Source organism: Saccoglossus kowalevskii, chromosome 12, assembly GCF_978046115.1.
Source record: "Saccoglossus kowalevskii chromosome 12, keSacKowa6.1, whole genome shotgun sequence".
In the NCBI taxonomy this organism is placed as follows: Eukaryota; Metazoa; Hemichordata; class Enteropneusta; family Harrimaniidae; genus Saccoglossus; species Saccoglossus kowalevskii.
Window position 1 is genome coordinate 7,427,510 of NC_140652.1, and position 144,179 is coordinate 7,571,688.

Below are 144,179 nucleotides of genomic sequence, written 5' to 3' on the forward strand. Positions count from 1 at the left end.
TTTGTTGGTCAGTGTATACAGGGTTTGCTCAGGCTCACAACGTAGTGTTTCGTCCGGGTGATATAAATGTGTGCAAACTGTCGTCATTTACGATTTTCTGTGAATGACAGTTCTCATCATGACATTGACGTTGAAATATTTGAAGTTATAAGTATGTATTCTAAAATGAATTACACATTTACACACTGATATGCTTTCTGTTCAATGCTGTAGCACAATGACTGAACTCGTGACGCGTCAACCACAACCACAGGTAAGGTACACTCGTTTCAACTTCTCTTCCGAAGTCCATGCACATCGGAGTCTCTGAAGACTTTCGTAAGCATTATCCCCATAAAACGCGCCATCTAGCGACGGAGCGCTACTATGACGTCAAAATGACATATATTAATGAAGGCAACGTCGTTTTAGTTGACAACTATGTGTGATCGTGTTTGTCATCGGGAATATGGTAATATCTCTCAAAAACATAATTTTCATTAACGAACAACCACAAATCAAAGCGAAATCGACGCTTTGAACGTCCTTCGAGTCACGTCTAGTCGCTAGACGGCGCGATTATAGAAAGAGTGCACGGTACAAACTGAAACAATTGTGTCTGTGGGCTAAGTCAAATGTTATTTCTTTCTTTTTTATTTTTAAAAATTTTAATGCAAGAGATGCATTTTAAACTGTTTTATTTATTGTAATGCCAAAATAAGTCTTACATAGGTTAAGTAGATCAGCTGACAGACTGATGACTAATGTGTCACATCTAGACGGAGTACTGTACTGGGTCAATTTTCAAGCTATTACCAATTACTAGTATTCTAGTACTAGTGTGGTTGAATCAGGCTAATGTTTAAGACTACCAAGTTTTAAGCATGACACAGAACATGTAAGTTTTTTTCAGATATTCTGCTCGCCAACTGCACATCATTATTGTGTAATGTGTTTACCACGAAATACATAAATCGTGCAAAAATACATAAACCGATTCAATTCAATGTGTACTCTTATGTGCATAGTTTTTATTATTCGTTTGAATATATTTTTTGGCGTGAACCAACTCTGTCACACATGACCTAATGAGGCATCATAGTTTCTAGCTAACTGTTGTTAAATTTTATTTTGCAAAAGAAGCTCTCGTTGTCTTGCATGACGTTGATTTGGAGTTATAAAAAACAACATATTGAGCTGGGTTAACACAACTCCATGCGCAAATTCAATTATATATAACTTAATACATTTCATGCAATTAAACTGTTGTGTTTATTTATTTAAACTATACTCATTCTAGTACTGATCAGTATTATGGTTGAACTTACGGCAATTAACTCCCGGCTTGCCGATATCGCATTCTTCTATATTGATTTCATCATGTAAACAGTAGACATTCATCCTCCACCCGAATGGATTCCTGCAGTAAGGTTGGTCTGTAACACCCTGACTTTGTATCCGATCGACATAAGTAACAGGAAATTCGGGAAATATATCAGTCCAGTAATTATTCCATGAAACACATTCTTTATTCATAAATGTAACAGAATGCGTTCCTCTATAATCAAAGCCATTGTCTTTCCAAAAACACTCGTCAACCCCACCTGTAATGACATATTAATCATCTTTAAGGGAGTGACCCGGTATGTCCTGAGTATCTCGTATTAATAAGAGAGAAAAAGAATGTGTCCACTGTTTGTGTATCAACATGATGTGTTCATATCACTGACATGTCCACCGCTGTTTTCCGAAATCATCTAATAATGTATGCCCAGCAAATAATTAAATATGTATATATGTGTACTGATTGCTGACAATAAAATGGTAGAACATAATATATTATACAATTTGGAAACTGACCACAAGATGATGTCAGGTATTTGCGTGAACACATCTTACCCCACTGCGGAACTCATGACATATCGTCCCTGCAATATATATTTTAGACAGTCACTTGAATATTTGGGAATTGAACTAACCAACCATATAAACACAAAATCTTCTTTGGAAATAATTAGACGAGCCAAGATATTTAATAACATGTCATTCTTAATGACTCATTCCCTATTGCAATTAGGGGTACAAGCATGGTGGGTGCAAGTTCGTGGTCTTCTATCTAATCACACTGAACTGTAAATGACATGCATTGTTAAATGTATTATATATTAAATCAAATCGCATGTACTCGTGACCAAGTAACTTTGTAGTGTATGGTCTGTAAGTGAGATTGAATAATAGACTCATCTAGTACCAAAAGAAAATTATACTTAATAAAAGACATTAACATTTGTAATATAACGTGAATGTTTATATAACAAAAATGTGTTTTCCGAGATCTAAAGTTCTACTCTGAAATAACAGATCGAGATCTATTATTTGGGAAAGCTCAAATCATTTTATGAAATTTTGACTACATGGCTCACATAAACAAAACATGGTTTTATACTAAATGCATTAATACAGGAACTAAATAGAGAGTCACTGCAAAACAGCAAAGTCTATTTCTCCATGTAATTTTTGCTTGTTCATAGAATGTTCTTTTATATGACACTACAGTGTAACATACATCTTACCATATGTGGTATAAACCTCAACTTCATAAATATGAATACCATATATCTGGTTAGAGCGACTGTAAACAGATAAACCATGTGTATATGAATCATCTATGCCGGCATCTGAACAATAAAAATGGATCCATGCAAATTCATCCCCAACTAAATAAATATAAGCATCATCATTGCTGCGGAATTCGCCATTAATATTTTCTGGATATGGTTGGTCACCACAACGTATTTTCACTTCCAAACTATTCATATCTTCTAGTGATAGTAAAAGACTTACTAAGAATAATACTGGAATAAAGAATACATATAACTTTATTTGAATGAGATTTATGAAAACAAATTGACGTACACGACACAAAACAATTATGATACTGGCAAATTGATTAACAAAATACCGTACAAATATAAAACATACTTAAATGACACAAAGTTTCATTGTATTTCGAAACACGGTAGCTTACAATCAGATTTTCTTGTCAGGATCCGGACACTATCAATGAGCACTTTCTTTTCAAACCACAAACTTAATATAGTGTGATCCTTCAATTTTGAAGCCGTCGTCATTTTACAAAATAAATTTTTACATTCAGATGCAGATTTTCTAGTTGTGAACTCAGCTGTTACTGGAGGGAAGGGTAGTGAAACAACCGCAGCAGTTACCAGTCCATACGAATACATGTAATGTAAACGACCATCGTTCAAAGCCCAGCAGTTATTCATAGAACACTCTCGTATGAACGAGTTGAGTGCGATGTTATATATTCCTAATAATAAGTATGTTATGTTATGTGAGTTATGTGAGTTAGATTCGTCAATACTCATTGTTATTATTTTGTTATGAAAATTGTATTGAACATAATGTGGACTAGCATTAACTATTTGTAGGAAATTTATTATTTTGGTAAACATAACATTTTTAGAATGGCACGAAATTATAGACCTTTTAAGGATAAAACTTGTTTTAAATTTGCTCTTGTACCCAATCATCGGAAACCATCATGCTAAACATGTGTCTATATTACTATCTGTTTAGTAATGAATTGTAAAATTTGATTTATTTCAGATACCGTAAAAAGTGTTTTTGCCGATCTCTCATGAAATGTGTGGATAACAATTTTCATATTTTCTGAGCTTTGGGCGAATTGTCTCACGTTTTTATTAAATCAGATGTCATGTTTCACACTCTAGATATCTATGTATTATTGCCTCATCGATTTTAAACGCATCGTTGACAAAGAGACCCACAGGTTATCACAACGCAAGGAGCATTAAACAGCGCCACCACCAACACAGATTGGTTGCGTTTTTTCTACATTATCGTGTGGGACAAACGAGCCACAGAACTACAGCTTCGAACCCGAGACTCGCAAATATACCTGAAAATTGGACTAATTATGGATTTTCCATTACCAATTACATTTATAGTTATTGCTGAAAATTGTTTATATACGTTTAAAATTTCAGTCACTAGCCTTAGCAGATGAATACTGACTGTACAGAAGTTCAATCATTTTCTTTGACATTGGCTCGCTTTCACTGTTCTTTGTGGCTTCTATAGCGAATATTGCAGTTCGGTACCCAATTTTCCCGGTCCACCTTGCAAATCGCCCATGTTTTAAATACAAATATTTGTATTCATATAATCTATACAGAGAATATAAATCATAACTATCGCTGTAAAATTGGTAGAAATGGCTGGCCCATGTTAGGAGCTATCGGAAGTATGACTTGCATTAATTATGTTATGTAAACTATTGAAATGCAATTGTATCAATAATAAAGATTTTTAATTTTTTAATAATATTATTGATTTTCTATTACAAATAACGTTTTTAAACAAAATTGTCTACTGACCTAAATTGACCATAAGAGTTGTCATGGAAACAGCTACACTTTTTTTTAACCAGATTGTCTACTGGCCTAAATTGACCATAAGGGTTGTCATGGAAACAGCTATACATTTGTATGTTTCAATATCCAGACATTTTGAATGCTGTACTCTTTATACTTGTAATGTGCGTTTAGATTATAAAGATCCCAGATTGAGAGACAGGTATATAAGAGTGTAAATGTATGTGTATGTGCTTTTGTTGTTGTTGTTTCTACTTCCAAAATTAGACATTCTATTAATGAGGTTTTGAACTTGTCATTTTTTTTAATTGTGTTCTATATACGTATTTTCAAGACGCTGATAAAATTTGTCTTGTTGTTGTTGTTAAATTAACTAACTAATATCACCGCCATCAGCGAAAAGTACAGAGTAATTTCTTCGTACATGTTCCTAATATTTATTAAACGTATTGCTGCATTATTTTTTGCGATTTGTATACAATTCATGGTATATTATTTAAGACCTTGATTTGAAACTGAACGTATAGTATTTCTGAGGAACATGAATAAGTATTAATTGTTTATTACTATGACGTGATAGTTCATCAGAGTTGTTCCCATCTTAACAAATATTTACTGCTGGCAATTCTGGTTAGATATATTATTGCGTTGGTGCATAACTTCAATTCCCATTGCTGACATGCGAAGAACAGGTAATACCAGGGGTCAGTATCCCTTTATTTGTATTCGTTTGGAGTTTTTATTCGCTACTTACTCTAGATTCTCAATCGGCAAGATTGGAGCTTTCGATTATTCTACAAACCTTTGTGGACTAGTACACATAATTTCCAACCAATGGGATACTTAGTACAACTGGGATAGTTAGTACAAAAGTAACAGGAAATAATGAAGCATCGGAATATTACCTTTATTGAATATATTTTGCAAGTTTAAAAACCCTCTAAATGCTCTTCGCGAATATCTGGGACTCGAACTTGGGACTCGTTAGCCAGCTTTGAATTGGACGTGTTCTCGCTCCATTTAACAGCAAACTACCCAATTGGTAGTCTTAATATGGAAACTTGCTATTTTATACAGGTTGGTGATCACGTCTGTGATTTAGCTAATTAGTAACGCCTAAACCTGCAGCAATTTTGGTAGGTTTATTTAGCACAACACGGTGGCTAATTTAATTAATAAGTAACTTTATTCGGGTATACAATAACTAACAAATAACTCGGCATTGGAGAACGTCTAATAAAGGCAGATTGTCACGTGCTTATCATAACAGTTTAATGAATTTCAGTGAATATCCATTAAAATGAAACAAACATAGCGTAAATATTACAACATTGTCGATTGACAATTTAGAGTATGTAACAAATAAGAATTCTCAACTAATACAAATAAAGCAATACTGACCCCCTGGTATGACATTTGCATATAAAAACTGGAAATTGAAGTCCTGAACCAGCGCAATAATATATCTAACCAGCAATGTGAGCTGTAAACAACAACTATCACGTCATAGTAATAACAAATTACAATTATTTTATTTTTCTCAAAAACACTACACGCAAGGTATCAAATTAAGGAATTACATAAATAACTTGAATACATTATCATGCATACAGGTATACGTTTAAGCAATATTTGTTACAAGACGGGAAATTACTCTATGCTCATCACTATTTTAATAATAGAAATTGTTATATTGCATAATACAGCAATATATAACAATATATAGGGTTACTGTCTGATTAACATATCATAGAAAACATTTTCATTACCAAATATATCAGTGTTTTTATTCTGTCCACACCTAACAAATGGGTCATTTTGGCATATTATAACCCATAGGCTGATCACACACAAATTAAATTGGTTTGACCTTTTAATGTCAGTGTTGTTAGTTATTTTAACCACACAAAGAAGGCAATTTGAAGTAACACGTCACCAATATCTTGAAAAAGCGTACTTAGAACAAAATTCAAAATATTACAAACTTATTAATAGAATCAATTTTGAAAGAGAAAACAACAACAAAACCACACTGTTATATACCTGTCTCTCAATCTTAAATCTCAATTATCTAAAGGCACATTACATGTATAAATAGAACAGTATTCAACGTGTCTGGTTATTAAGTACTATGTACTTGTACTATTTCACAAGCTATTGAAACATGTCATACCTGCTATAATGGTTTCAAGCATTAATGGAATCAAGATTAAATTCAGTATTACAGTAATTATCACGACTTCACGATGGAATCATCCAGTGATTTCGAACGTGAATTATACTATAAATGTTTATTACGTATATCGAAGTATCAGCTAGTACGGCTTCAATCGTTCTATACAGGTTTAAGGCTTATATATGAATACCTCTGTGGGAAGGTTGAAACTCCAGTATGAATTATTGTTTTCCAGAAACTAGAAATACTTTGATTTGGATCACGAATCAAAAAAAGTGTGTGTATATCCTTCTGGTATTTTGTTATATCTTCCTACCATAAAATCAGTGATGTATTTGAAAACAATCAGAGTTGTTCCGTCGTAGTCTGACTCTAACATCGTTTTTACTTCTTAGTAACGAGCATTGACATACTTTGTGTTATCCTCTAAACATTGCTTCCATTCTTCTATGAATGGAACTGCATATGGTTCCAATAACGTTTTCATATTTTCTAAGCCTGCAAAACATTGTAGAAAAGCTGTTGATGTAGTCTGGTGGTGTGTCCATACTGCAACACGACATGGGCGCTGTGACGTCATTTCAAACTGTTCAGGTAATTATGAAATAATATACCTTCAGGTTTTAACGACGTTATCACTCATTAGTGATTAAATTGCATCCAATGGCATTGAGCCCAATAATAGGTTTGTGATACATTTCAAAATTGTATAGTTGGATATATTCGTTCGCGTTTATACTCGGTTGTGAGTTGAACTTTGAACCTTAAGTTCATGTCAATAACTATGCTCCTTGCAAGCAAACGTTTTTGTGAAGTGAATCTTGAATTAGATCAATAAGACAGTATGTATATGGGTATATACCATTGATTATATACCTGGTTAATTGTGATGTTTTGTGAACAGAAACCGTTGCATACCTGTATTGGGTGAGCTTCTCAGTGGAGCGACCTTTACTGTTTAGCTGTTCAAAGGTCAAGCACAACTCTCGTGACGTTTCAGATTAGTCACTATGCGATATAGTGCTGTCACATGGCCTGGAGGTTGACCATTCCCTAGGTATCACAATGCAAAAGTATATTATGTTACAAGCGTGCTAATATATAGTAAATAATATAACTCTAATATAACCCTTATAAACAATTTAGGGTCAGCAGGCAATTTGATTAAAAATATAAGAATATTGTCATTTGTCATAAAAATCACAATTTTAGTATAAAAGAAAACTTATCAGTAGTAATTATTGATACAAGTGCATTTGGATAGTTTTGGTAACTTGCACATTTCTACCAATCTGACAACAGGATTTGTGACCTAAATTATATGTATGAATTATATGAATACAACAATATTCATTTCAGAACATGTGCGTTTTGTAAGGTAGACCGGGAAAACACTTGCGAAGCCACTGCAATATTATCTTTAGAAACTAAAGCGATCAGTATAGAGCGCCAGCGTGCAAAGTCCTTCATTCGGCCTGAGTTGAGTGAGACAAGGCACATCATGTACGTTTCACAAAAACGATACAAGAATCTGATCTTAAAGTTACACCAACAAACTTAACTCAGAACAACAACATGCCGTTTTAGCAAATTTGACTCAATACACGAATTAACAGAATCCTAATTTAGCTAAAATGCCAATAATCTTATTGTGAGAAAATACTTTATTCTGAATTAGCAAAATAAAATTAGCTGAAAATACGTGTTTTACAGTATGTCGTGAATTAGGCAAAATCTCGTGGTACACACGACTTCGGCGGGGGGGATATTGCTTAATTATACTATAATGATAATTACAATTGTCACTGGTAATAGGAAATATAGTAAGCACAATTTTCAATTTGAAAGCCATATGTGTGTCATTTGTGTCGCAATCTTTGTTAGTGGTGGCACTGTTTAATGATCCTGACACTGGTAATGATAATCTATGGATCTTGTTTGAATATAGATGTCGATCTGTTTAATTCACTCAACAATATTCAGAATGTGTGGTTGGTCAAAAGTTTGATGAGTCAGGTGTATCTATTGGCTCAGCTTGTTGTACTATAGATGCAAATGAGTATAGAAATCAATAATGCTGTAGGGTGTACTGGCAGGGGCGGAGGATTCCATGCTATCTCGTTGTTTTTTTTTTAGAATGCAGCCTGATATTTATAGCTTTCTTGGTTATTCAACTATGGCTAAAATTGGTGTGGTGGTGAAAATGCGTTTATTGTTTGTTGAGTCATTGTTAAGACACCCTGCAGCTTGAAATGGTATGGTCCAAATCCAAATTGACATAAAAATGATTTCTGTTTATTTATTTACTGTTGTGGATCCTGAGAACTAGTCACTGAGTATGATGTCGGGAATGAATGGTATTCTGAACAAGCTTTATTAATTATTGTTGGCAATATTCCAATTTGAATTAGGAGCAAACTGTTACACCAAATCTAGTAGTTATATTGTTATTCTTCTAAAATATGTTTTTCAAATGTCTTGAACCAGATTCAAATATAAGGATACGGATTGGAAAATATTGAGATTATATAGCGTTCAACACATGAATTTACAAATAGTATTTGTTAAAAAAACTGGTATTTTACAGACTGCAAACAACAAAACACTCACAGTGCAAGGCTAGTTCACCAACATGTCTATTCTCTTGCTTGAGTGTGAAAATACATGGTTCAGTGACTACTTGTTTTTAAATTTTATAATTTCTTTTATTTGGAAAGGTTCTTCTATAAAAATAGAACAGATGTAATGAATTAATTTTAATATTTATTTTAATTTCATCACCAGATCTGAATCACTGCCTTAGAAATCATTTATCGCACAAGTTATAAGTCCTGTCGCAATATGTTTTCAGGTGAGTGAACTGTATACCTTCATTAATTAATGCATCACTTGATATTCACTGCTTGTAATATACTGTAATGACTTAATTTTAATATTTTATTTTAATTTCGCACCAGATCTGAATCACTGTCTTAGAAATCATTTATCGCACATGTATTTCACTGCGCCTAGGCTACAAGAACTATGGGTGCAAGTTATATGTCCTGTACCAAATCGTTTTCAGTTGAGTGAACTGTTTACCTTCATCGATTAACGTATCACTTGATATTCACTGCTTGTAATATATTGAATTGAATTGAATTAATTTTAATATTTTATTTTAATTTCATCACCAAATCTGAATCACTACCTTAGAAAGCATTTATCGCACTGGTATTTCACTGTGCCTAGGCTACCAGAACTATGGGTACAAGTTGTAAGTCCTGTCCCAATACGTTTTCAGGTGAATGAACTGCATACCCTAATTAATTAAAGCATCACTCGAAATTTACTACGTGTAATATAATGCAGTGAATTCATTTTAATATTGATTTTAATTTCAGTACCAGATCTGAATCACAGCCTTAGAAATCATTTATCGCACAGGTATTTCACTGCGCCTAGGCTACAAGAACTATGGGTACAAGTTGTAAGTCCGGTCCCAATACGTTATCAGGTGAGTGAACTACATACATTTTAGAATTTCTTTTATTTGGAAAGGTTCTTCTATAAAAATAGAACAAATGTAATGAATTAATTATAATATTTATTTTAATTTCATCACCAGATCTGAATCACTGCCTTAGAAATCATTTATCGCACAAGTTATAAGTCCTGTCGCAATATGTTTTCAGGTGAGTGAAATGTATACCTTCATTAATGAATGCATCACTTGATATTCACTGCTTGTAATATACTGTAATGACTTATTTTTTTATATTTTATTTTAATTTCGCACCAGATCTGAATCACTGCCTTAGAAATCATTTATCGCACATGTATTTCACTGCGCCTAGGCTACATGAACTATGGGTACAAGTTATATTTCCTGTACCAAAATGTTTTCAGTTGAGTGAACTGTTTACCTTCATCGATTAACGTATCACTTGATATTCACTGCTTGTAATTATTGAATTGAATTAATTTTAATATTTTATTTTAATTTCATCACCAGATCTAAATCACTGCCTTAGAAAGCATTTATCGCACTGGTATTTCACTGTGCCTAGGCTACCAGAACAATGGGTACAAGTTGTAAGTCCTGTCCCAATACGTTTTCAGGTGAATGAACTGCATACCCTAATTAATTAAAGCATCACTCGAAATTCACTATGTGTAATATAATGCAGTGAATTCATTTTAATATTGATTTTAATTTCAGTACCAGATCTGAATCACAGCCTTAGAAATCATTTATCGCACAGGTATTTCACTGCGCCTAGGCTACAAGAACTATGGGTACAAGTTGTAAGTCCTGTCCCAATACGTTTTCAGGTGAATGAACTGCATACCCTAATTAATTAAAGCATCACTCGAAATTCACTACGTGTAATATAATGCAGTGAATTCATTTTAATATTGATTTTAATTTCAGTACCAGATCTGAATCACAGCCTTAGAAATCATTTATCGCACAGGTATTTCACTGCGCCTAGGCTACAAGAACTATGGGTACAAGTTGTAAGTCCGGTCCCAATACGTTATCAGGTGAGTGAACTACATACATTTTAGAATTTCTTTTATTTGGAAAGGTTCTTCTATAAAAATAGAACAAATGTAATGAATTAATTTTAATATTTATTTTAATTTCATCACCAGATCTGAATCACTGCCTTAGATATCATCTATCGCACAAGTTATAAGTCCTGTCGCAATATGTTTTCAGGTGAGTGAACTGTATACCTTCATTAATTAATGCATCACTTGATATTCACTGCTTGTAATATACTGTAATGACTTAATTTTAATATTTTATTTTAATTTCGCACCAGATCTGAATCACTGCCTTAGAAATCATTTATCGCACATGTATTTCACTGCGCCTAGGCTACATGAACTATGGGTACAAGTTATATATCCTGTACCAAAATGTTTTCAGTTGAGTGAACTGTTTACCTTCATCGATTAACGTATCACTTGATATTCACTGCTTGTAATTATTGAATTGAATTAATTTTAATATTTTATTTTAATTTCATCACCAGATCTGAATCACTGCCTTAGAAAGCATTTATCGCACTGGTATTTCACTGTGCCTAGGCTACCAGAACTATGGGTACAAGTTGTAAGTCATGTCCCAATACGTTTTCAGGTGAATGAACTGCATATCCTAATTAATTAAAGCATCACTCGAAATCCACTGCGTGTAATATATAGCAATGAATTCATTTTAATATTGATTTTCATTTCAGTACCAGATCTGAGTCACTGCCTTAGAAATCATTTATCGCACAGTTATTTCACTGCACCTAAGCTACAAGAAGTATGGGTACAAGTTGTAAGTCCTGTCCCAAAGTTGTCAGGTGAGTGAACTGCATACCTTCATTAATTAAAACATCACTTGATATTCACTGCTTGTAATACATTGTAATGCATTAATTATAATATTATATTTTAATTTCAGCACCAGATCGGAATCACTGCCTTAGAAATCATTTATCGCACAGGTATTTCACTGCACCTAAGCTACAAGAAATACGGGTACAAGTTATAAGTCCTGTCCCAAAGTTGTCAGGTGAGTGAACTGTATACCTTCATTAATTAAAACATCACTTGATATTCACTGCTTGTAATACATTGTAATGCATTAATTATAATATTATATTTTAATTTCAGCACCAGATCGGAATCACTGCCTTAGAAATCATTTATCGCACAGGTATTTCACTGCCCCCAAGCTACAAGAACTATAGGTACAAGTTGTAAGTCCTGTCCCAATATGTTGTCAGGTGAGTAAACTGTATACCTTCATTAATTAAAACATCACTTGATATTCACTGCTTGTAATACATTGTAATGCATTAATTATAATAATATATTTTAATTTCAGCACCAGATCGGAATCACTGCCTTAGAAATCATTTATCGCACAGGTATTTCACTGTGCCTAGGCTACAAGAACTATAGGTACAAGTTATAAGTCCTATCCCAATATGTTGTCAGGTGAGTGAACTGTATACCGTCATTAATTAAAGCATCACATGATATTCACTGCTTGTAATATTAAAATGAATTAATTTTAATATTTTATTTTAATTTCGCACCAGATCTGAATCACTGCTTTATAAATCATGTATCGCAAAGGCATTTCACTGCGCCAAGACTACAAGAACTATTGGTACAAGTTATAAGTCCTGTACCAATATGTTTTCAGGTGAATGAACTGTATACCTTCATTAATTAATGCATCACTTGATATTCACTGCTTGTAATATACTGTAATGACTTAATTTTAAAATTTTATTTTAATTTCGCACCAGATCTGAATCACTGTCTTAGAAATCATTTATCGCACAAGTTATAAGTCCTGTCGCAATATGTTTTCAGGTGAGTGAACTGTATACCTTCATTAATTAATGCATCACTTGATATTCACTGCTTGTAATATACTGTAATGACTTAATTTTAATATTTTATTTTAATTTCGCACCAGATCTGAATCACTGTCTTAGAAATCATTTATCGCACATGTATTTCACTGCGCCTAGGCTACAAGAACTATGGGTGCAAGTTATATGTCCTGTACCAAATCGTTTTCAGTTGAGTGAACTGTTTACCTTCATCGATTAACGTATCACTTGATATTCACTGCTTGTAATATATTGAATTGAATTGAATTAATTTTAATATTTTATTTTAATTTCATCACCAAATCTGAATCACTACCTTAGAAAGCATTTATCGCACTGGTATTTCACTGTGCCTAGGCTACCAGAACTATGGGTACAAGTTGTAAGTCCTATCCCAATACGTTTTCAGGTGAATGAACTGCATATCCTAATTAATTAAAGCATCACTCGAAATCCACTGCGTGTAATATATAGCAATGAATTCATTTTAATATTGATTTTAATTTCAGTACCAGATCTGAGTCACTGCCTTAGAAATCATTTATCGCACAGTTATTTCACTGCACCTAAGCTACAAGAAGTATGGGTACAAGTTGTAAGTCCTGTCCCAAAGTTGTCAGGTGAGTGAACTGTATACCTTCATTAATTAAAACATCACTTGATATTCACTGCTTGTAATACATTGTAATGCATTAATTATAATATTATATTTTAATTTCAGCACCAGATCGGAATCACTGCCTTAGAAATCATTTATCGCACAGGTATTTCACTGCACCTAAGCTACAAGAAATACGGGTACAAGTTATAAGTCCTGTCCCAAAGTTGTCAGTTATATGTCCTGTACCAAAATGTTTTCAGTTGAGTGAACTGTTTACCTTCATCGATTAACGTATCACTTGATATTCACTGCTTGTAATTATTGAATTGAATTAATTTTAATATTTTATTTTAATTTCATCACCAGATCTGAATCACTGCCTTAGAAAATATTTATCGCACTGGTATTTCACTGTGCCTAGGCTACCAGAACTATGGGTACAAGTTGTAAGTCCTGTCCCAATACGTTTTCAGGTGAATGAACTGCATATCCTAATTAATTAAAGCATCACTCGAAATCCACTGCGTGTAATATATAGCAATGAATTCATTTTAATATTGATTTTAATTTCAGTACCAGATCTGAGTCACTGCCTTAGAAATCATTTATCGCACAGGTATTTCACTGCACCTAAGCTACAAGAAATACGGGTACAAGTTGTAAGTCCTGTCCCAAAGTTGTCAGGTGAGTGAACTGCATACCTTCATTAATTAAAACATCACTTGATATTCACTGCTTGTAATACATTGTAATGCATTAATTATAATATTATATTTTAATTTCAGCACCAGATCTGAATCACTGCCTTAGAAATCATTTATCGCACAGGTATTTCACTGCACCTAAGCTACAAGAAATACGGGTACAAGTTATAAGTCCTGTCCCAAAGTTGTCAGGTGAGTGAACTGTATACCTTCATTAATTAAAACATCACTTGATATTCACTGCTTGTAATACATTGTAATGCATTAATTATAATATTATATTTTAATTTCAGCACCAGATCGGAATCACTGCCTTAGAAATCATTTATCGCACAGGTATTTCACTGCCCCCAAGCTACAAGAACTATAGGTACAAGTTATAAGTCCTATCCCAATATGTTGTCAGGTGAGTGAACTGTATACCTTCATTAATTAAAACATCACTTGATATTCACTGCTTGTAATACATTGTAATGCATTAATTATAATAATATATTTTAATTTCAGCACCAGATCGGAATCACTGCCTTAGAAATCATTTATCGCACAGGTATTTCACTGTGCCTAGGCTACAAGAACTATAGGTACAAGTTATAAGTCCTATCCCAATATGTTGTCAGGTGAGTGAACTGTATACCGTCATTAATTAAAGCATCACTTGATATTCACTGCTTGTAATATTAAAATGAATTAATTTTAATATTTTATTTTAATTTCGCACCAGATCTAAATCACTGCTTTATAAATCATGTATCGCAAAGGCATTTCACTGCGCCAAGACTACAAGAACTATTGGTACAAGTTATAAGTCCTGTACCAATATGTTTTCAGGTGAATGAATTGTATACCTTTATTTATTTAAGCATTACTTGATATTCACTGCTTGTAATATTAGAATTGTAATGAATTAATTTTAATATTTTATTTTAATTTCAGCACCAGATCTGGATTACTCCCTTAGAAATCATTTATCACGAAGGTATTTCACTGCGCCTAGGCTACAAGAGCTATGGGTACAAGTTATAAGACCTGTAGCAATATGTTTTCAGGTGAGTGAACTGTATATATTCATTAATTAAAACAACACTTGATATCCCCTGCCTATAATACATTGTAATGAAATAATTTTAATATTCTATTGTAATTTAGCACCAGATCTGAATCACTGCCTTCGAAATCATTAATCGCACAGTTATTTAACTGCCCCAAGGCTACAAGAACTATTGGTACAAGTTATAAGTCCTGTCCCAATATGTTTTCAGTTGAGTGAACTTTATACCTTCATCGATTAAAGCATCACTTGATATTCACTGCTTATAATATATTGTAATGAATTAATTTTAATAATTTATTCTAATGTTAGTACCAGATCTGGATTACTGCCTTAGAAATCATTTATCACACAGGTATTTCATTGCGCCTAGGCTACAAGAACTATGGGTACAAGTAATAAGTCCTGTCCCAATATGTTTTCGGTGAGTGAACTGTATGCCTTCATTAATTAAAGCATCACTTGATATTCACTGCTTGTAATGTTAGAATGAATTAATTTTAATACTATATTTTAATTTCAGCACCCGATCTGAATCACTGCCTTAGAAATCATTTATCGCACAAGTTATAAGTCCTGTCGCAATATGTTTTCAGGTGAGTGAACTGTATACCTTCATTAATTAAAACATCACTTGATATTCACTGCTTATAATATATTGTAATGAATTAATTTTAATAATTTATTCTAATTTTAGTACCAGATCTGGATTACTGCCTTAGAAATCACTTATCACACAGGTATTTCACTTCGCTTATGCTACAAGAACTATGGGTACAAGTTATAAGTCCTGTCCCAATTTGTTTTCAGGTGAGTGAAATGCATACATTCATTAATTTAAACAACACTTGATATCCCCTGCCTATAATACATTGTAATGAAATAATTTTAATATTCTATTGTAATTTAGCACCAGATATGAATCACTGCGTTGAAATCATTAATCGCATAGTTATCTCACTGTGCCTAGGCTACAAGAACTATGGGTACAAGATATAAGTCCTGTCCCAATATGTTTTCAGTTGAGTGAACTGTATACCTTCATCGATTAAAGCATCACTTGATATTCACTGCTTGCAATATTAGAATGAATTAATTTTAATATTTTATTTTTATTTCAGCACCAGATGTCCATCACTGCCTAAGAAATCATTTATCGCACAGGTATTTCACTGCGCCTTGGCTACAATAATTACGGATACAAGTTATAAGTCCTGTCGCAATATGTTTTCAGGTGAGTGAACTGTATACCTTCATTAATTAAAGCATCTCTTGTTATTCAGTGCTTGTAATATTAGAATTGTAATGAATTAATTTTATTAATTTATTTTAATTTCAGCACCAGAATGGATCACTGCCTCAGATCATTTATTGCACAGGTATTTCACTGCTTCTAGACTACAAGAACTATGGGTACAAGTTAAAAGTGTTGTCGCAATATGCTTTCAGGGGAGTGAACTGTATACATTCATTAATTAAAGTATGACTTGATATTCACTGCTTGTAATATTAGAATTGTAATGAATTAATTTTATTTAATTTCAGCACCAGATCTGAATCGCTGCCTTAGAAATCATTTATCGCACAGGTATTTCACTGCGCCTAGGCTACAAAAGCTATGGGTACAAGTTATAAGTCCTGTCCCAATATGTTTTCAGGTGAGTGAACTGTATACCTTCATTAATTAAAACATTAATTGATATTCACTGCTTATAATATATTGTAATGAAATAATTTTAATATTTTATTTTAATTTCAGCACCAGATCTGAATCACTGCCTCACATCATTTATCGCGCGGATATGTCACTGCCCCAAGGCCACAAGAACTATGGGTACAAGTTGTAAGTCCTGTCCCAATTTGTTTTCAGGTGAGTTAAACAAACGGGTTCGTACAGACGCGATTAGTGGAGGCTTTCTTTTGATGGTACCCGAAGTGCATTCGGTATGCGATCTGATTGAACTGTACCTTTGTCTAAAGGCCGCTGATCAGTAGATTATGTGCTCAGTGAACTGTCTGTGCATGTGCATCTGCATATGGCTGTAAAGGCATTGTAAGACTTAACTCGTCAAGAGTCGACCATGCGGATATGCTAACTGCATTGCTGCAGATCGACATGTTCATGTTTCAGTTACGTGACTCCTAACGTGTTTATAGGCAACGGTGATCAAGTTCTAGAGCGACAAAGAAGACTTAAGCGGACTTGAAACTCAATAACGTTTTAATGACAGACTATCTTTACATAAGAAAAATTCTCTGCCAATGTACGAAAAATCACATAATAAAAAATATAGATGATACATGTGTAAGCAACGATATATGAATGATCGGGACATGTATAATTCCGATCCATTTGATCAAGGTTTAATAATGGTCATACTGATTGCATTAATTATTATTGTACTCAATCACTGGTACCTACTTTTAACAAGTTAATTATTTACGAAAGTAATCATTTCATGTGCATGATTTTTTGTTTGTTTGATGCCAAAGTACTAGTATTGTTTGTTTATAGTGAATGTGTGTGGGTATATGTTGTCCGCTTTTCAATTGTATTGGTGCCTCCCTATGGTGAATTTCTATATTACGGCTGTCAAAACGATTTAAGATTTTGAAATGTCAATCACTAAATATTAGAAAACGGACCAAGCGACTGAAGTAATCCAGCTAGTCTTGGTATATTTAACATATTCCCGTGGCGGACAACCAGACATCTTCACCGTCTGAGCATCACGATGAAAACAAATGCCGATGATTCTCAGAAAACGGTACTTCAGATAGTTTGATATACTACTCCCGAACAGTGTAGCAAGATGTGCTTAGGATTACTTTAAAGTTTGAGTTTGTTCTGTTTTCTCTTCTTTAGCTTACAGAAATGCATGGTACAGTGGTGCGCGGCTTAGCAACGTAGAATGTTCTGCGACGTGACTACGTCCCCGAGAATATTGCTTCGTGTTGCTGTTACAGCGCCGTCTACGAACATGTTACACATTTTTAACCGCTTTGTTTTATGTACGTTTTAACTGAATTAGTATTTCTGTAGGTTCTTGTGGTGTTTTATGAATTTCCTATTTTTATATGTTTGTGAATTATTTTTTGATTTGTTTATAGAAGCTGGACTTTAAAAAAGATTTTTCTAACTTTGAATGTTTTTCTCAATATTAGTGCTATTTTCTACTTAGCAACCTTTCAGAAAAACATGCATTTGTCAGTTGTTAACATACTGTCACATACCCTGCTTACCAAAGTACCACAGATTGAAACAGTATATATTATACCATTATATACCTTATTAAATTTACTATACATTAATAACTCATCAACTATAAAAATTACCATATAACACTATATTCATTCTCTAGTGAGAGAAGTTGGTGACACAAAGCCCCTTTTCTGATTAGAATATGTAACTTTATTTGTACTATGTTAACATAATTGTATTGTTTATATAGAATGCAATCTTGGTCGTATGTCAACGTGTCAAGTTAAATTAGTGATTGCAGGTATTGCACATCGGGGTCACTTATATTTTAAGGTACCACCTCTGGAGCCAGTGCGTGCATGACAAACAGTCTTATAGCCTTGGCATATTCATCGATTATGGATTAATTTTAGCACAGTATATATTAATATATGTAATTCACCAGATTCAGTAAACTCGTGTTCTAATTTGCATTTGTAATTTGGTATGAAATTCCCTATTTTTGTTTTAAAAAGCTCATAGAGTAACTAAGGGGATTACCTTAGTCTAATAACATTCGCTGATCGGAGTACCTTACATGATTATGTCACTATGTCCTTTGGAATTTCCCTCGCATGTGACTAAAACATCAAATAATTCGAGATTGTTTAAAACAGTCTATCCAATCATGATGGAGGAGAAGTTTTTTTTTTCAGATTCGGATATTTGCTTCCAAATATACGGTGTACATATGGGAAAGTCCAGTCTTCGCTAATTATGAGCTGTTCTTTCAGTTTTTTCTCCGTATCTTTATTTATTTAGCTGTTCTTTCAGTTCAGTGATTGAAATAGGTGGATGTAGCAGCTCAACTTCTATATAGTGATCCAAGTCACGCTGTAGGCTGTGAAACTTGTCCGCGACAGTTTTGTAAATGTCATGTTTGGCTCGTGAAGAATGGTGATTCGGGTTCAAACCAATAATGGATACATCAGCCACTGCACAACACAGTTCGAACGCAAGTGCCTTGACACTGTGTTCTGTGTTTCCAAGTAAATGAACACTTACCAAACCACCGACAGAGGCCACCAGTATCTAAGATGTAACGAATATCATCACGTACGTGAGGCGTCAGGCAAGTGTGTGTTGTTCATCGGCACTTATGTAGTGGGAGGTGGATTGGAAATGTACATCGCGCAGGGATGACAATGCGCTTGTCAACAAACCGTCAAAAAACTTGCTTGTTCATTAGTAATGTGTTTTATTTTTCCAATTTTATCATCATATCGTGACCGGATATCATTGGGAATTGTCTGTGTTTCTGTGTAAGAGAGAGAGAACATATTGATGAATGATATGCAATGATTAAAATTTCTGTTGAATATTACATCAAGCTTGTAATTATGTTGTTGTTTTTTCATGCAGTCGGCAGTACACGTATTGTGAAACGAATTTTCATGTCGTGTGCGAAAATGTGTTATTTTATTGTGTTATAATTTTTATATGGAGTCATTATTACTATACACAGGACGCACTGATTTTTTGCTAAATACCAACTAATCGAATAAACAATTTGTTATAATCAATCAATGTCTGATATCAAATTAAACCATTTACTGTCTGTAGACGAAGGTATCGTGTAAACCCCAATGCCAAAGATGAACACAAGCACGATTTACGAGCACACACAATACATTTTTGGGACAAATAACGCCCTCTGAAAATTAATAAAAAAATAGCAGAACATAACCATAGCAGTAAGCAATCATGGAATAAACCAAGCTCTAGAAATAGAAACAACGATGTCAAGAATATCAATACCAAGAGTAATACATTGTTATCAATTACCTGACTGTGCACAGACTGGTTGCATAGATTAGGTTTACATTTAAATTCACACGCCAACAATTGTATTAAAACAATATTCTATTAACCTTTCACTCTATTTGCCACCTCGGGTATTATATTATCCATTTGTGGCGACTGATTTTTCTTCTGTTGTTTTGCCTTTGAATTCCGTTGACGTACTTCCGGGATAGTTCCAGTGTTGGATGGTGAATCGCCCATATCGTTTCCTATTCTCTGTATTTTAATGTTGCTATTAATGGTGTTCTCTTGATGTTAGTTATTAGATGACGTAATAGTGTTAAGTCAGCTTCTTTGAACAACCCTTTCTCTTCTAGTTTTTTGAAAAATCTCAGCTGCACCATTAAGGCAATCTTTTTCTTTCACCTGAAAGTAACTGCTTAATTGTTTTGACCTCCTTTTGATCAAGACGATTGTATATCATGGTTTAGTAGTGTCTACTGTTGCATGTATTGGTGGCCATTGCTAACACATACTGTAATGAGACATTTTATATTCTCATGTCAGAATAATTATCGATCATCACTACAGATGCAAAGTCAAGCATAAAACAATATACTTGTCACTTACTCTGCACCTTTTACGTTTCCACATCTAACTGCTCTGACTGAATTCATCACTATACGTCACTAGTTGTGAAAAATTTTCAAATATATGACAAGTGGCACAGTTTAAGGCATTGCATTTCATTTTCATGACCACCATATTCAACTCTCAATAGATAATAGAGAGGTACTTCAAGTCCACTGTAAACTGTACCGAAAAAATATTGACCAGCGTCGATGTAACCAAGTATTGTTTGAGTTTTCATAGTTACCATATTTTGGGAACCAAGATAAAAACGGATTAATGACCATGCTGGATTTAAATAAACCATGAATAGCTTTTTATGACATACTTTATTGTGCGATTATGTGTGTTTGGATTACTGATATCTCCTAAATAAAAAGTATAACACATAACATTGCTTATATTGCTATTAACAGTGTTATCCCAATATGGGCATTGAAAGCCATTAGATCTTCATCACAAACACCTAAAGACCTGGACTCACATAGTTAATGTATACATGTAATCGCTGTTGTTTAATCTCCATTTATACGGTTTGCTCGGTCGTTGGTCGTTGGTGTTTTTGGCTATTTTACTTGTGACCTATAAACGTCAGCTTGTGGTCAAAGCGCCCTCGACGTCAAACTATTTGAGTCCAGTTTTTTTTTATTTTTGCCTGCAGAGCACTTCCACCCATAACCAAAGTGAGTAGACCACAGCGTGCACAAAGACCAGCTATCATGTTTGTTTGTTTTTGTTTTGTTTTTACAAATTCTTCATTCGTATTAAGTACGATAAACATTTAACTAAATGCCTTAATGTTAAATGTATTGTAGAAAGGTATGTTGACAACCTGGAAATGTTTTCTAAATAAATTGTTTTATCTATATACATGTGAATGGTTTGGTATAGTGTGAAGGGTCGTTGCAACTGTCCTCAATGCCCAAGGTGCTAAATAATAATGCAGATGACATAGATGAATTTCTGGTGGTTAGATGACATGTACTATTTAATGTTTAAATATTTGATTGAATTGATCTTTGATGTATTGGAAAGAATAACTAACAAAACAAATAATGCCTGATGAAGTTAATCAGGTTCGTAATATTTTAATGTTTTCACTGTAAATCTATTGATTACTTTCATCTGTATGTCTTATGGTCATATTCACATGTCTTTTCCAGTGTCAATTTAATGTTAAAATATGTGAATTTGGAGATGTGACTTCATTGATTATTCGCGATGCAAAGACGTGAATCGATTAGTGTGTCACTCATGCATCATTATAATCCATACAGAAAAGTAACAATGTAACGCCTAGAGAAAGACAAGTAGTATTCATGGTCTAAGCCCTGAAATAAGAACGAGCAGAATCCTAATTCACAATTTACTCATCATTCATTCACACAACAAATATAGTGATTATATATATATATATATAAGCTGCACGTATGATAGTGAATCGATGGCACAATGAAACTCCGAGTAGATTCCAGACACACTTCTCCTAACACTAAAATACGATACTTTACAGGGGGAATACCCCTTCCCAAAATGCAATAGAAGCTGTTGACCTTTGTACCTGCACCTACATCTGTGATCGCCGGTGTTTCAATCACGCCACTTAACGCCGAGTTGGAGAGATATAGTAGACAAGAGAACCATTAGTACTGTTAGTGTATTATTAAATATCTTTCTTGTGTAGATGGTATTGAGCCAAACGAGCAGAAATTGATAACTCTGATAAGAATTTGTGAGTCAAATATTTTAATAATAATCTTGTACTACTGTGTATACAGTTTTTTTTTTATTTATCTCTCTATAAACATCTTCACGTTATAAACTTTATTTATGTGCTGGAGAACTAGACATGCACAAATTTATTATATTGCTTAATTTGACCACTCATCATTCATTTCATTTACATATTCAAAGTGAGTGAGTGGTCAGGGCTCCCGGTGGCATATATGTAAAGCATATTTTTTTAAGAATTATGCACATTCGATTTTAGCATATTGCAGTTAGTTTTAAAATACACAATAGATATAAATGCACAATCCCACGTGCATATCCGTACTGGTATGCGTGTATCGCCAATCTCCTTTTAGTACTTCATTTCGTCTATTAAATAGCACCAACGCGCTCCATTGAATGTTTATTTGTTTTGATCGTTATCAACATTTTTTTTCTTGTGGTCGTAAGCCAAGTGTTGACATTTGTCCGACCTACTTTGTTTTCAGACAACATATACATCTCAAATGTCGTATATTTCCAGCAGTATTTAAATCAGTTCCGGCGACTAACATAGCCTGATAGGTTTCCACACACTCAGTATTATGTATATATATTTATGGAATCAGTATGGGTGTTTCAGAATTGTCTGGTAAACCGCATATGCAATATAAATAACAAGCAGAAATCACACCAGTGTGCAGTACACACGCTTTATTAAGCTAATAGTGCGTTTTACACAACATTAATACATGCCACAATCTATAAAACGGCATACAATTATAACACGCTTATCACAATAACAAGTTCAGACTGCATTAATGTTCGGCAAGTTGAACTGTTCACTTTCTCAACACGTTTGCTTCATTATAAATAGTCCAGAATTCCACTTCACAGTTTTCCACTCAGACTTCCGTCCATGCTCCATACGTTACGACGGCTCACCACTTACATCCATGCTCCACTTACAGGTCATCTGTAAAAGGGACAAGTGTATTCCATAATACCTGCTGTTTCAAACACTAAAGTAACAATATATGGATGTATTCAACCGGGCTACAATGAACTACTAAGAAACGATAAAACTGAAATCTCAATGAAACTGAAATGTGCTGGCGTCCTGTTCATCTCCCTCACCAAAGGGTGGAAACTCCTAGTCCCAGGAATATCCCTAAGCTGCAAGACCAATATGTTAGACCTCTACTCAATATACTTGGCTGACCTAATACAGCGAAGTTACCACAGTCTCCCACCAACTTAAAGCCTGAACGCCTTGCCAATTACGAGTCACCACGAGTAGAATTACAGAAGATGCTCACTCCTGGACAACTGATGAGCAACTACCCACATCACACTGCAGAATTACTAAGCACAGTGATCTATACTTTGCATCACAAAAGTAGTCCCATTCATCACTCCAGCCTGCTCAAGTAAACCTCCATAACCCACCTGTAAGTGCATAGCACTAACTTCCAATTCACACTTGCACACCAGCACACTGCTAATTAATCTATGATCTAATTCATGTACACCGGTACGCTAGTTACCAAGCAACAGACTAGGCACCATTCGGTATATTATATGATGAGTTTATTCAATTAAGTTACTTTTACAGTACTATGACATACATACACAAGTGACTAGAAAATAGCAAATAACCCCAAAATAGTGTCAATTTGTCACAGGGTGAACACGGCTGGGTAGAAACGACTCAACGCAAACGGGCCTGGAAACAATAATCACGTTATCTGCAGTTCAGCCAATTGTAACGTTTGTAATAAGTGACGTACATTGTGTCAAAGTTCATTTAGTTATCAATAATTATGACATACTCCCCGTAATGCAGAAGAGGTCTACTCATATCGTAGAAAAAATAGTGCAAGATTTTTAACTTCGCCGAACCGCCGAAAATTTTAACGGAGGTAATCGGACTCGAACCTGTCATCCATCTTCTTGTGTCCTAGGTGTATACTTTAAGAATACTCCGTATGTTCTTGAATTCATAAGGCATTTAATAAACTGATATATTCAGAGATATATTGAATAATCTCAAATAAAATCCATTTTTTTTTAGAAAATCAATAGAGCGTGGATGAAATATATGAGTGACTACAGTCAGCAGTGTCAGGTAACTTGTCTGGCAATTTTGCGCGTTATCATACCAAGCATCATTTTGCATAACAACACAACTATTTATGGTTTTAGGTGACGCTACCTCAACATAGGATTGATATAATCAAACTCTGTGTCGATTTGTATTATGCGATAAATTTGTCGTAAATTTTCACACATCTACATATGAATCAGTTTTTGTGCACTAAATTAAATTGCCATTTGATAGAGACATGGTTGTTTAGCCCTGTCTTGTAGTCTTAAACATGAATTGTCACGCTAAACTTTCGTCTATATTATATATCAGTACAAAGTTGAAGCAGCATCCAATTTCTGATTGTCTAGCCACGTAAAATAAATAGTGTCGTAAATGACAGACCATTGATCAAAACATTTTGTGTAGTGCACTGTAACAACTATATGAACTTCTCCGCAATTTAAATTAAGTGTCTCGATTCTCGAATACTCCTTTGCAAACATAAAGCAACCCTAAACTTTGATACATTTTTTTTATTATGGACCAACTTAATTTAATTGGTAAAATTCACCTTTCCACAAATGAACTAAAATGTGGCTATTCTACAGTACAAAGTTGAAGCAACAGCCATTTTCAGATTTTCACGCAAGTAAGATAAACAGGGCCATTAATGACGGGCCCTCTATCAAAGTGGACTAAATTTATGACTGACTATGGTTTGCAGTGCCAGGTCACTTCGTCTGCTATTAGTGCACGTTATCATACCAAGCATCGTTTTGCATAACACCACAACTATTTATGGTTTCAGGTCACAAAAATAGCCAACAGTGACGACCTTTGCAAATACAATGCAACCCTAAACTTTGATACAATTAGTTTTTTATTATGGTCCAACTTAATTTTGGTGGTGAAATTCAACCTTCCACAATTGAACTAAAATGTCGCATTCCACAGTACAAAGTTGAAGCAACAGTCATTTTCTGAGTTTCACGCCACGTAAGATAAACAGTGCCATAAATGACGGACCCTCGATCCAGCCATTTTATGTTGTCCACTGTAACAACATATGAACTTCTCCGCAATTTAAATTGAGTGTCTCGATTCTGAAATAATCACGACTCTCGCTAAAAACTAGACTTCCTACTTAGGTTTTGCAATAACAAAACAAACTATTAATTTTCTCAGAAAACGAATTGCTGGGTTAAAACGACACGACGCCGACGGACGTAGAGACAATAGCCACGTTATCTACAAACCAGCCAATCGTTACTAGGTCTCTGACTTTGTCTCATGGACGTCTATTTCTCTACACAATGCAACCCTAATCACACCCAGAACATACTGTTGGTGCCGAGACCAGGATCGAATATGGATTTAGAACTCTGACTTTGTCTCATGGCCGTCTATTTCTCTACACAAAGCAACCATATCTCACCCACCACTTAATTTTGGTGCCGAGTCCAGGATCGAATGTGGATTTAGTTACGGAACTCACAACATTCTACAAGCAAATTGGTAACCTCTACAAGTAAACTCATCAGCAGGTTACAACTGATCGTTTGAACTCTATTATTAATATTTTTTTGATTTGATTATTGACATTCTCACCTCAATCCTTCAACTACTCTCATACTTCAATATGGAACCTAAAAATGCAGCCAACCCTAAACTTGTGGGATAAATCGTGAATTCAATTTACGTCAATGGAATTCGAACAGTCCCTTTATTCGTGACATTATTTCTGAAAAACTTACCGCTACCAATGTTGGTATATTGGGATTACAGTGGAATACTCATAATGATACACTGAAAATTAAAACACCTACGATACCGTCTTTCAACGAAGTAACGTGAAATCGACGCTTATACTGCCGGTGTATATGACTCACTTGGTCTATCTACACCTACACAAATTCGAGCGAAATTAATCATATAGTCTCTCTGGAAAAGTAATCATGACTGGGATCAACCTATTGCTAGTGAACTATTGGATGAATGGGAATCTGTACCAAAGACCTTCATAACATTTGCAATATCGATATACCACGACAATATTTCACTACTGTTGTAAATAACGTCGAGCTTCATGTATTCTGCGATGCCTCCATGCGTGCATATGGAGGAACCACGTATATACTCACGGAAACTGGCGAATCTTGTCACGTGATGTCAAAATCAAGGGTGACACCAGATAAAAACCAATCTCTTAAATTCCCGTCTCGAATTAATAGGAGCAGTTGTGGGAACACGACGTGTTCGTCGCCGAATCGTTCGTTGACAAATACAAAGTCTGTCTGAATTCTGAAACATAATCAAGAATTTCGACATGTACCCACTGTATCTAATCCTTCTCACCCGAAGATTATCCCTAGAAGATTTAGAACAATCTACTCTATGGTGGATGGGACCAAGCTGGTTCTCTGATCGAAAGAAATGCCCAGAATACAAGCTGTTTGATGCTAAAGATATATCCGAAAATTCATCGTCCAAATGAGCGAAACATCGTGAAATCGAAGACAAAATGTGACCGGAAGTGCCGCTGATATTCAAGTCTATGTGCCAAGAAACGAAAGCGTGTATGAAGGACAGGAAAAAGCTCGAACCAATCTCATTCAAGATACGATTGTGATCGAAACCCCTCGTGACATAAACCTTAGTGTTTGTGTAACCGAAATTGACAAAATCAAAGAGTCTGTCTCCTTCAATCACATTTCCGTGGACAATACTCAAACTGATCGACGTCTTGATTTTTCTACTGTACCGAACACTACCGAAATTACCCGGACAGATTCGATTGTATCAAACTGAACATCAATGAAACTGAATCGACTAAGGAAAATGTTGATATTGCTAATATTATTGACATTTCTTAATTCAATCGTCTGTCCCGACTACTGACCGTCACTGCATGCGTACTTTGTTTCACCGAGAAGCTAAAGTCGCACGTAAATCTACGCAGCTCAACTGAATAAATAAATAACGCTGAAACGCACTGGGCCAAATATGTACAAGGTAAACATTACGAAGCTGAACAAGAGTCGCTACAGCATAAACGAAAAACGATCGGACAATTGCAATATCAATTTCGATTATATGTTGATGACTGTTCAATACTACGTGTCGGAGGAAGACTTCAAAATACTTCTCAACTTCCTTGGACGGTACATCCAATTCTACTCAACGAGAATCATCCCTATACGACGCTGATTATCCGCGATTCTCATACGCGACTAGAACATCATGGGCCTGTTACTAAAGCTACAAAGATAAGCGAACGACATTGGATCCCAGCGATACGTTGTCATGTAAACAACATGCTACGACATTGTGTTGCTTGCAGGAAAGTAGACGGTCTCCCATATCCGCGATCAATTCAAACTGCCCTACCAGAGTTTAGAGTTAGGAAAGCCGCGCCATTGAAATTTTGTGGTGTGGATTTTACCGGACATTTGTTAGTTAAAAATCCGTACAACGGAACTGTTCTCAAATCGCACGTTTGTTTGTTTGTTTGTTTGTTTGTTTACATGATGTATAACACGTGCGACCCATCTTGAATTATTGTCTGATCTCTCTACTACCTCGTTCTTATTAGCAATACGTCGCGTTATCGCACGCCGCTCTAAACCTCACTTTTATTGAATTATCAACTTTATTATCCGAAGTGAAATCTGCAGTAAATGACATACCATTGACTTATCTGTCGCCAAGTGTTGATGTTTTATCACCCCTGACGCCATCCCATCTCCTAAATGGTCGTCCACTACGAAGTCTGCCTCAAATAAACGCCAGTAATCCTAGCCATAATTTCGAACTGAATAACATTACTGCTAACAATCGAGAGCAGTACCTCTCTACATTGCAGAATGGTTTCCGCAAACGCTGGGTAAATGAATATCTGACTTCCCTTACTGAGCGACATTTTAACGAAATTAAAGTAACCACATCAAATCGTGTTCGTATTGGAGAAATTGTTTTGATACATGAAGATGTTACTAAACGTGTGAATCGTACTCGCACGAGTTACCAAACTTCTACCTGGAGCTGATAAAGTTGTTCATAGTGTTGAATTGAAAACCGAACATGGTAAGACTAATCGACCTATATATCGTCTCTACCCGCTTGAACTGAATACAGAAACTCCTGAGAACATACCTGCTCTAATCACTGAGGAAACGGGCAATTACTTGCCTGTTGCCCCTGACAACGAAATAAACTCTTTGAACACAGTAAGACCCTTGAACTCGAAACGAGCTGATGTGGTACAGGCCGCTGAACGAATTCACTTACTACAAGATGAGAATCTTGTATAATTCTAATTGTAAGCAAATACTCTTTAGAATTAACTTAAATGCATGTAGCTATAATTTATTGTATACAATTGATATAACTCTATATAGACCATAAGGTCACATTAATGACACTGACTCTAGTCCAAGAATCATATGTTAAGAATAATGAACTAATATATAATAGTGTGTTTATATGTACCCTCTTTTATATTGTTGTTATGCCAACCTTAATATACTGTGTTGAGAAGGGTGAGTAATAGTACCCTCAATTCAATTGATTTTTTGAAGAAAAACAAATTTCCACCTTGATGATTCATATGTTAAATTTTCAAAGTTAATTGACTGAGTTGATTGTGAGACCTTTCGCTGCCGTTTGGAGTATATCGCTGAGAGCTCCTATATAATCAACATTTAAAAATGTATTTATATGCATTGGTTCAGATTTTTACCGTTTACCCATGTTGTATGACATCGTATTTTGTTTACCATTCAATGTTGCAAGTTAGGTGTTGGTCTTGCCGCCCCTTTGTAAAATCTTTGACATTGTAACTAAGGCTAGTTACTTGTTGCTATAATAGTGGAGTCTTCCACTTTGAATTAAACTAATCATAGTTATGTATTCTATTTTGATAACATTATGCAAATACTCCAAGCTATATATTTTTGGAGGGAGTAGTTCTGGTTTTGACAATGTACTCTCACGTGTTGCAATAAAGTGGATCTCTCAGAACTCTGACTTTGTTTCATGGACGTATATTTCTCTACACAACGCAACCCTATCTCACCCACCACGATATATCCCTTCATTGCTAATCAGGACAGCCTCAGTGCAGAACTGTTTCAAAGTTGGCTGTTTACGTTCTTTAGCCACTCGATCCTGACAAAGGTCATCATGAGGATTTCAAATGAAAAAAAAGGTGTGTAGACCTCCCGGACCATCATTGAGCAATGCACAGAAATAAGGTCACCTGAAACCATAAATAATCATGTTACTATGCAAACAGATGATAGGTATGATGACGTGAACCAAGAGCGGTATGCAACAGTGTCTGGGTTAATAAAATACTAGAAATAATACATGATTATTTTCATTCTTGGATAAAATTAGTTATTAGTTATATTCTAGAAATGGGAAAAAAAGAGCACTAAGAGCAATTGCCGTGTTGGCATATTTTGATCGAAATCTTACATGTAATGATTTTGCGTATTGCTCAGACTCCGAGTAATAAAAAACGTAAGTCTAGCGCGTACAAGACATGGCCGCGCGTAACATTCGAATATAGAACGCTTTCACCCCGCTCTTGATAATAAATAGACGGGGTATGTCACATCCAAAGCTGACTATCTATTTTCGTCCAATGATCGTACTATTTTTTACGAGTATTTGCATTATTATGCATATCTGCCATTTATAAAATAAGGTATGCACCATGTTCAATCATTAAAAAACACATATTGGAAATTAGTTCGATGGCGGCAGAAATAATCTTACCGGCATTAAAAGAACAATATACCCTCGCAATACTGCAGCTACTCATGGGTTGTTAACAACCAACTTCCCGGGTGACTCTGATTTTGAACATTATTTGTACAGTCAATGTCAGGGTGCGATGACTAAACAAATATGTTCATGAAAAATTTGGTATATTTCTGTATTTATAAAGATTTTTCTAAACCATCACATACAAATTACGTACTATAAGGAGATTTATGAAACTTAGCCCAGTTATTAGTCTTTCTCTACATAGGAACCATCCAGAGTTATGCATTTCTCACATCGTTTGATGCAACTCTGGACACCGTTTTTGTAGAACCTCCCAGTTTTTTTTCCTCCAATCATGTCGTAACTTTAGAAATCAAGGCTGCATCATCCCAAACGCATTCCTTTCAAAAACAACTTCATGGCTGGGAAGAGATGAAAGTCAGAGGATGCAAGGTTAGGAGAGTAAGAGGGATAGGGAGGGTTTCATAGCCACACACCCATGCTTCTGATCTGGCGACTTGCGAGCTGTGGACTGGATCATTGTCCTGCAGGAGAAGGATACCTTTTCTGATCTTGCCCCGCCTCTTGATTTTGATAGCTTCTCTTAATTTAATCTAAAGTGAAGCGTAATAGGCTCCTGTAATTGTGGTACTCTTAGCCAGGAAATATTTCATCAGTACTCCATCCTGGTCCCAGAAGTCTGTTAACATGACCTTGCCAAGGGATGGGCTGCACCCTTGTCTTCTTCGGAGGTGATGAGTCCAAGTGCTTCCACTGAATTGACATGGCTTTGGTCTCTGAATCATAGTGTTGGACCCAAGTTTCATCATGTGTTATCAGTCTTTTAAAAAACTGTGACTCATCTTCTTGGGACATTTCCAAATTCATCCTCGAGCACTCGACGCGTTATCTGGCAGACACCTTATGCATATGCAAATGGTCATGAATGATAATTTCCATAGACCCTGTAATAATCTTAACCTCTATTTGGCGAAGAGTAATGCGTCGATCTACCAAAATGGCAGAAGAGAGACGACCAAGTCTGGGAGCTGTTTCCATATACTTCCGGCCATTTTTGAATTCACGATGCCAGTGTTTTACAAGATCATATGATGGGGCATCATCATCATAAGTTTCGTTCATTTCAGTAAAAATCTCCTTTAGTGTGCGTTCTTTAAAATACAAAAACCGGATCACTGCGCGACACTCAACTGGCTTCATTCCACACCTGACTCAGTTCAAACACCTGTAAATCAGAAACCACAATTAGTTCAGAGCTGTTTTTGCAATATAACGCATAAAGATGTAAATTATTACACATGCAAAATGTTATCTAGATCAGACAACTGGAAGTGGGTCGGAGGCATTTTGAACGCCCCTCGTATTTTACACTAAAATAATGATGATGTGCTTATTTGGCACTCGACCGTCAACTACAAACACCATAAATAATGTTCGCGAACGAGATAAAACTTTCAAAGCAGAATATATCACTGATCCAACACTTTTGCCTAACGCCCTTGCGTGAAATATTGCTAGACGAAGTGACATGGCACTGCGTACTACAGTCAATCGAATATTTATTCCACGATCTATTTATATAATATCTCTATTATTTTATGACAAAAGAATGGAGAATGGAGCACTCATCAGTGTATCATATTTACTAAATGCCTTAAAAATCGAGAACACGTGAAAGGTTTTTAATTTTCATCTATGGCACGAGAAGAACACGAGTCTGGTTACCGCCGTTTCGATTTCCCAGACTGGTATGACAATATTAAAATAATTTAGAAACACTATTCGACGATATGAATTATTTATACTGAGAATATATCATAGTTGTTATTAAATTATTGATTTGTTAAAAAATACAAGCTAGACACAGAATACAAACAAAACATTGCATGATAATTAGATAAGAAGTCGTGAATAAAAATAGCACACTCATTCAGCAACCTCCTTGATTTCAAGGTATTAAGCCTTATTAATTGTTTTACAGTCTTAGGCGGATTTACTTGAGTGTCTGGACGCATTGCCGATAAAACCGCGAGTGATCTAGTCACAGGAAATAACGCAAATGGGCGGCAAAATACCAAAGTGACTCGACCTGTACCAACTTCATGATTATGACACTCGACGCACTGAACTTTATTATGTCAGCCTCTTTCTGATTGCCACGCCACTTAAAAACAAAATGACTAATAGTAACAGACCTTTGGTCAAACAATAGTATGTATCTCACTGAAACAAGTATAATGCAACCCTTTTTACACAAACTTTAACTCATTTAGCTTTTTGATTAAAGTATGTACTTTGCTCGGGTACCATCAAATAATTGATTGCCCTGAGGCGGCTGCACGAAATGTTGCATGAACTCTAGACCCTCTGAAATGTTATTTCCTGCATTGGGGGGGGACAAATTTTGCTTACACAAAGAATTTCAGCTTGATTTTAGGGGCGACGTCCCTCCAACATCGCCCTCTCTGCCCTCGTGCTGGTGCCACCGTTTCCTCCACGAACTTATATACACGTGTCCTTGAATAGGGTCGCATCTGTGTGAACCTTTTGCGAAACAGTGATATTTGGAAGGGAGGGTCTTGAGGGATTGAACCACATCAACGTTTCTATACAATATGTAAATCAGGTGACCATTTCGAATTAATATGTGAGTCAATTATTATCTGCCAAGTATTAAACTCAACGCACTACAAGACATGTTATCATACTATAGATACTTAGTTATTTCGTGTACAAGACGTTGCAATATAGACAATTTTTAGCTTTTTTATTCGGTCTTTGTTACTGTGTGTTTCTCCGCCAAGATGGTTATATTTTGCGGACGTTTTTTTGTCTTTGTAACTAGGGCAACCCCTAATGAAAAAATCATCACAATATGTTCATAAATTTTAGAGTTATTAATGAAAAGTCGTTCTTAAAAATGCTATTTCCATGACAACCTGAGCCACATAACTTTAATCGCAAACAGACCGACAGCCAGACAAACAGACAAACGCCGACAAAACATCATATTTCTGATGGGGGTAAATAGGGAGTTTCTTTTTAAATATTGGCTAGTTAGTTGGAAGCTTGAGAAAGATCCGGGTCGCGTTATCATGAAAACAACAATGTGTTCAACAATATGTATTGCAAGACAACAACCTAATGACGACTTTGTATTTTGTTTTTTCAAACATCAATCGATCGATTAAATTTTAAGTGAAAGTTTGCACTATACTATATAATGTAGTTGATGTAATTGTTTGTTTGCTGATGTAACCCGGTGTATAAGGAGTTACTCGAAATGAAATGTAGGGAATGCCTGTAAACCAATATATTAATCATGGTGATATGAATGTTTGTGACATGTATTTGTATTTTGTATTATTTAGGGAGATTGTAAATATACTTATAGTGAAAATAAAAGCTGTTACATGTTAAATGTTGGTCAACTTGAAGACGTTCATACAAACATTGACGATCTTTCAATTCGCTTCATGTGGATGAATACCATAGCTGCTCTTGAGCTGAAGTTAGCGGACTTGTTTTATAATATTAGATGACGATTTTTTTAAATGATCTTCCTTGTTATTATAATGAGGATTATCCAGTACTTGCGCGTACTCGGCGGATCTCACGTCATTTTATCAATCGAAAGTGACAGATTTGGTCAGATGTTGCTGTACTGTGGCCGTATTGGCGGCTTTGGTCTAATATATATGCAATGTTTGTCATGGTAACAAAACGTACTATTTCATTTTAACATTTTACACACACACCCTTCTTGTTTGCCATGTATTGAATATTCATTAAATGTGTTAATATAATTCCAAACATTAGCTGCATATCTATAGCCTTTGGGTTTGCATAGTCCGTGTTGTATTTCCCCCATCGCAACTGTAACTGCATGTATGAGTTGTGCTGTGTAGTTATGGTCGGTTACATAACACACAACAGATCAATTATTTAAAAAAAAAGAATGAAAAAATAGGCTCTCAGACTGGTAGAACCTCGCTCAAACCTCTCAGCGTTAGCGGTTATCTGTTATTTAAAATAAAAATTTTAAATAATTTCCCTCCTTTCAAAGCAACTTTTAAAATTACTTTGTCGCCTTCAAAATCTTTCTGGCTTTGCATATGACGTTCCTATCTTTTTTAACCAACCTTCCTGACCATTCCTGACATTTACTTTTACCATTTTCGACAACTCTCCCAACTTGTAAAGTAATTGTAAAAACTATGCAGATGACTTTCATGACATTTCGGGATTCTGAAGCTGTAACTTGACTGACTTTTCACTGATATGCGAAATCAAAGTATATGTTTTCGCTTTGTTATATGATCATATTCCCAACAGTCACACAGTAGAAGTTACACGACTGTAACCCGACTGTTTGTTCCGGTGATTGCCAATCAAAACCAAAATCACGGTATTTGACCAAACGCCACTGAACTCAAAGTACACTTCTGCTATAAACAAAAACTGTAACGATAAATGTTTCTTAACTCGAGCACCTCTTTTAAATACCGCTATTAGTATACGCCGTATGAACGCATAGGTACGTTTAGAACCTAAGACCGTCATTTTCTATATTTATTTATAAGTATAAGGTGAAGAACATTGAACACACAGTGTTGCAATAGTACTGTGCCAGACTTGTAAACAATAAATTGAAAACAAGGGTACAATACCCTGTTTAAACACTGTTAGTATCGGCGTTCATAAGAGTTAGTGTTTTGTATGATTGTAAATCCGGGATAATGGCAAAAAGTTGGGTTCTTCGTGGCACGGGGTTAAATTGAAGGTAATTTTCATAAATAGGATAGGATCATAAAAAGGATTATTTGGTGCAGCCATTTGCTCAATAATAGTTCAACGTATATTACGTGATTCTGAATGTGCACCAATCTCCGTACTTTTTATGTATCTTTGCACTGTTTTTGATTTGATAACTTTGGACTAAACAGTTTTTTATTGGTTTCAGATCTTGATAAAAAGTTCGGTACCCAATTCATATAAGTGCTTATATTGATTTTCTGACATCCTGTTTTCTGTAAAGATTTTATTGGTAGGTTTGCAAATGTGTATCAGACTGTGCAACAACTCTTTCCATGAGTCGGTCTAGTATTCCCATGGAATTTGTAAGATATATTACCAACGATATTATTACAAGATAAATTATTTGCTTCGTTGAACAGCACACAGCAATGCATATTCCTATTTTGAATGTATATCATCAGTGATGAGTCAAGTAGAAACAGCCAAAATGTTTTTTTAACAGATTTTCTGATTTGTCGTTCATACTAAGGAAAGACTGATGAATAAGGTGACCAAATCTTAAAAAAAGTTTGGAATAGAATTAGTAAAGTTATTGTGCACACATTAACAGATTTTAACGACGACGACGACAATGCCGGACAAAAATTGTTCCCTTAATATACCTTTTCCTTCCATCGTTGATGATTCGGGCAAGGTAAAACACGACACCTAGTACGGTGCGACTTAAAATAATTTGTACACTTGCATTCACCATATGCCCACACTCACGATATAGATATATATATTTTCTTAGTAATAGTGACACCTGTTGTTTAGTATGATGGATCCCCACGGGAGCATAGAAGTTTATAATTACAATTGTTTTCAATAAGAAACATGGAACCATCATAAGTGGCCTTATAAACAGCATTTTACTTCATAGTGGGGTGGGTGGAGTAAACCTGCGATTATTTTTATTAATTTCTGACCATCTCGTTTGCCATTCACCATGTCCATTACCATATAAACAAAAGTTCCAGCCAATATCAGATTTTACAACTTGTTTCAAGCTGTGGCACTTGGGAATGAGTGTTGTGACATGTGGCAAATGTCCAACTGTCTTGGGTAATAAGGTAGTATGTACGAAGCCAGTGAATTTGATTCAAGCAAAAGAAATTATGGGTAATGACATATTTAGAACACTAATGTAAATCATAAAGTAATATTTCATGAATAATTTATACGAATGATTATCTCCAATAATCTCTTTATGACATCTTAAAAGGAAGAGGTAGGTGAATTGCATAGCTTGTGTCGGACTACAAAACTCCATAAAACGCAATTCAAGACCAGTGAACAGAAATGTACATGATCCTCCAAACTAGTAGAACGACTTGTCTTAACAAATAGCAGGTTTTAGGCAGATATAATGAGCTTATTGCCATCTGTGATAACATCATCTCAGACTTGATGTGGACTAGGATTTTCTAGTATGTACAGATTTCATATATATTCAAGGTGGTTCAGAAAGATTTGTTCATATATTGTTGGCAATCCGCTGAGCTAGGATTGCACTTATAATCACTTGCGTGTGTCTTCATTTATGAACTTCTCTGGGATTTATTTGGCTTGGCCGATTTGATTCAAAATTGGCCGGCAGGTCACACATGCTAAATGCATCTCCGCCAACAAATCTTGAGTAAAACATCGGTAATACCTCATTCTACTCAGCATGAATGATGGCCCATATCTTTTGTCATTGCTGAGAATTTCGCCTCGAATTTGAGGCAACTGTTTTGCCAGAAAAGGCTTTCAACTTTTCTGTAATTTTTGTGGCGGGGAGCAATATTGGTCAAGATAGACAGACAGGGCACACCTGCACTCTAGAAAGGCGGACAAATTTGAAAAAAAGTGTTGTCCTAATGTATCCAAGATTTGATACGAATCCTCGCACAATTCTTCGAGTCAAAATCTTCGACATATCCCATCCTAGGTTGTTTGAGTGTGTGCATAAAGTTTCCATTTTGTTTTTGATTATGTCCTACCATTACATTGGCAACGGAGTGGATCGCTAATCAGCTTATTGGCTTGTAGCATATATTAGTTGTGTCGTACTTGCGTATTTTTCTCTTGATATTGTGAATTTTCTTCATAAATTACAAATTCTGATATTAATGGGTAGGATTTATTTCTATTTTGCTTATCTGAGAAACTTACACTGACGCCACTGCCAATGTATAGAGTACAATAGATAGTTTTCCGTTGACAGCGAGGCCCCGCGTTATACATAAAATGGAACGTAATAACAGGACAGACAAAGGCCATAGCGTCGGAGTGGCGACAAGCATCGCGTGGGATTCGATGTATTTTGTTGCACAGATTTGATGATGGTCAATTCGATGAAGTAAGGGTATTCAAACGCAAAATTCCCTTGTCAAAGATCGGCCTTTCGATGTGAGCTACATAATAAAGAAATTCGACTTGTAAATCAAATCGTTCGATCTTTGCGACAGACGTACGGTGCGCGTCTTTACGCAACTCGCGAGATCTCGCAGTTGAACGGAAAATCACCTATTGCATCTAAATCACAGTGGACTATAACTTACACACATGTGTACATAACTTGTATTTACATCATGTATTAATATATACAAATCAAGCAACTGTATCATGATTGTTTAAGTATTGTCATATATCAGTACTAAATTTTTGTAGAATGTTGCATATGGCATAAACACATACATGTATGAATAAGCAAATTTACCACTTTCAGAAAGCTTATCCATTGTCATATCAACGTGATTATTTCTGTAACTACGCACATATTATTTTGTAAGCAATGTTGTTCTTCAATTTTTGAGAAAGTTGGCAATGCCTGGGTTGAATCATAGCTTTGGTAATTGAAATTGTTACCTATAATACTTATCTCGAGGGATTAGGTCGGGAGTCACATAATATGTATGACAAAGCACTGCTTAGTACCTTAACTTTTAATGTAAACAAATTCCATTCACTGCCATCAAAATAAAATAGTATCTTCTGAACAAACATCAGAGAACATTAAGTAACCACTCAAATTATTTGTATCAATTCGCTCTATTCATTACAGTAATCATATTTACATTTCCTTCAATTATGTGGTCAATATAATACAAAACGTCACAAAAATTGGGTTCATGTGCATAGAAATCTAAGGAATAGACCATTTTCTGTTCAGTGCGAGTATTTTAGTAGCATTTCCGCACTTAATAATGTGCTATACACATTTGATGATGGCCAACTTTGATGAAGTCAGGGTAAAAATCGGCAATTTGACAGAGATATAAAAAAGAAATTGGAGCTCAAAAGCAAGAAGGTTCATTTTTTGAGATCGAGCAATGAACGGGAAATCATCTATTTTGCTGACAATGTTTTTTGAACACCTATCATGTAGCAAAATGCATTTTTTTTGTCAATGAATGAGTAGATTGTATAGTATGCTTAAATATATTACTCAACAATTTACTTACTTTTATCTATTTTACAGCTGTTTGAGTTGTTTATCCAGAACTTTTGGGGTGGTCTTTGGTGGCAATAGTTCAAAAACGAATACTGGATGGTGAGCATTTTGCTTGGTACATAATAGGCATTTAAAAACACTGTCTGCGAAATTGCCTAGAGTGTGAAACACACAAGAACCCCTCCAACCAATACACTGTACCCAAATGATTTTTAAAAAGGCACCAGAGACTAACTATGATAAATTTACTGAAATTTATATACAATAAATATACATTTTTGGAATTATTTTAATGTTATTTGGGTATTAAGTAGCTCAATTCATGGCAATTATATTAAACTATCAGACATAGGTTGGGGTAATGTGTCCCTTGCTACCTTTGGTCGGAGTTTTCCATGTCCAGGGCTTCCACCATGCACCACCCGATCCAGAGACCCTACTGCTGGTAGCGCTAGTACTCAAAGATCGCTTGAGCCCAGATATTGAACTTCTACGTTTCTTGACTGAGGCAAGAGCTTTTAGGGTCTCAGTCATTCCTGAATCCTCACCAATGACACTGGCACATCGCTTTCTTCCTTTGAATCCTGGTTCAGATCTGGTAGAACCTTGCCGGTCATGTTTTAAAATCTCAATCTCGTCTCTGACAGATGTTGGTGTCATGACAACACATCCTGCATCTTCATACTTAACACTGACAATGGACGCATCAGTGCAAATTGAGAAATTTCTCGAAGAGGTTTCAGTTTCCATAGCAACCAATACTCCAGCATCTGTCTCATCCGGCGCTTTGTCAGTGAAGAAAGCTCTTCTTGCTTTCTGCTCTTTTTTAGGACCACCAAACATTCCGCTATAATCTGCATCTTTCCTTTTAGACGACCCAGTGTTACCATGGAGACTGTTTCCTTTATCTTTCTCCTCAAGTGTTTTCACCTGTTAACAAAAGCAAAACATACTTGATCTAAAATTCATGAATTATGTGTACAAGTTGGTAAGATAGAGGAAACAATAATGTAGTGAATTATTGAAGCAATATATCACAAAAGCATGATGTATGTATATGTGTATATATATATATATATATGAATAAATAAGCGTCAGTCACATTTCTTCTGTATAAATTACATTATGATATTATACAAAGCTGGGGAATGGTTTTTAATATATCACATCATATCATTAGTATTTTTGTAGTTTTTTAATATTAAGCCCTTAAAAAATAACAGAAGTATCTAATCAGAGAAACAAACTCAAAATGTAACAAGGCATTCTGAATGTATTCATTGTGCAACAGAATAGGTTCTGCATCTTACATGCAGCAGTTAATTTCAAACTAGTCTTGCGTACAAGACGCTGCACACAATTCACAACGAACATAAGCCTTGACAAACAAAGTCTAGACTTACACCATACAAGAAATCAAGAGTTTGTTGCACCAGATATGGTATGCAAGATTTCAGGTTGCAGGTTGATTATTATGTTAATAGCTCCTTAATTTCAAGTGCTACCAAATGGAAAACAAACTGCTGAGCACTGAGATGCTGGGAATGAAAGTAAAAATACAATGCATTCAAATAACGTCATAATAAAGATATTCTATTTCCTGCTGTTCATACTGTCATACCTGCTCATCAATACTACGGAATTGCCAGGGCCATTTTGCATTGTACAGAAACTGACGTAGATCAAATCTATTATCATCAGGACTGTAGGATTCAGCATGATATGATGGGGTCAGTGTTGTCATCTTATGTCGGTTGATGGAGTATGTACGGAAAAAATGCTTCACTTTTTCTGCCACCTGCAAAACAGTAACATGATATGCAGGAATAAGTTACAAATAAATGAAAACATTTTTAGATGACTAACTTACTTTGGGAATGATACAACAGGGGACGAAATAGTCTGACTTTTGTATGTATGTTGCAAGTCTTGAGACACAAGTTGTTTATATTCACTTGGGCTTGATTGTTTACCAGCTTTCTAATTTTACACACTTAAAGCGGGATGGTCGTCACCTGCGCACATGCGAGAATTGAGTCCCAAGTGAAGATAACAACACATGCTAAAAATGCAAAGGCTCATGGGTAGATGCTTGTTTGTAAACAATGACACGCTATGGCCATCTGACGCATGAGTACGTGACGACTCCCTCGCTTTAAAGGGCGGTGGTCGTTGTGATGCACGTGTTCGAATTTAATGTAAACAAACAATGTATTTGGTACGAGTCCCGTAATGAACAGGAGGTGGCATGATGACCACTGCCTTTCAAACATTGTACTACCAGGTGTCAAACACAATTGATGCAAACACAATGAAAAATGCAGCATGCATATATTCGCAAACATCCCACAGTAAACAAAGCACTTTCCCTGAAATTGAGAAATATTCTCAGAATTAGTAACCCTTACAGTTCTTTACTTATTCTTTACTTTACTTATTTACAAATCACCCACAAACTTCATAAACTGTGCATCCTTGAGTTGTCAAAAATATTCCTGCATCAAGTGATTGTCTCTTGAAATACATGTGGTGAATTTTCTTGATTCAGAGAAAATCTACATGCAAGGAAAATGTGCCTTGCTGTTCAAATAATAAAAAAAAAAAAAATTTTCTTCTGAAACACAGAGTACAATGTTTGTTTGTTTTTCATCATGAGGGATTTGTGAGAAATAAAGCATAGACATATATATAACACTATCATCATATAACTACTAATTTGAATATGAACACTCTAAATTTGATATCTGTTGTCAAACTACCAACCACATTCTACCTGCTACTTTGGAATTATTTGCTTTAATTGAAAAATGGAATATGATTTGCAAAGACTGTCAAAACTGGGAAAGAAATGGTACATAACATTATTGAAGTGCATCATGATTTATATAACTGCATAATGCTTATTTTAGAAAACATAGAAATGTATATGGGTTGATAGTATCTCCTGAATTTTTATTTGTACAAACAATTTTAAGCATTAATTTGGTAATACAGACTTCTCCAAATGACCTTATTCACAAATTGCTGCAAATCAGTTTTAATGATCTGAAGAAGAAATTAATGACATACACTCTGGTAAGTATTATACAGAATAAATAAGCACAACATAAATTGAACATCTGAGTCTGTAAATACTACAGCTACGCATACACAGAAAAGACAATAAAGTTTACGACACCGGACAACATTTTGCCACACCTTTGACTTTCCCTTCACTTCATTACAAGCAAGCCAAAATCAAGATCAAAGTAGTATTGACAATAATGATTTTTATTCACTACCATGTGACCAAGTTCTGACCAATCGCACATAAGCTATAATAAAAGTATTGTTACAATAGACCAGTATAAAAGGTAATAATAAGGAAATAATAGTATTACCTGACAACTATATTGTAAAAATGGTCAATACCTTTTTTAACTGAATATGATAAGCAGTTATTATTACCTGAAGTAAGATTTCAATTTATAATATTTGACTTACCTGCCTTGGAGAGTATACGTCCCTCCATTGATGTATCAACTTGCAAAACATTGAGTAAGGACCGCATTTGGACATTTTACGAAGTCTTCCAAAGACTGATAGTTGATCATAAGTCATACCCATGTCTGCCTGCAATAAATATTACAAACATTTGGAGATTCTGGAATTTTATATTAATTTTTGGAGATTCTAATGTGAGGAAATCTATATGAAAGTAGAGAAAAGAATATCAATGCTACATGTACATGTATATTCAGTAAATTTATGATGTCCTGGTACTCGTAGATTGCAGCAATGAAATGTGTACTATTGTACATTCCAGTCATGACAAATCTCTCAACAATGCAAAGCATGAGGGTTCTTTTATGAGTAATTGTGCCAAATGTATTGACCAAAATGAAAAAAGTACAGACATATTTTTTGACAAAGACATCTGCATTGGTCACCCATTGCTAAAAAATAAAATAATCAGACAATATACTTCTTAAATATATATATAACTATTATACCACAGTGTCCATTAGCTTAAGAGTAACTACAAAGTAGATAATAGTACTTTAAAGAATGATAGGGAGCCCATTACCTCATCTGTCTGTGCTATTTTCCCTGCAGTTAAGGGTTCTAGTTCTGCAGTTGGTGGTGCTTGGATGATTCTACAGTTAAAAAAATGAATAATTAATAATTATACAAAATTAATCAGTTGTTACAGAATAAAGTAAGCAATTTTCAATATCTGGCACTACACAACAAATACTGCGTCTGAAAAAACAAACAAATAAATAAAACAATACATAGAATACAATACAATACAATACATACAGATTAATTGCTATGGCATGTGGGGATATAAGCTGAACACATTGTAAATGTGACACCATAATTAGAACTCACATTAAGAAACCCCTGAATGTAATCCTCTCTAGTTTGAAAAAAAAAAAAACATTTTGCAAGGGATGGCATGCCTGTATTGCAAACTGAATTATTTAAAAGATGGTAGTCATCGCGCCACGCATGCTTGAGATATATGGATCTCATATAAACAAAGATGGTGACTTTGACTGTTGCGTAGATAAACAAGTACAAAATACCAAGCTTCAATTAGGTACTTTTTAGATGATTGAAAGGTATCGAAAGAGTCATTGGCAGTAATTAGTGCAAGTCGCGCCCAGGTCAAACCTAATACTTGTGATCTCCATTAGAAGAGCGCATTGTTCGTCAACACAAATTTTGCACATGTGCAGCGCAACGACTGCTTCCCTTTAACATAATACCAGAATAAGCAAACCTTAGGTTTAGGAATAGAATTTTAGAGAAATCCAACTCAGTTTTGAAATGGTCAACTTTTCTAATATTGCCAGTAACAGTGTAGGGTGATTGACTTCAATTTTAGTACTTTCAACATTGTGATGATTTTACATGCACCGGGGTATTTACTATTTTATTTTGAAAAATAGACGAATAACTTTTTTCTAATTTTGTTTGGTATGTGACTCATTGGTTCTATTAGTAAAATAGCCCATGGTTTGAATCACACTGTTTTGAAAGCTTGATGTAAACATACAACTACACAAACCTGTGCAGGATTCTACCGAGAGGTCACATATTTTACCTTGGCTGGCGAAGGTGAAAATATCTCTGCTTCTTACAATTTTACATTGGTCTATAGGGCTGTCATTCAGATAATATTACAGTTGAATTGCGGGTTTGATATGAGGTTTATTGGTTGTGCTAACCAGCATATCTCAGTTGTTAAGGTGTGCATTATGAGGTTCAAGTAAGCATACACTACACTGTGATGGTCAGGTACAACAGTAGGACTAATCAAAAGTACCCAGTTGTTTAAAAAAGAGCACCTTAACTCAGAAATTTTTTTTACTTACTTGTCAAGTGAAGGCAGGTTGTATTTTTCTTTTGCATACAAGATGAATTTCTTGAGATCAGTTTTACTAATCCCACCAATAGGATTGATATCAGCGCTGGAACAATCATATTTAGTGAGATAACCTCTCAAGCTAATAATAAAGTAAAAAATCATATAATGTATCGAGTGAGAACTCCACCCAATTTCAAAGCAATAACATTTAAAAAGCCAAACCATGCAATACCAAAGATCTACACAAGTCGTGATTAAGGATAGTACATAACAAAAAAGTTCTATAAACTTCTTTCTCCAGACTTGTATAGACTTCTGTAGAAATCTTATAGAATGATAAATTATCTGCGTTTCGTAGATTAGCAGATAATTGCTATCTATTCGTATGTAAATTATTCAGGTGCCATTGCACCTGCTCCTATTGGTTAGTGGCTAAGTAGCCAGGTGCTCATGAGTATATAGTAAGAAGTGTATTCTATTGTATTCAGTCTCGGTTGCAAACAACTCATGATGTATTTTTAATTTTTATATATGTATTGTATTCTTAATATGGACGACTCCCGACGTCCACCCCTAGGTACATCTGACATTGCATCGGGTACAGGTTTCCAGATGTTTTTCTCCCATTACGGGTTTTTATATCTGTTTTTTCCTGGGCGGTTGATGTATTCGCGATGGGGCTTTGGCATCAATTTCGTGTATATTTACATATGTAAGGGGGATAAATAAACGTTGTAATAAACGCGTGTGGCTCCTGGGTGCTGCAACCACCGCATACCGCATTTCATGCTTGTTGTATAATTTGTATGAATAATTGAAGTTAAGTATAGATTCTGAATAGACTTGACTATTTTGTAGAATTTGAGTTATATAGAATGTCTATAAGAGTTTTATAGAATTTTGAAAAGAAATTTTATAAAACAAATGAAAATGCTATAAACTTTCTATCAAACTTCTTTGATTATTTTAAAACTTCTAGAAGAAATCAAAGAAATATGTTGATAGAAGTCTATAGACTTTGTTCAGGTAATAAAAATCACAACAAATCCTGGAAAATCACTGCAAAGCAACACAGATGGAATTAATAATACTTATCTGCACACATTGTCCATATTTGAACTATCCTAGTAACGTCAGTTCTAGTGTGAGTATTCTTAATCTTAATACATGTATCTAGGCAACAACATTTGAAATCCCAAATGTGGACTTGCCAAGAGTTTTGCACTTAACCCATCCCTTGTTAACGCCTTTAGCATGTGATTAATATTAATGATTAATATTAAACATTATATATTCTCAACTCTGCTTAATTTCAATTATTTCACCCGTCTTGTAAAAACAATACCAAAATAAGAGATACATGTACCTTTCATCAACATTAGCAGATCCTAGTACTAGTAGTCCTCCACTTAATCCACGTGACCATAGTGATAACTGGGCAAACTGGTAAGATAGAACCATTCTTGTACGAGCCTATAATAAATTTTCTATCATTATCAAGCACTTTTGATCAGTTTTTATTGTTAAAATTCCACTATTATTTCTTAGTATGTAATATTGATAACCCCATATGAGATATAAAACACATGAACATGCAAAGGGCAATTTCAAACCGGTCACTGGTGCAAAAAAATGTAGCATAGTGGTTGTCACATCAGACTCATGATCGGTAGACCAGAGTTCAAATCCAACCTTAGGCTGAACATCAAAGGGTCGACATACCCTGGATGAGTGTGCCACAGACTCAATGGGAAGGCCAATTCCACTGGCCGAGATTCATTCACTAACGAATGCGACTTTGGGGAATCCTTGGTTAAGGTCTGCAGGTGCTTGTGTTCGACTGGTTGACGCCAGGATAGCATATTAAAATTGACATTTGATATGGAGATGGCCACACAGCCCTGTCATGTAGGCCCAAACAGAAAATGACTTCTGTGGCAAAATGCACTATGTGTCAGCACTAGCACTTGCAATTTGAACTTACAAAAAAAAAAAGTCAGGGGAGACAACAGTGACATTCAATGTCCGGAACTGTCGCCTGGCACAAAAACATTTAAAAAAAAAAAAAAAAGGGGGGGGGGCAATTTCAACTGAAAAAATGAACCCATTTCTTATGGTCTAACACAGGAGTTGAATAGAAGACAAACTCAACATCTTGAATCTGCATCAAACTAATAATAAATAAAACTGTACCTGTATATTCTGCAAAGCAAGGTTTTCACGAACACTGCCTCCATGCACTTTGAACTTTGGAGTTTTACCTGTTGCCGTGGTGAATATTCCAACGGATGCAGACACAGCAGGATCAATATTGATGCTCAAATGGTAACTATGGTAACAAAAAATATGGCATTTGTTATTGTGAAGTAAACTACATAATTTTTGAATAAATTAACAAATGTGGATACAAAATGTAATCAACAATGTTTACCTAATCAACAATGTTGTTCACCTAATCAACAATGTTTACCTAATTTGCACATAACAGTAATGAGAAGGTTAAAATCAGGCATTGTTTGACTGGGAACATAATAATAGACATAGTTGTACATAAATCTTAATAAAAAGAAAAACATTTTTCCACACACATTTATCACTATTCAGTGAGTTCCATGACAGGCAAATTAGCATACTGCATATTAGCATACTGCAAATTAGCATACTGCATATTAGCATATTGCAAATTAGCATACCACTGTACTTGGTTGAAGTTCCCCTGCAATCCACATGTACCGACTAAACTAAACAGACATTTTCACAAACACAAGCATGCAAGAATGAAGTAGAATTTGAGTCAACAGTTTTGACCTTCCATGATGAACTCACCTGCCAATATCAGCAGCCAATCTCTTGGCATTTTCCTTTGTTTCTTCAGATGAATTCACTGTTCCCATGTAACATGTTGTAAACAGTTTGCAAGCCAAGTCTTTGGGATCTCTTGGTGTATATGTTTTATCACTGACTATTCTGCGTACGTCAGATAACACATCTGTATCTATGGAAACGAAAAGTGTGCAATGACTTGATTTATGGTACAAAGATAAAACTTTTAGATATAATGAGGAAAAATAATGTAACATTCTCAAAATTTTGAATAATTGTGGGAACCTGGTGAAAATTTAATTTCACACTCTGATGAAATAACACATTGATAACACTTACTTCCATTAGAGATGGCATCACACACCAAATGACACATTGATGACACAAGACATGCTGTAGACGAACTATCAATACCACCACTTAATGGAAGAAAAAATCCACCCTAAAGATAAAAAATGATGATCAAATGGAATTAAAAGGAAATTACTGGGTTCTTATATTTTAAGTGCCATCCAAGGAAATTTTATTGGATATTATGTAAGGCAATAGTTATTTAAGTGAGTCTCAATTACATTGAAATGAAATCAAACCTGTCCACTGCGTCTTAGGTAGTCCCAAAGCCAGCATGCTGGACCAAGTGCAATCTCTTCAGGTACTGTGTGGTATTGCCATTCGATTGGTTGAAAGCAGGGGATTGCAATATCATCATCAAGTGACAGGGAAAAGTCAACTTGAATTCTGGGATATGCTTGTGCAGTAGTTGCCTGGGAATGAACGAATAATAAATGCAGATTTGAATGTCACAATTTAATAAAATAATATGTTATTAATGAGAGATTTTGTTTGTTGGACTTCTACATATTGTGATAACCACTCCATTCATTGCATCTTGTACTCTTAAAAGTTGGGTTGAAGAAATGTATTACATTGTAATATGAGGTTATTACGAGAATATGCATAAAGACAGTACAGTGGAAGTATCGACCGACGCACAACCGAGGTCGATGCAATGGCATACTGTCCAAGTGCATACTTTGAGGTATCCTTGTGATAATCTTATTATTATACATGTTTTCCTTCCATGGATAAATCATGGAAATGCCAAAATCCGAAAAGTTTAGAACATAATTAGCGAACTTCTTTGTTTTTATTATTAGAGGATGCTTACGCGTGTAAATCATTCCATATTTGGAATTCACATTTCCTTATATGGTAGGATGAAAATACCCTGTAAAATATGGCAAAATTATTGCACACTGTAACCTATGGCATTACGGTGACAGATGTTTAATAATATAAGATTATACCAGGGTAATGACAATACTGCAAAGTATACATTTAATGATTTTATCAATTGATGTGATCACATGCTACTTGAAACCGTACAATTAATTTTCATTATTCTTCCTATACTTATACATGCATCATAAATACAATAATTTTTAGTATTTATTAACTACTCTTTCATATACTATATTATTTAGCCGAAATACTTGAACATTTTGCATACATCATCGGTGAACATAATGTCAATGTGCTAATATTTATAACAGTAGCATTGTTGAATGGAAAATATTTACATGTTAAGCTCAAATATTTGTTGAAGTTGATAATGGATTTCACAATGCTGGTTAAGTTATTACCTGCATAGAGCGGCTTGAAAACTCGCCACGGAATGTTCGAATATCCTCCAAATCTAAAACTGCCGTGTAAACTTCCTAGAAATGGAAACGAATGATGCACAAATTAGCATATAATTTTTTTTTTAAAAAGTGTTACCGAGGGTAATACTTAATTAAATTTCTCTTGTTTCATATTCAAATTTACTATTTTGTGTTGTAGAATGATACAAGTAGTTCCACTTTGTTTTGAATTCAATTTGCGGGGGGAAAGACGGACGGACAGACAGACGGACAGACAGACAGGCATATAAAATAATGTCACATTATTTTAAGGCTGAGTTAGGTAGGAATTTTGTAAAAACGGCAGGAAATACATACCACATTATTCAATGAAAACTGTTCTCCCTGAACAGCTATCTTGCCATTGAGACAAATCATAGAGCCCCCATCATAGTAGACTCTCTCTCCATCACAGCCACGTAGATTGGAGAACATATAGATACCACCACACTGCAAACATAAATACATGTATATTAAATAAATTTGAACATAATCAGTCAAAGCATGGCAGAGATATGGCACTAGAACTGCATTCATCATAACAAAATGGCCGCCAGTCGTCTATTTTAAATTAGATCTGAAAAATAAAATCATGTGCATCAAGGTCCCGTAATGTCCAGTGTATGTACCAAGTTTAAACAAAACCCATCCATAAATGCTTGATTTTGATGATTTTTTAGCACAAAAATGGCCACCATTCGGCCATCTTGAATCAGATCGTGAAACAAATTGATGTGCATATTCATAATATTATGTACAATGTATGTGTGAAGTTTGATTGTGATTGGTCCAGGCATTTCCGGATGCACGCACAAACGCACAGACACACTGATGAACAGATGCACTGGGACTTATAATAATAATAATTTAAACAAAATGCATTATGTGTCAGCACTGGCACTTGCAATTTGCACATACCGGTTACTAAAAGTCATGGAGAAACAATAGTGACATTCAATTGTTAGAACTGTCGCCTGGCACATAAAACATTTAAAACAATAATAATATAAAAATAATATTTAAACAACAAAAAACAATTTCAAGAATTTATCAAGTTTCTTGTAAGTAAACACACATACCAAATAATTTATGACTTCTAGAAAAAATGCTTTGATTTGTTATGTAGATTAAGGCAATATTAATCCAAAAATAACTTTCTTTGATTATGTTGACATTTGTCAGTGTTCTGACTGACACCTGAAGATAATAATGTCACAGTGAATGGCCATTACTATAACTGAGCCAATGGAAGTACACATGAACCAATAATTACATTATTACAGAATGAAGATACTTATTCTGACTTATTCTGAACTAAGACACCACTGTCATTTATGAAAGTGCATGTGCTACTAATATCAAAACTATTATTTTATTGCACATTAAATCATTTAAATATGACTTACCATATTTGATTAGAAACACAAACCAAAAATAACACTTTTTGTATACTGAATTATTAAAATATTACTTGGAAACAGTCTGTAATTTTTGTAAGCTCTACTGATAGATGTGTTACTGGTATATTGACCATAAACACACCTGTCATTTACAAATAGAGTAAAACACTTTTTAACCCAATAAATTTAATATGTATAAATGCAATAACTTAATATTTAGCAGTTATTCTCCCATATATGTATTTTAATCCTGTCACTAGAGGGCGTGATTGTTTGTATTTATGACTTCAATCTACTCATGACAACCATCCCATAAAATTACCTTCTCCATGGCTGATTTAATTAGGTCAACCTTCTGATAAGCTTTGCGTAACTCATGATGACTCCCGCTTGCATTGGTAAATATTTCCACACCATCTAAACTCATATGAACATGTGGACTAAGAAGAAATCATAAAACCTATGAGCAAAGTTTCTTTAGTGTCTTGAAAACAAGTAACTTATAAATGTAATACTTTTATAATATAAAAGAAAGCAGCAAGAAGAAAAATGGTTTTTGCGTCAACATTGAGGACAATTGTAAGATAAAGGATTAGATCGTGGGACAACTGAATAATTTGTTGGATCACTGCATTAGTCAGCCAGTGCCTACATTACCTTACCTGTCTGATGTCCATAGTTCCTCACATATTTCACTACCAATGCAAGTATCCAATGTTGATATGACACCATCACCAAATGATACAGTTCTCTTATATTTGTTTTTAATGAAAAAGAAAAAAAAGTCCAACATGTGAGAGCAAAAATGTGATTTATGTTGGTATTATTACAATGCCATATGATTCTCGCTATCATATGCCATCAAATACAATTCTTATTTGTAGATAAGAAGAATACGTTTATATTCACAGGATGGGGCTACGTCACAAAACGTACTGCGTTTCTAAGATGTGCACCACTGTACCATGTATTAAATTGGCTCTGTGCAAGCTGCTGTGGAACACCCATCAAAAAGCCGATGAAAACAGCTAAAGTCAAGGAAACGACACAAACTTGACTTTGAAGTAATGCTGAGCAACCAAATTCATATATGTTGTACATGTAGGAGTAATCTAGTTACACTGTTAACATTAATATTATTTATACGGGCTAATAGTTTCCACTTAATCTCTTTGATACATAGAAGTTTTGGCTGGAGAAAAAGATGAGTTCCTATACAAAAACATTTTTGGGAAAAATATTTGTAGAATTTTTTCAGCAACAAGTTGAAAATTTGTTTCTGTTTCCATATTAATGTATATACTTTCGTAATTCATGTACCAATGAGAATTAAATTAATACATTTTTGTACTATTGACCCAATTAAGAGATAATCGTAAATTAATTTGTATGCAATATATTTGACTATAATTTTCCACATAAAATGATGGTTGGAATTTATTTGACCAACAACAGCAATTGTAAGTAATCTGAGCGTCAACCAAACAGCAATCAATTCTGTGTCTAAAGAGTGGTACAACAGCAAATCAGAACCTCTTGTTTTAATTTGAATCTACATTCATGAATATTTACAAAAAAAATATGGACGATAAACATCAATGGGTAATCAGTCTAGACACTCTTCAAAAAAAACATAAATTCGCAACATGTGCCTTCTAGAAAACCAAACAATGGTGATGAAATAATATTAAAAGTGTTAAACACCACTAAGTATTTTTACCTGTCCAGTAATTTTTGTAATCATTCTAGGCAGATAATAATCTTCAACCACACGTTTTTTTGCCCATCCTTTGAACCATCGTAGTTCCCTGTAGTTGCCAGAATTGCAGAGGTCTATCTTTGGACGGATTAATAAAATTTTTCTGGAAAAAAAAGTTATATTTTCATTCTATTTCACAATTTGACTTGTATACAATCACTGCATCAATTGCTACTTGTACATGTCATGTGACTTATACCTAAAAAAAAAAACCCACTATTTAACAAAGAGGGCGCTACCATTTAAAGCTCATCTAACAAATAATATACTGACACTCGTGATGGTGGCATCCTCAATTACATAAAGTGACTGACAATTCCGTTGTGAATTTTGATATGTTATCTCAAGGTTTTTATTGTTTAATCAAAATATTTTTTCAGATCTCATGGAGAACAGTTTAATACAATTTATTTTGTCTACAACATTTGTCATCAATTTACTTCAGAAATAAGAGAGTTTAAAAAGCCATAACTAGGATGCTGAGACATACAATCAGATTATAGATCAGCACATTCTTGTTGGCATCTGCTTTAGGAAACTCTAAAATATAATTTATGGCATTTTAAAAATAACTTTATAATACGCATCTAATCATCTAATATGACAGCAAAAAATTCATATGAACCATCTGAAGCATTGCTAGCTGTAATTGTGTATTAGTTACTTACTTATTTAGAAAGATAACTCTGCAGTTATACAGGACATTCTTATGCATTACTGGCCTGTAACAAATCACATAATTGAAATGACTTAAGTTGCAAAATATGACACAATAAATGTATCTAGCTCCTAGAAACCCTTGATCATTAACTCTACATGCAAGTCTCCCTAGCACTATGGAACATAACACTAAGTCTCCCTAGCACTATGGAACATAACACTAAGTCTCCCTAGCACTATGGAACATAACACTAAGTCTTCCTAGTGATATGGAACATAACACTAAGTCTCCCTAGCACTATGGGACATAACACTAAGTCTCACTGGTACTATGGAACATAACACTAAGTCTCACTAGTACTATGGAACATAACAATAAGTCTTCCTCATACTATGGAACATAAAACTAAGTCTCCCTAGCACTATGGAACATAACACTAAGTCTTCCTAGTGATATGGAACATAACACTAAGTCTCCCTAGCACTATGGGACATAACACTAAGTCTCACTGGTACTATGGAACATAACACTAAGTCTCACTAGTACTATGGAACATAACAATAAGTCTTCCTTATACTATGAAACATAACACTAAGTCTCCCTAGCACTATGGAACATAACAATAAGTCTTCCTCATACTATGGAACATAAAACTAAGTCTCCCTAGTAATATTGAACATAACACTAAGTCTTCCTAGTACTATGAAACTTAACACCAAGTCTCACTGGTACTATGGAACATAACACTAAGTCTCCCTAGCACTATGGAACATAACACTAAGTCTCCCTAGCACTATGGAACATAACACTAAGTCTCCCTAGCACTATGGAACATAACACTAAGTCTCCCTAGCACTATGGAACATAACACTAAGTCTCCCTAGCACTATGGAACATAACACTAAGTCTCCCTAGCACTATGGAACATAACACTAAGTCTCACTAGCACTATGGAACATAACACTAAGTCTCCCTAGCACTATGGAACATAACACTAAGTCTCCCTAACACTATGGAACATAACACTAAGTCTCACTAGCACTATGGAACATAACACTAAGTCTGCCTAGTATTATGGAACAAAACACTAAGTCTCACTAGTACTATGAAACATAACACTAAGTCTCCCTAGCACTATGGAACATAACACTAAGTCTCCCTAGCACTATGGAACATAACACTAAGTCTTCCTAGTACTATGAAACTTAACACTAAGTCTCACTGGTACTATGGAACATAATACTAAGTCTCCCTAGCACTATGGAACATAACACTAAGTCTCCCTAGCACTATGGGACATAACACTAAGTCTCACTGGTACTATGGAACATAACACTAAGTCTCACTAGTACTATGAAACATAACACTAAGTCTCCCTAGCACTATGGAACATAACAATAAGTCTTCCTCATACTATGGAACATAAAACTAAGTCTCCCTAGTAATATTGAACATAACACTAAGTCTTCCTAGTACTATGAAACTTAACACCAAGTCTCACTGGTACTATGGAACATAACACTAAGTCTCCCTAGCACTATGGAACATAACACTAAGTCTCCCTAGCACTATGGAACATAACACTAAGTCTCCCTAGCACTATGGAACATAACACTAAGTCTCACTAGCACTATGGAACATAACACTAAGTCTCCCTAGCACTATGGAACATAACACTAAGTCTCCCTAGCACTATGGAACATAACACTAAGTCTCCCTAGCACTATGGAACATAACACTAAGTCTCCCTAGCACTATGGAACATAACACTAAGTCTCACTAGCACTATGGAACATAACACTAAGTCTCCCTAGCACTATGGAACATAACACTAAGTCTCCCTAGCACTATGGAACATAACACTAAGTCTCCATAGCACTATGGAACATAACACTAAGTCTCCCTAGCACTATGGAACATAACACTAAGTCTCCCTAGCACTATGGAACATAACACTAAGTCTCCCTAGCACTATAGAACATAACACTAAGTCTCACTAGCACTATGGAACATAACACTAAGTCTCCCTAGCACTATGGAACATAACACTAAGTCTCCCTAGCACTATGGAATATAACACTAAGTCTCACTAGCACTATGGAACATAACACTAAGTCTGCCTAGCACTATGGAACAAAACACTAAGTCTCACTAGTACAATGAAACATAACACTAAGTCTCCCTAGCACTATGGAACATAACACTAAGTCTTCCTCGTACTATGGAACATAACACTAAGTCTCCCTAGTAATATTAAACATAACACTAAGTCTTCCTAGTACTATGGAACATAACACTAAGCCTCACTAGTACTATGAAACATAACACTAAGTCTCCCTAGCACTATGGAACATAACACTAAGTCTCCCTAGCACTATGGAACATAACACTAAGTCTTCCTAGTACTATGAAACATAACACTAAGTCTCACTGGTACTATGGAACATAACACTAAGTCTCACTAGTACTATGGAACATAACACTAAGTCTCCCTAGCACTATGGAACATAACACTAAGTCTCCCTAGCACTATGGAACATAACACTAAGTCTCCCTAGCACTATAGAACATAACACTAAGTCTCACTAGCACTATGGAACATAACACTAAGTCTCCCTAGCACTATGGAACATAACACTAAGTCTCCCTAGCACTATGGAATATAACACTAAGTCTCACTAGCACTATGGAACATAACACTAAGTCTGCCTAGCACTATGGAACAAAACACTAAGTCTCACTAGTACAATGAAACATAACACTAAGTCTCCCTAGCACTATGGAACATAACACTAAGTCTTCCTCGTACTATGGAACATAACACTAAGTCTCCCTAGTAATATTAAACATAACACTAAGTCTTCCTAGTACTATGGAACATAACACTAAGCCTCACTAGTACTATGAAACATAACACTAAGTCTCCCTAGCACTATGGAACATAACACTAAGTCTCCCTAGCACTATGGAACATAACACTAAGTCTTCCTAGTACTATGAAACATAACACTAAGTCTCACTGGTACTATGGAACATAACACTAAGTCTCACTAGTACTATGGAACATAACACTAAGTCTTCCTAGTACTATGGAACATAACACTAAGTCTCACTAGTATTATGAAACATAACACTAAGTGTTCCTAGTACTATGGAACATAACACTAAGTCTCCCTAGCACTATGGAACATAACACTAAGTCTTCCTAGTGATATGGAACATAACACTAAGTCTCACTAGTACTATGGAACATAACACTAAGTCTTTCTAGTACTATGGAACATAACACTAAGTCTCTCTAGCACTATGGAGCATAACACTAAGTCTTCCTAGTACTATGGAACAAAACACTAAGTCTCACTAGTACTATGAAACATAACACTAAGTCCCCCTAGCACTATGGAACATAACACTAAGTCTTCCTCGTACTATGGAACATAACACTAAGTCTCCCTAGTAATATTGAACATAACACTAAGTCTTCCTAGTACTATGGAACATAACACTAAGCCTCACTAGTACTATGAAACATAACACTAAGTCTCCCTAGCACTATGGAACATAACACTAAGTCTCCCTAGCACTATGGAACATAACACTAAGTCTTCCTAGTACTATGAAACATAACACTAAGTCTCACTGGTACTATGGAACATAACACTAAGTCTTCCTAGTACTATGGAACATAACACTAAGTCTCACTAGTATTATGAAACATAACACTAAGTCTTCCTAGTACTATGGAACATAACACTAAGTCTTCCTAGTGATATGGAACATAGCACTAAGTCTCACTAGTACTATGGAACATAACACCAAGTCTCACTAGTACTATGGAATATAACACTAAGTCTCACTAGCACTATGGAACATAACACTAAGTCTGCCTAGCACTATGGAACAAAACACTAAGTCTCACTAGTACAATGAAACATAACACTAAGTCTCCCTAGCACTATGGAACATAACACTAAGTCTTCCTCGTACTATGGAACATAACACTAAGTCTCCCTAGTAATATTAAACATAACACTAAGTCTTCCTAGTACTATGGAACATAACACTAAGCCTCACTAGTACTATGAAACATAACACTAAGTCTCCCTAGCACTATGGAACATAACACTAAGTCTCCCTAGCACTATGGAACATAACACTAAGTCTTCCTAGTACTATGAAACATAACACTAAGTCTCACTGGTACTATGGAACATAACACTAAGTCTCACTAGTACTATGGAACATAACACTAAGTCTTCCTAGTACTATGGAACATAACACTAAGTCTCACTAGTATTATGAAACATAACACTAAGTGTTCCTAGTACTATGGAACATAACACTAAGTCTCCCTAGCACTATGGAACATAACACTAAGTCTTCCTAGTGATATGGAACATAACACTAAGTCTCACTAGTACTATGGAACATAACACTAAGTCTTTCTAGTACTATGGAACATAACACTAAGTCTCTCTAGCACTATGGAGCATAACACTAAGTCTTCCTAGTACTATGGAACAAAACACTAAGTCTCACTAGTACTATGAAACATAACACTAAGTCCCCCTAGCACTATGGAACATAACACTAAGTCTTCCTCGTACTATGGAACATAACACTAAGTCTCCCTAGTAATATTGAACATAACACTAAGTCTTCCTAGTACTATGGAACATAACACTAAGCCTCACTAGTACTATGAAACATAACACTAAGTCTCCCTAGCACTATGGAACATAACACTAAGTCTCCCTAGCACTATGGAACATAACACTAAGTCTTCCTAGTACTATGAAACATAACACTAAGTCTCACTGGTACTATGGAACATAACACTAAGTCTCACTAGTACTATGGAACATAACACTAAGTCTTCCTAGTACTATGGAACATAACACTAAGTCTCACTAGCACTATGGAACATAACACTAAGTCTCACTAGTACTATGAAACATAACACTAAGTCTCACTAGTACTATGGAACATAACACTAAGTCTCATTAGTATTATGAAACATAACACTAAGTCTTCCTAGTACTATGAAACATAACACTAAGTCTCACTAGTACTATGGAACATAACACTAAGTCTTCCTAGTACTATGGAACATAACACTAAGTCTCACTAGTACTATGGAACATAACACTAAGTCTTCCTAGTACTATGAAACATAACACTAAGTCTCACTAGTACTATGGAACATAACACTAAGTCTCACTAGTACTATGGAACATAACACTAAGTCTTCCTAGTACTATGGAACATAACACTAAGTCTCACTAGTACTATGGAACATAACACTAAGTCTCACTAGTACTATGGAACATAACACTAAGTCTCGCTAGTACTATGGAACATAACACTAAGTCTTCCTAGTACTATGGAACATAACACTAAGTCTCACTAGTACTATGGAACATAACACTAAGTCTTCCTAGTACTATGGAACATAACACTAAGTCTTCCTAGTACTATGAAACATAACACTAAGTCTCACTAGTACTATGGAACATAACACTAAGTCTCGCTAGTACTATGGAACATAACACTAAGTCTCACTAGTACTATGGAACATAACACTAAGTCTCACTAGTACTATGGAACATAACACTAAGTCTCGCTAGTACTATGGAACATAACACTAAGTCTCACTAGTACTATGGAACATAACACTAAGTCTCACTAGTACTATGGAACATAACACTAAGTCTAACTACTACTATGGAACGCTATAGAACTTGAAGAATACTATCAAAGCCTTGGCCAGCATGTTAAGCATTACATAATGTCTATACATATGAACTTACATTCCAACATCACAGATAATGTCTTGAGTTATCGGTGATAGAAGTAGTTCAGATAGTACTTGAAATGAATGGAGACATGTGTCAGATTCATAAAAATGATCTCCACAACCATATCCACTGAAAACACAAAATATTGATTTATTAAAATTAATGTTATAACATAAACTGCATACATATGTCTCATAATAAATTCACATTAAAATACAATTAGGTCATTAGGCCAAATGATTTATTGAGTAGATTCTTCAATAATAACTCATTTGTGATTCATGATGATTTAAGGTAGCGAGAAGGGTTTGGTGACATTTTTGAAAAAAACATTCTCTGTCTGTTGTCTCATTCAGAACCTTAATTTAGCTTATATATTTCAAAAGACTAAGTATAGAGGGACAAGTTCGCACAAACTGGATAGTCATTGCTTACATAATTACCACGTGACATCAAAAATGGCGAACCTTGTAAAAATGACTAAGTCCGCGATTGCGAGAGCACACTGCGGAATTTCCTGGTGAAATTTACACAAGGCATTGTCAGTAATCAAGTCCATTGAAATGCGTCTTCGATAATCAAAAGACCTATTATTCCGATTTCTATGCAGGTTTGTTTTTTTGTCCTAAAATTATTTCATACCTGACACCTTTAACAGACTATTATTCTGTAACAAAGCATTTCTTTTTCAAAAACCCAGACATATTTCACATCGTCATTATCTTGTGAACAGCCAGTCCGAGTTTGAATGTCCTAGTCCGAACGCACTTGATTTGACGGCGGTCCCAATATGTCATACTCAATCAAAACCTTAACTCGTGAAAAACGCGAAAAACCATTTTGGACAATATAACACTGCAGATTGGCTGCATTATTATAAATATACACTAACAATTGCCAAACTTATTAACCACTGATATCATAGAACTCATAAAGCGTGTCAGATAACGAATAATTTCAAGCGCGAGCGTGAAAATTGAAGAAAACAGCTGGCATTTTGAGTCCCGTACTGCTGGAGCGTTCGGGAGACGTGGCTTCCGTTGTTATGCAAACGAACAACAAGATAAGCCCCTGACAAACATTAATGTCCCACTGTACATGCTGACTGTTTACGAACAAGATAATCCCTCAAGTGCCTCTGATAAGAGATCTAATAACACTATGGTGAAACCAAATGGTCGATGTTCGAAGAAACAATTTGCCACGCCAAAGTGTGACAAGAAGACCATAGCTAGACGCAGCAAAAATCAAAATAAAACAGTCACTACTTTAGTTGCTGCTCGTGAGTTATTGGTAAAAGAAGTACAAGATGCTGGGTGAGTATCGCCCAGTTACGCCATTCTCATGAATAGCACAACTATTACCAATTTTGTTTCGTAAAATATGTATGAAGATTACAGTTTTCAATTGAAACGTTTATGACTATGCGATATCGATGTTACGTTCTTTCGTTTTTATTAGCAAGGATAATTTGTTATGACTACGTTCAGTACTCCAAACAAAGCATGTAACGGGTCAAACTGTGTCTTGGCACTCAACTTTGTTTTATTAATATTGTTTTGTAGGAGGAAAAATAAAAATATTTCACCGAATGCAATCGCAGAACACCGTATATTTACGTCTATGACGAAATCAACCACTTCGTATTTACTGTCCCTATGCCTAAATCAACGCTATAACTTGATGTAATACTTGGTGATAAAAACATCGTTTGTAACTAATATATACATTATTTCTTTTATTTTGCAGTTATGATGGCGTAAAGGTATGTGAATGGATTGAAAACACCGCTAGAGATAGAAAACTAAAAAGGCAATGTCAACGGAAAATTAGATGGCTGTGTTACTGCATATGGACTCACACTCTCTACGCAAGTATTTTATTTCACAATTGTTGCGTTTTCACATAATACTAAATTTAATTACTCGTCAGAAACATGTCATATATGTATGTAGTAAATGTTCTACATTATATCTTAGAATGCGTCTTCGTCAATATATATAATTTGTTTTTTATTACGCAGAAAAAAAGTGTCGGCCCGCCCAATTGTCAGTACACTTGATTATATGTATAAAGGTAACTTTTTTCATCGCGTGTGATTTACTTTTCTGCTGTTATATTATCAATTATACAATGTGCCTCTTAGTAACTATGGCAATTTATTGTTTCATCTTGCAGGATGCATACCCTGTAACCATTCAAGAGTTTTGTACCCTTGTATGTGATAGTATGTTGACGTCGCAGAGTTTCTAAAATGTATCTTTGACATTGATTTTGTTTTCGATATTTAAATTTATGTCTTGTATGTTACCTGACGTTTGCTTTTGATAGAAATAAACAATTACTTGAATATTCAAGCATGTTTGATATGAACTATTGGACTGTAGGTACATAGCCACGACTCTAAATGAATGTTTCCCGGGACTGAGAACAGAGTGATTTCCCAACAAAATCAAAGAAAGCTTAGAAAGAACTCCCATGTGCTGAGAGTATTGGAGACACATTAAATATAATTCGAAATTACTTAGCTGAAAACTAATTATGCAAATCAGAAAATTAATATGACCAGATTTGAGTGTAAAACTAATGAGGTCTGCGCAATGTAACAGAAAATCTATGTCTCCAAGTTTAATTGAAATGTGATTAGAATCAAAAAATTATGAATTATTATGCTTATTAGGGAATTAATATGAACAGATTTTTACCCCAAACTAATTAGGTTTGTACATTGTCCTAGAGCATCTTTGTACTAAGTTTCATTGAAATGGAATAATTAGCACCGTGAAAACTCCAAAATTTCGACCCCTCTAAAAATGTGGCCGCCTATTTATTTGCCGGGTTTCGGTGTTTTATTTACCTCCAAATTTTCGACTCCACTAAAAATTGCCGACTCATTCTTATTCGAAAATTGCGACCAGTTTTAGTTTTCCCCCAAACGAAAAAAAAAAACGATGTGAGCGTTCAAACGGGACCTTCCTCAAAGGCATGAATCCGGGTTTCTGATTGACTGAGAGATTTTTATTTTATTGGTAACGAAAATATATTCTAAATAAACGAAGTTTCAAATAAAAACGAACACAAAAATCTCGGCATGCTGCGTTTCTGAATTGTTGATTATTACTGTACTCAGTAGTGATTATAATAATGTACACAAAATAAATTTGTTGAATGGTTATGAAATACAAATAAAAGTCAACTTAGTTTCATCGTAAGCGAATGATTCCGGTCTCGTATAAACGTTTGATGCTGTAGGATATCCGCCATGTTCTCTTAGGTCAAATAGGTCAAATCGCTAATTAACCAATCAAAAAGCTGGATGATGCGAAAACGGCATGATTTTTTTTAAATAAAAAAATTAGTTGTTTTTAAAAAATAAACTGGTCATCTGAAGAATAATTTAACATTGTTCACAGTGATAACAGCTCATTCTCGAAAGGAAGCTTACCCGCTCACGCTAGTCACGATAAAAATCATACACGTGTACTCTTGAATAGACAGACGTCAATGACTACGGTAAAACTTAGACTCTATTTTAGCCGGCAGGATTGATTGAAATGTCCGAAAAATGACGCCAAAATACACCTTAAAAGTCCCATTTTATTTTCTTAAATCCCATTATATTTTTTAATCCAAGGGCGAATTTACGGCAGAATTTGGTCCCTCAAATCACCGGTACGGTGCTCAAATAAGGGACACGTGAGCTTTGATTCTAACCGGATACATTGCACTGGGTCGGGGAGATCGTTTGCTAAACTTCCATGTATCTTTTGTCCAATGGGTACCTGTACTTCGAACATTCGCAAGTTTTCCTAGGTAGTGCGAGACAGCTTTGTCTTTTGACCTATTAGTTTTGTGCTGACCTCTTCTCCGCGTCTTGATGTTTTTAATCCTCTACCTCCCAAGTCTAACTTGTTATGGTGCTTCTGGGAGCCTGCAGGCTGACACCCTTTCTGCACCAAGTACAAGTTGCTATGTTTACCAAGAACCTATTGTGTTTTCTACCAAGTTCAATTCAGTATGTAAAGGTCATCTGCCCCTCCCTAAGGGGTGACTCAATATCTAGGCTAATTTCACCAGGGAGTCCAGAAAGTAAACATACATGTACTTAGCATACTTTTGCAGTGTACAGCATTATTAGCCTATTGCAACTGAAGGATATACACAGCTTTTTGCTGCTCCTACTAGAGATTTTTCCAGCACTGTGCAGACTGAGTAAATTGTACTTGGACCATGGGCAAACATAGTAAGTACTACTTGAGTTGTCTTCACTACAAATAAGTTGAACTTGGGTTGTCTGCACTACAAATAAGTTGAACTTGGGTTGTCTGCACTACAAATAAGTTGAACTTGGGTTGTCTGCACTACAAATAAGTTGAACTCGGGTTGTCTGCACTACAAATAAGTTGAACTTGGGTTGTCTCCACTACAAATAAATTCAACTTGGATGGTCAAAAAAACTGATTGAGTTGGACTTGGGTGATTCTATACTACAAGTAAATTGAACGTAGACAATCAAGAAACTTAGCAAGTTACACTTGGGCTTGTGCAAATAGAAATGAAGCAACCTTTGTTTTCATGAAAGAAGGCAGTTGAGCTTGGTTGTTTGCTTTGCAAATAAACAACCATATTATATAACTTGAGTGACCATGAAAGCTAACTACATGTACTAGGCTATTCCTAAATTACATATGAATACTGTATATGACTTGCCTCCACAACATTTCCTGTAAATCAGATTATCATACTACATTTGATAAAATCAATGAGTAAATGAATTGATTTCATACTTTGGAATTATGGGCTAATAGTCTTCATTTGTTACTGTTATTGCAGTGCATGGTCCTACAGATTGTTACTCTTGCATGAAACATGACTCTCCGAGATATAGCTTCATTGAATATAACTGAACAAGAACATGATCTCATTACAGAATCGTCTAAGAATAGATCTGGCAAAGTGAGAGTGAAGAAGCATCATTTGCCAACTGAATCGAAGGAGAGGGTACAGAATGATCAGGTAGGAGATAACCAAGTTATTCCTATGGACACTACTAGTGATACTAGTGTCCCCAGTCATGTAGGTTCTCATTCTCGTAAGCGCAGACATCGCTCAAAACATCATAAGATCAGTTATGCAGACAGTGATAGTGATACATGTGATCCCCATTCTGCACAAACCACTAAACGCAGAAAACGGCCAAGACATCATAAAAAGAGACAGGGTCATGGGAGTACTAGTAATGTGACTGGTGAAAGAGACAATGAGACAATTGAGACTGAGGAGAACCAGAGTGGTAATGGTATTGAGAACATAGTTGGTGATCACAATAAGGACCAGGGTGATGGCAATGAGGATCAGGGTGGTGGCAATGAAAACCAGGATGGTGATCACAATAAGGACAAGGGTGATGGCAATAAAAATCAGCATGGTGATGGCAATAAGGATCAGGGTGATGGCAATGAAAACCAGGATGGTAATGGCAATGAGGACCAGGGTGATGACAATGAGGACCAGGGTGATGACAATGAAGATCAGGATGATGGCAATGAAAACCAGGATGGTGATGGCAATGATCAGAGTGATGGCAATGAAGATCAGGATGATGGCAATGAAAACCAGGATGGTGATGGCAATGAAAACCAGGATGGTGATGGCAATGAAGATCAGTATGATGGTAATGAAAACCAGGATGGTGATGGTAATGAAAACCAGGATGGTGATGGTAATGAAAATGAGGATGGTGATGGCAATGATCAAGGTGATGGCAATGACGATCAGGATGATGGAAATGATGATGGCAGAGAGAATCAGGGTGGTGATGAAAGTGACCTTTATAGTTGTGATGATGATGGTGAAAATGGGGTAGTACCTCCTAATCTTGACAGTGGCATGGACACTACATCAGGTGAAGAGATGGACTCTGATGATGATGACAGGAACAGCACACATCATCGCATTCATGCTCACACACAAATAGAAACAACCTGGCCAAGTGACTCAGAGTATATTGAACCTACATGTGTTTCTAATGATGAAGATGATGACAATGTTGCTGATAGTGATGGTTGGACTCCGACACTCCGAAGACATGTTGTTGAAGAGTTCACAGGTGAACATCCTGGTCCCAATGTGAACAAAGCAGACATACCTACACCAATAAGTGCTTTTGAAAAAATATTTCCTAAATCGCTTGTGACAAAACTCAGAAGAGAGACTAATGCTTATGCAAAATATATAAAAAGAAACAAAGGAGCGGACAAGTACTGGGCTAAAATCAAAGATGATGATGAGATGGCAGCATTTCTAGGCATCATGATAATTATGGGAGTTGATCCAAAAGGGGAACTAAATGACTATTGGTCAACCAATACTGCTTTAAGAAATGAAAAAATTTCAGGTGTAATGAGCCGTAATAGGTTTCAAAAAATATTGCAATATTTTCATGTCAATGATGCAAGAAATGATCCAGCTAATATAAGTAATCCTGCTGAGAGAGCTACAGAGAGAAGACATAGACCAATGTATAAAGTTGCACCAATACTGAAAACTGTAATACATCAATCACAACAGATGTATAATCTTCATTGTGAGGTGGCAATAGACGAAGCCATCATTGGGTATAAAGGGAGATATAATGGAATTCCAACTGTGTTCATCCAGGGAAAACCCAGAGCCAAAGGGTTCAAAGTATATGTTTTGGCAGATAGTCATTCAAATTACGTGGCTAATCTCAAATTTATGACTAGTACTGGAAGTCATGAAGAGGATATGCGAAACGTTTCCAAAACTGCTGCCTTATGCGAGAATTTAATCCAGCCATTCACTGGATTACATCATGTTCTCTACACAGATAGTTATTATACCAGCATTGAGATGGCCAGTAGGCTCCTGGACTATCACCATACCTATGTTGTTGGAAGTATGCGCCAAGATAGAAGGGGATTCCCAAATGCCCTTCGCACAAATCCCAGAAGAAACCCAGCAAGTGACATAATCAAAAACCTATGCAGAGGGCAGTTTGCTGCAAGACAGAAAGACGATCTTGTTGTTGTCTCTTATAAAGATTCAAAATTATTAAATCTGCTTTCTACATGCCGAGAAGGATTTAGAGTCAATGATGGAAGGATCAACAGATTCATCAAGTCGCCCACAACCCATCGAAAGTCTGTCTACAGCCTTCCAGCTCCTGATATTGTAGGTGATTACAATAAATACATGGGTGGAGTGGATCGTGCTAATCAAATACGATCTTATTTCACTTCCCAACGTCAGGCCCACAAATGGTGGAAGTATGTCTTCTTCTACTTATTAGATACTGCCATTTGCAACAGCTACATTATCTACAAAGAAGTAGTTGATGAGAAGAAAACGCATAAAGCATTCCAAGTAGAAGTTGGTTGTGCTATGATCGGTGGCTTTTGCTCAAGAAAACAGAGAGTGACAACTGCTGAACCAGTTCTCAATACATACCAAAATCACCACCTGGTTAAAGGAGAGGGCAGAGGTGCGAGTTGTAGAATGTGCATTAAGATAGGAAGGAAAACTCAGAAGGGCCACTACGTGTACAGCGTCTACAAATGCAATGAATGTGGAATTTCCTTGTGTCGTGATTGCTTCCTTCCATATCACCATGAAATAACATGTAATGCAGGCAAAGGGCAGAAGGTGACACAAACAGAAGCAACTGATCAAGCAGAAGCAAGGTGGCTGTGGGAACACAGAAGAGATGCAGGAGGACAACAAAGCAGAAGAACCCCTGCAATTGGGAGAGGTGGATCAAGAGGAAGACAAAGAGGTGGACAAAGAGGAAGAGGAAATCGTGGAAAATAAAGACTAGTTGTTATATAGTGTGGGCCCCAGGGTTTGGTGGTTTATGTAGTGGTATAGTATAGTATAAGTATATAACTGTTCAATGCATAGATGCATGTAAGTGACATATATACTGTATTTCACAGGATTAGTCCAAAGAAGATAAAAGATTTATAATAAGCTTTGTTGTCAACTGAAGTTCTTCTTTGCACTCCAGGTAACCAGACTTTCCATAGTCTGATTGCTGGAAATAATGTGGAGCCAATTACATACATACAATTTAGTTGTAGTCACTGTCAGCTAAGTGTAATTTATTTGTAGTTATCAGAACCCTAAGTTGAATTTATTTGTAGTAACCAACTCCCAAGTTAAATTTATTTGTAGTGACCAACTTCCAAGTTAAATTTATTTGTAGTGACCAACTCCCAAGTTGAATTTATTTGTAGTGACCAACTCCCAAGTTGAAATTATTTGTAGTGACCAACTCCCAAGTTGAAATTATTTGTAGTGACCAACTCCCAAGTTGAAATTATTTGTAGTGACCAACTCTCAAGTTGAATTTATTTGTAGTGACCAACTTCCAAGTTGAATTTATTTGTAGTGACCAACTCCCAAGTTGAATTTATTTGTAGTGACCAACACCCAAGTTCAATTTATTTGTAGTGACCAACACCCAAGTTCAATTCATTTGTAGTCAGCCTTATACCCAAGTACAACTTACTATGCACAGCATATGTATCACGTTACAGCAGATTTGATCTTTGCAACTGATTAACTTAGACTTGGTACATATTGGGTATTGCCTTGTGGGAGAAAGAGGATTACTCTAAAAACACGTCACATTTCTAACACAAATTATTTAAAACCGGTCGAAATTTTGGAGTTTTTACGGTACTTTAGATATCAGTGTGAAAGATTAAAATTGGTTAATTATGCAAATTAGGTAATTAATATGTACAGATTTTAACCCACAATTATTCAGGTCTGTCTATTGTCCTACAGCATCCATGTACATTCATTGATATGTGATGTATAGTACTTGAGATATCAGTGTGAAAGTTGGTTAATTATGCAAATTAGGTGATTAATATGCACAAATATTTACCGGAAACTAATTGGGTCTGCATAATTCTAGATTCATTGAAATATGATGATTAGTACTTTAGATATCAGTAGAAAAGCTGAAAATTAATTATGCAAATTAGGTAATTAATATGCACAATTATTTACCCTAAAACTAATCAGGTCTCTGCATAGTCCTAAAGGATCTATGTACCAAGTTTCATTGAAATGCGATGATTAGTACTTGAGATACCCGTGGAAAAGCTGAAAATTAACTAATTATGCAAATTAGGTGATTAATATGCACAAATATTTATCGAAAACAATCAATCTCTGCATAGTCCTTGAGTATGTAAGTACCAAGTTTCATTGAAATGTAATGCTAACTACTTATATCAAATGCTGAAAATTAATTAATTATGCAAATTAGGTAATTAATATGTACTGATATTACCATAAAAACTATCAGGTCTGTGCAGTGTCGTATGACATCTATGTACCAAGTTTCATTGAAATGTGATGATTAGTACTTGAGATATCAGTGGAAAAACCGAAAATTGACTAATCATTATGCAAATTAGGTAATTAGTATCCACGGATTATTACCAAAAACTAATCAAAACCTAGCATTAGTTCAGAGCATCTATGTACCAAGTTTCATCAAAATCCAATGAGTGGTTGTTTAGATATCAGTGGAACAGTCATGGAACCACTAAAAAATAGCTAATTATCATGCAAATTAGGTAATTAATATGCACGGATTTTTACCAAAAATTAATCAAATCTGCGCATATGTTCAGAGCATCTATGTACCAAGTTTCATCAAAATCCAATGAGTGGTTCTTTAGATATCAGTGGAACAGTCATAGAACAGCTAAAAATTAGCTAATTATCATGCAAATTAGGTAATTAACGAGCATGGATTTTTACCAAAACCTAATCAAATCTGCGCATTGGCCCAGAGCATCTATGCACTAAGTTTCATCAAAAACCGATGTATGGTTCTTGAGATAGCAGTGGAACAGTCGGACACACATACACACACACATACACACATACACACATACACACATACACACATACACACATACAGACACACTAACTGCAAAGACTCCCATTTTGTGCTTCGCACATGGGAGTCAAAAAATGATACTAGTAATTCGAGAGACATGACACGAAAAAAATCGGGAATACAAATGTTACTGTTTCTATTAACTGTACAAAATTCTCTATTTCTATAGAGCAGTTTCTCTAGACCAATCTGACAACCGGTAAGGGGAGGTGCTTCATTCTACCGGGAGTGGCCCTTATATTTACGCAAATTTCTTGTCATTTGCTACTAGTAGTTGACGTTAGATCATATTTGGGATTTAGAGCAATCGACAATGAAGTATATCTATGTCAGTTATAAGGTACCTTTCTAGTTCCATGATACCAACACTGTGTATCCAGGGCTTGATACAACAAACTCAATGAGTCTTGTGGCTTTGTCGCAGTTGGAAAGCATGAGGAAAACATGCACGAATTGAAAATGCCGACAAAATTAACGAATCAACTCCACAACAAGCCCGGATGTATATGCGTTATTTTCTTGTTATATTTGGTCATATAATTTATGCATGACAGGTTTTTCTGTGAAAGACTGCATTGTTGAGCGATGGAGTGTAGACTAACAAAGTCTGGACTTTGTTTTTTTTCACAAATTATTTATATCAGAAGATACTGCAAAACCGAGCCTAGACAGAAATTGTGCAAGATGAAAAAAAAAATCTCCAACTTTGCCAGTATGGTAGAGAGCATCGGAGAGATTTGAATTGTAAAATAAATTATTATTTCCTGTATTGTTGTAAACTATTTTATTAATATGCAATATTAAAATTATTACAGCATTATTAAAAACGAAAACGTTAATATGTCGTATTTAGGTGCAGTAGCACAATAATATTATGCTTCAGGCGTGCATCTCTTTCTTGGGTGACCTTTTCGTGGCTTCTTACACACAAAGCACATCGGGGGTATTCTTGTTGTCTTCGGTGTCACGATAGATCCGGTTACGAACTGCCCCGATGAATATGACGGCCCTTCTTGGTGTTCGAATCTGTCTACCATTTTCAGGTGTTTGTATTTGTTAAACTTTCTGCGTTGTTTTGTCGAACTGGTAGATTTTGCCTCACAGTCGCGTATTCGTTCTTTGTCTATGGAGCGCCACACATGTCGACTAAATTTGGAGACTGAAAGGTTGAGCGCTTCGTAAAGTCGACAGTTAAACTTTTCTATGCCGCTGTTAAAGTGTGCCACTGCCATACAAATGCCAACGTTAATACTAGACACTCCGTGGTCCTGCTCCTTTAGCACTAAATTCCATATCATATGATGCAATGACTCATTTGAGTTTTGCATCAAATACATTTCAGTGCCCTTGAGCAGATTCACGTTCGCCAAGGCGTCAATTTCCGGCTGAAGCACTTCAACGACAGCTTTGGAGAATGGTTGTTTTATTGGCCGATAAGTGTTCTTTCCGGTTACCAGGTCTAATTGGTATTTACACCATGACTCGACTCGGCACACGTAGGGCAGTGTTGATGTCTTGGTGATTCATACGTACTACTATAGTGGGCAAGTATTGCTTTGGTGTTTTCGCTCATCGCCTCTGCATTCCCTGAAAAACAACCCAAAGATTGAATATTGTTACATCGTAGGGAACGTATGATGTGATAATATGCTGTCATTGTGTGTACACTATTTCAGGAATGTAGTCATGTGACTAAATTCACGACGTGCTGGTACCCTTGTTATGTCGTAAAGCCATTCCGTAAAATGTTTGGATGGAATTTATAACTGATTTCGTCAAACACCCTAGACCAGTCAGGCCCTTTCCATCTGAAAGTTTCTCTCCTAAAACACAAACAAACCACAGAGAAATATGCACCATCAATTCGTCTTATTGGCTATCCTAGTGAAGTATCAGATATGAATTTAAAAACAGTACTACTCCTATACCACCATCTCATTTTAAATAAAACAAGTCATTGAAAATGACACAGTCCCCGTTAAGTTCTCTTTGTGCTCATCATATTAAAGCGGAGGGGCTGTCGCAAGCGTGTCCTTGAAACTTGAGTTACAAGTGGCATATACAACAGATTGTTTATTTACATCAAAACATGTGTTTCGTGTCATAGTAATATGGCCAAAATAAAAAAAGCCGTTATTCGGCCATCTTTGATCTGATTATGAAACTACAGATATGTATGATGTATGTGCCAAATACGAATGAAAATGGTACATAAATTGTGGAAATATAGTAGTAAGGCCAAAAAGTCAGATGGCTGTCAATCGGCCATCCTTGACCGGATTTTGAAACAAATTGTCATGGACATGCATCCTAGCATGTATAAAGTACATGTATGTGCCAAATTTGAATGAAAACTGACCGAGCACGTCCAAGATACCGCATAAAAAAACAAAAACAAGATGCCTGCCAGTCGACCATCTTTGATCCAATTGCGAAATAAATCGTCATGGACGTGTATCCTAACATGTATAATCTATGTACCAAGTTTGAATGACAACTGACGAAGCATGTCCAAAATACAACATTTTCAAAAAACAAGATGGCTGCAAGTCGGCCATTTTGAATCGAATCGCTAAACCACTGCATGTGCATATGCCCCACATAAGGTACTAGGCACATGCGAAGAATGAACGGAATCGGTCCACAGGATTCTGAAATATGACGTTGGATAGACTTACGCACGGACAGACGGACAGACGGACACACGGACGGTCGGACGGACAGACTCAGGAACTCATGGACAGTCTGGGACATGTATCCTAACATGTATGATCTATGTACTCAATTTGAATGAAAACTGACAAAGCATGTCCAAAATACGACATTTTCAAAAAACAAGATGGCTGCCAGTCGGCCATCTTTGATCCAATTGTGAAATAAATCATCATGGACATGTATCCTAACATGTATGATCTATGTACTCAATTTGAATGAAAACTGACAAAGCATGTCCAAAATACGACATTTTCAAAAAACAAGATGGCTGCCAGTCGGCCATCTTTGATCCAATTGTGAAATAAATCATCATGGACATGTATCCTAACATGTATAATCTATGTACCAAGTTTGAATGAAAACTGACAAAGCATGTACAAAATACAACATTTTCAAAAAACAAGATGGCTGCCAGTCGGCCATTTTGAATCGAATCGCTAAACCACTGCATGTGCATATGTCCCACATAAAGTACTAGGCACATGCAAAGAATGAACTTAATCGGTCCAAGGGATTCTGAGATACGACTCCGGAAGGACACACGGACGCACGGACGCACGAAGACCGAATTATAAGTCCCCGTTTTCGGACTTCGTCCGAACGGGGACTAATAATTACTAGTAGTTCATACCTTTATGCCTCTCCACCAGCATACGAAGTCTCGTCTCGTCCCCGTCACCTACAAATGTTGTATACCTAAGAACAAAATAACAGTTTTTTTTCACAATTCACGACACTGTGGTACATCGACTAAAACACGTATGATACATTGTAATTTTTACCTGAAATTATACTTTTCTAGGGACCTCTCAAATATAGTTCCATAAGATTCCATCTGTTTCGAAGATTCTTCGTAATTCGCTTGACACTTGGGCTCGTGATTTAGATACCATTCCATTTCTCACATTCACTGCAATGATTCACCATAACAAAAAAACACAAACATAACGATGACACACAATAATATAATTATTAGAAAATAATTACGACACAAACACAGTTTAAATAAAGTGTTTCCACAGAGCACTAAATCAACCCAAGTCTCACGAAACATACGTGTTTTCATTGCGATCATTCGTCTGGTGTTGGGTAAACTGACTATAAATAATTTCCATTTTTCACACACAACACAAACAGGCGAAAAATCAAAGGACTGGTTTTCAATGTGATAATGAAGCATTTTGTACATACATTATGGCGATAAGGCACTTACCCGTGTCTATGGATATTGCCGTCACGAGTCCTCCTTTTGCTGTGAAACCTCTTGAACTCCACAAACCATCTACGGAGACAGCTATATCTATTGGGTTTTCTAAATCCTCTTCCTCCTCTAAACCAAGTTTCAGCTGCCGGATTTCTTCAGCAGCATCTTGAAACTCTTCCTCAAGCTTTGCCCTTGCCATTTCTAAAATGCTTTCAACGTGTTTTTTGTAACATGTTCCAGAAATCGGAGACGGCAAACCCATGTAACTGCTGAATTTTTTCAGTGCACGACGTCCCTTTCCTATTCCTGTCGATTAACGTTGAAAATGTGGTCGTTTTTTGGGGAACTTGGGAAAGTTTCTGACAGACGGCTGCAGCTAGAACATTGAAAGAACAAATTGCTGCCCCAGCCGTGTCGAGAAGTTGTGTCTTCGACAAGACGCATGTGCCCCTCGTTGCATCCGCTGCACACAGAAACGGTACTGCTGGCCTTATTTATGTGCCTGATATCAATGAGCAACAGATTTCCCGTACTTGCTTCCTCGTCGTCGTCGGATGTATCGGTGTCGTCATCAGTAAGGTAATTAAATATTTTTCCGCTGGGGGCGGATAATTCAACCACATCGTTGAATTCAAACCACTCGGGTGGTTGGTTATAATAAGACCCCGCACCACTGAGTCTCAGAATTTTCTTTGCCTCGTCTGTTATTGATGTCTTCGCTCTCCTTCTTTTCCTTGGCATTGCATTCGTAAATTGGTTAGTAAAATATTATGACACGAAATAAAAAAAGCAATTTAAAAGAATGTTGTGCAAAGTTATGAGTGTGTTTCTCAAACGAAGTCTAGACTGATAATAATGCTGACAATGTAAGCTAGATAAACACCCGTTATATCAGAATCGTCAACAACAGAGTATGCACATAAGATGTTATCACGTAATCAGTCCTAAACGTAGGCATTATGCAAATATCCGCGAAACGGCAGCCGTAGTTATTTGTGCTAGCATTTGAAACGCCAATTTGAGCAGCGTCTTACCCGAATTTTGATATTTTGAAAAGCTGGGATAATGCCAAGGTCTGAAGTAAACGTTTTTTCGATTTTTGAAAAATCAAGAAAAAAACGAACATTTCCCTTCTCGCTACCTTAAGTAAAGTTTGGGAGGATAATAATGACAGAATGCCATTGCTAAGTGCCATGACATTTGTGGGGTATGACTATGAGAATTATTCTGCCACAGAAGTCATATTCATTATTGTGATAAAAGGGTGGAGGTAGAGGGGGTATATTTAAAAGAGCGACAATGACATTTGCATAAAGTTATCGCTGTAAACACCTTTTAATTAATTTAATTAACAGTGAAGGTAATTAATTGTTAATGGAAAGAGTGCACAGACACACTGTTACACAATTACTTCTAGCAGTTAATCAATAATATCAACGAACATTTCTATCTTGTATCAGCATTAGCCAATTAGTACTACTCACCATATTTCTAGTTCAGGTCCTAACCTATATCGGGCTCCTTTCTCTTTAGATGCTGCAATACCTGTAATGACAGAGTCAAAACATGAAATGAAGAGTTTAATGTCTTAGCTAACACTATGATATCTATTAATGCTCACAATAGAACAAAACATAACATTAGAACACATAAGATTACACTGAGATAAGCCATAGCTGAGTCTTGGTTTGATGATGGCAAACACAGGAGGGATTGAACTTAATGGAGTCAATTGCCTCAATGGCTAAAGTTCATTTAGATGGATTACTAAGCAAAATCTAAATATGTACATATAGTAGCGTTAAAACTAAGATAGCTTAAAGCTAGCAGGGGTTTTTCTAAAAAAAATGAATAAGAGGTACCAGGTAGCATGGTGTATCTATCGCCAATGAAATATTTTTGGAGTAATTTTTAGTGTATTTGGTGTCCCCAGACACATTGTCAGCTGGTGTTGCTGGGAAGTTTTCATGGTGAAAAATATATTTGAGAAAGATTTCATGTTGTACAGAAGTGAGCGGCTCATGAAATATCTTTATGACTTGAAAGTTCAATCGGCAATTCGGTAAGAGAGCGCCAGCTGAGAGTATCAGGGCACTGCGCCCCTGTTCCCCGGTTTAGAAAAAAAACTGGCTAGCAAACATAACGTTACACTTGAACTCTACTGTAAAATTATGTTTGAATGGTATCGTAGCACTTACTTTTTAAAATTCTCTGCAAGTTTCCTTCAAAGTCCATTGCCCATTGATTCAGACAGCACGTAGCTAAAGTAACTTTGCGTCCCATCTTTCTGTGAAGATTTGATCTAAAAAACAATACACAAGAGAAATGTATTCTGAAATTGCTGGTCAAATAATGTGTATGAGTATCGGTAAATCTTGAGTAAGAATAATTTGAATACAGCATTTTAACTTAAAATTTGTTTTTATCAAAAATTTAGTGAAAATTGAAACTGCTTATGAAACACGAAATAGTCTCTTCAGCTAAAATAAAGTAATTTACGTTAGAAGCCTACTCATAAATGCAAAAACCCAGAATTTATTCTTATTGCAATAAATTGTACTTTCGGGCAATATTAGGGTATTGACTTAAAAGAAGTTCAGGGTCACAAGCATAATTTTCAAGAAAAGTATAGTTGTATTTTAGTGGATAATGGTCATTTTGTCAGTATTACATGTATAACGCTTTTACAATAGATGCCTATTACTACGGCAGAGATATTATGTCATATCTCAAATTGTAGCTTGGTGACTGAAAAAATTACATAGTGTGAATGATTGAGTACTTTTGTTGTTAAAAAATTTGAGTTTTAAAAAGCGTCAAAATATGCAATTTTTCCTTAACATTGTGCTCTATGGAATTGTTCTAAAAATAGAGATTTTTGAAAATATTAGAACAAGTTTCTCAAAATACCTAACTGTAACACACAAAAGAATGCTATTTAGTGGTGCCATGGGACAATAGCTCCATGATTTTACATCATAAGCCAATAAACATTGTCATTCGATTTAATGGCCAACTTTTTCAAAAATTATGAGTAGGCTTCTACCATAAAGTAGATCTTCCAGCAAAAAAAAAAAATGTAGTATTAGCCACTGTTGTTGAGACTATTATTGCACTTAGTATGTCGGTGTTGGCTTTCTTATTATCTTTAGTTTCATAACACACATGCAACCTTTTATTTGTGTAATATAAAGTAAATAAGTACACAATAAAGACAAATACATTATAATACATAATAAAACAATACAAAAAATATAGATATATACAGATGCTTTAATACAAGCTGCATCCCCTCTCTACCACTGAACAATTTCAGGATTTTTTCTATTTCTTTGCCAGTTTGTAATAATAATAATATAGTTTTATTAAAGCGTGGTGGTTGTCGCGCTGTGCATGTGCGACATTTGTGTTGATAAATATTGATTTTCCCACAATACAATGCACTCTCCAAATGGAAATCGCAAGTATGAGGTTTGACCTGGGCACGACTTGCACGGATCACCGCCGGTGACTCCTTTGATACCTTCCAATCACCTAAAAACGTCTCAGTTTGTATTCGTTGATCTATGAAACAGTCAAAGTCAACATCTTTGTTTATATGAGACCCACATATCTCGCACATGCGTGGCGCGATGACTACCGCCCTTTAAACTATAATGAAATTACAAATTCATTTTTGGCTGAAAGTAATAAAAGGAAAGGTAACAAGTAAAATACTGAACGTTAAAATAACATAGGATTAGGTAGTAAAAATGTTGTGTTTTTCAAAACACACTTTACGATAGCATGTCACGTGTCTAATTAGTTTAGGATTAGTATTAATTAATAAGAATGGTGAACTTATCGATATTGTTTTCAGCCTATGTTAATATTTTCGTTTAGTGTATTTTGTAATTCACAGTTTCCTTGTGGTGTGTTTAATCTATATACTAATATTTACTTTGAGCTCATACACAAATCTAAATATACAGTCAAGTGCTTTATAGGATTTATAATTAGCATTAGAATTTCTAGAAATGCTGTATTTGTTTCCCGATTTTGTGATAATCTTGCAAATAACAGATCTTAAACGCATACCCTTGCATACCCTTATTTTATAAATCCTTGGTAAAATAATATTTATAAAATATGTATTTTTATAAATCGCGTAAAATCTAGTGTTTAGCCTCAGACGGGTTAATAAAAGTGCGTTTAGTTCTTTGACGAATCAGTCAGTCACTTAATTGACATTCACTCGACGGACTTTGCTCTGACCTACCCCCAAATTGTTGTTTGGGGAACAGTTTTATTCGACACGTTTACATCAACCTACGTTATATTAACATGTAGAATATCACATCAAAATTACCTGAAATATCTTTGATTTCACTCTGCGGCAACACCTCCCTGAACCGATCGACTGTGTTGCTATTTCGAGAAGCAGGTAAAACATGGCCACTCTAGGTGGCGCTGTACTCTGCATCAGACCACCTAAGTTACAGTTAACATTAATTTCTGTTATAATGACGGCTAATGTGTTATATTTACACTACAGGTACAGGTGAGAAATCCCTACTTAGCACTTCATTTTTTAGGCATTCATATACAGAAAGTATAATGTGGAAATTTATAGTATAAAACTTTATATTATCATTCACTAAGATAGGAGGTCTCACAAGATGGCTGCGCCTTTCGAAATAAACGCCGGGTAAAATCTAGGCACTTCTTGGTGATAGCAGATCCTCAGTAAGTGAATCTAAATAAGTACGGGCATAATTATGATGGATGTACATGTAATGATCAGATCGGGCACCTTAAGTTTATTCGCCGGTTCCTGCTGTACCCCCCTCCCAAATATCACACAACAACAAAATCTTTCATTTTGATAGTAAGCTGTACATGACGAGTAAGCCGCTTTTAGAGGTATGATAAAAACTCTTGAACTCTGGGGTGCTGTATGAAAACTACAGTATATCACGTTTTCTACTGAGTGTTGAACAAGTTGAACCATATCGTTGTATGAGCTAGAATGTCAAGCTACCTAACCAGTCGTGGCCACCAATATGAGTATTTTTGTTGATGTACTTGGAAAATATTGAATATATAAAAAAATGCTTGTTCACATTCAATGATGGACAGTGAATCAACAGTAAAGTCAATTTCTTGTGTTTTTGATATGGTTTAATGCCCTGTTTTTCATTTTTTCAAAGATATTTAAAATATAGTTCATCAAATATTACAGTTACAGTAATAAGGGGAATCTTGCAACCAAATCAGATAGATTTGTACTACAAGGACCGGAAAATCAAAGAGTTGTGCTACTTCAGGACGTAAAATATATCCCATAAATGCAGCACCTTCATTTAAGTGTGTGATCCAGAGTAACCTCTTTCTGGGTGAAAAAACAATTACACATTTTAGGCAAGATAGTAAATTCAAGCAATTTTCATGTTTAATCATAGTTAATTTTTTTTGTGTGGAACAATATCATATGCCTTCATGGATTATTGTATAAAAATAAATTGTATCATCTGAATTCCCCAATAATTTGCAAAAATCATAAGTACATTTATAGCTACCGGTATTTGTCTTTGTTTTAACTTTTTACCAGAGAAACTGCAAAAACACCATTTTGATCTTGTGAGGGAAGTTTAGGTTTTGAGAACAACTGTTACACCATACATGTATAAAGTAAAATATTGTTGCAAAATTCAAGGGAATCTGGTCATTTGTTTGAATGGTAGTGCACTACATTGTTTACTCAAAACACAAACCCCATAAAACTTAAATTCCTTCAAGTTCTGAAAATAAAATATTTTTCCGTAACAGCAAGGTAATGCATAACAACAAGGCATGCACAGCAAAACTGGATAAATACGCCAAGTTAACGGACACTATGTGACATTAATTTTAGGCCAGGTCTCCTGACACATTAACAGCAGAAAATACAGAGAAAGTGATTGGTGAATGTTTAATGTATTTAATAAACAATCAATTTATTCTAATAATGTGAGAAATGTTTTTTTTTTTTTCAGTGACTGACAGGGATTACCATGACAACCCGAAAGAAGCCAAAACGCAAAACGTTTACATTTCAGAATCATTCATGTATCGTTAATGATGCACGAGGCAGTCTTAAGTTCGTCGGTGCAAAACACGTCACAAAGAAAACCATGACTGGGCTTAATGAGTTTCGCAAGCAGGGTATAATGTGTGATGTTGTACTCAAGGTTGATAACTATGAAATACCAGCACATAGAACTGTACTTGCTGTACATAGTGAATACTTTCGTGCTATGTTCACCACTGGAATGGTTGAAAGCAGAGAAAAAGAAATTGACATCCAAGGCATCGAAAACAAATCCCTTGAAACACTCATTGGTTACATGTACACTGGTAGTTTGGATGTTACCAAGGAGACTGTACAGGACTTATTGACAGCAGCATGCATGCTACAAGTGGAAGACGTGAAAGATATATGCAGCAACAGTCTACTCAGATTTGTAGATGTGTCTAATTGTATCAGTAAGCAAGATTTATAAACTTACTTTACTGAGATGTGTGTTTATTTGTTTAAACAGTATATTGCTTACATTCTATCTCTCGTATGACCATGATTATTATTATTTATTTTATTTATATAGCGCACTACACTGCGTTGCAGAGCGCTTTCCGAAGTTAAAATGACAATAAAAATGGGATTAAAAAAAAAATTAAAATGACAATAAGATTACTGTATTGGTTAAAAATGAATGTTTTCAAGTGAATCTTAAAAGTAGCTGTTGATGACGGAAGAAAATCGTTCCATAAAATTGAGTCAATTATCTTTGCACTTGATTATAAGTCTACTTACATTTTGCTGTTGTAGGTGTGTGGATGTTTTCGGATCTGCACAGTTTGAGAGAGTTACAAATCAAATCAAGTCAGCTACTGAAATCCAGGTTTCCTGCAATTATTGTGCAAGAAGAGTTTCTCTTGCTTGAGAGCAACAAACTGATGGAAATCTTGGCATTTGATGACCTCAGTCTTGGTAAGTAACCCTACTCACAATGCATTTGTTCAGTATTTTAATATAGTTGATCAGGTTTATGCACAGTACCAATTCTAGATAGTCAAACCTGTGTTAGTGAACATTTCTGTATAATGATCAACTGTCTTTAGTAACCACTTACAGGTTATCTCAAGGCATAACATATGTGCAACTCATGTATAAGAACTACCTATCTCATGTGACCACTATTTTAGTAATATTTTTGCAGATTTGTCTTTGTTTAGGGACCAAAATAATAATCAGTATTCTGTTTATAAAGTTTTAATATTCTCAAGTCAAACTATCTCATTGTTTCCTAGACAAATATTATGTCAGATGTACGAGTTGGTGATCCATAAAAAAAAGAATCTAACCTTTATATGGATTTAATAGAAATAAAACTAATAAGACAATAGAACGTACAGAATACATCTAATATGGACAAATCATTCTTACAATCACATGAAAGATTTCAATTGCAACTGTGTTACTCAATAATTTGTAGCTCTTCAGTGTTTTGTAAATAACAAAGACATTCAGTGCTCTTAAAGATTACTTCAAATCAACAGCTGTTATGAATTAATTCTGTTTTAATTTGTGTTTGTCTGAATTGAACATTTTGTAAATTATTCATTCAGTTCTTTACGTAATACTGTTGATATCATTAGAAAACACTCTCAGACATCAGGAGATATTTTACTTGTAATTTTGCTGAAATTTAGTTTGATATCTTTTATACAGGAATAAAGAATGAAGACACTGTTTTGGAAGGCATTGTGAGATGGTTAGAACATGACCCTATATCAAGAATTCAAGATATTTCAGAATTATTGAAACTTGTCAGATTACATCTGGTATCCATGCCATATTTACAGACTGTCAGACAGCATAGTGTGGTCATAGACAATCATGGTAGGTTAGTATACTGCCCTCTAGTAGTAAACACTGCTCTCTAGTGTCATGTAACACAGATTACATCTGGTATCCATGCCATATTTACAGACTGTCAGACAGCATAGTGTGGTCATAGACAATCATGGTAGGTTAGTATACTGCCCTCTAGTAGTAAACACTGCCCTCTAGTGTCATGTAACACAGATTACATCTGGTATCCATGCCATATTTACAGACTGCCAGACAGCATAGTGTGGTCATAGACAATCATGGTAGGTTAGTATACTGCCCTCTAGTAGTAAACACTGCCCTCTAGTGTCATGTAACACAGATTACATCTGGTATCCATGCCATATTTACAGACTGTCTGACAGCATAGTGTGGTCATAGACAATCATGGTAGGTTAGTATACTGCCCTCTAGTAGTAAATCCTGCCCTCTGATGTCATGTATCAAATGAACATTGCATTTGGTGCAATTAAATTTCCATAAAATTAATTTAATAAAAAAATGTTTTTAAATGTTCATCATTTGATTATTTAATGGGAATAACTTAATTTCTCAAAATCTTACTGTCACTTTGTTTTATAACCAAAGTTATGATTTTCGCCTAGCAACATGACAATGTTTTACACTTTCTGTGACTTGCAGTGTAACATTTAACAATGTGCAACTTAATACACTGCAAATGCTACTAGTAAGTGAGTCCTTCAGAACAAGTGATTACTTGATTTATGCTAATTTATGCTCATTTAGTTAAATTTCTCACAATAGATTATTTTCCATCAACGTGAGTTCCCATGTTACGAGTGAAATCGAACATAAAAACAGGGTCAAAGATCATAGCACTAGAGTGACATCAATACATTGCGTAGATTCAACAAATACAAAAGTATTTTGCGGGATATTTCCATGCATAATAATGTGCTGTACACATTTGATGATGGTCAATTTTGATGAAGTAAAGGTATTCAAATGCAATATTCCCCTCTCAAGGATTGGTTTTTCCAACATTGAGCTATACAAAACTGGGCAGACTTTTGGCCTGTGTTTTCATACAATACACAAGATCAGTGATTATGAGGTCATCACAAGGATACCGCAAAGTACTAGTATGCATAAAGGGAGTTGAGCAATCATATCGTCATATGCAGATAGTGGAGATTGATGCTATCATGTACTTTAGAGTGCTTTCACATTTTGGTATTCTTGTGATAAACTTATTATTATATACTGCTGTTTCCTGCTTGTAATAACAATAATTTAATAAGATATAACAGCTTAAATTTACAATGAAATTATGTTGACCAGTGTGAATGTTTGCATTGTTAATTTCCACTAAATAGGTGAAATTTCAAACATTGGAGCATGTGCAAATACATTTCAAACAGATGCAAATACGGATTTAGCAAAATGCTGAATGCTATCGTTTTCAATGTTAGATATACAATAATTATGTTTTTTCACAAAATTTGTGAAATTAAAACAAAAACTTAAAGTATCTTATTAAAGCTCATCTCACCACGTATACATGAAATGTTGGTTCTATATTATCCAGGATGGCGACTTTGATTGTTGTACAAATCACAGTCCCTCAACTGGGGAGGGACTGTGTACAAATCAATGTATATAAAAAAGCAAAAATACACTGTCCAGATTTTAACTAGGTCATTTCTGGAATGATTAGAACGCATCAAAAAATCAGTCGGCGTTTAGTGCACATTGCAACAAGAACAAAAATCACTTTATTCCTTGTCACTGGAATAGTACCCGGTACATTAGATTGTTTATCAATGGCAATCTCACACATAGGTGGCAGATGACTACTTTTTTTTAATATTTTATGGTATATTTTTTATTAAATTTTCAGATGCTGTGTCATTGATTGATAATGCAATAGCCATAAAAGAAGACAAGTCACCACATAACTTGAAAGGGGCCAGACAACCATCGTCTTCTATTTATGTCTTGGGAGGATATTTACAGTCAAGAACAGGGTAAGTGTTTACAGTCAAGAACAGGGTAAATTAGGACCGGTAGTGGTCAATCATGCACTTGTTGTCAATCTGCTTAAACCCCAATTCTGACGACTAAGACTTTGATGATGTTCATGTGACATACTGTCTTAAATCTTTGGCTAAAATTTTGGTACATTTTCTGTAATTTTCACTGAATTCAATCTTACTTCTAGTTTCGATCCAAGAGTTTAATTTATTTCTTTAGTATTTTTGTATTTGCATGTTATGAGTGAACCACGATATCCCTAGATAAGAACAAAATAGAAAAACAATTCAAAACATTCTTGAAATATAATATATTCTGCAGACTTAAACACTGCTATAACAATTATGTTGCAATGTCTATTGGCCAAAGAAAACACATTTGAAATGTTGCATTTAGGAATAAGTTTATGCATTATTTACTACAAAAACACTCCATCACACACTCCTGTGTGTTTCACAAAAATAATTTTAAAGTGGTTTGCTGAAGATGTAGGTGATGTAGTAGAATGTGTGCATCATTGTATGCATACAGATTCCAGTACAAACAAATTTTGACAGTATTCCCGTATTTATGATCATGTTTCTTGTAAAATAGTGTGTTTCCGATAATGTGACTTTGCCAAGATTGTGCATGCCAATCCTGTATTTTTTATGGCCAAATTGACCAATGATGGGTGCTCAGTTTTTGTTTTGGCTGCTTACTAGATCAATTCTTCTTTGGGCACACGAAAATTACAGCCCTTGTATGTGCATTGCCATGTACATGTACATGCATCATGGAAATGCTGTATGTAACACTATGGACCATCATACCCGGCAGTGTCTTGTTGAAAACTATTGCAAGATTAATCAAAATATTAAATACAAATATGACAAAATATTATACCTATGTGTACCATATTTTTAGTCCTTGTTTAAGATAAGGTCCTCAGTCCGATACTATTAATTTGCATTCCGCCTGTCATATTCTTTCCTATTTATTAGAACAAAAAAAAAACTGATGACCATTTAGTTTCTCTATCTCTATGTGTGATTATATTACCACATGTTGTCAGTCTATGCACTTTCTGTAATAGTGCATAATATACAAATGATGTATGGAGTATTTTGGTAGACATGTGACTTGTACTGAACACTGAGATTGAGTCCGAAAAAACAACATGAAGGCTGTGCTGTGCATTATCAATTTTTGTTATTTTCAATGTTACCAGAAACACACTATTTATTTTCTGTGCGATTATAGTTCTGGAAAACTTTTATCTAATGAAAAACTATGCAAATCCTATTTCAGTGGAAACTGTCCTCACACATTATCCGTTGAGAAGTATGACATCAACAAGGACAAATGGACAGAAGTTGGAAAACTCCCCTTCAATTTGGAATGCCAGACGGCTGTTGTCTTGAATGGAGAAATGTTTTTTGTTCATAAGAAACTCATACAACCAAAACTTAAAATTCCAACATTTACCAATGTCGGTACAGTGTACACTTTATGTACGTTTAGCAGTCTGTATAATGAGTGGAAATTGAAGGAGATCAGTCAATACTCAGTGTGGGCACACCTCAGGGACTTCAAACAGTGTGCCATAGCTGTCTGTAAAGATGAAAATGTTGTTTATGTATGTGGTGGTAAGGAACCCACTCGAAGTTTGACGGCTAAGTCGGTATTGAGATTGGATATTGAGAATGATTGCTGGACTGAGCTGCCAAGCCTTCCAGAACTTAGGTCAGTTCATTTATCTTAATATATTTAAATAGATATATTTAGAACATGAGTCTATAACTGTAGCTGTACCAGCATGAAAAGAGAATTCAAAGTTTACTTGTCACACTTTTGATCCCTGCGTTTAGACACTTATGTATTGTTTATTTTTTCCAGTTCTGTTAATGGGTTTGCCCGTTAACTATGTGTTGAATAAATAAATGAAATAAATAAATTCCCTGTTCTGACTCATGTATTTAACATTACGGCTAATCAATTTATAGTTTTATGAAAGCCTTTAGATTTTTTTATACTCATAAAATGTTTATATTGCTTATTGTGATACAATAATATGTGGCAAACAATTAGGGTCACGGTCCAAATTGTGATACTGTAAAACACTTTGAAATAGCTACATGTTATTTTAGCAAATTTGACTCCATGCATGAATTAACTGAATCTTAATTTATCTAAAGTGCCAATAATCTCATTGTGAAGATATACTCTATTCTAATTAGCGACATCTTAATTTAGCGAAAATGTGGATTAGCTAAATTAGCTAAAATAACATGCTAGCTAAATAGACATGTTTTACAGTATTACATTTGTATTGTACTCAAATGACAGAGTTTATACATGAGACATTATAGGGAAAAAGTTAAACCAGACCCGCTCAATTAGAAAAAAAAATATTTTGATAACAAAATCATGTTAGACACTGTATTTTTAAATAACCAAAAAGAGAAATAAAAATCTGTACAACCCTATCACCATAGCTATCACCATTTGTACAAAAGCCCAACCCTATCACCATAGCTGTGTCTTGCAGGTTCAATCACAGTGCCATTGTTGTCAATAGAAGACTATATGTGATTGGTGGAAATGATATATCAGTTCATATTGGTAATCACAGACAGGAAGTGAAATCATCAGTTTTTATGTATGACCCGGATGAGGGATGTTGGTCGGAGAAATGTGAAATGAACACTCACAGATTGGGACTTGGATTGGCAGAGGTCGGTAAGTAACAAGTGACATTGAAGATGCTAGAGAACGATGAAAATTCAATATTCTTAACAATATATATTTGAAATCAATTCCTATCAGCAAAATCAGTTAACCATACTTTCTCTTATTCATATATAATACTAAGATATAATTTGTAATTTCTACCTGTTTGTTTAACATCTACTCTAGCACCAAATTTATATATCATATTCAAACAATGTCCTTTGTTTACATCTGACGCAGCATTGATATCACATTCAACAGAAATAGAACCACATTACTGAATGCCGGCAAATTATTGTGTAAAAATGGGTAAAATAAAATGAGGTGTTTTTTTTTTCGGAATTCAAATCAGTGAATTCAAATTACGCCTAAAAACAAACAAAAAAAGATACGGTACTGTTCTCACAAAAGTATTCACTCAGGCATCACAGGATCACAAAGACATCTGCTATGTGTTGGTCAATAGAAACAAGATATTGTTAAGAAACATGTCCATGCACAAACATTCACAAATTGATGATTTTGAATAAGGGTGAGTTAGCAAGAATAATATTGAGTGATATTTACTGAGTCAATAAACGTTTTCTCAAATGAAATTGAATTAAGTTACATTACGTTTCTTGTTGTATTTCTTTCCCATCCCATAATATCCTTCATAGATGGATTCATATATGCTGTTGGTGGAGGAAGTAGCATGTCCAGAGTGGATCTTGTTGAGCGGTATGACGCTAAAACAGACCGATGGACGTACGTCAAAAGCATGAACTATGCGCGTGCTTTTCACTGCACACTCTCCCATTGTGGACTGATATATGCCATTGGAGGTAAGAGTTAACAAACATTCACATTGTTTGGTTGTTGATTACAGGTGGATTTCTTTATGCAGTTGGTGGAGTGAGTAATGTTACACGTGAGCGGTCTGTTGAAAAGTATGACCCAGACACGGATTGTTGGAATTATGTCTGTGATATGAATAAACCTAGATCGTTTCTCAGTGTTGTGGCATGTCATGGTTTGTTGTATGCCATTGGAGGTGAGTTGTTCCACAGAGTGATCAACATATCTCTCGTCATATGTCAATATTTTAAACTGTACCCAAACTACTTTCTGAAAATCCATTGTTTTTTGAAAAACAAATAAAGGAACTAAAAATTAGAGCTACTTTACACATTGTCAGTATTAAAGATGTATAACTGCAGATTAAAAAAAAATAATAAAATCAGTGTCATCACGGCGGTTAATTGAAAATTTCGAAAATAAGACCAATTTAAACAACCTGATTTTGTTAGTATTGGTAATTGTGACCCAGCCGAAAAGTCCTTCAAAATGTGTCAGTGTGCCATTTCGGAACTGGTTAAACTGACTAAACTTCCAATCTCAATACATCTACTGTGGCTAAGTTATTGGTTATCATATCAAAAAAAACAAAATAAAAGTACGGTATGCCATTATTTGCTACCCAATCATTTACATAAATTTAGGGTGATTACATTTGTGATGGGTTGGGTGATACAAACTCCCAATAGTATTGGAAAACGTCTTGAGCCTTTGATTATCATAGTCTTACATTACTTTTTTTTCAAAAGGCAAATCATATTCCGGTGATTGTGGTGGGGCTCGTACAGTTGTGAGGAGTGGCGAAGTTTATAATCCTGCAACAGACACATGGACTATGATAGACTCTATGAAGACACCAAGATGTATGATGTCAGCATGTGTTTTATGATGTCATCACTCTGAATACTGTCACATGGACTATGATAGAATGCACCACAATGTATGATGTCAGCATGTGTTTTATGATGTCATCACTCTGAATACTGTCACATGAACTATGATAGACTGCACCACAATGTATGATGTCAGCATGTGTTTTATGATGTCATCACTCTGAATACTGTCACATGTACTATGATAGACAACATCACAATATATTCTGTTAATATAGATGTACAAGAACACTGCCAATTAGTCATAGTGTTAACACTACTCTGACTTTTACTACTTTTTAAACAGACTTTTCTCGGTTCCTCCGGGCCAAACACAATTGAAACAATTAAGTCTCATTTGCATTAATGAAAATAATTCTTGTATGAATAAAGTAGAAACTAATATATATGAACTCGTGCTTGAAAGACTGGCAAAAGGTCAAAGTGCATAAATAAAATTCTAAAACAAATGCATGTGCCACATTTGTACAAGATGTAAAGTGCAAACACAAAATCCAAAATAGCTTATATACATTAAATAGTTGCCAATGGTTTGCAGAAAAAACAGAGTTGTTTGGTTTAAGTCTTGCTCAGAGGGGCCACTCAGGTACTGAACCTTTAAGGAAAAAATTTAACCCATAATTATGTGTAATATCTTTTGCTGGCTACATTATGTGTTTAGGAAAATAAATTGCTGATTTCAAAATATCTAACATTCTCCCCAAGTAATTTTTTATGAAAAAGATAAAAAAAAATGTTTTTATAATACCTGCGGCATGTATTCTTCATTTATTTCATTCATTATACTGCAAGCACTGCTTTTATCGTATCCAATAGTATGTTTAAACGGTAGTTATTTTACATTTAACAAAACATACTTCTGGTTGAAATTTAAGCCTCATTTTCAACGTTGTGGTTACCCATGTTTCAGTCACATTTTTGCTGAAAACTGATATTGGAATACAAAAGCTGGTTGATGTGAGACTGAACCCCTACCGTGACCATGGTCTCCCATGCAAGTATTTGCACGACCAAACAAGCTTAACATTTTCCTGCTGGCCGATCACATGACCAGTCTTCTATGGTGGTTCGCTGAATTAGAATCTAATTGGTAGCTATTTATTGTTTGAAAATGTTTCAAAATTGGTATTGCTTGCACACTTGTATGTTTTGTATATGACCTATGACCAAACAAATCTACCAACTTTGCAATCGCTTTTACACAACTTTGTATGCTATTTAACAATATACGTACAGTTCTTGTGGCCGTCTGTTAATATATGGCTTTCACTCAACTTTTGAGTATTTTTGCAAACTTTTAACTATGGGGTCCGATACGATAACCTCTTGTATACAATTTCAAATCGAATCTACCAACTTTTCAATCGTTTTTCACAACTTTGCACTCTGGTAATCTTGGTGGGCTTTTATTCGATTTTTAATTAGTTTTTCTAACTTTTGACTTTGTGTTTTTGTAGAACAACCACTTAGGTCAAATTTGCAAACAAAACTACCAACTTTTCAACACATTAGAACCCATTGCAGACTACAATCGATACTTTTTTCATTGAAATGTTGTGCAAATTTCTTTTGAAGGCATTTTTTATGATTTTCTACAAAAACCTTCGTGATCAGTCACAAAGAACACACAATAAACTGAAATATGTAAATTCAATGTGCTTGACAAAATTCAAAATAATTAGTTCAGTGATTTGCTCAGATGGTCCCCCAGAAATCCATTTGCAAAGAAAATTGGTTATTTCAATACTAGTAATTTTGTTAAATCAGTAGAGATGCATTATATTACCGGTGTGAAATCATTAACTTGCTTGTCTGATGGCCACTACTCTAGTAAAATAAAGTTCAAATTCAAATCACACTAATAAATATCTTTATTTATCAAGCCTTGCGTACTATTAGTGATAAAACCATATAACATTCTGAATAGTGCAAACAAACAAAACATATTAAAATACTACTCTCCACTCAGTTTATGTTGCCTGTAATCAGACAAACTGAAGCAGAAATTAAGTTTGAAAAGACATCACACTATAAATATTGCACTGTTATTAATATAAACAGGATCAGTTTGGATTATCAGATATCTCCAATAACACGCTTTTAAGTGATTGTTTCTTAATTATACCACAAAAAAATGATATAAAATTGAAAGATTTTTTAATTTACATAAATACAAATGATGTATTGTATGATTTGCATTTGCTCATAAATAATGCAAATCACAAATGATACTGTTTTTCACCAGAACCTCCAATGGAAATTGCTCTAGCTCAGTTGTTAAAGGCTCTGCCTGCTGCAGTCTTTGATGTGGGTTATAACACTTTCCTGTTTCAGTAGTTGAGGAAGAACTGTCCTCGTCAACTCTAGACATTGCCCCTTGACTAAAGCTGCACAGTCTTGGCCTAGTTGAACAGTCTGATTTACAATAGCGGTTTACAAACTATGTTACAGTTATGTAGCCAAGACAATTTATGTACTATTACCTATAGCAGATATGACATTCTGCAAATGAACACAAGTGTGACCAGTTTACATTTGTTATAAAAACAAAAGGTTTACCAAACCAATGGCCATAACTATTAGGTCACATGACAAAGAGTTGTATAATTAATACAATTGCACATAATCGAAAAAATCTATGAAAACAAATATTGTACAAATAATATCACCAGAGACAATAAAATTAACAAAGGTTTTCTGTTGACACCAAGATTTCTGTAAAAAGAACATATCAGGATACAGGGAATCTAATAATAAATCTCGCCTCCAATATTTACTTCTAAAATATGAAAAAAAAAAAAAAAAAACAGAAATAAAAACAAATATATAGTACTGGTATGGTGAATTCTAGTAAACATGTACTGTGTGCATGAATCCAAGTTATACAAATTTACACCACCAAATCTATCTAAGCTGTCCATTAAAACAATATGGCAGGGAATTCATTGACAATTCAGAATCTTTTCATCCAATCTTGCCACAGAAACCACACTGCATATGACAGGGACATGTGACGTATCTTTTTATCATAATGGCATTTAAATGTCCAACTAGACAAGGGCATGTAAATCTTAGTATTGTTTTAACAGTTAAATCCCAGAGTATGAATCTTCTCATCAAGTAATAGTATGCGGCATACACACCATTTTCTTCAAGTGTAAGATTTCAGCTAAGGACTGACTGACAGATTGGTAACAACATCCAGTTACAAATGATCTGTGTTACAACAACCCTTTCACTTTGGTGTGCACCCACCTTTTCAGAATTTGGTAGCTTTTTTTCAATTTAAAAAAAAGATCACTTGTTTTATACAATACACATTTTCTAAAATACTGTTATATTAGTAAAGCACCAACATTTGCATGAATTAAATGTACAAGGGTGAAATGAAAAGTGAATGTATATACAGTGGACAGATTTAATTTCACAACAGACATTTTTCACATGAATTATAATTAGCAGTGAATCACATAAATCACTATGGAGAAATTTCATCCACAGAATGTCTGTAGTTCGGCAAATAAACATTTCCAGAAGTGGAAATTCTAATGCTTATTGTATACAAGTTAATATTATAATGCGTGTTTCAGGATTCAAAGTTATCAATTTAAGGTAGTTTCTTACAAGGTGAAACATCACATTAGGAATACGTTACATTTATTATTATATATTAGTGTTGAAGATGGACATGACTAACTAGTTGAGGTTATGCTCATGAGTTTCAATCAATAATCTTTTATTGAATACACTTTACTGTGCCAAAGATCGCACCATTTTACCCAACAAATAACATAGCGTAACTATTACAACCTTGCCAATCTAGATGTCAATACCACATCACCTGATGAGACTGCTTTTTCTCAATCATTCAGCTTCCTATGGAGGCTTTCAGCAGGCGTTGCGATAAATGTCAAAAGAGAATTCAGGATTGATACAAAATAACATCGTCCGAATCACACAGTCCTGTGTCTTCGACCTATAGGCCTCTACACGATACCAAGCGAGATCGCATAGGCTAATTGCGTATCTTAAGCAGTGAGATCTGATTGGGCGCGCCTCGAAACAAGGCGCCCAATCAGCTTGAACATACCAAATTATAAAACAAAATTCCACTTCCTGTTTTTGTCGCTATGAAGACATCCTTCCCACACAAAACTGCGTCAATTGCCTGTACCCGATGAGGCTTGAGGGCACCAACACCGAAAACTTTCGCAATTTTATCATCACAAATATCACGATTCATGGGCGCCGCCATTTTGTTTAAAATGAAACGCCAAAGAGGGATTGCAAACAGATTGGACAATGATTAGCCGCAACTGACTACTGGGGACGCTGTTAGAATACGCATATTTCTGCCAAGGTCTGTTTAGAGGCTTTGCCGAATAAACTTAGTGAAGATGACAAAATAATCATGCACTTGCTTTCTGGGAAAATTTCTCAAGAACAAAAGTAAGAATAAAAGTTCTATTCAAACAATATTTTGCACAGGTAATACTGGCTAAACTTTTGATAAGAACCATTCTGACCAATAGTACATATATGACAATGTAGCAGTAGTGTAAATGCTGGTATCCTAAAAAGGTCATTATAATTACATTAAATTAATTGATATTCATTTTCTATGATTAATACAACACGTACTGTATTAATCTCCATGTCCCTTAAAAAGCTATATAACATCAATTGTAAAAAAGGTTCCCAAATTGTAAAGAAATTCATCTAAGCAAAAATTTGGCAGTAGAAATACTGGCCACTGTTTTGGCGAGAAATATACTAATCAACTGTTAGTGCCGAAAATAATTTACACAAGAAAAACAACATATCCTTGAATATTTTATTTTAACCAAATGCACTGAGGTATATATTCAAACACTAATTTCATAGTTTTGTCTTTGGATTTTCAAATAATCAGTCACAAGGAATAATTTCTCAAAATGTCAAGAAATAAGCTGCGTCCAGCAATATAATTGATAGTTTTATATATGGTTGATTAAATCATTTTTGGTCTTAATTAATTGTTCTTACAATCTGGAGTTAAAAGCAACATTTTTGACTTGTTCCCTCGTCTTGTGTATTGACTCCATAATCTGGGCATTTTGCTACCTAACAGTTTTAATTACATTTTTCAAAAAATCCTCATGAAAATTTCATGATTTCCTCTAAAACTATATTGATCAACCTTAATTGAAATTTGAATATACATATTAAGCCCTGGAGTGCTAACATCAACTTTTGTAATCTTTTACAAAACTAAAACCACATATTTTTTTTAATATTTTTCAAAATTGTGATCACTATATGTAGCATATAGGAAACAAGTCATTGTCAATGACACGTCCTCGTTCCGTTCATATTTGAGTGACATATACATTCAAAGCAGATCATGACCGAAATGCACCTGCATATGTACAACACATTGTGCTAAATCTGAACAAAATCCATCCATGCATGACTGAGATCCGGTTCTGGAATTGTGAAAATATGTGATTTTGATGCATTTTCAGCCTTAAAATGGCCATCATTCCGCTATTGTTAAGCAGATCATGAAACAAATGCACATATCTATTTGTGACATGATGTACCATGTGTGTGTGAAGTTTGAACTTGATCAATCCAGACATATCTTGGATACGGATCCAGAACTGAATTCTTTAACAAAATGGCCGCCAGTCGGCCATTTCGAATTTGATCCGAAAAAAAAAAAAGACGTGCATCAAGGTCCTATTATGTTTAATGTATGTACCAAATTTGAACAAAATCCATCCATGCATAACTGAGATACGGGTCCGGAATGGTGAAAATGTGCGATTTCAATGCATTTCGGCCTTAAAGCGGCCCCCATTTGGCTATCGTTAATGAGATCATGAAACAAATGCACATACATATTTGTGACATGATGTACCTTGTGTGTGTGAAGTTTGAACTTGATCAATCCAGACATGTCTCGGATACGGATCCAGAACTGAATTCTTTAAAACAAAATGGCCGCCAGTCGGCTATTTCGAACTTGATCCGAAAAAAAAATGACGTGCATCAAGGTCCTATTATGTTTAATGTATGTACCAAATTTGAATGAAATCCGTCCATGCATAACTGAGATCCGGGTCCGGAATGGTGAAAATGTGCGATTTCAATGCATTTTCGGCCTTAAAGCGACCGCCATTTGGCTATCGTTAATGAGATCATGAAACAAATGCACATACATATTTGTGACATGATGTACCTTGTGTGTGTGAAGTTTGAACTCGATCAATCCAAGCATGTCTCAGATACGGATCCAGAACTGAATTCTGTAAAACAAAATGGCCGCCAGTCGGCCATTTCAAACCCGATCCAAAAAAAAAAATGACGTGCATCAAGGTCCTATTATGTTTAATGTATGTACCAAATTTGAACAAAATCCATCCATGCATAACTGAGATCCGGGTCCGGAATGGTGAAAATGTGCGATTTTGATGCATTTTCGGCCTTAAAATGGCCGCTATTCGGCTATCGTTAATGAGATCATGAAACAAATGCACATACATATTTGTGACATGATGTACCTTGTGTGTGTGAAGTTTGAACTTGATCAATCCAGACATGTCTCGGATACGAATCCAGAACTGAATTCTTTAAAACAAAATGGCTGCCAGTCGGCCATTTCGAACCCGATCCAAAAAAAAAAATGACGTGCATCAAGGTCCTATTATGTTTAATGTATGTACCAAATTTGAACAAAATCCGTCCATGCATAACTGAGATCCGGGTCCGGAATGGTGAAAATGTGCGATTTTGATGCATTTTCGGCCTTAAGATGGCCGCTATTCGGCTATCGTTAATCGGATCATGAAAAAAATGCATGTGCATATGTCCCATATAAGGTGTGATGTATGAGTGAAGTTTGAACTTAATCGGTCCATGCATGTTCAAGATACAGGTGATCACGGACGCACGGACGCACGGACGCACACAGGGCAAAACATAAGTCCCCGTTTTCGGACTGCGTCCGAACGGGGACTAATTATGTCCATTTGGTTCAAAACTATAGAAAAAAAACATAAAAACAGTCAAAATGCTGATTCAAAATTTCAGCAGAAAAAAAATATGGTGCTCAAAAGATTGAAGTTGCACTATACAAGAAGCAGTTTGTTTAGCTACCATTAAAACATAAATTACATTTTTTTTTTCATCATTTTTTTAAGTTATAAAAAAATCATTTGCTTTTTGAAGAAAACGTTTGCTCACACAATACGCAAGATCCAGCAGTGAAAAAAAACCCATCTATTAACTATTACACGTAGAAGTGTCAGTTAAGTTTAAAATACCATGCAATGTACACTAAATAAATATGCACTCTCCCATCCCGCATCATATCCTTGTATTTACAGAGTACCTAAACAGGTAGCAGTTCATCCATTCATAGACACTTGTGACATTACAGTTACTACTATTAAACCCTTCATACAGTAAACCAGCATAGCTGTGTTACTCTTTACTGCACTGCTATGTCCCTTGTAAATATATCGGTGTAGTGTTCTATTAACGCTCTTGTGAATGTGTTGATCTGTGCCATAGCAGTTAACGAGGCAGCAGTGTCCGTGGACCATACCAAGTTAGGCCCAAATACAATTGCGAGATTGATGGCGTCCATCTTGTTTGCAGTGTTAGCTACCACCTGTGAAAATACATGTATAGTATTAAAGCTGTATATAGAATCAATCATACAAGGTACAAAATCATTTTCAAACTACTGTATTTATTCGGGTATGAGCCCAGGGTCTTGAACATTGCCAAAAAATAGGGCTGGGCGTTTGCCAGGATATCCCCGGCAAAAAAAACGAAAATTCGCAAAAATTTACAACACGCAGATCGAACTGCGGCAGGGAATAGAAATGCAAATAAAAACATGCAACAGAAATAAATGAGCAATATGCAACATTAGAAGTAAAACAAAAATAATGTATTGTATAGTAAAAATTATAAATATTCATAGCTGTTTGAAAAAACGTCTCAGATCAAAACCCTGTAGCCGTCGAACAAAATCCCTACAACTTCTTCCTGGAGTTCGTCGATATCGTCCCACACAATTTGCACTTTTAATCCACAGATTTGGCGCTTTTCATTCATGTCTAATCACAATAAAGAGACAAGAAAAATGGGGTCGCTCTGCTGCGATGGCACATGATGCTTTTCTTTACAGTCTGGCAATCATCTTTGACCTTTATGCATCTGCTTTACTGATTGGCTAAGAAAGACATCAGTACTAATATTTCATCATAAAGGTCAAATTGTGACATTGCTTTCTTATCAGACTCAACGCTTATCAATCACGGTGAAAGTTATCATTCAGCAAGTTCCGGCAGTTGGAATGTCTCACTATATGGATATTGCGGTGGGCGTCAAATAGAATTTTTTTTTATCCAACAACAGAAGAATAGTTTTTATGACAGAAATGCAATAGCGGTGATGAAAGATGGTAACAAAGTTGGCAGTCTAGAGTCTTTAGCGTGACGTTGCAAAATTGCTGGCCCCAGTTATGGATTCACAAGCTGCTACCAAATATTTTATATTTAGCCAAAATAATGTGATTTCAACCACTCACCCAGGTACAGGTTGCTACAATATTGCAACATTGGTTTCATTGTCGATGACGCTAAAGCTGAACAAGTGCGACACTTGCTTAGCGGCTCTCCTTATACGGGCTGAAGGCAGAACGCGTATTTTGCTGTCACAGCTATTTCGCGTTCTCCCCTTGTTTTTTACGCAATTAACAATAATTATATTTAAAGAATTTTTATAAGCATCACGACAGACTTCAGGAAAGTCAAATACAACCACAGTCAACGAATAGAAAATAGTTTTTTGTTATTTTTTGTGTAGAAAAAAACCCCATGGGCTTGTGCCCGGATATGACCTCAACTTCTTTATTGTGTCAAAAGTGGGGGGTGGGCGTTTGCCCCGACATGGGCTCTTATAAGTACGGTATTTAGAGAAATTAATTACAACATAGGTGCATAGCGAGTAGGTAATCACACACAAGTAAGGATATGCAGTAATAAAAAATATGTACTGCATTGGTCGTGCACCTAATTGGATTTTATCAAAGGCTTTTCATATCTGGTCTCTACAGTGTGGCGACACTTGTCAGAATTATACAAGCACATGCTTGTTCACATTTTGTGTTATCGTCACTATACATCACTGCTCTTGTTTTCGACTCTATGAACACCATGAAGTCTGTTGTTGTAATAAGAACCTAAACTCACAGACAAGCAATCTAGATGAGACAGTTTAAACTGCACAGGGTTTGTTCTACTGTAAATAGTTTACAAAATTAAGTACTCACTTTTGTAAGAAATTCAATCAAATATTTTAAAATAATGTAGTTGTCTTCTTGTAAGTCAACACTAACTATCGTTTGACAATGAGAAATTCGTTCAGTACTCTCCATATCTACAAAATAAAATAACAAGTTTGTGTAAGTTGAGAAATGGTTACAACAGGAAACTTGCTATGAAATGAATACAGATCATTGTCAGTAATCCATAGCTGCTTTGAGAAACTGAATTGCTGATATCTGGCGTCAAATTACACTTGCAATAATGTTTTTAGCAGCTTGTACATGCACCAATCATTTCATTTCTACTATATTTAGAGGGAGCCAATTAGATGGCTAGTACAATATAGAAGTTACCATCACTTACTTTGGATCATTATCTACAATACATCAAAGTTAAAAATGCTGAAGTTACGTATATTCTTTACAGGTTTGGTCAAGCTTTTGTCTGTACTCAATTTTAGATCTTGCCTATGTATGAATGTAACTGGGTCTCGCCAATATGCAAACATAATGGATAAACTTTAACTGAGCAGTACTAGAGAAGTCTGAACACAGCTAATATATACCATAGACAAGTTGTTAGTTTAACCTATGAGTGCCAAAGTCAACTTCAGGCACCATCCAATAAAATAGTTCCATTAATATTCTGTGCTTTTCTGATTAAAATGTTCAGAATTTGTGATTAAAAACTAAACCTATGTTGTACTTACCATTAATTTGCCTGATCTTGTCATATAATTTAAATGTTAGTAAGGGCTCCGGTAACTCTCTCAAAAATGTTTTCAGTACAACCGCCGGTATATGTATATCAATCAGCTCCATGTAATCAATTTTTACACCTGCAACAGAAATAGGATTAAAATTAATAAATAAACAAGCCATACATGGCACAGTTCCCGTTAGTTATAAAATTTAAGGTTTAGAGTTTTGTTTATAGTAATATAGTTCTGACATAAACATGTCAGAAGTATGGATCCAGAAGATGATGCTTGACTATGATGATTTTCAACATTAAAATGATTGACATCTTGTATCTGATCGTCCATATTGCTCTGGAACAGCATTAATTAAAACAAAATGGCCACCGGTCAGTCATCTATATATCTATTAAACATGATGTGAAACGAATATATAAAATTTGAAGATAATCAGTCAAAGCATATCAGAGATATGGCTCTGGAAGCCATTTAAACAAAATGGCCGCAGGTCGGCCATTTTGAATCCGATCTGAAAAATCTGAATAAACAAGTCATTGTCAATGACACGTCCCCGTTCCATTCATATTTGAGTGACATATACATTTTGTACATTCAAAGCAGATCATGACTGAAATCTCAGACCACTTTGTCTGATCCAAAATGCACCTGCATATGTACAACACATTGTACTAAATCTGAACGAAATCCATCCATGCATGACTGAGATCCAGTTCTGGAATTGTGAAAATATGTGATTTTGATGCATTTTCGGCCTTAAAATGGCCATCATTCAGCTATTGTTAAGCGGATCATGAAACAAATGCACATATCTATTTGTTACATGATGTACCATGTGTGTGTGAAGTTTGAACTTGATCAATCCAGACATGTCTCGGATACGGATCGAGAACTGAATTCTTTAAAACAAAATGAACTTGATCTGAAAAAAAATGACGTGCATCAAGGTCATATTATTTTTAATGTATGCACCATATTTGAACAAAATTCGTCCATGCATAACTGAGATCTGGGTCCGGAATGGTGAAAATGTGCGATTTCAATGCATTTTCGGCCTTAAAGCGGCCGCCATTTGGCTATCGTTAATGAGATCATGAAACAAATGCACATACATATTTGTGACATGATGTACCTTGTGTGTGTGAAATTTGAACTCGATCAATCCAGGCATGTCTCAGATACGGATCCAGAACAGAATTCTTTAAAACAAAATGGCCACCAGTCGACCATTTCAAACCCGATTCCAAAAAAAAAATGGCGTGCATCAAGGTCTTATTATGTTTAATGTATGTACCAAATTTGAACAAAATCCGTCCATGCATAACTGAGATCCGGGTCCGAAATGGTGAAAATGTGCGATTTTGATGCATTTTCGGCCCTAAAATGGCCGCTATTCGGCTATTGTTAATCGGATCATGAGACAAATGCATGTGCATATGTCCCATATAATGTGTGATGTATGAGTGAAGTTTGAACTTAATCGGTCCATGCATGTTCGAGATACAGGTGATCACGGACGCACGGACGCACACAGGGCAAAACACAAGTCCCCGTTTTCGGACTATGTCCAAACGGGGACTAATAAATAAATAAATAAAGCATGTCAAAGACGTTATGTGATAATTTTAAACAGATAAATACATAACACATGTGTTGTAAAATTTGACTACAAAAACTGCATTATTACCATGATTGTACTTCCTTTGAACTTCTTTAACAACAGCAGCACTGGGACATCTTCTGAAAATACCTTCAGTATCCAACCCTGTAAGTACATTATATAGGAATGTAATACAAACCCAAAATACTATGGTATGTTATCCACAATACATTACCCAGGGTAATGATCAGAGTAAGCTGGTCACACTATTTAACAGGACTGGTGATTAACTCTTATGAAGTTGTTACAAACATTGAATACAAACTATTAGTGTGTTGATTTGATATGAAACGCAAGTAAAATTCAACTTATTTTTATCGTAAGCAAATGTTTTCGGTCTCATGCAAATACTTGATGCAATAAGATATCTGCTGTGTTTGTTTTATACACAAATTGAGTTGAATCTGCTACATTTCAACAAATATGCATTTGTACTGTAATGTATTTGTGAATTTTCAACGTGCTGGATGGTGAATTCACAACAGATGTGATATTCAATTGTTTACAGTACATTATCATTTGTGAAAAAGTTTTTTTTTTTAAAAGAAACAGGGATTAAGAATTTGAGAGAAGTAATTAACACTTTTCATGGTAATTTTTAAACAGAGTTTTGCATTTTGCATTCACAATTTTACTTTTTATTTTATTTAGTCGCCAGCAATGATAGAAATGTTCTAAAAATGACATCTAATGAGAATACCTACTGCACATTTCTAAAACTCTGATCTGAACTAAATATTTTCTGTGACTCCCAAATTCTGGAACAGATTTTTTTTGCAATTAAATGATTTCCCACCTGCCAAATCATCACCTATGGGTGACAAATAGAGACAGATACAGTAGCTTTGTGAATACCATATGGGTTCATGTCACTACCGGTAATTAGCTTATCAGGGTTCAAAGCCCTCAAATATCATGGCTGTTGTTAGCCAATGGGTTTTCTTTCACCACATTTCTATCTGTAACGTGACATGTGAGGGCATACTTCAATTTACATTAGTTGTTAGACTTGTGTATGAAGTTTTGTTTATTGACAAGTAACGGTGACCTGTGACCTGTGACCTGTGGATATAGGCAACTCTTGATCAGACACTTCAAAACTGACTGCTTTTTTGAGAATATTAAATGCAGGCCAACATGTGTTTTTCTGGCCAGAATTCTATTACATGTACATACATGCAGCATGTACATAACGTTTCAACAAATTGAGAAAATATTTTGATCTTTGTATAAAAACCTGTTTTTTTTTAGAAATTCACCTGAACACTAAGATTGTCGTCTATGGAGTTCTAATTAATAGTGTGAGCCCTATACACACATACTTGTACAAAGACAAAAGAAAGCAAGACAGGTCCATTCACTGCTCTTTTCACTAAAATGAAAATTTATAAACAAATACCAACCATTTTCTTCTAAGTATGTGATTGTCTCCACCATAACTTTTGGTAAAACTTTGCCTTCATTATGGACTTTCAAACTGTGACAATAATGAAGAAATTAGAATTAACTTTCTATGCAAGGAAAGTTTCCTGTCAAAGTTTTCCAAATAACAAAAATGTAATATGTAAATATTATTTGTTTTTACTCACAATTCCAGAGAGACACCAAATTGTTGTGTTGGTAGTGGCTCCGACTTTTGTCCATCTGGTACTACTGTGTTGGTAGATAATTTATTCCGATATTTGACCATAACCTTATCATCATGTCTGTGACAACAAATCAAATTACACCAATAAGATAAACATAGCAACTAAACAAGTATCATATCAGCCATGACAGTACACACATAAACAACTGGTGTACATGTGACAATAAAACGAATGTGAATAATTTAACTAAATAAATGTTTACTATATTGGACCGCCATTTTGAATCCAGCCAGAATAAAAAAAAAATACATTGTACTGTATTTTAGCTGAAATAAATTATCGCTGAAATGACTTTTTTTTTTTGTTGTTTTATTTTCACTGATTGTTGATAAGTTGAATGTAAAATATAGAAAAAGAGGTATATTTGCTAGATTTTATTTTCACTGAATCATCCCATTCAGGGAAAAAAAGCAAATATAAATTCCAAGCGAAAATAAAGGATTTCACAGTAAACAAATTTTGAAATGTTTTCCAGATTTCTACAAATCAAGAGTGAAAATACAAAATTTTCACAGCCAAACGATTCATCAGGGTGAAATTAAGCCAAATGCTGACAAAACTCTACCACAATAAATTGCAAATGAACACCCCATTACAGAACCAACACAGAACCTAGAACACTTTCCAAGGATATTTAAAACTCAAATTATTCTTAAATAATAAGACCATTGCTGATTGTAACTAAGAACAAAAATAGTATGAACAGGATACAAACTATAGACCTCTCAACAATCCTCAGTGACAAGTAAATGTATCGTCAAAGGAGTACATGTGTATCATTACAAATAACATTATATTGACCTTTTCACCACCAGATTCTCTCGCCCAAATATTTTGGCATTTTTTTTCTTATATTTTTGGGAATGAACCCCAATTTTAGAGCAAAAAGATAAAATTTCAGTTATTACTCAAATAATTTGGCTATTTTTGTCCCAATCTTCTGAAGGAAAGTACAGACTATAAACAGAACTATTTTGTGAATTTGTGATGAAAAGTGAGAACTGGTGGAGAAAAGGTTAACTATTACAATGTTATAAAAAGTATATCACGATTATGCATGTCAATATGATCATAATATTGACTAACACATAACACAGGTCAATGCAATACCGTACTGCCTGAATGAATACTTTCCAGTGACCACTTTTACATGAGGGTAAGCATTCAGTCATGGGATACAGATCCAACACAAGTTAAATATCTGTAGTAGCAGAACGCAATGTAAACAAAATGAAGTCCTCAAAGATGATGTAAATGTAACATACTTTTTACAAATCTGGATGACATATGTAACCACTCTGATATATCACTAACAGGAACACTTTCACTTTTGTACGTACAGCGAAAATGTAATGGCTGCCAAATGTATAGTACTAGGACTTACTCTTTTATTTGGGCTGGTATGATCAGCTGATCTATACGGATCACACTCTCCAGCTGCTTAAGGTAATTACAGTATTGCACTTTGCGTCCAAACTTCACAGATATAAGAGGCTTGAATATTCCCCACAATATTTTAATAAAGTAAGTTGGATGAACAAGAAACATTGACTTGAGATTCTTTTTGTATCTGAAAAATAGACACACCAAAGTTATTTATAATAACTGGTCACAGGTAGCATAGTGGTTGTTGCATTCAACTGATGATCAGTAGACCCAAGATCAAATAATACTTTAGGTTGAACATCCTACCATGGGTGAGTGTGCTACAGACTCAATGATGAGAATCTTTCACTTTGCGGAACTTGTGCATGCCTGTGATTGACCTGGACTGGTTGACGCTAGAATAGCGCATTAAATAGGCGATTTTCTGTTCAATTGCGAGATCTTGCAAGTTGTGTGAATGATGCACGTCGAACGCCTGCCGCAAAAATCAAACGATTTGATTTTAAACTCAATTTTCTTTATTTCATAACTCACATCGAAAGGCTGATTTTTGACAGGGGAATATTGCATTTGAATACCTTTACTTCAACGAAATTGACCATCATTAAATGTGTACAGCACATTATTAAGCATGGAAATATCTCCCAAAATACTTTCGTGTTTGTTGAATCCCACGCGATGTTTGTCGCCACTGCAAAGCTATGACCTTTGTTTGTCCCGTTTTTACGTTGGATTTCACGTATAACACAGAACAGAAAATGGTCTATTGCCATTTGATAGAGGGATGGCTGCATAGCCCTGTCATGTAATATGGATTCCGTGACAAAAAAGAACTTACACTAACAATACTTACTTTCTGTCGAACTCCCTATATGCTTGACGTAACCAGCTGAACGATGGTTTATTACCACGACTCAAACCGTGATGAAAATAAATTAAAGTATAATCGTTTTCTACATACTTATCCAACGTGTATTTCAAATATCTGCCAATAAAGATAACAACAACAATTACATTTCTTTTTGTAAATGGTACTAACGTGCAATTAGATTAAATTAAAATTGTAAATTACTAACATGCATTTAAGTAATGATCATTATTATACATCTGTCACCGTAACACCATTACAGTGTTACAGTTACAGTGTTCAATGTGTAATTTTGCAGTATCTTCATCCTACCATATTAGGAAATGCGAATTCCAAATATGGAATGATTACACGCATAATCGTCCTCTGATAATAAAAACAAACATGGTTGCCACCAGGGTTTGACCTGACTCCACAAAAAAGTCTGCTGATTCTGTTCTAAACTTTAGATTTCGGCATTCCCATGATGTAACATTGGGAGGAAAAGATGTATAATAGTAAGGTTATTACGAAGATGCCACAAAGTATGTACTCAGACAGTACACTGTTGCATCAAACTCCGCTGTGCATCGGTCCATACTGCTGCTGTACTATCTTGTGCATACTTTTTTGGTATCCTCGTAATAACCTCATATTATTATCAAGCATAGAACGTGCAGTTAATTCAATCCTACAGTATAATACCCGCCCTACCCACCCAATGTCACGTCAACTACAGGAAATATTTTGACTCTGCTGCATAAACTATTTTTTTTATTACTACATACACTAAAAACTCCACCACATTGTGTTTCAATGTTTTTCTTACAACTGTTTATTTTGTGCATTTTCTAGCTGGTTTTCCATGTTTGAATGAGAATGAGTGATCAAGCAAAAAACATGCAAATTTTCACAGGTTCAAAATTGAAGGCAAAGGTTTGTCCACCAGCACATATAGATATCAGTGCTTGCCTTTTGAAAATGGATGGTGAGTGAAAAATTGCTCTCCTAAAAGCACTGAGGTGAGTTATGGGAGTGATTACAAATTTCTCGCCTAAAAGCAGTGAGGCGAGTGATTTTAGAAAATTATATGATTTGCAATAAGGGTGAACCCAGGGTGTTTTAGTTAACTATAACTGCCTATGACTATATTTATAGTGAATAAATTATTATGGAAATAAAATACTACAGACATGTTGTCATTCTTTTATATTTATTTATTTTCAAATCACACAACTCACTTTGAAATTGTGTCACAGTCAATCTCACATTTTAATCAGGACCAATGTTATTGTCAGATGACAAATGTCTAGAGACATTATGTTTTGTCACGCTATTTGTCCCATTAACGTAAATCATTAGGTCGGCCTGAATTTTTTGCATATATTTGGTGCAGAGGTTACACCATACTTCGACTACAAGTGTTTGACCCTTATCCGTTTCCACACGACGATATCCAAGAACCGAACGCTAGAACCTAGATTGTCGAAGTCGGGACTTCTTTTTTGTTTTACAAAAAGAAATAATTATTTTTCATTTAGTCCTTTTAGCGTGATCGCGAAAACTACAGTCCCTCTATGTGATATAGGGACTGTGCGAAAACTATTCTAGCCGCAGTCACGCTAGTTTTTGCGATCACATTAAAAAGGCTAAATTGACAATAATATTTATTTTTTGTGAAACAAAAAAGAAGTCACGACTTCGCCTGTCTAGCTAGAACCCTTCGCAGGATAATCATCACTCGACGAGTATAAATAATACCAGAGTTCGTATTTAGCATCGCCGGTTCCAGTTTGCTGACATATTTTTTAATGGAAAAAATTAATAAATCACGATCCAACTACAACAAATTTTCAATTTATCGGTGATATTACGGAAAATCAGAAATACTTGCAATATTTGTATTAAAAAGCTGTATTCTCCCAACCTTGTGACGTCACATTGACTACTAGTATGTTACCCATGCTCTAATTGGTTACAAATTAAATACTGAGCTTTTACCTGCCAATAGAATTTGGCGTTGCTACGTTTGATGTCAACGGTTGTCCTTAGTGACAACGCATCATGAACTCCGCTTGAACTCTTATACTTTTAATACTCTTATAATTTTAATTTTTGGCGATAAACTAAACACATTTATTTTGTAATATTAATAAAAACGATTCTCTTTTTAGAGGATTTCATGGCCCTGAAAAGGGCCGTTTGATTTTGGTGATTCACTTGCCTTCTCAATCGTCGTCGTCATCACCCTCCCCGGATGCTTGTTTCACAGTCTCTCTATCGAGGGACTGTGCTTGTGCTAGGCGAGTGTTTTTTAGCTCGCCTCGTGAGCCTCTTGCGCGAGCGATAGGCGAGCGAGCGATCGCTCGCCATAGACAGCAAGGCCTGAGATATGTGCTATTGTGCCATTTTACTGGTGATCTGGTGTTTGCAATTTGAAGTTCTTACATTCTTAAGTTCTGCTTATTCGTATTTCTTTACCAGAGAAGTGTCAGTGCCCAAAACATCTAGCTATTTTGAATAGTTACTTGGGACGACGATTACCAAATATTATCTACCATACAATGTATAACATACTGCGAATCACTTTCATTTCACGGGAGACAGTGGAAATCACAAAATCTCCAGCAGTGAAAATTAAATGGTTTACAGTATTCATTGATCCTACAAGTTTTTATAAATATATATACTACTTCTACATACCGTAGTAGTCTAGTGTGGTCTATCTGACTGCTGGGAGGTAAATGACAGCTATAGAAAGCAATAACAGGACGTCCTAATTTATCTGAACCTAGGTAGAAAAAATACATTACATAGTTGTGTCAATATAGTAGCTACTTCCAAATCCTGAATGTCAAGTCATGAAGTGACAGTCATCAGAACACAAAACAGTAATGCTTCATGCTAGACTTGTTGCGAAGGACTATTACTGTAAAATCTGTATTAGAAACCGCGGCTTCTATTATAATAGTAGTATGTAATAGAGGGGATGCGGCTTCTATTATACCTACACATATGAGAAATGATGAATTTTTGGTTCTCAAATATTCTAAAAGAATGGGGCGACTTTTATAAGGAATGAGGCTACTAATACAGATTTTATGGTAATAGATGAATTCCGTTCATTGCAGAAATCAAATGATTTGTATTTTTTTTTTATAGTCCAATGCCAAATGTGTTAGGATAACTTTACTTTATTATAATTGACCATCATCAAATTTATATTGAATCCTATGGATGTTTTGACACGACTAAGACGCTAGAACTTTTGTTTGTCCTGTGTTTACATTTGCTTTCGCGAATAACACTGTAAATGAGAATGGTCTTATAAACAAACAAGACTGATTTTGTTACCTGCTACTTCTATGATTTTGTATTTGGCAATATCTTCGTAGGTGTCTTCAACAATTGGTTCAGGTGTTTGTCTCTGTGGTTCTGATACTGGTAACGATACTGGTCTCTGTGGTTCTGATACTGGTGCTGATAATGGTTCTGCTGGCAATGTCTCATTTTTTGTAGCAACAGAAGAGTCTTTCTGTGTAGTCGCTTCATAAGAATTTTTCAGCTCTATAAAAATAGAAAAGAACCATGGGTGTAAATTACGTACTGTAAATACCTTCTTTTTGCTTTGAATTTATTTTCCTTATTTTTGCTGATGATTCAGTGAAAATAAAATCCAGCGAATACATTTTATACTCAAGTCATCAACAATCGATGAAAATAAACTTCTGTACAAAACGTGCAAAATATCTCTTCAGCTAAAATAAATCATTTGACAGTAAAAGATGGAGAACAGTAAATAATAAATTCATATTTAATAGTAAAATAAAAATGTTTTTTTCCTTTTTACCTTGCCCGTAACATCAAAGATGGAAGGGAAAGGTATATTATTAAGGGAAAAATTTCTGTCCGGCGTTGTCGTTGTTGTCGTCGTCGTTAATAATTGTCATTGTGTGCATAATAACTTTACTTATTCAATTCCAAACTTTATCAAACTTGGTCACCTTATTCATCAGTATAAAGTCTTCCCTGAGTATGAATGACAGATTTCCTGTATGAAAATATTATGCAAAAATCTGATAAAATATTTTGACTGTTTCTACTTGACTGAGGTACTGTTGAAAGTACCTAAAGTACTGTTGACTTCTCTCTCCACTGGACACCAACTAACTACTGTAGAATACTTTATTTTTGCTATTTTCGCTAAAGGGATTATTCCGTGAAAATAAAATCCAGAATATACATTTTTTCCTATACTGTAAAGGGGGTAATTATTCACTGGGTTTTAATTTAGCTTATTTCGCTGACTGGAAAAATGCGCTAAATTAAAACACAGTGAATATGTACAATTTAGCATAGAACACATTATCTAAATGACGAAACCGTGAATTTAAAACCCACTGAATATGCCTGAAATGGTAAATCAGTGAAATTTAAACCCAGTGAAAATTAGTCATTTTATAGTATTTCACATTAAACTCGTCAAAAATCAGTGAGAATAAATTCCTTACAAAACGCCCAAAAAGGCTTTTCAACGAAAATGAATCACAGCGAAAATAAAGTATTCCACAGTATGTAAGTTGATTTACATTACAAAGCAGAGCTTGCAACATGATAGCTATTCATAGATGGCGTTTTTGTTTACTTTTCAAATAATACAGTAGTCACTCAATGAATATAATAAGGCAGTTCATATTTGTCCCAGTGAATCATTAATTTTTGACAGACACCTGTACAAAATACTTGGGCAAAAGCCAGCTAAGATTTTCTGGTTCTAGTTTCTTGCATGGTTTATGAATCTATTCACGTCTAAATGCAGCACCTTTTTTCTGAGATGAGGCATTTGTTTTTATACTAAAAAATCTGAATTACTTTGAATAAAGCTGGAAATTATGTTCCTTAAAATAATTAAACAAATCAGGCACCAATGTTTTTGTAAGATATTTACATCTATCAAGAACATTCGATAAACTGCTTTCCCCATTTGATCAGCATTACGTTATGAGAAAAAAATGAATAACTTTATTCAAAATGCGGATGTATGTGCGCCATTTTGGACTTATTTTTTAACGCAAGATTACCCAGAATTTTCCATTAGTAATGTTGGAATGTCATTTGTAAAGGATTTACCATTTAAATGGTAAAATAGAAGTTTATGTTGATTGATCCTAGTCTATTTATTGTAAAGACGCTAAAAGTAAATTTTTGATATCTACCTCCAAAGTGGAGATTGAAGACCTTGCTATCGTTATGGTAGCTGTGCATGGCTGAGGTCACAGAGTCATCTGCCCATATTAAGATACTAAGCCCCCCCCCCCCATCTAATTCAATGGTAGTCACGTGACTGCTAAGTAAACAAACAAAAAATATTATTTAAAAAAATGAGTACGTCGCAAAACTGAAACTAGTTAAATAAGTAACAAACATCGTAATGTTAACCATACGATGTCCCACCCAATCGGGTAACAAGATTTTTGCCCAGAGTGTTGCGTTATTTTCATGACACTAGCTTGAAGTGTTGAACCACAGTCACTGAATTACACCTAATTTATTTTGAGTTTAAAACGTGATTTTTCGCCAACGGCCATTGTTACGATAAAACGCTTTCACTCGCATGTTTGACACTTTCGGTAGAACATCCTGTGCAAAATTCAAGGGAATGCGATGTAAAAAATTACAAGAAAATTATAAAAAATTGTACCAATCTAATTATTTGGATTATCAGCCCTTAAGTGACTAATATTACCGGTAAAAAGGTAGAGCTGCTGCCTACTGTAAAAATCATAATTGAGGCAGCGGCTCTAATTAAAATTAAATTTTTTAATGTGTGACTTTAAATGCGTGAAGTCTGAGGGCGGCTTCAATTAGGGCATGCACTTTCTTAACAGTGGGAAAATTTTGATATGCTAATGAGATGCACAACATTCAATTGCAACATAAAAGAAACTTTGTTGCAATTCTAAGCGTTCTTTTGGATTTTCACACACAGACAAACTTGTACACACAATAAATATACACTGTACAAAATACTGCAAAACAAATCTACAAATAGATTTGTACACATTTGCAGGTTACGGTACCGTATAATCTCTTGAATAGGCATCAGGGAAGAATGAAAGGCCTTAATTTGCTTATAAATAGGCGGCACCAAATGTTAAGTTAAAGATTATACGGTATATCTCTTTTTGAAATATGTGGTGGCCCTGATAGGGCCATTTGGTTTGTGTGGCAAACATGTATGTGAATGTTTGGGGTGCAGCTTATCTTGGAGGGTTTCCCTGGGATTAAAACTTGTCAATTTCAACAAGAAATGTTTCAAGTTAGGTATGTGTCTTCTATTGAAACTGCGACCACAATTATGATTTTTACGATAAATTTAAAAACTTAATTTTTTCATTCTTTTTTGTTGACAATGCCCCCCCCCCCAAGAAGTTAAGTCTATAAATTGTACCTCACCAACATGTTTTTTATTATTATTTCAAGTATTTCGTTTTAGAGAGCTCAGATGTATCATGTTTTTTTTTCACATCTATAGTTGAACCATGCTTATGTTCTTAAAATAGAATATAAATATATTAAATAAAAATCCCTGCCTACCTACCAAGTATTTTTAGACGGGTCATTACCGGAAACATGTTATTTGGTCTGAATGAAAAAAAAATATGCAACCCTACAAGCGTTGGCCTCGTGCGTTGTTATGTAAGTGATCACTTCCTAGGGTGCAACCGGGATGCGAATAAAACAGAAAGTAACACTACATCGTGCAGTTGATCGAAACCGGAATATAAATTGTTTTTGAGATGACAGAAACCGATGCATTTGCATAGCTGACCTTCATCGCTTATTTTCTCCCAATCTTCCGTGTCCGTTTCGAAGTAATGACTTTGGGGCCGTTCGTTGTCATTTCCACTTCCGTTTTCGGCGGCTTGATTCGCCTTTGATGGGTCCGACGTCGTGCCACTGATTGTGGCAGAGTCGCCTGCATTTTGGTCCAGCGCGCTGTCCGCCATTTTGTCAGTTTGTTCTTGAGTGTTTACTCAACGAATGAGTTCGTACCTTGTCCCACTTACAGGAAGTCTGCGCCTTTTTTTGTCAAGTCTCACGAGCAATAACCTGCGGCCTCACACATTCAGTGTACGTGAAAACACATAATAACCACGTATTTATTTATTTATTTATTTATTTATTTATTTATTTATTTATTTATTTATTTATTTATTTATTTATTTATTTATTTATTTATTTATTTATTTATTTGTTTGTTTGTTTGTTAGTTTGATTTAAATATATAATCATTCCCTGGGTCTGGCGTTTATTCAAAAATATTATAAACTCTCCATACTCTCCATACAAAATAAATATTTTTGTTATATATTAATTATATATTCAAGCTTTCCGTTACGGTATATCGTGTCTTGGCTTTCCAAAAAAGTACGCTGAACTATCAGATCATGATGTGACCAAACCACGTGATTGCATATGAAATAACATTGCATTTGTACACAGCACGTTATGATTAAAGTGAGGTGGTCGTCGCGCTGCGCATGTGCGACATTTGTTGATAAACATTGATATTCCCACAATCCAATGCGCTCTTCTAATGGAGATCACAAGTATGAGGTTTGACCTGGGCGCGACTTGAACCGAATACCGCCAGTGACTCCTTCCATACCTTCCAATCACCTAACAATTACCTTTGTTTATATGACACCCATATATCTCGCGCATGCGTGGTGCGACGACTACCGCCCTTTAAGATTCCAATGAAATACTTTCTAAGTAATGTAAATAGTTATATTAAAAGGCAATAAATGAAATCCTATCCAGCGTCAACATCTAGCATTCTTCTAAAAAAAAGGTTTGATTGAATGGCTTCACCAAATAATTGTTAGGAATAAGCTTACGAGCGATTTGTTTGCGTTAGTAACTTCAAATTTGGGGAACTAATAATAACAGGATGATTTATGTTATGTTCATGTTAAAGTACTGTAGAATACTTTATTTTGGCTTGGAATTTATTTTCGCTATTTTCGCTGAAGGGATGATTCCGTGAAAATAAAATCCAGCGAATATATTTTTTTCCCATATTTCACATTAAACTCATAAAAAATCAGTGAAAATTAATTCCATACAAAACGCCCAAAAAAGCCTTTTCATCGAAAATTAATTCCAGCGAAAATAAAGTATTCCACAGTAAATTACGCCATATAAGGCAACCATTTTAACAAACCAAATTAAAAATATAATTGAAAGTAGAACAGATTTGTACTTGGATCATTGTACATTTGTAAACTTGTGGTTTGCAGAAAAATAGATTGTCGTTAATGTCACAATTTCCCTGGAAAAATATCGTTTTGTGATTGGTGAACTGCCACCCAGACTCAGTAGAACACGCAATATACAGACAATCATATTCATAAATGCAGTTTGGTGATTGCCCCTCCCCCTCCCCAGATACACACATTTACGTACTAGTATACCATAGCATGAAATTATGACACATACTGAACCTCAACTCCGTAAATAGTGACAGAAAAATCATCTTAATGAAATTAATGTTGCGTTAAAATGCTTCACACATTTACTAATATGGGGAAGTGCCAAAGACTTGTTTGAAATACTCCATTCCAATATATGAATCGGGTAAATTCAGTACTTTTTTTATTATAGATGAAGTATTGCGATATTCCTTTCAAGAACAACATTATGAGGATTTTTGAGTTGACTTGGGTTTAGCCGACTATTCGAATTTAAGACTATGCAAAATCGAATCGAACGGGATACAAATTTTAAGAGAATACTTGCTGAGAAACATGAAAAGCTGCATTTCACTTAATGACTATATATTTAATCAGATGTAAATTACTTTCGTACCTTTGATGAATTATGTTAAAGGGCGGTGATCGTCGCGTCGCGTGCTGTTAGATATGGGACTCATGGTGACGTAAACAAATATATTGAGAAATGTTAGTTGGATTAAGTTTTGTATATTAAAATTGTGTATCATTAGTAATCCTACTTCTGAAGTATCAGTTGCCGAAATTACAAAGGTTGTGACGGAGTGATACTATGAAAACGGAATCTATACACTTCCTGCACAAATGTGTAGCATCTTCTACGACCTGCAGAAAACATGTTTCATTGCGAAATAGTGACAGAGGTAGCAAACTACGCTACAGACCAACACCGTTGTTTGTTATTCATTCCCTGGATCTGTAGTTTTGAAAGATTTAGTGTTTTACTTTATGTGGACAGCCTGAGAAGGACTGTGGTGCCAGTGTGTAGTAATATTTGCAATTTAATATCACCCAAAATTACCAGAGGGAAACCGTATCACGTTGTTTTGATTTGCTTTTAACATAGTTCCGTTGATGCAGTCTAATACATTTATCACACAAGAAGATTGTTTCATGGAACTCCAAGATTATACCGACATATCACGTGTTTTCTCGACCGCGCACCGACGCTTCCAGACGATATTTTCGAACGTATACTGCCAGTGGATAATGTGTTTACGTCGTAGTATCGTTTGTGCCATTTATGTTTTACTTCAGAATAGCAAAGTGCCAAAAAAATTAAAGAAACGCTATTTTAAAATAAGGCGTAGATTTTCTGAAAAAATAAATTCATGCTAAATGGGAAATTAAAAGTGACAATTAATGTTGAATTGATACATAACGCAATACGATTATAAATGCCAACCTGCACCCTTCCGGTCCCACCCACAAATGGAATGTTCCATCTAATGCTTTGTTCACAATAGAGGGCGCCCTTAAGAGTGATAAAATGGCGTCTGTCAAGCAAACACCACTCTCGTGTAGTGGGCATACGAGGCCAGTTGTCGACTTGTCATTCAGCCAAGTTACACCGTATGGTTATTTTTTAATCAGCGCATGTAAAGGTAAGTCTACGAGGTAAAATGGTCAAGTTCACCTTTGTGTGTGATTCGCTGAGTCGTCACATTTACGGTGAACATGCATTCCATAGAACCCCGACCCCTCCCACCTCGGGCGATACGGGACAAATGTGGGGCATTAGACAGTGTTTACCGCCAAACTGTGCCCGTGGAGGTGGGGTAATATCCGTGTTTCGTGTCCCGTCATCGCTAGCATCGCTAGTACTCTGTTGATAGCAAGCATAGCGGACAGTGGCGATCGGTGGAGAAATGTGGGGGGTTTGTTTTGGGTGGGGATTTGCCTATCCATCTTGCCCCAGGAGGTGAGGGCATTTCGCAAATTTTACAACAATAATTTCCAAATCCCCCACTAAGCCCCGAGGTGGGGAGAGTGGAGGTTGACATTGACTGAAGCATTAATCCCGGAAGTAGAGGGATTGTTAAAACCCTGCATGTGTTTCATTGTGGGATTGGGCAGAATGCAACGAAGTTTACTTCTCTTCCTCATTGCAGTTTTTACGCTATTCTTAAGATTCTTACACAAAATGTTCAATATATTTGCGTAATTATCAACACCCAGCCCAGTGATATTTCTCCCTCACTAAATTACTGAATTACTAAATTATTAGGAATTACTCCGGTTTTAAAATGTGGGCGTCCATGATGAAAACAAAGAAAACAGGTTAGAAATGAAAGACTGTTCATAAAAATAAAACATGAAATAAGAAGACAAAGGTTTGCTTTTGCTTGGGAGAAGAAAAGACATAAATTAATTAATCCACAAAAATTCAATAATACAAAACCACAGGAAGAACAACGTACAAAAAAAAAAATGTTTCAGTCAGATTAATTCATTCGCTGCTTTTTCAAATCATTTGCAGTCCAACGTGTTACTGCTACAAGTGTCGTTTGAAGTTTTTAATGATTTTTGACTAGAACATTTATCTGATTTTTCATTTTACATTCCAATTATTTTTTAATCATAATTTTACATATCATGGAAGCAATGAGTACTTCAATGCGGTAAAATTGTCTTCATATGTGTACTTGGACTGGTCGTTAGTTTGTTTGCATAATACTTTGAATTGATCTCAAAATGGGCCATAATGGGACTAAAAGTGTAATTTCTGTTCAATTCCAACAACGCTGGTTATCTATTTTGTTTTATCAGTCAATATTGTATTTGTATTGTTCACAGTACCGACTTTATTTTGTCCAGTGTGAATGATGTCATCTGATCAACTTGCATTAATTACCTTATATTTAATCATAGACCTTAGAAAGAGAGGGACAGGCAACTACATCCTTTCTTTTGTTTTAACCTGGGTTATAATCCTCCAAATAATCTCACAATCTTATTAACGAATAAACAACCATCTGTTTATTTGTACTGTCGGCAGCACTCGTGAAATCGCGCAAAACGCGCAAGTTTCCCTGCGTGACTACTGAAGCGACGGTCATGAATATGCTAATTGTATGTTAATGTTAGTATGTAAGTACGTTTCCAAATAGTTTAGAAAATTCAGAATTTCGACTTTTTTTAAAGCAAGTAATCAAATTAAAATACCCAAATTATTTAGTAAACGCAATAATTTGAACAACAGATGTTTTTATTTTGAGAAATCGGGCAAAAATAAAGCAATCAAAAAAAGATCGGGTCAGCCATTTTGTTGTAGGACGATTGTCACACGTTTACAAGCAGTTTGGAAAATTCAGAATTTCGACTTTTGTAACGAAAGTCATCAAATTAAAATACCCTAATTACTTCGAAAATTGTATGACTCAAGTAAAAAATGCAATAATTTGAACAACAGATGTTTTATTTTTGACAAGTCGGGCGAAAATACGGCGATCTAAAACAAACCGGGTCAGCCATTTCCGGTGTAAGCTGCTGACTTTCATGGTTTGAATTTCAAACAGTTCAGAAAATTCGTAATTTCGACTTTTGTATAGCAAGTCATCAAAATAAAATACCCTAATTACTTCGAAAATGGCAGGACTCAAGTAAAAACCGCAAAAATTGGAACAATAGATGTTTTATTTTTGAGAAATGGGGCGAAAATACAGCAATCTAAAAACAATCTGGACGAGTCCTGACATTTCCTGAAAACAGTTCGGAAATTTCAGAATTACGATTTTTAAATATAAACTAGCAAAACTAAAATACGTAAGTATCATTGAAAATAGTATGATTTAAGTGAAAATATGATAATGCAAACAACAAGTGTTTTTATTTTCCCGAAAACGGGCGAAAATGTGGCAGTCGCAGGATAAGTATTAGTCAATCATTTGTCACCGCACATAAAATCAGCCGAGTAGTTAATTTATACTGATGAAAAAAACCGAATTGTAACTACATATACATGTAATAAGTGTCACCTAATAACCAGTACAAAAACTGGATCTTGTATTGAAATTAAAAATTCAATGTTATGAGCACAAGCACTGAAAGACGTGTTGCAAACTGCGCGGCCGATTGATTGTGAGTGACGGCATACGGTTTTCTTAGCTTGGTCATTTGTTTATAACTGTAGTGACCCATGTTGCACGCCAGATGTCATGAAATCCTTTGTTTTATAATCCAGTTGCCTGTCCCTCTCTTTCTAAGGTCTATGATTTAATGCAATATAAACAGTCAAAACATTCACCATGGGCAATTGTCGTACTTCAAAAGAAACAAAGTCATTGTTATTCCTGTGATTTGTTGTTACTTGGTGTGATTGACTCCCGTGTGCGAAGCACAAAAAGGACGTCTTTGCAGTTAGTGTGTCTGTATGTGTGTGTGTCCGTCTGTTCCACTGATATCTCAAGAACCATACATCAGTTTTTGATGAAACTTGGTGCATAGATGCTCTGGGCCAATGCGCATATTTGATTAGGTTTTGGTAAAAATCTATGCATATTAATTACCTAATTTGCATGATAATTAGCTGATTTTTAGCTGTTCCATGACTGTTCCACTGATATCTAAAGAACCACTCATTGGATTTTGATGAAACTTGGCACACAGATGCTCCAAACTAATGCACAGATTTGATTAGTTTTGGGTAAAAATCTGTGCAATATTAATTACCTACTTTGCATAGTGATTAATCAATTTTCGGCTTTTCCACTGATATCTCAAGTACTAATCATCACATTTCAATAAAACTTGGTACATAGATGTCATAGGACACTGCACAAACCTGATAGTTGTTAGGGTAATACGAGTACATATTGATTACCTAATTGGCATAATTAATTAATTTTCAGCTTTTAATATTTCAAGTAGTAATCATCACATTTCAATGAAATTTGGTACATAGATGTCATAGAACACTGCACAGACCTGATAGTTTTTAGGGTAATATCAGTATATATTAATTAGCTAATTTGCATAATTAATTAATTTTCTGCTTTTGATATTTCAAGTAGTAATCATCACATTTCAATAAAACTTGGTACATAGATGTCATAGGACACTGCAAAGACCTGATAGTTTTTAGGGTAATATCAGTATATATTAATTAGCCAATTTGCACAATTAATTAATTTTCAGCTTTTGATATTTCAAGTAGTAATCATCACATTTCAATGACACTTGGTACATAGATGTCATAGGACACTGCACAGACCTGATAGTTTTTAGGGTAATATAAGTACATATTAATTACCTAATTTGCATAATTAATTTTCAGCTTTTGATATTTCAAGTAGTAATCATCACATTTCAATGACACTTGGTACATAGATGTCATAGGACACTGCACAAACCTGATAGTTGTTAGGGTAATACGAGTACATTTTAATTACCTAATTAGCATAATTAATTAATTTTCAGCTTTTAATATTTCAAGTAGTAATCATCACATTTCAATGAAATTTGGTACATAGATGTCATAGGACACTGCACAGACCTGATAGTTTTTAGGGTAGTATCAGTATATATTAATTAGCCAATTTGCATAATTAATTAATTTTCAGCTTTTAATATTTCAAGTAGTAATCATCACATTTCAATGAAATTTGGTACATAGATGTCATAGGACACTGCACAGACCTGATAGTTTTTAGGGTAATACGAGTACATATTAATTACCTAATTAGCATAATTAATTAATTTTCAACTTTTGATATATCAAGTAGTAATCATCATATTTCAATGAAATTTGGTGCATAGATGTCATAGGACACTGCACAGACCTGATAGTTTTTAGGGTAGTATCAGTATATATTAATTAGCTAATTTGCATAATTAATTAATTTTCAGCTTTTGATATTTCAAGTAGTAATCATCACATTTCAATGAAATTTGGTACATAGATGTCATAGGACACTGCACAGACCTGATAGTTTTTAGGGTAGTATCAGTATATATTAATTAGCTAATTTGCATAATTAATTTTCAGCTTTTGATATTTCAAGTAGTAATCATCACATTTCAATGACACTTGGTACTAGTACATAGATGTCATAGGACACTGCACAAACTTGATAGTTGTTAGGGTAATACGAGTACATTTTGATTACCTAATTAGCATAATTAATTAATTTTCAGCTTTTAATATTTCAAGTAGTAATCATCACATTTCAATGAAATTTGGTACATAGATGTCATAGGACACTGCACAGACCTGATAGTTTTTAGGGTAGTATCAGTATATATTAATTAGCCAATTTGCATAATTAATTAATTTTCAGCTTTTAATATTTCAAGTAGTAATCATCACATTTCAATGAAATTTGGTACATAGATGTCATAGGACACTGCACAGACCTGATAGTTTTTAGGGTAGTATCAGTATATATTAATTAGCTAATTTGCATAATTAATTAATTTTCAGCTTTTGATATTTCAAGTAGTAATCATCACATTTCAATGAAATTTGGTACATAGATGTCATAGGACACTGCACAGACCTGATAGTTTTTAGGGTAATATGAGTACATATTAATTACCTAATTTGCATAATTAATTAATTTTCAACTTTTGACATATCAAGTAATAATCATCATATTTCAATGAGACTTGCTACATAGATCTTCTAGGATTATGCAGACACCTGATTAGTTTTAATTAGATATTAATTACCTAATTTGCATAATGTTCCACTGATATATAAAGAACCACAAATTGGATTTTAATGAAACTTTTAAAGAGAACTATGCAGAAACCCAATTAGTTTTGGTAAATATTTATGCTTATTAATCACCTAATTAACATAATTAATACTGATATCTCAATTACTGATCATCACATTTGAATAAAATTTGGTACATAAATGCTCTAGGACAATAGACAGGCCTGATTAATTTTGATTAATATTAAATCTCTAAATAGCATAATAATTCATAATTTTTTTGTTCTGTTCTGTTCATATTAGTTACCTGATTTACATAATTAGTTTTCAGCTTTTCCATCAATATCTCATGTACAAGTGATTTTGAATTAATTTTTAATGTGTATTCAATACTCTCAGCACACGAGAGTTCTTTCTAAGCTTTCTTTGATTTTGTTTAATTCTGATTGGTCCTGGCAATGTATTTATGGATTTGTGTTAAGATGTACGTGCCAGGCATTCCGCCGAACTAGTCAGCCCGACCGGCACTCAAAATTAGCAACCACCACAGAAACGCTCCCAACCAGGAAATTGTCTGATCGTTATTATAATTATGTCGAGACTGGCACACATCCTGCCGGTCATGGATTATAATTTATCAACAATAGACATACATGTAGTCGCACAATGTGGTAGTGGCTTATAAACAATACTAGTATTACTAGTCAATTTTGTAAAATTAGCACCTCTTTGTTGGAAGTTAGTAAATACTTCTGACGATAGGTAACTTTTTTAAATTGAAAGCTAAAATTTTTTGAAAATCAATTCCATCCCCAAAATAACAAGGCATAATGGAGGTTTCATGCTACTCTAGAAAAGCAACGTGTTTTAATTAACATTTGCGTAATTGGGTAAAAAACATTTGACTTGTTATTGTAGCAAATAGCATTGAACTGAGATACGTCATCAATACCTCATTAATATTCATGATACGTCACTGATCGTAGTTGCGGACAAACAAGTGTACGCACAGATAGAAATGGCAGCGAATACGAACAAGATGTCTTTGACCGAGGACGATGTTCCGAGCGCAATTTTTTTATATTCTTTAGTCGAAAAACATTCTGTGGAACAACTGAAGAGATGACTGAAATGTCAAGGACTCAAAATGAGTGGAAAAAAGAGTATTCTGATACAAAGGTGAGTTCGATGTTGCATTTATCTGTACGCTGAAATTTACTTCCGGGATTTCGATTTGCCTATCGTGTGTACCAGAAATCGTATTTTACAGAATAATTGTACCCCATTCATATAAAAATTAAAAAAAATGTGCTGTTAGTTGTTTGAAAAACCTAAAATTGCCATGTTTTCCCTCGGAAACCAGACTTAATGTTTCCTGGCATGACCGGAAGAGTGACAGCCGGCTGTGAACGGTCACCATAACACAACTGTTTCTGGATATGGTCTACGTTCGTTTGTACACACAATATTCATGGCATATTGTTGTCGGGATTTCTGTTTTTATCTGTTTTATTATTAAAAAGTCATTGTACCCAAGTAAAAATAAACACGGTCACAGTATTTTTCTGTGATCACGACCATGTTTACTTCCTACTACTAATGTACTGTATATTATCATATTGACACCCTGTTGAATACGTGTGAAAAACAACTAGGAAACATTTTTTATAACACTGTCTACTCTGGAAAACAAAAACAGTCTGTCCCTTTAGCAAAGAAAATTTCTATTTACCCAACTGTTAACACAATGTTTTTATCAATGTTAGGTAAAACAAATATGGGTTAACTACAGTTACTATAATATAATAATGTGGTGTTTTTAAATGTATTTACAGGTGTCAGAATTGCATAGACTGTGGTGCTTCACAGCTTATTGATCCTGGGATAGATGATGGGTATTGGTTAAAGAGGAAAGAAGCTGAGGCACGCTCCTGTGCTACCGTTAGTGTTAGTACTATTTTACCAATTAATGGATGGAAGCCTCTGTGTGAACTAGAAGACAATATGCCTATAATAACAGATGGTCATATGGTATATTTTATTATATAGTTGAAAGTCATCCAGCCAGCCAGGGTAATAACATAAATAATGACTCTGAAGATGAACTTGATTGCCATACAGCTAAACCCCTTAGAAGAGGGGAACAGTTTTACAGAAGTGGCCATGTGTTACAAGTATATGCAGTACAAACAAATGCGACATTTTATGTAAAGGCAAAAGTGCAGGCCAGCATGAGAAGTGTAAGCTATTTAGTTACAATTGTTGTATCTCCCAACTCTGATTTTGTAAAAGAAGCTACTTGTGAGTGCAAGTCGTCCACCTTAGGAAGGTGTAGCCATGTAACTGCATTACTGCTTTATATCGCAAAATACGAAAAGTCGTCTTGTACCAGCAGACCGGCAGAATGGGGTAGAGGATTGAAGAATAAAACAAATCCTATGAAAATTACTGATGTGAATTACAGCAACAGGAAAAAAAACATCAGATGTCATGAACCTTGACCCAAGACCCCCCTCACTCCGCAATGATGAGCTCGATACAAGAGCTAAAAATGAGTTCATTATCAGCTTACAAAATTCCCACAATGCCTTACCATCAATGTGGGAAACTATCATTCCAATCCACTATGATGATTACACAATAACAGATGATCACATGAAACACCTTACAGCACAACGTGATTTACTGCTTCAAAACATCACAGTGAATGGCATCAACGAACTGAAAGCAGGGCAAGGTGATAGATATTGGCACAATGAGCGACGTGTGAGAGTCACTGCATCTCAATGTAAGCAAATATTTATTTGTAAATCTGAGAGTGGTGCTGAAAGCATTGTTGGTGGTAAATTGTAGGAAAAGCCAGTTTCTACAGCAGGAATGCTTTGGGGTCACTCAAATGAACACAAAGCCAGGAAGCAGTTTGAGGATAGACACCAGGATTTGAAAGTAAAGGAGTCAGGAATGTGGACAAATAGCAAGCATCCAGGACTTGGTGCATTCCCTGATGGCATTGTGATGGGCATGGATAACAACATAGTTGGTATATTGGAAATAAAGTGCCCATATTCACTGAAAGCCAGTAAACCCGATACTTTCGAAAAAGACTTGAGTTTTAAACAAGTAAAAAACTTTTGCCTAGATTCAGAATTAAAGTTAAAAAGAAATCATTCTTATTATTATCAGTGCCAAATGCAAATGGGAATCCTGGAGACCAAAACATGTTATTTTGTTGTGTGGACACCCAATGGGATGACATGTGAACGAAGACTGTCAATGTTGTCCATTGATTAAGTACACAGATTATGACCTGGGAAAGTATCACTTACAAGTATCATTTTTTTATTTACACATTTCAATTACATTTGTAAATAATGTATTATTTTAATTACATAAGTAATAAAGCTTGATATTTTGTGTGTTCAACTAATAGTGTTCTGTTTGTTTTCCATATGCCATACCATGATAACTTTTAATTCAGTCAGGTAAAATTTATTATTTTTTCTTGTGACCGAGACAGACTAAATTAATTGTTAGCACCAGAATGACTGAATCAAGTACAGTGTGACACATGAAAGTTACTTTAGGAGTGGATTAAAATGTGACTAAATATTATTGTGGAATGATAAATATACATTGCATACTTGTACTATGACAAATCAACTGTATTAATAATACACTTTGTTTGATTCTTTCAGCGAACAATGGGCTCCTGAAAGTTAACAAGACAACCAGCCACAAACACCATTTGTGAAAATACTGGCTGTAGAGATAGTGGAATTTTTTGTTTTTAGTAATCTAAACTTTTTAATGCGTTCAATAGCACGCTCTACATGTATTCTAACTCTAGAAATTTGTTTAGTTTGAATCTCTTCAGCTGCTGACAATTTATCTCTATTCCCTAAGAATGGTGGAATATTTAGGTCTGCTTTTTTTTCAAATAGTAAGTCCCTGATTGTGAAACCCCTGTCTGCAAGGATCAAATCACCTTCGCTAAACAAATCAAGAAAACCTGACTTCTGAACAATTTCCTTATCTGAAATTGACCCTTCAAAAGCATCAGACACATAAGTGATTGCCCCTGATGGAGCAATACCTATGAGTACCTTATAAGTAACATGGTTCTTATAACTAGAATACATATTGCCCTGCTGCTTAAAATGGGTAGACTGATAAACAAAAAATTCAGAACAATCAATTATTACACGAATATCTCTAAATTTCTTAAAACATGCTGGTAAGTTGCGTTTTACAATATCCCTTGAAGGAAACATATCACTTCTTAATCTAGAAAACTGCTTATACAAAAGCTGTATCCACGTTGTAACTGCAGTTGTAACATGACCTTTTGAGATACCAAATCTATATGCAATATCCTGATGTAATAATCCTACCCTAAGTCTAACAAGTGTCAAAAAAAGTTCATTCATTGAACCAAGTTTATGTTCAGGCCCACGACGCAAATTTGGAGATGCTTCTTCATTTAATATTATAATCTCGTTTCCAAAACAGCAGTTTGTCTCGTGCTGGACCCAAAAAGTTCCACAGGCTCATAAACTGAAGCCATGTTACCCCAGTATAAAATTTGCATTTAGCTTCATTACCCTCAACATCATTTACACTGAAATAACGTTTTTCCACTGAAGTTGGGGAAATGTGATCAGAATTTTTCAGTAGTGTTAACTCATTTTTGAGGACTGTGTTTTCAACTCGCAAACGGATGAGCAAGTTAATCTCCTGGCTCTTGAAGTCTGTTTGAACACCTTTATCAACTGTCTCTATTTTATTGTCCTTACTCAAATCTGGAGTGCACTGACCATTGGCAGGTTGGGTGGTTGATACAGCTAAATCACTGACTGGGGTCCCATTACAAATCGCTTCAGTAGTATGTGGTTCTATAAAAAAATAGTATAAATTACAATTTAGAAGGAAGAAGAAACAGTTTATTTTGATTAATTTGGCTAATTGGACGTCTTAGAAAATATTATATTATGTCAAGGTTTACATTAAGACATGAGTGAACCTCACCTGTCATAGTGTCTGTAGCAAGAAGCAGTAGACCACTTGCTGCACTTGAAACATCCATTCGTTGCTGCTTTGCAGATTTTGGAACACCATCTCTTGGTTTTGGAGGTTTTCTTTTTCTAGAAAAACGCTGTATCTAAAATTTAAAACGAACAAAAGAAATTAAATAAACCAGATATGATTAAAGTTCAGTGACTAACAGCTACATTACTATTTACAACTCAGTGCAACTATTACTTTAAATCATCGTACCTGCTCCCCATTGTATGTCGCCAGTATAGGATCAGGGTGCTCATCGGAAGGCCCATTTTCTGCAACAAAATGTTTGCTGCATATGTGTGTATCTTTCTTAATACTTTCCACTGAGAAATCTTGTCGTCCACAAGCATGAACCCACGTCTTGCATTTCTCAAGGTTCCGGTGTGGCTTCGGAAATCGAAGAAAAATAACATTTTTCATGTAGTCCCGGTCACTGTATCGAGAGTCACTCTTACAATTTCCATGGCAGCAATGTTTTGTTGTAACCATAATGTCCAATAACAGTCCTTTCGTAGTAATGTAAGACGATGATTTCTGGACGATCCGGCCCCGGCCCTGGTGGCTTCCGGAAGCGAAGTGAAGTGGAAAGTAACGGCGACGAGGCTTCAACACTGCACTACATTGTCCGCAATTCAATATGGCACTGGCGCATGCGCAGCCAAATTTCTATTTTTAGCCCTTACACAGATACCCTGATCAATGCTATTATGTAAAAACTCTTCTTTCAAGACTTGTTTTACCTTTTAAAAATCGCCTCTTTCGAAAACCATCATGTATTTTTCAACTGTGTATGTCATGTACATGTAAGTTTGTTATTGAGAATTCTAATAATTTCCCAAACATTACCAACAACAAGTCCCAAGCAGGCGTAGAATGTTTTTTCAGATTTCATTATTTTAGTGTGCCATTGCCCCTGCAGCTAGTAGCCTTAAAGAGTCTAAATTTGTCATTGTAGATGGCAAGCCCATGCTTCGTCAGGGTGATACTGGAGATTGGATTGGCACATTTCTAGGACATAAAGGTGCTGTATGGGGTGCCACGCTGAGCAGAGATGGTGAAAGAGCCGCTACAGGTGCTGCAGATTTCACAGCGTAAGCATAACAAATGCAGACACATAAAATGTCTGAAAACTGTCAATGCAAATTATACACATATTTCCAAAAATAATTTTACAAAGATTTCCATGGTTTCTAATCTGTGTTTTAATGGTAGCATCTGTGTTAATTAATTGTTACTATTTAGGATGTAGCGTAATTATTAGCTATATTAATTATTATTAGACTTCATTTATATTTACTAGTATTTTTCTGAAGGTAATATATAAACCTCAGTGAATACTGTAAAGGGGTTATTGTATGCACCAAATCAACCAGTGTACACGCATATTATAGAATGTTATTGTTTTATTTATGGTAATGAATGATGTGTGCTACAAGTCTAATGCATTAGTCAAAATAAAAATCAAACAATACCAAAAATTATATGTTTTCATCTTTATTGCATCTTTAAAATGTTTATTTCAGTGAGATTTTATATCCTTTAAATCCACACTGTCATAGACATTATACATTATTATATTATAGTTGTTAACCTTATGACGCCTAAGTCAATGTTTTGTCATATTTCACAAAATAACCTTAATGATAACAAAATAAATTATGTCAAAATTATTTTAGAAAAATAAAAATAGGAAAAAGATATTATTTTTTTCCCCCCAGTAAAGTATGGAGTGCTGTGACTGGGGATGAGATCTATTCCTTCACCCATCGTCATATCGTGAAAACAGTGGATTTCTCTGAGGTAAGCATCCTTCTTGACACATACCTGAACATTTCTGCTGGTGATATTTCATAATAAAATTGTAGTGTAAATGTTAGAATTGATGTTTAATTGGCAAAGATTCAAAAACTATATAGTGCATTAAAGCACAATCAGTGATCTCCCCATAAATTTATAAACGACTGTAGCTGTGAACATTTACAAAACTAATCCAATACTCAAGCAGTGAATATCAATAGCTATTTTTATGCTAATGAGCAGCACGATTGACTAGCTGCTGACCAATAAGAGCTTTGAGCTGACGTTCTAGGCAACCCTAACACATTCTTTGATGCGAGTGCTCGTCTACTTCCTATTTTTGTTTATTGTGATAATTAATCGCAAATACTTATCACAAATTATTGAGTAAGGGAATATTATGAATAGCTATTGGCAAATGCCACAAAATAGAAAAAAATTGTTAAGAGAAGGAATTTTTGTATAAAATCCATGCCGTGGCAAGTCTAGAATTTCGCTTACTGTAAGTTGTAACATAGTTTGAAACTTTGATAGAAGATATCAGCAACACATTACAAACTATGGACACGCAGCCCTGATCTGTGTACTATAAAATATTATTGGTTACAACTTATCCTAGCTATCCTGATTCAGTGAAAATAAAATCCAGCAAAACACCCAAAAAGCCTTTTCACCAGGAATTTCATTTCAGCTAACATAAAGTACTGTAAAACATGTTGAGAAAGCGGCATGCTATTTTAGCGAATTGTGGTAACATGAGGATGGGCAAAATGTTGATTTAGCAAATCTCTCTTATCTTCGTTGATTTCCTGTTTTCCCAACACTTGTCTGTCACGTGCCAAAACAAATGCGCAGTTATCACTTCCTTAAAAACAAAGAAAAACTGTCAAGTATAATAAGGAAGCGCTCTAAATTATTACATTTTCTGTGTTATTTACAAAATGTGTGTGTGGAGAAAGACGTTGTTTGGCCGCCATTTTGAATTTATAATGAAGTCATTATCGACATCTTAAATTTAGCGAATTAGCTCTCTCGCTAAATTCGCTAAAAAGACATGCTCGCGAAAAAGACATGTTTTACAGTATTACTGTACTGTGCCTCAGCCTCATGTGATATACATGTACAGTGAATTTAAATTATATTTATCTTGACAGGATGGATCTAGACTTCTTACTGGTAGCAATGAGAAACTCATGCGTATCTTTGATTTAAATCATCCTGAATCAGAACCCCAAGTAATCAGTGGACACACGTCTAGTATACGGGATGCCCTCTGGTGTCAGAAAGGCAAAACTATTATCAGTGCAGCTGAAGACAAAACTGTTAGGTACATCATGTTTTTGTAGCCGTGTCCCTATTTGAAATGGTATCTTCCACAAACATTAATCAATTGTTTATTACTAGTAACCCCTATTCAGACGAAGTCCGAAAACGGTGACTTGTGTTTTGCATTCGTGTGTTCGTAGACATGCCTTGATTGATTACATTCAAACTTCACACATACATCATTCATTTATTATACATATCCACATCAATTTGTTTCACAAGCTGATTCAAGGTGGCTGAATGGCGGCCATTTTTGTGCTGAAAAATCATTAAAATCAAGCATTTAAGGATGTTAAGCAGTTTGAGCCAAATTCAAATTTTGCACTACTGAGCATATTAATGGACATGTATGCATTATTATGGGGGGGGGGGGTAGTCATCAGTATGTGAATTTGGTAATTCATAGTCAGTCATTTTTTTGACAGAAACTGTTTAATAATATGCACAAAATGGCAATTTAGTCATGGTTCCCATTGACCACAATGAAAACACATTTTGTAATTACAAAGCCCCTGAAAATATTGTCATATTTTTTTAATTCTTCAAATAAAAAAAACCTGTCTTATGAATACAGTAATGCATTACATCAAAAGCAATTGTATTTGGTTTCCATATTGAATGGTACATGATGGGAAATCCATCACACACAAAGCAGCATCTCTGTGATTATACAACCCGCCATATTGTTGATTTCACATTGTTTTCTATAGGATGTGGGATGTGGCAAGTAATCGTGAGATTATGAAGATAGATTTAGATTCGTCTAACTTGAATCTTGATATAAATAATGATGGTTCGATTCTTGTCATCACTCATGGTAAAAGTATATCCTTCTATAAAACAGACAGGTAAGACAAGTTGCATAGGACTTTGGAGTGTTTCACCGACTGTATCTTGTCCACTACATTAACGGTTCTAATCTGTGTTTGATTCACTGTTAACTCACTCCACAATCGACAAATACTACCTGCTCACTGTGAAATTAAATTTCAGGAAAGCCATTTCTAGTACACTTGCCATTTTCAAAAGACAAAACCTGTTAAAGAAGCAACAATATAATTTTGACATCACAGACATGCCATACACAAAATGAAAATCCCAGTATGTAAAACCCTAACACAAATTTGATGTACGTTCTGTGGCGAGATTATGCAAACTTAAGGTAGCGGGACTATTATTTGCATACTTGTTTTCATCTTTTAATTGTGACTAAATGACTACAAATAGACCCAGGAAAGTATATATTTTTGGAATCGCCAGACTTCAAGCTTTTCAAAGGTGTGTTTGTCATGCCCATATCTGCATTCTACGGTGCGTTACTTAATCAAAAGTGAAAAATTACTTTTTTGGTAAAAAAAATAATTACGCATTTATGCTGGTGGTAAGAAGTTTTGTTTTCACTTTTCCTAGTTGTTCAATAGTCTGGTAAATTGAATGTGTCTGGTCAGTTTTATTCTTCAAGTAACGCGTTTTGAAAAGTAGTGTCCTGAATTTTAATTTCTGTTTTAGTCGCATTGACTCCAACTCAAACCACAACACATTGGTAAATAATCCATGAAATAGTTTGTCTGGACACATTCAAGTTCCTCTCATTGTCACCTTAAAGCTGTGAAAATTTGGTGTTAATCCGACGACAATAAGTATACGTTATTTTTTGTTAAAGACCTTGTATTTTGAAAAACATAAACTCCTAGAAAACGTCGATGAAGTCACAGCAAAGATTTTCAAGCTTGTTTATCTGCACAAGCGATTTATTTTCCTATCAAGGTCTGTTTTAACATGTGTAGGGGCATCCAAATGTGTAAGGCTATTGGAAACCAAAAAAATAAAGGAATGGGATAGCTATAGTTCGATAAAACGGCAGATGAAAACACTAAAATCAATGATTTTTTTCAGTGGATGTGTGACCTCGTGTCTGACACATTCATATGCAAATGACTATTCCGTGAAATAAACAGGGGCGGAGACAAACCACTCAGACACTCATTGTGTGTCAGATAGCTACTGATAACACATCCTAACATTGCTTTGTCTTGAGTTAATCTTTGAAACTTATAGGCACACAAATTAAACCTGTGTTGTTGATTTTAGAAAACACTACTGAAGCTGACTTGCTTCCCTTCAGAAAATCTACATTTTAACCAACTTATATGACATTCTAGGTTACGTTGACTTTGTCAGATGAAAGTTTATAGTGCATTTCATCAATTAATAAATAAATGTGAAAATCATAATTTTCAACACAAATAATAGTCTCGCTACCTTAATGTATAACCATGGAACATCAACATAGTGATAGCATAAAGCTGTTATGTCATGTTATTGTACTCATCGGACTTAACACACTTTTTGACAACCATGAAAGGTGGTGACTTCTTCATTCCATATTCAGTTTTCCTTTCAAAAATTGCCAAAATTAACAGTTTTTTTTTTTTTTTAAATCATGTCTTATTTTTTGGCCAAAACCAATTCCAACAGATCATACTTTGACATTGATAATTGGCTTCCACATAGCGCTACCAGAATGCCTTCTGATTGGTTACATGTAATGGCTGACTTAACCTATCAGGTCATTATTGTAGGTCAAATCATTTCCTAATATGAATTACCATGTCATATTACAACCGATTATGTTACTTGCTTTGTATACAATGCTTGATCTGCACACAGGCATCAAATTGCCTTGATGCCCCAAAGAGTTAGTCCCCCCCCCCTTTATAAATTCATGTTTCCACTGTATTACATTGTATTTCTATCTTCTAAGGCAAATTTATCCAATTTTTCCCTGAAAATATCCTTGCTTTAAACATTAGTATAAGATACATGGTGCTTTAATTGATATTTGTGAATCAAACGTTTGAAGCATTTAATTAAGAACTTACAATTTATTTTTTGATTGCAGTCTTGAAAAACTCAAATCGTACGAAGCGCCGACACCTGTATACTCTGCTTCTCTTCATCCTGAAAAGCTGTGTTTTGTTGCTGGAGGAGAAGACTTTAAAATTTACAAGTTTGACTACGAAACAGGACAAGAGCTAGGTGAGTTTTAGTGTTAAGTCATTAGATGGTTTACTGAATAATTTAAATTTTCGGCTTTGACACATGGAATCGTTTACAGTAAACCACAAGTATTGGAACTTTCTACTTTCTACTAAATATGGAATTTTTTTCTGCTCCTATTACTTGATTGTGGGTACCTTGGGTGGACCTCTACCAGATTTGTTCGTTTTGTGATGATATCTAACTTCAATTCTCTATTTTTAGCAAATAATGTTGACTTCTTCTTCTTCTTCTTCTTCTTAGCTCCTACAATTGTTTTGATACTTGATATATGTATACATTTTGTACATTGAATAGACCTCTAAAATATTTTTTTCTTTCTGTGACATTGGGGAAACTTTCAAAGCTCAGATAAAAAAAAATAAGCTATTTTGATCATCAGGTTGCTTGTTTCATTTTGTGTGTTAAGATGGTATAAAGCTATGATACCGAACATTCTATTTTACCTTAAAAATTTTATTTGTTTTCTTTTCTTAGAATCTTATAAAGGACATTTCGGTCCCGTCCACTGTGTGCGCTTTTCACCAGACGGCGAGTTATACTCTAGCGGCTCAGAAGATGGCACATTACGACTCTGGCAGACGTCAGTCGGAAAAACCTACGGACTCTGGCGATGCGTACTTCCTGGTGAAGATATCACAAACTCCTCGTCACAGGCGATCAAAACAGATGCTTGAACATGTGCTTTCTGACTAGACTAGATTTGATTTTGTTTCCATATTATTGATGTTGATCACCACACACTAGACTGCCCATTTGACTAGACGCCTATCAATGGTCTTTATATTAACTCATGACATGTATTGAACCTCCTGGTTTTTCATCACAAGTGGCATCCAAGATCAACATACTGCCCTCAGTTACTTGTGCTCAAAAACCAACCATTTTCAAAGCTAAGCATTCTGCAGTATGCATTAAAATTTTATGTCAACTGAACAATGAGAGAGTAGTATCCATTCAATGCATTGTGACAAATATGGCATTTTAAGTTACAACTACTGTAAAGGGGATAATTATTCACTGGGTTTTAATTTTGCTTATTTCGCTTACTGGAAAATGTGCTAAATTAAAACCCAGTGAATATGTAAAATTTAGCATAGAACACATTATCTTAATGATAAAACCGTAAATTTAAAACCCACTGAATATGCCTAACATGGTAAATCAGCGAAATTTAAACCCAGTGAAAATTAGCCATTTTACAGTATTATCATCAGGGTTTGGACTAATGCTAGCACACTAGCTAAATCAAATTGAATAGGTACTTTTCCGTACAATTGCGAGATCTCGCGAGATGCATGAAAGACGCGCGTCGAACGTCTGCCGCAAAAATCGAACGATTTGATTTTGAACTCGAATTTCCTTATTTCGTAGCTCACACCGACCGGCCGATCTTCGACAGAGGAATATTGCTTCCGAATACCCTTACTTAATCGAAATTGCCTATCATCAAATGTGGACAGCACATTATTAAGCATGGAAATGTCCCCAAAATACTTTTGCGTTTGTCGAATCCCACGCGATGTTTGACGCGACTACGACGCTATGACCTTTGTTTGTCCTGTTTTTACGTTCGATTTCACGCATAACGCGTGATTCTCGCAGTGTACGGAAAATGGTCTATTGTAGAGATGACAAGACACACATTTTCCAAGTCAATGAAAAATACAGTGAAATATCTGAATAAGGTGTACAACTAAATATAAAATATTTTCATCATGAATTGTTGAATTTTGTCAAATAATATATATTTTGCATATGTTAACAGAACTTGTGTTAGGGCTAATCGTTAAATCGTTGAAAAAGTGAGTGCTAAATCTAACTGTAAAACTCTTTGAAGTATGTGCATATCGTTTTAGCGAATTTACCTCAATGCTACGAATCAGGAAACCATTGTGCGAATATTTTTTTGTTGTTGAATTTACATGAGCTTGTTAGTTAAATCAACTTTCCTGCCATGAAGACTTGTTACACAAATCTTATAAACACGTACGGTACCATTTTTGCACTATTAGAAGAACATCTCCAATAAAAGCGCACATTGACCAAATATTGCATTTTTATTATGTTTACCCAAAACACACTGTATGCATATGCATTATTAATATAGCATTTACAGTGTACTCTTATCATGTCAGTACATGTGTTTGTATTTGATGAGATAAACGTACAGTAGTAAAATGTTTAGTTAGACAATATTCATATTCAGTCACACACAATGAATTCTATTATGCACATAATTGATGTACGTGATATGCATATGTATAACAGCAGTAAACTAAGTTTGATTACCCATACAAATAAATTGAACCAAATTTCATTAATGTAGAATTAAGATTTACACTTTATAAATATGGCTGCGATTCCTCTTGTTGTATTCATTGCATATCTATATCAGTGAGCTATAATTAATTTATTGTTTACTGTTATGATACCTTCCAAACACTAAGTACACACAGTGGAAAATGTTTTTTTTTTTTTTATTGCCATTCCTGGCTGTACAACAAAAGGTTATATAAGAGTGTCATGGGTCAGATTGTGTTGGTCGATACAATCGCTGTACTGCTTCTGTGCATACTTTGTGGTATTCTTACAATAATTTCATAGTACATATAGGTGGTATTTTTATTTAAAATACATTTTCCTTCATCTGAAACCATCAGTTGTAGTGTTGTTTTGTTGGCAAAATTCAATTTAATCAAATCTGATATTTGCAGCGTTGATATATACCATTTGAAAACTGCAATTGTCACTTCAATAAATCTTATCATGCTGAACACAACTAACATTGAAAGTAAATAGTATGTCACAGTGATGTCTGGAGGTAAATTTAACTATTAAAATGCTTATGACATGCACATGTTAAATATTTTGCCTAAATGAAGGGGATGTGAATATTAGAGCAATTTGTCTCTATGTTGTGATGAAGTTTTCGCGATCTTTTTTCTTGCACATTCAACTTGATCAATTTTCAATAGATTTATTTTCATACAGTGGCACATTTTCTTTTGTATGCATAGATGCATTTTCATTTGTGTACTTACTCAAAGAAACAAACGTGTGGTGATCCAGGAGTCTGTTTTACATTGTTGAGTTTCCTGATCGTTTAATTATGTTTTGTGAAAATTGACAAGTTTTGTAACTTAATATTTGTCTTTTGTATTGTTTAATATAACAGTATTATTGTGCAATGCATACGTTATAAATGTATTTCATTTCAAGTACATGTAAAGTTGTATCAAGCATCTTTTGCAAATGCAACAATGTCTAATTTTGACCTCGCAGATATGTAAAAAAAAAACACTAACAAGAGCTGAATCAGAGGCTATTCTTTGGAAGCATAGAAAGTACATTCTATGTTGCTAAGACGTGCACCACTATATCATTTATTTCTGTGCATGAACGCTGCAAGCTTATGTTAAATAATGTTCAAGGAGCCGGTAAAAACAGCTTAGGTAAAAAACTTGTACCATATCCTGGGAGCTTTTAGCTTTTGTTTTCATTGATGATGGTTGCCAGGTAATTAAAAAAATGCCTGGATGTTCATCCCGGGAGTAATCCAGTGCTGCATCTAGAGACTAACCTTTACGCCCATCCCATCGAAATCTTTTTGTGGGAGAGTCATGTGACTTGTTTTTACCCCACAAATGGTCTTCCATTTTCTCTCTTCATCATATCCACTATTGCACCATGGTTTAGTAGATGGAACAGAGAGAGGAATCAGATCTCGTGGCTTGACATTCTCGATATCATGGTGGCAACATATTCCTGTATATAGAATGTGTGTGCTTCATATTATCTTCTGTTGATCGTGATTTTACTGATCTAGACCATAATATGTGGAACAGTGAACACGATGACAGGAGAGAATGATATATTATGTGAGAGGCAAAAAAGAATCTTTGGTGTCACTGTCAAATAAGATATTGGCGGCCATTTGAAAATAATGTCTATTTGGGGCCAGTGGAACTAAATAGGACAGTATATCATCAATGCACAAATTAGACCAATCCGGTTGCTATGGTCACCATTTTAAACCAATGTGCGCGATATATACCCCAAATTGCTGAATGGGCAAACTACACCAATAAAGACCCCCTCCCCCATCCAAATAAAGACTATAATTGTTCAATGAATTCTTTATACAAGACAGGATATCCAGTAAGTAAAACAAAATCGTTTGAGGTCAAGCTATAATTGTTTGGAAAATCGATAAGGTGGTTGCAATACACGCATACCTCAAGCCTCGACTGGTTGGTGGTGGGCTTTGAGGAATCCCGATAAATTCGAGGTCCACTCAGTAATTTCGTGACAACTCTCCCCATTAACAGCACATGTTTGAATTTAAGGTAAGTTCAAGATATCACGTGATGAATCACTACTCGTGACTAGAAAGGTGTGGTATTTTACGTGCACGGAGGACAGGAACAACACGCGTGACGTCCTCTTCGAATAGATGCCACATTTGAGTGAAACACGTTCAAAAACGGAACGAGAATGCATTACTTATTAAGAAAAGTTATAAGAACAAAATCATTTACCGACCAATCTTGGTGACTTTTTCGTTCTTACACGTTCCACATTTTAAATAATCATCGAAACGTGACTTAGATTAAAATGGCAACACATTCAATTAGAAATGAAAACGTTGACAAATATAGCAGAGTTGAGCCGACATTTCTATGAGATGAGTTAAACATCTGTTTGTGCTTTAGACATTTTCTAAAAGTTACTAAGCACGTTGCTAGAAAACTATAATAGAAATCCGTACATCATCTGAAAGTTTAGATATAGGGGTGCGGTAGTGCATATGTCGTACCAATGTTAACTTTTAATTCACTACATATTGTCCATTTTTAACTGTTCCAGAACCTTTCTCGAAGATGGATAGGGCGGTTTTATTCAAACTTTGTTTGATGTTCATTGGCTCACAGGTGCACGTCATATGTTTTTGAAGGTTTCGACAAAAATGGCTGATTAATCTGGATGTCAGTCGTTTTAAGGCCACAAATGCAACAAAATCAAATCTCCGGAAATAGATTTAGTTCATATATGGACAAATTGGACACTGATGCACGTCATTTTATTTTTTTATTCAAGTTCAAATTGTCCAATTGGCCGCCATTTTGTTTTAAAGAATTTTATTTATTAATTTTATTTATTTATTAACACACATCCCCGGAGGGGATGAAAAGGGTTACAAATCAGATATTAATAAAAGAAAAATAACTGCATAAAAAGTAAGGGAACAAAAACGCATTAAAAAACGATAAAAAATTGTATACAAGGAATGTGTTACTGGCTTAGTTTATGTAGGTGCTGCTGTCTTATATTAAAACAGTTTTTTAAATATTGCGCTAAAGAAATTGACATTTTCTCGTCACTTAGTAATGATATGAATTTATTTTCCTATTGTCATTATTTATTTCATTTTTCCACTCAGTTGTAAACTCTTCTTTTATTTTCTCGTCAATTGTTTTTAATTTTGTTAATGAGATAATATTTGTTTAATTTAAAAGATAAGAATGATTGATATTTTTTAATATCAAATCAAGTTTTTTAAACCATTTACTTTTAATAATTTTATTGACATAGTATGCTTCTTGAAGTAGAGTATCTGTGGAATTTGCAATACGATTGGCATATTTTATCATTTGTTTCTTAATAAAAAAGTCAAAAGGTAATTTTCCCAATTCACTACATATTGCCATGATTGGTGTATTTTTTGAGATACCAAGAATGTGCCGATAGTATGTAAGCTGGACATCCTCTACAATTGATTTTACAATTGATTTTCTTCTCCCCAAATTTCACTCCCATACACAATAACTGGTTTGATAAGAATGTACTAGCATATATCCCACATGATCAAGTTTAAACTTCATACATACACCATATCGGTCATATGCACATGCAGTTGTTTCATGGTCCGATTGAACATGGCCGATTGACAGCCATTTTAAAGGCCGAAAATGTATCGAAATCAAACAATTTTACCATTTCGGATTCCAGTCGTGCATGAACGAATTCTGTTCAAACATGATGCATCCGATACATACATTCAACATATTAGGACCTTGATATCCTTTATTTTTTTAGACTGGGTTCAAAATTGTCAACTGGTGGCCATTTTGTTTTAAACACACGCATCTATGACAGATTTAAACTATCCACATCATATCAGACAAAAGAGTGCGTATTTCTCTCATCATTAAACCCACAATTTCTGACTGGCGGTCATCTGGTTTGAACGTCAAAGGAGTCATATCTCATACATGCCAATCAAGTTTAAACTTCACACATACGTCACACATCGGGTCATATATTTTTGAAATAGATTTCATTTACTCATTAATTGATTGAAACCAAACTTGGTTTACACACTGGACATCATGTAATTTCGTTTCCTGACAGGCTGTTCAGGCCCGTAGCCAGCACTTTTGAATAGGGGGTTCGAAAACAACAATTATATATATACACTTGGAACAAAACAGTATATATGCCATCATTAACTTGAAGAATACAAAACTAATGAACCGAACTAGGAAAGTACAGTGTGGTGTTGTCGTGCCAATCCCGTTCGATCCCCACACTTTACTAACTGAGCGAACATTAGCACAAGACAAAGTGTGACTACCATTACAAAGAGTGACTACCATTACATTATTGTTTCAATGTTGTTTTAATATTTAACATCAGGTGCTTGAACGCGATCTTCATTACACCATCGCGGAAAAACCGAATAAAAGCTTGCCTAGCTGAGACGGCATAACTTCACGATTGACATTTAAAGCTCGTTGCCCTCTAAATGCTCATTACTATGCATTACTCATTACATTACTCTGATAGTTACCTCACGGAGTCAAGTGATTTAAACAATGATAATTATTTTAATTAATACTGTTTGTTTTATTATGTTCTAATCTACGATCATAAATCTATTCACTTCCAAAATTTAGGGGGTTCGACTGAACCCCCCGAACCCCCCCCCCCCAAACTACGGGCCTGCTGTTATATTGTTTTAAAGAGTCTGTAGAATTGACGTGATTCTGACTTGCTTTCCTGTGCACATTATATGAATTCACACTAATTGTTACATGGCACTAATGCAATAGTGTTACAAGACAAATTTCTGTTGGTCACTTCATTTGACTGGCGGCCATTTTTGTTCCATAATTTTGTCTCTCAGGCACGTCGGGTTAATTGACACAGTCACTAAAAACTGAAACTGAACGAGGACTATGTCATTGGCAATGTTCTTTTTTTTATTTTTGAGCTACAACAGAATAACTACAGACATGCTAATTACAATCCGATGTCAATATTTGCTGGAAACAATTATATATACACCATAATGCAAACTTGACCGACTATAGATAAATTAAAGTGAGGGAGTCGTCACCTGCACATGCGCCAGATGGCCATAGCGTGTCAGTGTTTACAAACAAGCGTCTACACATGAGCCTTTGAGTTTTTAGCGTGTGTTGTTATCGTCACTTGGAACTCATTTCCCGCGCGTGCGTAGGTGACGACCCTCCCGCTTTAATGCTGCTGGGTGTATTTAGTACTTGTATAATAACATTATGTATTTTTAATAGTACATGTACTTTATTAATCTCAACGTCCTTTATACAATAATATAAACATTATTTCCGTTGACTGTGCTATCTAAGTAAAGAATCATTGAGATTAAGTACTGACATCTGGTAATCACAATCAGCATTTCTTTCTTACAAATATTTAGCGAGATTTTGTAGTACATCGTACATCCAAATTAACTTATTGAAATCACACAAAACAAGGGTTAAAGCCCACGGCTACTGGTTAATTTCATAACGATGCCAGAATATGATAGTTTGGGGTATGACATGTATTATTCCTGTTTGTACAAAATAATAATAAAAGTAAACCAGTGATACACATGTAAAATATTGTATTTAATATTGCTGGTATTTACAGTATCGGTATTTACAAGGAATGTTGAGACTTCTGTAATTGTAATACACATATTTTTTTATGTCACCATGACGATAAATTTGTGTTGTGTGTGAGACAACTATTGAGTTTAGAACTCCTCGCCTTCTTCCTCGCCTTCGCCCTCGACTGAATCTACACCGACCTCTTCGTAGTCCTTCTCCAAAGCTGCCAAATCTTCACGTGCCTCTGAGAATTCACCTTCCTCCATGCCCTCACCGACATACCAGTGGACGAAAGCACGCTTGGCGTACATCAAGTCGAATTTGTGATCGAGACGAGCCCAGGCCTCGGCGATGGCTGTGGTGTTGCTCAACATGCAGACGGCACGCTGTACTTTAGCCAAGTCACCACCTGGAACAACGGTTGGTGGTTGGTAGTTGATGCCTACTTTAAAACCAGTTGGACACCAATCAACGAACTGGATGGTACGTTTGGTCTTGATTGTAGCGATGGATGCGTTGACGTCTTTAGGTACGACATCACCACGGTACAACATGCAACATGCCATGTACTTGCCGTGCCGTGGATCGCATTTGACCATTTGGTTAGCTGGCTCGAAGCAGGCGTTGGTGATCTCAGCGACAGACAGCTGCTCATGGTAGGCCTTCTCGGCAGAAATGACTGGTGCATAGGTGACTAGAGGGAAGTGGATACGTGGGTAGGGAACCAAGTTGGTCTGAAACTCAGTCAAGTCGACGTTGAGGGCGCCATCAAATCTCAGAGACGCGGTGATGGAGGAGACGATTTGACCAATCAGACGGTTCAAGTTGGTGTAAGTTGGACGTTCGATGTCGAGATTACGACGACAGATATCGTAGATGGCTTCATTGTCGACCATGAAAGCACAATCAGAATGCTCGAGAGTGGTGTGGGTAGTTAGAATAGAGTTGTATGGCTCGACGACAGCGGTGGAGACCTGTGGAGCTGGGTAAATAGCGAATTCTAACTTAGACTTCTTTCCGTAATCAACAGACAGACGTTCCATCAACAAGGATGCGAAACCAGAACCAGTGCCACCACCAAAGCTGTGGAAGATGAGAAAACCTTGAAGACCGGTACATTGATCAGCCTAGATAAAAGTAAACATAAATAAAAAGATAAATTAAATTAGAATCATAATGTTTATAATAAGTTTTGTTCTCGTACACAAAAGCAGAACTCATAATAATACAAAGGTACTACGGTGTAGGGCGTGATGTGTGCATAATTGCGATAAATCACTTTAAAGGAGCACATGTTTAGTGAATCGTGAAAACTGACAATGATCGAAAAGGGGCGCGTCGCCGCGCTACCTCCCTGCTGACATCAATGGCAATTATCAACCGATTGTTACCTGCGACCGACTGATCGAAGACAACAGGTAATGGAAAAACCTGAATACCTGAAACGATTAAAATATTATGCACGTACGACTTGACGCTAACAAATAAAGACCTTTATATAAGATTCAATTGTCGGAGATTAATTGATTGCACGGGAAGAGATCAGAGGACAACCTCAGGTCACCGCTATTGATGTCGGCATCTCCCGGTGAGACATGTCATACTTGCCACTATCATCTTACATAGATAACAATATAAAGTAATTTCAGAGCCCGTTTGTAGCCTACATGTTAATAGTGTGGGCGACGGACGGGGTGTGTTTGTGTCGGACGAACTGTTTTAGAAACACCTACACCGACGCGCCTAGGGGATTAAAATAATTAACTGTTCGAATACCTGTACAATTTTCCGGTATTTCTGAAGTTAACTTAACGTACTGTCCCAACATTTTGAAATATAAATTTATAATTTATTTAGATTTAATATAATTAATTAATTAACACAAGAACTGCCATATTATTACCTCCTCTAAAGCAATAACGTGTTTTCATTCGTCAATTTCGACGTTGTTGCCAGGCACAGTTGTTAGGTCTATGAACCCGCACACAAATCATTTTGTTTACTTACACTATATAGCATTGAACTAAAATTGCGTTATTGATAACGAGTCGTTACGGCGGTGCTATGTCAATGCCATCAAATGACGCCTGTCTCAATTGGATGCATCCAAATAAACACGTTACCCCAAGTAACGAACTATTGCCCGCACAACGACAGCTCAATTATCTTACAAAAAATAAATGGTTGTCTTTGAAGACTGAATATACACCGGCACTTGAACTCTCCCACTATAGTTGTTAATGCACAGCTACGATGCAAAGCAATTGGAGTTCGTAGTGTTAGACGCAGTCGTTGGTTACCAGTCTTATTTTTATGATTATATTTCAGTTTAGATGATTCGATAAAACAACTTTACGGGTCAGGTTCTATTCAAAATTTGCCGTCATCCGTTGACGCGGCAAAAAAGGCTATTTCTTCCAAATCATCAAGTTCAACCTACCAGCTTTCGGACTCTGTCCAATACCAAGTCGATGATCTCTTTTCCAATAGTGTAGTGGCCACGCGCGTAATTGTTGGCGGCATCTTCTTTACCGGTGATCAGTTGTTCAGGGTGGAAAAGCTGACGGTATGTACCGGTACGGACCTCATCTGTGGACGAAACAATACACAGGCCGTTTATCGATTTTATCGAGTACTGGTCTACTGTAGTCTCAACAATATTGCAGATGTGGAAATCAAATCGATGTCAGTAAAAAAATGCAAGTTTATCGACTACTCACCGATTACGGTTGGTTCCAAGTCGACGAACACTGCACGTGGTACGTGTTTGCCCGCCCCAGTCTCGCTGAAGAAGGTATTGAAGGAGTCGTCACCACCTCCGATGGTCTTGTCGCTTGGCATCTGACCATCGGGTTGGATGCCGTGTTCCAAACAGTACAACTCCCAGCAAGCATTACCGATCTGTACACCAGCTTGTCCAACGTGGATTGAGATGCATTCACGCTACAAGAAACATAACATACAAGGCATTAGCTCGCTTAATTGACCCGACACGTATGGGTTTCACATTGATCGCTATAATTTAAGTGTTATGTCTGGCTTCTCACTGTCCTACTAATATTTTGTCACCCAAATCAAACACATCAACATTTAAAAAAAAAATGTTTTTTTTTTACTTTTGCTAAATATTTCAAAATTAAAAATCTTCTGTTTAACTATTTACCCTAGATGCAAAACTGACTTACCATTTTGTCTTTAAAAAGTTAGACACGAGTCGCAGTATTTGGTAGAAGAGTCTTACGCTGACCGCAGATCTGTCGGAATCGCAAGTCTGTTATGGATCAACATCAGAAAGTGCCTGTTATATATCCAAGCAGGCGAGGCCAGTTGCTATGGCAATAAAGGTTGCCATGAACTTATTGGACTTTCGTGATCACGCGCCTGGTGTTTAATTGTGATGACATGCTTTGTCACCCTAGACAATTTTCTATAACGAATTGATCTCACCGTTATGGACGCATTGTTCCCCTGTCTCACAACAGGTTCATTGCATTAATTCCGAACAAAACGGTTCTCATTTTCAAATCGACAACTACATTTTTGCACGTTCTATCAGGTCGGCCCAATTCGCGACGGGACAACTCAACATTTCCCTTCAAAAGAGCGAGTGATTATTGAAAGGTTATGATAAAATGAATCGCATGGCCGACCCATTTGACATCAGCAGTCAATAACTATACAGTATTTCACATCGCTTCCCGTCCCACTTAAATATCTACAGGGCAACGACACGTAACAATGACAATCAAAGGTTTGCGAGAATCGTTGTGCAACCTGTAAATAACTGTTATTACAATAACACCCCGCACGGCTTTTCTAGCAAAACGTTCCTTGCAGAGTACTAGCAACTCAGACCCCCCGTTTGGTAGTACACAAAACACTTGTCTGTAATAAACACGGTACCACGAGGAGACGACTATCAATAAGTCCTAGTCGTAATCCATTATCCAGTCGTTGAAAACTGTAAAAAACGTTAAGCGCCTTTTAACTATCGCGCCTCATTATTTTTTTTATTTCTCATATACGAGTATCTTTATTTACTATTAATGAAGGTATACCTGTTGAGGATAGTATATGATGAACCTCAATAATGCCTTTTTTGTCGCCCTTTGTATTCAGGAATATTAAAAAATATGTGTACCACAACATTTATTAGAAATATACCTATTGTATTGAACTAAGTACACAATCACTTTAGTAAGTACGTTTTGATCGCTGTACAACGACCACACCCCAGATGCAAATATAACTCCCATCATCACCCGTACGGGGTAGCTTTGTCGTCTGAATCATGTCTATATGTACTCGAACATCGTATTTTCCACGTCTGAGCGTGTTTCACCCTCTATTCGCTCACCTACGCATGACTGTCTTTACTAGATCGCAAATGGCAATACAAATCAAATCCGCGATGCAAACTTAATATCTGACTATATTATTTTCTTGTATATTTCAAATAAACATTATTATTATTAACATCACACCGTAAAAACCTTGCTTATACATTCCATATAGCACATATTCTCGGGGGCGGACATCCGGAAATTTTCACCGCGTGGCAACCATCACGGTGAAAACAAAGGCCGAAAACTATCAGAAAACGGTACTTAGGGATGGTTGTTGAGACTACCTGAACAGTGTAACAAGACGCTGCGTGTGTAACGCATATAAATTTCATTGTTCAAGATTACTTCAAAGTTGAGTTCCTGTTGTTTTTTCGAATATTCACCAGCTCTTCGCTCGGCGTTCCGCGTTCATCAGCAGCGCGCGCAGAGCCTTTAGAAAAACGTGGTACAGTGGTGCGCGTCTTAGCAACGTGGAACGTCTGTGACGTAGCTCCGCCCCCGAGGATAGGTACAAAGCGCATATAAACGCTCTACGTGTTCACTATTCGGCTCGCTGTATTTAGAAAAGGGCTGTGCTGGGGTGCATAATACGATTGGTTGAAATAATCATATCATTTGCATAAAATAACATTCGTGACGATTGGAAAACTCGTCTTTTCAGTAAAATTGTGCCAAAATGGTTTTCGATAGCATACATGATATTCTAAATTGACTGATCGTTACGAGCTGAAAAAAATGGACCTAAAAACTGATGTAAAAGTTTTTTGATACACGTTTTGATCAGACTTCAGAAAACTGTTGAAAGTAGCCACAGTTTTTTTCTTTAACGTGATCATAGAAAGTTACGAAATTCATGGAGAATGCAGAAGCACGTTGATATTTCACTCCTAGACTAGTACCATTGCTCAAAATGTTTTCAATAACTTTTACCAGCGACAAGTTACCTAATTAGTATGCATTTCGAGAAACCACAGCGTGTGTGCATGCGCAGTTTGAAATGGAACATTTTTGAACGCAATTAAGTCACGTGTAGAACTAAATCCAACAAGAAATTAGTAGTAGCGTCAAACTGGTTGTCGGTTGAATTTTCTTAAATAGACATAATTTTAGAACCTGAATATTTCTATGTGATGAGGATTATTGTGTAAAGAAACCGATGTAGATATTTCCTCTATTCGTAAAAGGGACGTTTTTGCTTCGACGATGGCTATCCTCGGGAGCGGAGTTACATCACAGACGTTCTACGTTGCTACGACGCGCACCACTGTACATTCATTTCTATGGGCTCTGTGCGCGCTGCTGTGGAACGCCGGTCGAGCCGGTGAAAGTTCGAGAAAACAACACAAACTCAACTTTGAAGTAATCCTGAACAATCAAATTTATATATGTTACACACGTATGGCTAATCTTGTTGCACTGTTCAGATGAGTCTCAACAATCACCCCAAAGTACCGTTTTCTGCGAGTTTTGAGCCTTTGTTTTCACCGCCGCGGGTTGCCAGGCAGTGAAAATGCCCGGATGTCCGTCCCCCCGAGGATTGACTTCAAACGTTCCATCTAGATTGCACGGCGCCCTCTCGTGCCACCCCACCGTGCTTGTGGTTACATATCGGTCGAGCTTTTCTTTCTACACTCCAGGACACACGCATAAACACGTTTGTACGAATCATAATGGGCCACTCAGAAAAGATAATTGCTTCTTGTTGTGTATTTGTTGAGTGACCGCGATGTAACGCAACCCGTAATCCCACGGGATTCCATTTGCTATATGCTTCATTCACATGCGCACGGTGTCACTGCGTTCCGCGCGTGGTCGACATGAACGTTCTTACTGCAACGAATAGAATTTGAAAATAAAAGAGAATAATAAAGCGATGGCGATAAGGCTTGTTGTCAGAACTTAATAATATTGAGATGATACACCGCTGTGTGATTTATATCTGTATTGTTTTGGTCTATACCGCGCAGTTTTCCTTCCCATTACCAGCCAACGTAACAACTACTCCACCACCATCTGCCGAGAGCCGCCACAATCTCAACCATGGTAAGTACACTGCATCACAGATCATGTCAGATTTCAGATGAAATATTTCCGTATTCGATTAATTTCATCAAATAAATGTGAAGGTAAGACAATAAGTTGAAGACACGAACGCTTTTCATGTGACGGACTACAGATTATAGAAACTATGCGTATGTTTGCATATTATAGCACAGTGTGATGTACATACGATGTAATAACACTTTAACAATCGGACGAACGATTCGCTATTTGAACGACAAATCTTTATTTTCAGATTTTCATTAAAATTATTTCACGTATTTACCTGATATTTTACGTGTCAGTTCTTCATCTTGTCTACGCGGTAATTCGTGACCAGCTTATTTCATAGAAGATTGTGGTTGTATTTTAGTGGATAGTGACCACATGTTGTCAGTAGTATAAACACTTATATCATATGATAGGTTCGGTTCCTATGGCAGAGATATTATGCCATATCTCAAATTGTAGGTTGATGGCTGAAAAAAGTAATATGTTGGGGATTTTTTGTTGTTCTGAATTATTTCAAAAATCCGTTATAACTAGGTTAAACAATTCAGTTTTTCTTCAACCCTGAGTTTTATGGGACTTTTCTAAAATGACTATTTAAAATATATACATTTGATTGCCCGATACTTCACGTACTTCTATGAGCTTTGCGCGAGCTGTTGTGGACCGTCGGTTGAAGAGCCGGTTTTGAAGTAATCCTGAGCTGCCAAATTTATATATGTTACACATGTAACATCTTCGCTAGCCATGGTCTAAGTTTATTCGGCCAAGCCTCTAAACAGAGGCCTATAGGTCAAAGACACGGGACCGTGCGATTCGGACGATGCACATGTAAGAGTAATCTACTCAGGGGAGTCTCAACAACCATCCCAAAGTAGAGTGTTCGGCAATTGTTTTCATTGCGATGGTTGCCAGGTGGTAAAAATGCCCGGATGTCCGCCCGAGAAATTGTATCATTCATTGTAAGATGACCGAGTCTGTTCCTAAGACAGCCAAGGTCTGGTTTATTCGGTCTTCGATCGCCTCGTACAAACAAGCCGCCATTAAATGGCGGTGCAATCACATAATACTTCCCAAATACGAACACTAGACTGATTTTCATGATATACAACCGCTTACTAAGTTTTAACGAATGAAATAAAACCAGTAAATGAATGTAACGACCATCGTTATCCCTTTCAGAGAATAAAACAAATGTAGAAGAGGATGTAATGTTACCATGGGAACCGATGCCTATCTTCATTGATAGGAAGGAAAGTAACGGATTCTTGCTGAGGAAGAAAAGGTAAGACGAAATGACTATGCTTAGCTGAGTTGCAATAAACAATACACAATTCTTTGAAGACCCGAAGAAGGGGGGGGGGGGACAGAAAAAGTTGCGTTCCAGCATGGTTTTGAAATAAGCTTCTAAACTCGTACCCGTATCGTAAAAATGTAAATTCTTTTCAAGTGTAGGCAACAGACGTGCGGACCGCCGGTGGCAAAACAAGGAACAATGTCAAAGGTAGATGGCATGCTGACGCCACCTCCGTCTGTACTGGAAGTTATGGCTTTCAGAAACTAGCTGAATAATCATTTGATTAGAATAAGAGAAAAATAACGAATAATAATTATTTTAAAGTAACAACTGTATACA

At 35.3% G+C, this 144,179-nt stretch overlaps 7 protein-coding genes across 8 annotated transcripts; 2 read left to right on the top strand and 5 right to left on the bottom strand.

Moving 5' to 3' along the window:
• Positions 1-38,233: 38,233 nt before the first annotated feature.
• Positions 38,234-76,536, bottom strand: LOC100371185 (glutamine-dependent NAD(+) synthetase-like). Its single transcript, XM_085506377.1, has 20 exons — positions 76,450-76,536; positions 74,300-74,403; positions 73,586-73,646; positions 58,252-58,368; positions 52,449-52,502; positions 51,742-51,883; positions 50,684-50,772; positions 50,344-50,461; positions 48,940-49,071; positions 48,583-48,657; positions 47,530-47,703; positions 47,279-47,381; positions 46,943-47,111; positions 46,310-46,445; positions 45,483-45,589; positions 44,124-44,255; positions 42,827-42,896; positions 42,244-42,372; positions 40,382-40,558; positions 38,234-39,690 (listed from the first exon to the last, which is right to left on the bottom strand). The coding sequence occupies exons 2-20, from the start codon at positions 74,382-74,384 to the stop codon at positions 39,103-39,105; spliced, it is 2,658 nt and encodes an 885-aa protein (XP_085362503.1). The 5' UTR covers positions 74,385-74,403; positions 76,450-76,536; the 3' UTR covers positions 38,234-39,102.
• On the bottom strand, positions 68,952-72,361 carry LOC146735462 (uncharacterized). Of its 2 annotated transcripts, XM_085506378.1 has the most exons (4): positions 72,111-72,361; positions 71,680-71,807; positions 71,529-71,593; positions 68,952-69,769 (listed from the first exon to the last, which is right to left on the bottom strand). In XM_085506378.1, exons 2-4 carry the CDS (start codon positions 71,793-71,795, stop codon positions 69,642-69,644), a joined length of 309 nt encoding a protein of 102 aa, XP_085362504.1. In that variant the 5' UTR covers positions 71,796-71,807; positions 72,111-72,361; the 3' UTR covers positions 68,952-69,641. The 2 variants fall into 2 exon arrangements, with proteins under 2 accessions (XP_085362504.1, XP_085362505.1); XM_085506379.1 differs by lacking the exon at positions 71,529-71,593.
• Positions 76,537-76,740: 204 nt separating the features above from the next.
• On the top strand, positions 76,741-86,836 carry LOC100375903 (kelch repeat and BTB domain-containing protein 12-like). Its single transcript, XM_085506091.1, has 10 exons — positions 76,741-76,826; positions 78,116-78,605; positions 78,949-79,110; positions 79,852-80,022; positions 81,118-81,147; positions 81,905-82,001; positions 83,299-83,733; positions 84,539-84,729; positions 85,589-85,753; positions 86,307-86,836. Exons 2-10 carry the CDS (start codon positions 78,134-78,136, stop codon positions 86,444-86,446), a joined length of 1,863 nt encoding a protein of 620 aa, XP_085362217.1. The 5' UTR covers positions 76,741-76,826; positions 78,116-78,133; the 3' UTR covers positions 86,447-86,836.
• Positions 86,837-93,716: 6,880 nt separating this feature from the next.
• Positions 93,717-109,059, bottom strand: LOC102802605 (rho GTPase-activating protein 8-like). Its single transcript, XM_006813028.3, has 11 exons — positions 108,863-109,059; positions 105,385-105,597; positions 104,734-104,821; positions 102,037-102,168; positions 101,182-101,367; positions 99,738-99,854; positions 99,552-99,625; positions 98,176-98,253; positions 96,483-96,611; positions 95,779-95,885; positions 93,717-94,107 (listed from the first exon to the last, which is right to left on the bottom strand). The coding sequence occupies exons 1-11, from the start codon at positions 109,038-109,040 to the stop codon at positions 93,925-93,927; spliced, it is 1,485 nt and encodes a 494-aa protein (XP_006813091.1). The 5' UTR covers positions 109,041-109,059; the 3' UTR covers positions 93,717-93,924.
• Positions 109,060-111,796: 2,737 nt separating this feature from the next.
• Positions 111,797-131,424, top strand: LOC100375754 (serine-threonine kinase receptor-associated protein-like). Its single transcript, XM_002731975.4, has 7 exons — positions 111,797-111,931; positions 123,002-123,137; positions 123,765-123,846; positions 124,998-125,170; positions 125,880-126,017; positions 128,072-128,208; positions 128,707-131,424. Exons 1-7 carry the CDS (start codon positions 111,817-111,819, stop codon positions 128,904-128,906), a joined length of 981 nt encoding a protein of 326 aa, XP_002732021.1. The 5' UTR covers positions 111,797-111,816; the 3' UTR covers positions 128,907-131,424.
• Positions 121,462-122,535, bottom strand: LOC146735463 (uncharacterized). Its single transcript, XM_085506260.1, has 3 exons — positions 122,260-122,535; positions 122,011-122,143; positions 121,462-121,877 (listed from the first exon to the last, which is right to left on the bottom strand). Exons 1-3 carry the CDS (start codon positions 122,533-122,535, stop codon positions 121,462-121,464), a joined length of 825 nt encoding a protein of 274 aa, XP_085362386.1.
• Positions 131,425-136,145: 4,721 nt separating the features above from the next.
• On the bottom strand, positions 136,146-139,424 carry LOC100375609 (tubulin alpha-1A chain-like). Its single transcript, XM_002731974.3, has 4 exons — positions 139,334-139,424; positions 138,869-139,091; positions 138,589-138,737; positions 136,146-137,275 (listed from the first exon to the last, which is right to left on the bottom strand). Exons 1-4 carry the CDS (start codon positions 139,334-139,336, stop codon positions 136,295-136,297), a joined length of 1,356 nt encoding a protein of 451 aa, XP_002732020.1. The 5' UTR covers positions 139,337-139,424; the 3' UTR covers positions 136,146-136,294.
• Between the last annotated feature and the right edge of the window lie 4,755 nt (positions 139,425-144,179).

Coding starts and splice junctions, on each gene's coding strand:
- LOC146735462 (XM_085506378.1), bottom strand. CDS start 71,795: ATGGAATGGTATCTAAATCACGAGCCCAAGTGTCAAGCGAATTACGAA. Junction 71,594..71,679: donor CTAGAAAAGTATAATTTCAG/GTAAAAATTACA, acceptor TTTTGTTCTTAG/GTATACAACATTTGTAGGTG. Junction 69,770..71,528: donor GCTGGTGGAGAGGCATAAAG/GTATGAACTACT, acceptor GTTGTTTTTCAG/GGAATGCAGAGGCGATGAGC.
- LOC100371185 (XM_085506377.1), bottom strand. CDS start 74,384: ATGGGACGCAAAGTTACTTTAGCTACGTGCTGTCTGAATCAATGGGCA. Junction 45,590..46,309: donor TTGCTTTGCAGAATATACAG/GTACAGTTTTAT, acceptor AATTTATTATAG/GCTCGTACAAGAATGGTTCT. Junction 42,897..44,123: donor AACCTGCCTTCACTTGACAA/GTAAGTAAAAAA, acceptor TTTTAACTGTAG/AATCATCCAAGCACCACCAA.
- LOC100375903 (XM_085506091.1), top strand. CDS start 78,134: ATGACAACCCGAAAGAAGCCAAAACGCAAAACGTTTACATTTCAGAAT. Junction 78,606..78,948: donor AGATGTGTCTAATTGTATCA/GTAAGCAAGATT, acceptor TTGCTGTTGTAG/GTGTGTGGATGTTTTCGGAT. Junction 79,111..79,851: donor ATTTGATGACCTCAGTCTTG/GTAAGTAACCCT, acceptor TCTTTTATACAG/GAATAAAGAATGAAGACACT.
- LOC102802605 (XM_006813028.3), bottom strand. CDS start 109,040: ATGGCGGACAGCGCGCTGGACCAAAATGCAGGCGACTCTGCCACAATC. Junction 99,855..101,181: donor ATACCAGCCCAAATAAAAGA/GTAAGTCCTAGT, acceptor TTGTTGTCACAG/ACATGATGATAAGGTTATGG. Junction 94,108..95,778: donor TGATTGAATTTCTTACAAAA/GTGAGTACTTAA, acceptor GTATTTTCACAG/GTGGTAGCTAACACTGCAAA.
- LOC100375754 (XM_002731975.4), top strand. CDS start 111,817: ATGGCGTCTGTCAAGCAAACACCACTCTCGTGTAGTGGGCATACGAGG. Junction 123,138..123,764: donor GGTGCTGCAGATTTCACAGC/GTAAGCATAACA, acceptor TTTTCCCCCCAG/TAAAGTATGGAGTGCTGTGA. Junction 126,018..128,071: donor TCCTTCTATAAAACAGACAG/GTAAGACAAGTT, acceptor TTTTGATTGCAG/TCTTGAAAAACTCAAATCGT.
- LOC146735463 (XM_085506260.1), bottom strand. CDS start 122,535: ATGGTTACAACAAAACATTGCTGCCATGGAAATTGTAAGAGTGACTCT. Junction 122,144..122,259: donor CGACATACAATGGGGAGCAG/GTACGATGATTT, acceptor TTTAAATTTTAG/ATACAGCGTTTTTCTAGAAA. Junction 121,878..122,010: donor TGCTACAGACACTATGACAG/GTGAGGTTCACT, acceptor ATTTTTTTATAG/AACCACATACTACTGAAGCG.
- LOC100375609 (XM_002731974.3), bottom strand. Junction 138,738..138,868: donor CTTGGAACCAACCGTAATCG/GTGAGTAGTCGA, acceptor TTTCGTCCACAG/ATGAGGTCCGTACCGGTACA. Junction 137,276..138,588: donor TGGACAGAGTCCGAAAGCTG/GTAGGTTGAACT, acceptor ACTTTTATCTAG/GCTGATCAATGTACCGGTCT.